The 119,757-nt window shown below is 43.8% G+C and overlaps 4 protein-coding genes across 8 annotated transcripts in view; 3 read left to right on the top strand and 1 right to left on the bottom strand.

Annotated features, from left to right (window-relative positions):
* Positions 1 to 27,814, top strand: part of hipk2.L (homeodomain interacting protein kinase 2 L homeolog) — a 53,307-nt gene extending 25,493 nt beyond the window's left edge. The window contains 14 exon segments of one of the 4 annotated variants that reach the window (NM_001094940.1): positions 2,053 to 3,124; positions 14,305 to 14,428; positions 14,657 to 14,776; positions 15,176 to 15,262; positions 15,771 to 15,955; positions 17,170 to 17,332; positions 18,496 to 18,622; positions 18,721 to 18,869; positions 19,602 to 19,741; positions 19,858 to 20,034; positions 20,131 to 20,412; positions 24,251 to 24,495; positions 24,640 to 24,794; positions 25,660 to 27,814. In NM_001094940.1, the coding sequence (NP_001088409.1) occupies positions 2,055 to 3,124; positions 14,305 to 14,428; positions 14,657 to 14,776; positions 15,176 to 15,262; positions 15,771 to 15,955; positions 17,170 to 17,332; positions 18,496 to 18,622; positions 18,721 to 18,869; positions 19,602 to 19,741; positions 19,858 to 20,034; positions 20,131 to 20,412; positions 24,251 to 24,495; positions 24,640 to 24,794; positions 25,660 to 26,100 (3,465 nt within the window). In that variant the 5' untranslated portion in view covers positions 2,053 to 2,054 and the 3' untranslated portion in view covers positions 26,101 to 27,814. 4 annotated transcript variants of the gene reach the window in all.
* A 9,633-nt stretch (positions 27,815 to 37,447) lies between these two features.
* Positions 37,448 to 75,610, top strand: kiaa1549.L (KIAA1549 L homeolog). 2 transcript variants are annotated; one of them, XM_018240878.2, is made up of 20 exons: positions 37,448 to 37,754; positions 55,480 to 58,590; positions 58,718 to 58,806; positions 58,970 to 59,138; positions 59,243 to 59,373; positions 62,557 to 62,737; positions 62,945 to 63,004; positions 63,166 to 63,311; positions 63,621 to 63,798; positions 63,903 to 64,081; positions 64,407 to 64,615; positions 66,584 to 66,711; positions 66,841 to 67,046; positions 67,168 to 67,391; positions 67,691 to 67,835; positions 67,926 to 68,237; positions 69,321 to 69,373; positions 70,716 to 70,858; positions 73,149 to 73,321; positions 73,455 to 75,610. In XM_018240878.2, the coding sequence occupies exons 1-20, from the start codon at positions 37,463 to 37,465 to the stop codon at positions 73,677 to 73,679; spliced, it is 6,354 nt and encodes a 2,117-aa protein (XP_018096367.1). In that variant the 5' UTR covers positions 37,448 to 37,462; the 3' UTR covers positions 73,680 to 75,610. The 2 variants fall into 2 exon arrangements, with proteins under 2 accessions (XP_018096367.1, XP_018096366.1); XM_018240877.2 differs by having other exon boundaries at positions 66,581 to 66,711.
* A 2,690-nt stretch (positions 75,611 to 78,300) lies between these two features.
* LOC108704370 (transmembrane protein 213) lies at positions 78,301 to 81,996 on the bottom strand. Its single transcript, XM_018240876.2, has 3 exons — positions 81,840 to 81,996; positions 79,328 to 79,375; positions 78,301 to 79,127 (listed from the first exon to the last, which is right to left on the bottom strand). The coding sequence occupies exons 1-3, from the start codon at positions 81,898 to 81,900 to the stop codon at positions 78,958 to 78,960; spliced, it is 279 nt and encodes a 92-aa protein (XP_018096365.1). The 5' UTR covers positions 81,901 to 81,996; the 3' UTR covers positions 78,301 to 78,957.
* A 1,712-nt stretch (positions 81,997 to 83,708) lies between these two features.
* On the top strand, positions 83,709 to 98,011 carry atp6v0a4.L (ATPase H+ transporting V0 subunit a4 L homeolog). Its single transcript, NM_001089915.1, is given in 21 exon segments — positions 83,709 to 83,865; positions 84,975 to 85,136; positions 85,293 to 85,371; positions 85,614 to 85,711; positions 86,417 to 86,542; positions 87,241 to 87,338; positions 88,568 to 88,694; positions 88,808 to 88,890; positions 90,068 to 90,161; positions 90,728 to 90,940; positions 91,196 to 91,346; positions 91,656 to 91,795; positions 92,725 to 92,882; positions 93,165 to 93,258; positions 93,464 to 93,582; positions 94,027 to 94,243; positions 94,538 to 94,645; positions 94,759 to 94,893; positions 95,770 to 95,887; positions 96,310 to 96,481; positions 97,374 to 98,011. Coding segments are annotated over 20 exon segments (2,541 nt in total). The 5' UTR covers positions 83,709 to 83,865; positions 84,975 to 85,019; the 3' UTR covers positions 97,468 to 98,011.
* Positions 98,012 to 119,757: the final 21,746 nt, after the last annotated feature.

Genomic DNA, 119,757 nt, shown 5'->3' with positions numbered 1-119,757 from the left:
TTGTTGGCGGCGACTAAATCTCCCCGAAACGCCTTCCCGCCGGCTAGAACCTAAATTGCTGGCAGGATGGCACTCGGAGCGCTTCGTTTTCCAAAGTCGCCCGAAGTTGCCTCACGAGGAAACTTTGGTAAACGAAGCACTCAGAGTGCCAACCCGCTGTCGATTTCTATTCTAGCCGGTGGGAAGGTTTTTCGGGGAGACTAGTTGCCCGAAGAAGAGGCGATTTGTCGATGGGCGACTAAATCTCCCCGAAAAGCCTTCCTGCCATCTAGAACCTAAATCGGCAGCGGGATGGCACTCGGATCACTTTCTTTTCCGAAGTTGCCTCACGAGGAAACTTCAGTAAACAAAGCGTTCCAAGTGCCATCCCGCCGGTGATTCATATTCTAGACGGGGTTGATTAGTTGCCTGAAGAAGTGCCAATTTGTCACCGGGCGACAATCTCCCCAATCTCCCTGTCTCTGCTCTTAGGACAGGGGCACACCGTCAGATTCGGGGAGATTTAGTCGCCTGGCGACTAATTGCCTCTTCTGAGGGGTGACAATCTCCCCAAACTGCCTTCCGCCTGCTATAATGAGAAAGCGCCAATGCACTTGCAGTGCTTCGATTTCCTAAGTCGCCTGAAGTTGCCTCACGAGGAAACTTCGGAAAACGGAGTGCCATCCCACCGGCGATTTAGATTCTAGCCAGCGGGGAGGCAGTTTGGGGACGATTTGTCGCCGGGCGACTTATCTCCCCGAACTTTCTTGTCTGTCTCTGCCCTTAAGCTCCATCTTAAATTACAAAAACCAGTCCTTAGGGCTTTTTCAAATATAAGAGATGCCTCTAAACCCTACTAGGTTCCCATATAATCCGTTATCCAGGAACCGGTTATTCAGAAAGCTCATATATCCTATATGAGCTTTCCTATATATGAGAAATATATAGGAATATTATATTCAGAGAGAAAAAAGAAAACCATTACATTTCCTCAACTGATCTTAAATTTGCAAATGGGTATCTTGACCAACCTGCTAACAAAGAATACATCAGTGGGCCCAATGAGGTCCCCAAATAGGAACCATTTAACTATAACTTATAGGTGTCATATAGACTTGATGCTTGTAGCTTTAATATCAGTTGGATACAGTGTAGGACTGGGGTGCCAGGGGCCCACCAGAAAACCTTAGGTTGAGGGCCCACTTTCCAAACTATACCTCCTCTCCTCACTCAACCTCTTTATTCTTCTACTCTATTTTCTCTACATACTTTACTCTATTCTTCCATTATTAAGCCTCTTTGTTCTCATAAAGAAATAGGGAATGAACATGAAATAGGCCAAATGTTTAGAAACAGATACTTTTCTTAGTATCCTGGTGGGCCAGTCCAACACTGGTTGGATAGGGGTACAATTGACCTGTTTTCTCTCCAAATTTAAAGATCGCTCCAATCCACCAATCTCCAAAAAAAACCTTTTTTTTTCGAGCAAAGGAGACATCAATAGGCCTCACCAGGTCCCCACATAGGAGCAGTTCTATTTAGATGGAAAAACTCCCATTAAACCCACTCCCCTCAAATGATCTTTAAGTTCCAACACCCGATTTTAAGGTGTTTAAAAAAAAAAAAAAAAGAGACCTCTATGGGCCCCAATATGTCCCAGAAAATAGGAAAATTCCTTTATAACTATTTCCCTTGGAGAAACCGAGGTCAGTAATCTTTATTTGCATAGGGATTAAGTTTATGAGAGGCTGGAAGAAATAGTTCTTACCAAATCTGTGTTGGTCTAATTCACTTTTCCCAAATATATGATATGTGGCCCAACTTTTGCTGCCACTTACAGGGTTAAGCCTGTTGTTGTGCTGGCGGCAAGGTGCAGTGAGTCATATAGCCTGCCTCCGAAACTGGGCCGGTGCCTTTGTTCACTAACACTGAGCTGTGCAACTCTGCCCGTAGTATAAATATCCATCATGGAGGCACCCATATGTACTAAACAGATGCTAAATGTAGAATTCATTTGTATTGTATGTGCACCAATATAAATGTCTGATTGTGGGTTTCTTTATTTTTCCGCAGGTATGGCCTCTCATTTACAGATATTTTCCTCTCACGGCCTCCCATTGAGGGCCTTTTGTAGCGTGAAGAAGCCGAAGCTTGAACTGAGCCCGGGCTGGGATATGACCGGTTACGGTTGCCACAGCAAGGTCTATAACTCGGGCAAGAACAGCTCCACGTCTGGCCAACCGGTGCTCAGCCACGCCTCCCTCCTCCAAACATCTTACGAGCAGACAGTCATCTTTCCCACCAGTGTGGGCCACATTGTGGTGACCTCCTCCAGTAACGGTTCTTCATCGACGACTGGTCAGGCCTTAGGTGGCCCTCAAACCAACCTGATGCGTCGCAGTACGGTCAGCCTTCTGGACACCTACCAGAAGTGTGGGTTGAAGCGGAAGTGTGAAGAGCTGGAGAATAACAGCAGTGTACAGATTGTCGATGAGCATCCCCCCAACACCCAAAACAATGCTAGCGGCACCACTGCTGCCACCACCTCCACAGCCACCTCCAAAAACAGTGGCTCCAACAGTGAAGGGGATTATCAGCTGGTGCAACACGAAGTCCTCTGCTCCATGACCAACACTTATGAGGTGTTGGAGTTCCTGGGCAGAGGAACATTCGGTCAAGTGGTAAAATGCTGGAAGAGGGGAACCAACGAGATTGTGGCCATCAAGATCCTGAAGAACCACCCATCATACGCGAGGCAAGGCCAGATCGAAGTGAGCATCTTGGCCCGGCTCAGTACGGAGAGTGCCGATGACTACAATTTTGTGAGAGCCTACGAGTGTTTTCAGCACAAGAACCACACCTGCCTCGTCTTTGAGATGCTCGAGCAGAACCTCTATGACTTCCTGAAGCAGAACAAATTCAGCCCCTTGCCCCTCAAGTATATTCGGCCAGTGCTCCAGCAGGTGGGAACCGCTCTAATGAAACTGAAGAGTCTGGGGCTTATTCATGCTGACTTGAAGCCGGAGAACATCATGCTGGTGGATCCTTCCAGGCAGCCGTATAGAGTCAAGGTCATAGATTTCGGTTCTGCAAGTCATGTGTCAAAAGCCGTGTGCTCCACCTACCTGCAGTCCAGATATTACAGGTAAGGTGCCTGAAGAAATATGGTGCGGCTGCAAGAGGTCCTCAGTCCCACAGTATTGTTTACCCACAAAGCAATTGTCCACATATTGCTGACTCCTCCTTGTTATTTATCTCTAGGAGCCTACTTGTTCTGGGGTCAACTCACGTTACAGGGGTAGGGTTAGGGAGTTTCTAACCCAAGCAGTAGGTGGAGCTAGAACTCTCTGATGGCAGATTACGGTGGGTGAGGGAGGCAACCTACAAGCAGTGGGTGGGGTTCTAACTTTCTGAAGGTGGAGCAGAGAGCCTGTACTCAAGCAGTGGGTGGGGCTAGAACTCTCTGATAGCAGATCACAGGGGTGGGGCAGAGAGCCAGTAACTCAAGGAGTGGATGGGGCTAGAACTTTCTGAAGGTAGATCACAGGGGGTGGAGCAGAGAGCCTGTACTCAAGCAGTGGGTGGGGCTAGAACTCTGATGGCAGATTACAGGGGGCGGGGCAGAAAGCCTGTACTCAAGCAGTGGGCTGGACTAAAACCGTATGATGGCTGCTTACAGGGAAAGGACTAGAAAGCTCTGTTGGGAGTATATAAGGGCCAAGGGGTGTTTAATCACTAATAAATGCTGTTCTAAAGCATGGGTTTAAATAAGATTCACTAATTATGTTTAGTGCCCCCTTTGACAATTCCTTAGCCCTTGAAGGTCTTCTAATATCTCCAGATAACTTCCTTTATTCTGACATTTCCTGATTCATCCTTTTATCTCGCCATTCATTGCTGACATAGGATACTTAGTGGCAACGCTGGAAGCTTCCATTTTTTTTTTGCGCACTTATCATTTTCATACTCTAGAAAAAAAAAAAAAGTGTAGTTTCAAGTCAGCAGAACTATGCTGCGGCGCTGCAGAATTTGCATTTTCCTGCATTTGTCACTGGTTTTAATAGTTCCCCTTAAATCTTGACATGGCTTTAGGGCTGGAAAGGACATTTTGCTTCAATCTCTTAAAATCAGTTTACTATTACAGAAATTTTTGTATCATTGACTTTGTTCATTCGCACCCCTGAGGTTGTTGGTTTTCCTTGTCCTTTAATTTTACTTACCCCTCCAATGAGTGATGGGCAGAGATGCAGTGCTAGGAAAAGACACTTATTTGCTTAACTGGCTGCAGGGCTGGGTGCTTAACGCTGGTGCAGAATCCATCACATGTGTCGTGAGCCTAATTCCTTTTGTTTTGTTAACAAGCCGTAGCCTGCGGCCAGGGACAGAGGGGTGGGAGTAATTAAAAATCGAAGGAAAGCTAAACAAAAAATATAGACAAATTACATAAGTGCTTTAAATGACCCATGCAAATGGAATGTAAATAATTCTACAATTTCCCTGGATAACTAGAATGTCAGCCATTAAGCAGGGCAGGACTGCTGCTTCCAATGGGGATCAGATAGGATCTGTGCAGCTACTGGGACAGAATGTTCTCTTATACAGATATTTAGAATCTCAGCTGCCATAAAGCAGGACAGGACTGCTGCTTACAATGAGGATCAGATAGGATCTGTGCAGCCACTGGGACAGAATGTTCTGTTATACAGATAGCTAGAATCTCAGCTGCCATAAAGCAGGACAGGACTGCTGCTTACAATGGGGATCAGATAGGATCTGTGCAGCCACTGGGACAGAATGTTCTGTTATACAGATAGCTAGAATCTCAGCTGCCATAAAGCAGGACAGGACTGCAGCTTACAATGGGGATCAGATAGGATCTGTGCAGCCACTGGGACAGAATGTTCTGTTATACAGATAGCTAGAATCTCAGCTGCCATAAAGCAGGGCAGGACTGCTGCTTACAATGAGGATCAGATAGGATCTGTGCAGCCACTGGGACAGAATGTTCTGTTATACAGATAGCTAGAATCTCAGCTGCCATAAAGCAGGGCAGGACTGCTGCTTACAATGGGGATCAGATAGGATCTATTATACAGATAGCCAGAATCTCAGCTAGGGTTGCCACCCGGCCGATATTTTACTGGCCTAGCCGGTAAAACACCTGCCGGGGCCGGTATTACAAGTTTACCGGCAATGTAGCTGCCGGTAATTTGTAATACCATTTACAAAATCCCCTGCCCGCCGATGAAAACTTACATTTTCGTCGGCTTTGGGCGGTGGACCCACCCCTTTTGTGACGCCCCCCCATGGCTCTGCCCCTTTTGTTGTGACACTACTCCACGTGGCTCCGCCCCTTTTGTTGCGCCCCCCTCATCGGCTCCTCCACCTTTTTGCGTCACGCCTTGCCCCTTTCTTTTCCGCCCCCCACCATGGGCGGTAATTTTTTTTTTTTTTAAATGTGGCAACCCTAATCTCAGCCATAAAGCAGGACAGGACTGCTGCTTACAATGGGGATCAGATAGGATCTGTGCAGCCACTGGGACAGAATGCTCTGTTATACAGATAGCTAGAATCTCAGCTGCCATAAAGCAGGACAGGACTGCTGCTTACAATGGGGATCAGATAGGATCTGTGCAGCCACTGGGACAGAATGCTCTGTTATACAGATAGCTAGAATCTCAGCTGCCATAAAGCAGGGCGATACTTCTGTTTACTACAGGTATCTAGGCACATAATAAATCCTTACACTATGTGTGACTTATCAGGAATTCATGAAAGCTGCAGACTGTACTGTTCCCTGTGCAGCCATGCAGTTGGCATCTAAATTAAAGAGTTCCATTTACTGGGGGGGGGGGGCAGTGCCCAGTATTAAAGGGATGATGTAGCAAATTATATATAAATATTTTTCCCTCCTCCCCCTCACCCGATGCTGTTGGGTACCAGGGAAAGCGCTTCTATTTGGAATTACATTGCTCCTCGTTGGGGGTGAAGCAGTGGAAAATGTATGAACTAACGAGTTGGCCTAATTAAGGAATTCCAGTTAAATATATGCAGTCGGTTTTGCACCTTTGAACTAAAAAAGTGCCTGATAAAATAACAGGCTCTAATATAACTGGGCTGGGGCCAATCGTATGGCCTCTGCTTTTAAAGGGACCCTCCATGTCATTAAAGGGAAAAAAACGATCCAGTCCCGAATTTTAAAATGAACCTAATTACTCTTTGTAATAAATAGGAGCAGGAAATAAGGTTTCAAAAAAAAAATGCTCGGAGTGGATTGTTATCACCCTAAGGACGTGTGTGTTGGGGGGGGGGGGGGGTTGGTTATGTCTCTGCTTGTTTCCTTTTTATAAATGAGCAGCACAATGGCTTTGTCCGTGCCGAAGTAATTGAAGCGACTGCTCTCATGGGAAATCAGATCCGAGTGCTCACCCCTGCTCTTGTGCATCTTTTTATTTCCACAGTACAGGGCTTAAAGGGGATATAAACCCAAAATGAAAGAAAATATCATTGTAAGCTCATTCTTGTATCTGTAATTGCTATTGAAAGCAGTATATGTCTGGCTTTTTATGTTCTCTGCACTGCTGGTTCTCACCCCTTAAACAATGTAGCAGATTAATCATTCACATGCAGTGTGAATCTGCTGTAGACAGTGGGGGTAGGGCTTGAGTTTGGCTTGGTCATAGAATTAGGGCATGGACATGCTAAGATTTGGGGAGATGTAGTCGCCTGGCGACTATTCGCCTCTCCTTCGGGCAACTAATCTCTCTGAAAGCCTTCCCACCGGCTAGAATCTGAATCGCCGACGGGATTGCACTCGGATCACTTTGTTTTCAGAAGCTGCCTCGTGAGGAACTTCGGGCGACTTCGGTAAACAAAACGCTACATGTGCCATCTGCACTGCTGGTTCTCACTCCTTGAACATTGTAGCAGACTAATCCGCTGTGAATCTGCTGTAGACAGCAAGAATAGGGCTTGAGTTTGGCTTAGTCATAGAATTAGGGCACGGACACGCTAAGATTCGGGGAGATTAAGTCGCCCGGCGACTATTCGCCTCTTCTTCGGGCTACTAATCTCCCTCCCCCCGAAAAAGTCTTCCCACCGGCTAGAATCTAAATTACGAGCAGGATGGCAATCGGATCACTTAGTTTTCCGAAGCTGCCTTGTGAGGAATTCGGGCGACTTAGGAAAACAAAACGATACGAGGGCTATCGACACTGCTGGTTCTCACTCCTACTATGCATGGGGGGGCTGTCTGTTCTATATCTGTTCAAAATTGTCAAGACATCCAGGTGGAAGAACGCATAGGGTTGTATCCCCAGCCCGAGAGTCAAACCGTGGATCAGCCACATTTCTACTCAGGCCCTTTCCCAAATCAAGTCGATGTATGGTTGCTAGGATAATTTGGACCCTAGCAACCAGATGGCTGAAATTACAAAATGGAGAGCTGCTGAATAAAAAGCTAAATAATTCAAAAACCACAAATAATAAATAATGAAAACCAATTGCAAATTTTCTCTCTACATCATACTAAAAGTTAATTTAAAGGTGAACAACCCCTTTACAGGGGGAGGGAATTACTAGATGGCAGATGTGCTATCAATGGAGCCTGACAAGTGCATTGGTTGGGGGATGGGGGCTATATAATTAATAAGGTAAATGTATTTAATGCAGAGTAGATAATGGTGGGGTATGGGGGTCATGGATCGTTGGCTTGTTGCATTAACCCATTGTTATTCTGAGCACTTTACAACCTGTTTCTGATTGGCCCGCCTGGGTTTCAGCATGGATGCACATTAACATAGCCTTACTGCATAGGGATCTATAAATCCATTTACTGCTGAATATATAAAGCCTCCCTTTGTAGTTAAATGTCCTGGCAGCGCTGGAAGGGTTAACTCGCCCCCTTTAATAATTAGTTTGCCCCTTCGGAGCCCAGGCTAATGGCAGAGAGGCTGTCGAACTGCTAAAGAAAATTCAGGAATTCGGCTTTTCCCATTTAATCCCCCTCCTCCTCCTCCCTCCGCTGGTTTTGTGGTTAGAAAAGGAGGTCAGGAAAAGTTCTCCCATGGAAAATAAGTCAGAAAAAAAGTAATTTCCGTTTCTCATGCACCTTAAAGATCCCCCCCCCCCCATTGCAGCCTAAATAGCCAAACACGTTAAAGGGACGTAATTTGGTTTGTCTGTTGTTACAACAACAAATATCTGTAAATGGTTTTTCTTGCAGAAAAAAATGTAGCCAAACCTTTAATTAAAGTGCTGCTAGGCTCCAGATGTTTTTATATCAATTTGGCCTTTGGGGGCACTGTTTCACAGGGGATATTTCAGCAACATTGAATTATACCCCAATTATTAACAGTATGCTTTGTATTTAGTCGGAGACTGCACGGACACTGTTTATGTTGGAGACTAGGACAGCCTTTTATTTGGGCTTATTATGAAACCGGAGGAATTTTACCCATCTGTCTTGTTACTTAATACATATTATAATACATGGATGTGAGGTTCTCTGGTGGGCCATGGGAGGAGGGAGGTGCCATATTGATTCCCTTAGACAGTACAGTATGAGGGTATAGCTTATTGTGTGCCCAGAACATTCCTTCTCTGTATATTTGTATTTATACATATGGGAGGAGGTGCCATATTGATTCCCTTAGACAGTACAGTATGAGGGTATAGCTTATTGTGTGCCCAGAACATTCCTTCTCTGTATATTTGTATTTATACATATGGGAGGAGGTGCCATATTGATTCCCTTAGACAGTACAGTATGAGGGTATAGCTTATTGTGTGCCCAGAACATTCCTTCTCTGTATATTTGTATTTATACATATGGGAGGAGGAGGTGCCATATTGATTCTCTTAGTCAGTACAGTATGAGGGTATAGCTTATTGTGTGCCCAGAACATTCCTTCTCTGTATATTTGTATTTATACATATGGGAGGAGGAGGTGCCATATTGATTCCCTTAGACAGTACAGTATGAGGGTATAGCTTATTGTGTGCCCAGAACATTCCTTCTCTGTATATTTGTATTTATACATATGGGAGGAGGAGGTGCCATATTGATTCCCTTAGACAGTACAGTATGAGGGTATAGCTTATTGTGTGCCCAGAACATTCCTTCTCTGTATATTTGTATTTATACATATGGGAGGAGGAGGTGCCATATTGATTCCCTTAGACAGTACAGTATGAGGGTACAGCTTATTGTGTGCTCAGAACATTCCTTCTTTGTATATTTGTATTTAAACATATGGGAGGAGGGAAGTTTCATATCCTGGTGCAAATACTGAAGGACAGGAACAGTCTAAGGCCAAAAACATTAATTATTGCCTTGTTTGTGATTTAAGGAAATTGCTCAGTTCATTGTGAAATCACCTTTGCGGCTTGGGGTTGGGCTGCGGATTGAAAGTGTGATGCAAGATCAGGGGGCTGTTCCTGCTGAAATGCGCAAGGCTCAGTTACAAATACAAGGGCAGTGGCAAATGTCTCCCTAATTCTGTTGTACTGATAAATCAGGCCTTTAGTCATACACTGTATAATAGAAGCAGATTGACCTTGGGCAAGTCATATCTTCCCTGGCTCTGATTAGATTGTAAGCTTTGTGGCTCAGTGGTATCATACACAATCTAGTACATGAATATAAGATGAATGTCTTTGGACATAAATCTTTTTTTTTTTTTTTTTTTTTTTTTTACGCTGCACAACAATAAAAACATTTCCTGGTGCTTTAAATGCGGTTTCATATTTATAAAAAGCCCCTGGGTTTGGGCAATAAAAGTGTAATTTGGAGGCAAGACACATCAGTTTTTGCACTGGAAACACCTGCATTGCAGCTTTAAAACTCCAGGGATTCAGCAGGTATCCACCGCGTTGGGAGATTTATGCGCAAAGAGATCACGGCTGCCTGGTGGCTTTTTTTTGTTTTTTAAGGGGCCGTTTGCGACACTTGATGCGTCCTCTGCGAGCAGGAATTCTATGCGGCAGGGACTCTGGGTTTCTACTGCAGAAAGCAGGAATCGGTTCTCTTCCTGGTCAGCTAGCTTCTGCTACATTGTTTCAGGAGGGAGAACCTGCAGTGCAGTTGCTGCTTTAAACAGCAATTGCATGTCTAATGAATGAATATTGGAAGGGTGCTTAGAGAGTAATATTTCTCAAGGTTCGGTGGATGGGGGGTATAATGCTGCTAAGGCCCCCAACATGTGTATTAATGACACCGAGTCCCCCACACTCTTTTTAGGGGTAATTCATACACTGAGTGTTTTGCCTTCCCTTCCCTAGCTTTGTGTGCGGCCTTCTAGCACTGCAGTGCTAACACCTGACAGTAGGGGGCTGTGCTCCGATACAGTGTGAAAGGCTAGAACAAAATTGTGGAATAATCTGCCCAATCCTAAAGAGCATGTGAAACAGGGGGCAATTAACAAATACAACTTTGCCTATGACTCGCCCATAGCAACAATATGCAACTTCAGCAACCTGGTTGCTAAAATCCGAATTCCCCTAGCAACCTTGCACTGATTTGGATAAGAGACTGTAATATCAATAGGAGAGGGTCTGAATAGAAAGAGGAGTAATAAGTGACGCCCATTTGGAAGCTGGAAGGAGCGAGAAGAAAAAGGCAAATAATTAATTAAAAAAAATAAATATATATATATATATATATATATATATATATATATATATATATATATATATATATATATATATATATAAATAAATAATGATCAATTAAAAAGTTGCTTGGAATTGGCCATTCTATAACATACTTAACTTAAAGGTGAACCAACCCTTTTAAAGGATGGGGCCCCATGATTGATGATGGTGCCCCATGATCTGCAGCCTCCTGACTGCAAATATATGGCTTCTGAAATGATTATTATTAACCGTGCCAACATAATTCATTGTTGCGCTGAAATAAGTTGTAGTGCAGTGGCACATAGCATGGCTTCCCAAGGCAATACTTAGCAATGGCGTACCAATGTAGGCCCGGACCCCCCACATTTTCTGCGTCTGCTAGTTTTGCCACAGCTACTTGCCCTAGCACATGGCACTGGAGCCCAAGGCAATACGACTTGGACTGGCACATGGCATTAGAGCACTAGGCTATACTACTTGACCTGGCACATGGCACTGGAGCCCAAGGCAATACTACTTGGACTGGCACATGGCATTGGATCCCAAAGCAAAACTACTTTGCCCGGCACATGGCATTAGAGCACTAGGCTATACTAATTGGCCTGGCACATGGCATTGGCGCTCAAGGCAGTATTACTTGGCCTGGCACATGGAATTGGTGTTCAGGGCATATTACTTATCCTGGCACATGGTATGGTAGCCCTAGGCAATACCTCTTGGCCTAGCACATGACATTTGTTCCTTAAAATATTTTCCTGTACACAGTGCTAAAAAAATAGAGGTTAACTTGCCCTTAATATGTGAATATACATTAAATAATGCGTTGCTTGATTTAGCGCAGCTCCTTAGCCGTGACCGTAAAAGTGTTCCCCCACTAGTTGCATCCTCGCTTTATACCGGGGCCCCCATTTTCCCTGTGACGGTCACTATGACACACGCAAACTCATTACCATCGAGACAGTCGAGGGTGGTGGAATAAGAGAACGCAGGGAAGGATGTGTGAGCAGATCTCTGCAGTACAGAATGGGGCGTTCATAATGGGAATAACTTGGGGCTGGCTATACATACTGTACCTGCTTTATAAATATACAGGTCCAATGGGACATATAGTCAGGACCAGCAGTGCAGAGAGTATAAATGGCAAACACATTTAGAAATAAGTAGCTCACAATTACATTTGCTTTCATAATGCAGACATTTATATTTGAGTTTACTTCCCCTTGAAACATATCTCAAGAAGGCGCATTGCATGGAGATTTGCTCTATTTTGTTTCTCTCTCTTCTCCCCCAGCATCTCCCTCATGCTGTGCCGGGCTCGGATGGGGTGGGTTCTCTCCCTGCTGCTTCTCCTGCACATACACTGAATAATGGGCCTGGCACAGCAGGAGCCCCAGCTCTGGGCAATGCAAGTATTCACGCTGGCGTAGGCTTCTACTTATAAATAGCAGCAGTGTGAGCAAAACCTGAGCCCCCAGCAGACGGTATGTGCCGATATCAGGCAGCAGCAATAGGTAGTGTTGCACAGGGTGTGAGCTGCTGGTGGGGCACTTTGCCTGGCACGGGCATCAGGAGGAGGGTACAACTTTATTTCCATGTAGATCTGCCTCTTTGCCCCCCCTTGTGTGGCCTCACAAAATTCACAAATCTGACACTAAGGCTGATGGCACACTGGTACTATGTCGCGCCAGGGATCTGTACTTAGGGTGGGTGTAGGGTCAGCGGATCTTTACTTACGTTGGGTGCAGGTTTACAGAACTGTAATAATGTTGGGTGTAGGTCTATGGATCTGTAGTTATGTTTGTTTTAGCTTCCTAGTTTAGGTGTCTTAACTTATGCAGGGTGTAGGGTTGGGGTCTGTATTTATGCAGGGTGTAGGGTTGGGGGTCTGTACTTATGCAGGGTGTAGGGTTGGGGGTCTGTACTTATGCAGGGTGTAGGATTGAGGGGTCTGTACTCCTGCAGGGTGTAAGATTGAGGGGTCTGTACTCCTGCAGGGTGTAGGATTGAGGGGTCTGTACTCCTGCAGGGTGTAGGATTGAGGGGTCTGTACTCCTGCAGGGTGTAGGGTTGAGGGTTTTGTACTTATGCAGGATGTAGGGTTGGGGTCTGTACTTATGCAGGGTGTAGGATTGAGGGGTCTGTACTCATGCAGGGTGTAGGGTTGAGGTGTCTGTACTTATGCAGGGTGTAGGGTTGTGGTATGTACTTATGCATGGAGTAGGGTTAAAGGGTCTGTACTTATGCAGGGTGTATGGTTGGGATCTGTACTTATGCAGGGTGTAGGATTGAGGGGTCTGTACTCATGCATGGTGTAGGGTTGAGGTGTCTGTACTTATGCAGGGTGTAGGGTTGTGGTATGTACTTATGCATGGAGTAGGGTTAAAGGGTCTGTACTTATGCAGGGTGTATGGTTGGGATCTGTACTTATGCAGGGTGTAGGATTGAGGGGTCTGTACTCATGCATGGTGTAGGGTTGAGGGGTCTGTACTTATGCAGGGTGTAGGGTTGAGGGGTCTGTACTTATGCAGGGGGTAGGGTTAGGGGTCTACAGTTCTGTTGGGCTTAGGATCAGAGACCTGTTTTTATCTTAGGGGTAGGGTTGGGGATCAGAAATGATTTTGTTATGGGTGTAGGCTTACTTATTTTGGATGCAGGTCTGGACTGAGATTCAAAATAGGCCCTGGCATTTCAGGCACACAGAGGCCCAAATAGCCCCCCACAGGCTCAACAAATAGTGACTGTTTATGGAATCTTACAGCAGCCCCATGTCCAGGCCTAGTTATAGACTTTTAGTTATTCTGGGAGGAAGATTGGGGATATTGCACTAGGTATAGGGTTAGTGATCTGTATGTATGTTGGGAAGGGGTTGGGGTTCTGTGCTTATGTCATGTTTAGGGAAGGGGGGACTGTGCTAAAGTTGGGAGTAGGGTCAGGGATTGGTACTTGTGTTGGGTATAGGTACTCATGTTGCCATTACGGATGGGGGTCTGTACGTATATTTGGTGTATGTTGTGTATAAGGGTTCTGGGCTTATATTAAATGTACTAATAATGGGGGGCAATTAGCTTACATATTGCTTATTAGATGTCCCTTTATTGCACGGGATGGAATGGAGGGGTAGAGCGTTAGGTTGGCTGGTGGGTAATTATTTTCTAGTGATGGGTGCAGGCTTGGCTTGGCTTTATTCCTGGCTTGGCTTGGGTGGGGCAGCGTGGAGAAATGAGGCTGCTTACAGCGTCTGTTTGGGGAATGGTAGGGCCGGCTGTAGTGCTGCTATTGATAACTAGGAGACATCCAGATGGAAGAGAGAAGAGATTTGCATACTAATAAGATTGTGGTTGGTCAGGACTGAAGCCTCATTTAGTAACAGTGCAAATAGGGGGCGGGGGTGTCCGAGAGTCTCCCGTGCTTCTGCTCGGTCCCCTGGGTGCTGTTGAGCCGGACTGGTTTAACCCTTTACTGTTCACCTGTGTAGTGTTTAGCGCTAAGCGGATAAAGCGATTCTAGTTGCACTTATTCCAAATAAATAAACACTGAATGTAACAACAAAACCAACATTGATTTCCTGTTTATTTTTCTTTGCCTTTTATTTCCTTCTGGTTCACACGAGACTCCCCCTCCCGCCATATCTCCATGAATTATGTAGACTAACTCTCAGCCAACATTTACTTTCTAATCCTCTTCCCACAGGGCTCCTGAGATTATCTTGGGGTTACCTTTCTGCGAAGCCATCGACATGTGGTCTTTGGGGTGCGTGATAGCTGAGCTGTTTTTGGGGTGGCCTTTGTACCCCGGAGCATCGGAATATGACCAGGTATGTGAGCAGAAATCCTTTTATTAAGCAGTAGGTGGGGACATGAGACAGGAGCACTTACCTAGAAACAAATATTTGAACAATAAATAACTAACTGCTGGTTTGTTGCTATAGGTTACAAGACCTCTAGGTTACTTTCCCCATGCTTTTTGTTGCTTTTCATGCTTCCATGTGTGGTACTGGTTCTGAGTATTCGTTTATACTGTGACATTTGCCTCCTCTCCCCAGATCCGCTACATCTCCCAAACACAGGGTTTGCCTGCGGAATACTTACTGAGCTCTGGTACAAAGACCACTCGTTTCTTCAACAGGGATGGCGACTCCCCGTACCCACTGTGGAGGCTTAAGGTGAGTAGTAGCTTGCAGTGAACACTCAAGCTCCCAGCATTCTTATCCCAGGTGTTAGTGTCCCTTTAATTCCTACCCAGATCCACAGCTTCTGGAGCAGTACAACATCCTCTTTCATATGTTTATTTTCTTTTCACTTCTTTTTTTTTTTTTTTTCTAATGCTCATTTATAATTTCTAACACACAGAGCGAATACATATCTCAGTGAAGGGGCAATTGCTGCAGTTGAACTACAACTCTCAGAACCCTCTCCCTGTTGTGATTGTGTGCAAAACTAAAAAGTGTTTCAAGTAATAGCACATAAATGCATGACCTCTAGGAGGCGATGTTGTATTGGTATTTTTGGAGATTGACCAGCATTGAATTTTATTAAATTTTTTTTTTCTTTCCCTCATACAGACCCCTGAAGACCATGAAAACGAGACCGGCATTAAATCAAAAGAAGCCAGAAAGTACATCTTCAACTGCTTAGATGATATGGCGCAGGTAGGGATTTGGGGTGTTCTGGGATTTTCATTGTCATTCCTTAAAATGGGGTTTATTAAGGAGATAGTAGATAAGGAAGAAACACAATGGGCATAAGGCTCCATATGCCCATCCCTGTGCGGCTCGTGAGTACAGCGTTGCGTCCCTGTGCCTTTACCCATCATTACTTCTAAATTTGATTTTAAAATAGCGCATTTCGTGTAACGGGAGGAATAAGACAATCGTCTCTTTAATGGTTTTTAATCTCCTCCATTTGATTTTAGTGCGTATAATTAAAGTTACATGTTCACTTCACTGCATTCCAGCCCCGCTATATCGCATTCCTTTTTATGACTGCGTATTGGATTGCTGCGGTCTTGCGGCTCAGTTTCTAGGTGCGGCGGCTGGGCTTGCAAATTAAAGTCACTGTGGTTAACTTCCCCTTTACCTTTAATTGGTTAACTTTCCCTGAGAAAGGAGGATAAAGCCAACCTTGTGTTTTTATTGCATCACTGATTCAATCTTCCAGGTGAACATGACATCGGATCTGGAGGGGAGCGACTTGCTGGTCGAGAAAGCGGACAGGCGGGAATTCATCGACCTCCTGAAGAAGATGCTGACGATCGATGCAGACAAGAGGATAACCCCGATCGAGACACTGAACCACCCCTTTGTCACCATGACGCACCTCTTGGATTTCCCACATAGTTCACAGTATGGAATGTTCCTCATGGCTTGGGGGGGGGGGGACTTGGAAATGGGATAGGGGGCAAAGCCATAGAGTTTCAAGTTATAGCAGCGATGTAATAAAATGGGCTTATTGGTTGCTATGGGTTACTAGACCTGGGATAAGACTATTTTGACGCTAAGCTAATAGTTTTGAATTTACATTATTTTCTATATCTCTATTATAATTTCCAGAATCCTCGGGATGTTTGAGGATGCTGGGTATTATGGTTTGCACTTTGCCAAATCTCTATCCAGTAGTGATTACAGTAATGATCCGTAGTCACTTTTATAAATACATTCTGCGTCCTGGAGCTGCAGAGATAACATCTTGCTAAAATCCTTGGACAATGGGCCACTTTATTTATAAGTGGAGGGATATAGCAGTATACAAGGGGTGAACAACCTGGTATATTATTACAAATGTACATTTGCAATGCTTGCTTGAGTATTTTAACTTTGCACATATACACACACTCCTACAGGCACCCATTTGGGGTCGCCTGCTTCAGAAAAACCCCAGCACCCAGGAACAATTGTAGATTTCTTAGGGTCAGAATCTGATCTAAAGGAGTCTATGGCAGGAGAATGCCCACAATTGAGATTGCTGTGTTTACAGTAGGGATGCACCCTGCTTTTCAGCATCGGCAAATCCAGGGGTATGGATTTGGCCAAATCCAAGCCCATCTTCTATACCAGAAAAGATGGCGCCTGGGTGGACATAACCTATGTGCATGCCGATTTTTTTTCCACTTATATAGGGTTCGGATTTGGTTCAGGCCAGGCTCTTGGATTCATCCAATTCAAATAGCTCGGCTTCAGTTGAATCCGGAATTTGCTGCATTCCTAGTTTACAGACAGGCTGTTTCATAAATCTACAATGCATGGCACCTAAATAGCCTCTGTGGCAAGAGCTTGGCAGACTGCAGGGTTCCGTTCTTAGGCGGAAGGTCTTCCGCACTTTTTTAGAGATTTTTCTTCTTCCTCATGTGATCTCTTTTGCATCCATTAATGGTGTGTATCTCTCTCTCTCTTCTCCTCCATCCTTTGCTTTTCATCCCTCTCCGTCCTTTGCTTTTCATTCCTTTCCATCCTTTCCCTCCCTCTGCTCTTGTCCAACTTGTGTTCTTCTCCAACTGTTTGGGCCGCGCCCCTGGCCGCCTCCTCTCGCTCTGCCTCTTTCCGTCCCTTTTTTTTTGCAGCGTCAAGTCCTGTTTCCAGAACATGGAGATCTGTAAGCGGCGGGTGAATATGTACGACACTGTGAACCACAGCAAAACCCCCTTCATCACTCACGTTGCCCCGAGTACTTCCACCAACCTCACTATGACCTTCAGCAACCAGCTCAACACTGTGCACAGTCAGGTAGGAGCCTGTGTGGAAGTGTGACTGGGAAATGCGCTCTCACACAAACCAAGAACAGACATACATGCTAGGTGACATCAAATCGGCCAATGAATGGGCAGGAGAGTGCCTTTGGCTCCTACACTTCCTGTTACAGCTAAAGCCTGCATAACTTCCTGTCAGGTGATCAGTGAGTGCCTCACTGAATATCACAAAATGGTGGCTTTGTTATTGTATTGGAGACACAATGTTAAAAACTATAACTGCTGGAAATGCGCTCTCAAACAAACCAAGGACAGACATACATGCTAGGTGACATCAAATCGGCCAATGAATGGGCAGGAGAGTGCCTTTGGCTCCTACACTTCCTGTTACAGCTAAAGCCTGCATAACTTCCTGTCAGGTGATCAGTGAGTGCCTCACTGAACATCACAAAATGGTGGCTTTGTTATTGTATTGGAGACACAATGTTAAAAACTATAACCGCTGGAAATGTACTTGTCATGGCCTCACCCCTGTTGTGTCTGTGGCTCAAACAGCTCAGGCAGAAGGAATAAACCAGGTTTAATTGTACTGATCATTAAGTGTGAGGTGGAATGTCGCTAACACTTGCCACATTCGAAATAAAGGTGTAAGAATAAAATGAGCTCCAATGGTGGTGTAAACAACCCCCCCCTAGAAACAAATTTTGGGGCACTCCCTACATGTACTTTATTGCAAGCAGGTCCTTTCTGGGGGCCCCTGCTATCGTTGTAGTAGTAGTTACGCCACTGCTGAAGTCAGAGGCGGGCCATGCGCGAAATGGAGTTTTCGCACATGCGCAGAAGCGAAAAAGACGCGATAACAGACAGTCGGGAACGGGACTTTGGGTAGGCGACAGAGGAGGTACGTGCCTGGCGCCCCCCCAGCTTTGCGCCCTAGGCACGTGCCTACTCTGCCTACCCCTAGTTCCGGCCCTGGCTGAAGTGTATACTTTCCCTTGAAGATTAACCAGGATTTTACATTAATGTGGCACAAACAATGCCTTCCCCCCAAATAGCCAGTCCCTTCTATTTGAACTGGAGAAAAAAATGACTATTTGGCTCACAGGGGACGAGCAGGTTGTTTTGTGGCTATTTGTTGCCATTTTCTCTAACTGCAAGCCTTTATCTGATGCTAACTGTCTCTGTTCCGATATTTCCTAGCCTACGGCAGCATCCATGGCGGCAGTTGCCCAGAGGACTATGCCTCTTCAGACAGGAACAGCCCAAATATGTGCCCGCCCAGACCCCTTCCAACAAGCTCTCATCGTGTGCCCGCCAGCATTCCAGGGTAAGCTTTTCAGTTGACCTTTCATTATACATGTTTTATGGGACATCAGCTGTCTCAGGGGCATATGTGTGATATAATATTCCATCTCCTGCTGTCAGGGCTCCAGACCTCTCCTTCCAAGCATGGCGGGTACTCGGTGCGAATGGAAAACACTGTGCCGCTGGTCACCCAAACAGCTGGTGCTCAGGCTCTGCAGATCCAGCCTGGGCTCCTGACACAGGTACAAGCTGTGGGTGGAAAGAATTGGGTGAGTTGGGGCATAGCAACTTCCACTAATACGTTTAAATATGTATACACAGGGAAGGAATGTTCAGGGCACACAATAAGCTATACTCTCATACTGTACTGTCTAAGGGAATCAATATGGCACCTCCTCCCATATGTATAAATACAAATATACAGAGAAGGAATGTTCTGGGCACACAATAAGCTATACCCTCACACTGTACTGTCTAAGGGAATCAATATGGCACCTCCCTCCTCCCATATGTATAAATACAAATATACAGAGAAGGAATGTTGTGGGCACACAATAAGCTATACCCTCATACTGTACTAGTCTAAGGGAATCAATATGGCACCTCCCTCCTCCCATATGTATAAATACAAATATACAGAGAAGGAATGTTCTGGGCACACAATAAGCTAGTTACCTCAATCGTTTTTAAAAGAGCGTTATGCTTGATTTGCTTAAATTGTTTAAATTGGTTTAAGCGATTGGGGTTAACTTGCATATATATATCCATCTTCAAGTTTGTCCACCTGAGATTAGTAGCCAGCGATCTTTTTCTTGTTTGTTTTGATACACAATAAGCTATACCCTCATACTGTACTGTCTTAGGGAATCATATGGCACTTCCTCCCATAAATATAACAAATATACAGAGAGCACATTAGGGGACAATTTTGTTTGTTAGTGCCTACCAATGTGTATGTTTGTGATTAGGCTGCAGCAGTTTATTGTCTCCTCCAACAGCAGGCTTGGCCCAGTGGCACGCAGCAGATCCTTCTTCCACCGGCCTGGCAGCAACTGGCAGGTGTCGCCGCTCATACCTCAGTTCAGCATGCTACAGTCATCCCAGACAGCATGGCAAGCTCTCAGCAGTTGGCTGACTGGAGGTAAGTCCAGGGGAACGTTAATTGTGCTGGTGGATGGTATTGTGGCACCACGTGGCGTAATCACTTTGTGCAGCTTACTGCCATGTTTGAACCTGACATGTACTTGCTTCTTTTAGGAACACGCATGCTCTTGGTACCCACTACAATCCCATCATGCAGCAGCCGGCTCTCCTCACCGGTCACGTGACCCTGCCCTCTGCTCAGCCGCTGAATGTTGGCGTGGCGCATGTCATGAGGCAGCAGCCGACCAGTTCATCCTCCTCGTCACGTAAGAAGCATCACTCCTCAGCGAGGTTCGTCCCCTATTTGTATCCGGGTTTGTATTTTACATTTAAATCTAATGTTGCCCGTTTAAAACCAGTTTGTATTTTCCCTTTATTTTCCTACAGGAATGTTTCTGCTTACGAGGTGACCTCCTCTCAGTCCGTGAACTCCGCCCAGAGATCGAAACGCGTGAAGGAAAACACCCCACCTCGCTGCTCTGTGCCCCAGAACACTGCCCCCTGTGTCCCCTCTATCACCTGTGGATGGGGGAATAGTGCCGTGGGAGTGCCCCACAACCAGCAGCGGCAGACAATCATCATTCCTGATACACCCAGTCCGGCTGTGAGTGTTATCACCATCAGCAGTGATACAGATGAGGAGGAAGAGCAGAAGCACGTGGCGCCCAGGTGAGCAAAACTCTGACTTTGGGCCAAATGATCTGTTTCCATTTAAAATCGTATTTAATTTCTAGATATATAGATTAACTTCATTGTAGTTTTTTCCACTTGGTACTGGAAGTAGTTTGACTTATGCTTACAGGATCCTAATAGGAGGATGCTGTGTTTATAACAACTAAGCTAAACTAAGCTGATACATGCAGGATCCCAATAGGAATATCCTGTGTGCATCATAAGCGAATTGACTCTTAAGGTGGCCATACACGAGTCACTCTGAGTCGGCAGCTTATTGGCCCGTGTATGGGGCCCTCCAATCGGCTTCTCCGCATGATATCTGCCCGAGAGTCGTTCAGATGTCGATCGGCAGGGGTAAAAATCACATCGGATCGAGAACTGCATCTGTTCGTTGATGCAGTCCACCTGTATACCTTTCATTGTGATCCGATCGATGGGCCCTAGGGCCCATGATCGGATCAGCCCGATATCGCCCACCTCAAGGGGCATATCGGGGAGAGATCTCTCTGTGTATCGCCACCTTAAAGGGGTTGTTCACCTTTACATTAACTTTTGGTATGACGTAGAGAGTGACATTCCGAGAAAATTTGCAATTTGTTTTCATGTTTTATTATTTGGGATTTTTGAGTTATTTAGCTTTGTATTATTCGGCAGCTCTCCAGCTTGCAATTTCAGCCATCTGGTTGCTAGGGCCCAAATTCCCCTAGCAACCACGCACTGACTTGAAAAAGACACTGGAATATGAACAGGAGAGGCCTGACTAGAAAGATGAGAAATAAAAAAATAGCAATAACAATAAATGTGTAGCCTTACAGAGCATTTGCTTTTAGACGGGGTCAGTGACCCCTCATTTAAAACTAAAAAAAGGGTCAGGCAATAAAGGCATTTCATTCAAAAACTATAACAAATAAATAATGAATACCAATTGAAAAGTTGCTTAAAACTGGCCATTCTATAGTATACTAAAAGTAAAATTAAAGGCGAACCACCCTTTTAAGGCCATGGGCACATTTAAAATTGACTCTGCTGTGTGCCCATGTCCTTATAGGATGTGCATAATAAGCTTAACTGATAAACACAGGACCCTAATAGGAGGGTGCTGTGTGCCTAATAAGCTCAACAAATCTAAAGCAAACAGGACCCAAATAGAAAGATCCTCTGCACATAATATTAACTAAGCTAATGCACACAGGGTCCTAATAGGAGGATCCAGTGTGCATTCTAAATAACTACTCAGACAAGGTTGTTTTTTTTTTGTTTTTTTTCCCAATAAAGAACACAAAACTGTTGTTCGGTACACAGCAGGTTAAAAGCTGAATATTCATTATTTTTGTTTTCTGTTGCCTTGTGAGAATCTCACATCTTGTTTTCCCACCGATTGCAACACTGTGTGGGTGCAGTTTCCCTTTGCACCAGAGACTTCTCAGAAGAATGCAACGTGGAAGGGAAAAAGCTGAAAATGCTGCCCCACTGCTGATCACTCTAAATACCAAATATTTATGGCGATTTGAGGCAGAAACGCCACTGGTACTGGTCTCTTTAAAGGAGAACTAAACCCTAAAAATTAATAGAGCTGAAAATTTCATATTTTATATAGTGAACTTATTGCACAAGGCTAAAGATTCAACTTGTCAATAGCAGCAATGATCCAGGACTTCAAACTTGTCACAGGGGGTCACCATCTTGGAAAGAGTGCTCAGTGGGCTCTGATTGGCTGTTGAGAAGCTAAGCTTAGGGCTCGTCACTAATTATCCAGCAGAAAATGAGCTTCCCCTGTAATATAAGCTGATGCTACTGGTTTGCTGATTATTAAATAAACCAGTGCGAATTGCACTGGTTTCTGTGCTGCCATGTAGTAATTATCTGTATTATCAGCCTTATATTGTGACATTTCTATTCTATGTGTACTGTATATTGTGAGTGGCTCCCTAAGCTCAGTAAGTGACAGCAGCACAGAGCATGTGCAGTGAATCAGCAGAAAAGAAGTTGGGATGCTACTGGGGCATCTTTGGAGACACAGATCTTTACTGCTAAAAGGCTGTGGTTGCCTTGGGCTGGTGCAGAAGCACAAAACATAATGTACAACATTTCTAGCTACTTCTTTAGTTACGCTTTAGTTCTCCTTTAATTGGTCTCCTTGCCCCTGTTTCCCCACCTCTTCCCCCTTCCTTTGCCCCCCGCTGATATATAGCGTTGTTTGTTGTCTCCTGGTTGAATCCTGATTACCTCCTATGGTATAACATTCCTTTCCATCACTCGAAACTTCAGTTGCCATGACAACATAATGTAATCATTGAAAAATAGCAGCTATTTGCTTTCCGTCCTGCTCAGCCTTGCGCTGTCATGGAAATCATCTTCTGCTGAGCAAGCAGCAATACCCCCCCCCCTCTGGCCTTAAAGGAATACAAGCATCACAATGCAAATGTAAGTCATTTTTCTCTCTGGTTCTGACTCTTGAAACAATGTAGGAAAAAAAAAGTTCTCCAGGTCTGTGAATCAGCTGGCTTCTGCTACATTGTTTCAAAAGTCAGAAATCACCAGACAGACTGTTGTTTATGTGATTTTGGGGTTTTACATCCCCTTTAAAGGAGAAGGAAAGCTTTATCAGATATGTCCATATAAATACACCAGTAAACCCTCAAAGTAATGCTGCTCGGAGTCCTCTATCAAAAGAAACACCACATTTCTTTCCTTCTATTGTGTACTCATGGGCTTCTGTATCAGACTTCCTGTTTTCAGCTTAATCCTCCAGGGCTAGGGCTTGAGCATGCTCAGTTTGCTTCTCTCTCTGCCCTTCCCTTTTCCCCCTCCTTCCTCCCCTCCCTATTGTAATCTGAGCCCCGGGCTATGAGTGAGCAGGGAGAGACCCAGGCAGGAAGTGATGTCACACCAAGCTAATATGGCAGCTGCTATCCTAAACAAACAGAGATTATGGTAAAGTATTCTGAATATTAAATATAGTGTTATAGTTTGCACTATTGTGGCTAATCTATTGGCAATAAACTGCTCCGGCAGCGTTCCTTTTCCCTTAAAGAAGTAGGAGGTGAGATGTACCCATTTTGTTTCTCTCCTGCAAGTATGAGTGTGTGATTGCTGCTAATCATAGCTGTCTGCAGGGGAAATAGCGCTCCACCTCGTCATGCACAATATTATGTCAGGCAGCAAATAGAATCACACGCTGCCACCCCCATCTGCCAGACAGTGGTACATTCTGTTCTTCCGAAATGGGCTGACTACGTCAGGAAAAGGGCCTCTTCAACTTAAAGGACCAGTAACATCAACTTTTTTTTTTTTTTTTTTTAAATTAGTTCGTATACCACGAAAAAAAAAAACACCAAGACAAATGAAACTTTAAAATCGCACAGCCTTTATAAAAAAAAATGTTGAAACTCCGCTGGCGCTACTCTTCAGAAAAGGTGATCGATCGTGCGGCGCTCAATTTCTCCTCCCTGGCTATCTCCTATAATGAAGGCAGGGAGGAGAAATCGAACGCCGCACAGTGGATCAAATTTTCTGAAGAGGAGCACAGGCGGAGTTTCGTTAAGTTATTTCTTAATAAAGGCTGTGCGATTTAAAAGTTTCATTTGTCTTGGTGTTTTTTTTTTGTGGTATACTAACGAATTTGTTTTCTTAAATTTTTTTTGATGTTACTGGTCCTTTAACAGATATAAATAAAAGAGAAGCATCCAATGGAAAATAAGGGGGTCAAAAACATATTCGTGGTGCTCCATTGAGCATGTTTGTCAAATTTAAAGGGCCAGTAGCATACAAGACATACTGCTGCATTAACACTACATGTTAAATTCATTTTTTTTAACCCCTGTCTCTCCAGCCTTCCCAAACAGCGCAGGAATGTAATCAGCTGCGTCACAGTCCACGACTCGCCCATCTCTGATTCCTCAAGCAACACCAGTCCCTATGCAGCCCGCGGACATCGCCGGGCCACCAATGCCACTGCCAGTGAGAGCAAATGTCTGCCAGTTAACCCCTGTCCGGCCAACCCACGCACTATTATTGTGCCGCCTCTTAAGACCCAGCCAAGTGAAGGTCGACTGGAATGTGAAAGGAAACAGCCAGGTTGGTACATTTTCATTGGCACCTTCATTCCATGTGTTTAACTACAAATATATACAAAGTAAGGGGAAGTAAACATCAGATAAATGTTATGTTTAAAGGGAATATATTTTTTTTTCTTTAAACCATACTTGTCCTTTTACCCAGACACCACCAGCCACCAAATGTACAAAACAAAGTCATCGTCCTCCTCAGTGGCGTCTGCCTCTCATTCGTCTGCCAGTTCCGCGGGCACAGCCGCCTATCGGCAATCTCGGGCACCGGGACACTCCTTCCAGCAGCAGCCGCTCAATCTCAGTCAGGTGAGGAGACAAGAGGGTGGGGCACCTTGGTATGAAAGCCAATGGAATTCAAGCCGTCCTAAGTTCTGTCCACCCTTCCTCCAGTCCGCGATGCTCCAAAGGCAGGCTGCTGGGAGTTATAAAGCTGGTTGGCTGCATTGTATGTACTACAGCAGTAGCTTCAGGGAGAACTTAAAGGAGAACTAAAACCTAAATAAAGAAGTAGCTAGAAATGTTGAACATTATGTTTTGGGCTTCTGTACCAGCCCAAGGCAACCACAGCCCTTTAGCAGTAAAGATCTGTGTCTCCAAAGATGCCCCAGTAGCTCCCCATCTTCTTTTCTGCTGATTCACTGCACATGCTCTGTGCTGCTGTCACTTACTGAGCTTAGGGACCCACTCACAATATACAGTACACATAGAATAGAAATGTCACAATATAAGCCTGATTAGTAATTAATACAGATAATTACTACATGGCAGCACAGAAACCAGCGCAATTAGCATCAGTATTTAATAATCAGCAAACCTGTAGCATCAGCTTATATTACAGCCAGGGAAGCTCATTTTCTGCTGGATAATTAGTGACGAGCCCTAAGCTTAGCTTCTCAACAGCCAATCAGAGCCCACTGAGCATGTGAGTGTCACAGACACTTTCCAAGATGGTGACCCCCTGTGACAAGTTTGAAGTCCTGGATCATTGCTGCTATTGACAAGCTCAAACTTTAGCCTCGTGCAATAAGTTCACTATATAAAATATGCCATTTATAGTCCTATTCATTTTTAGGGTTTCGTTCTACTTTAACCCATTGCATTCTGTAGAATGAATAATTAGGGCTGTACAATAGGCCAGTGCTTTACAACAGATTCCTCTCCTTTCTTGCAGGTGTCTCAGCATATCAGCACAGAGCGAACTGGCAGTCACAGGAGGCAGCAAGCCTATATTGCACCGACCCTCGCCCAGGCACCCTATTCTTTCCCGCACAGTAGCCCCAGCCACGGAGCCGTTCACCCACATCTGGCTGCCACTGCTCACCTACCAAGCCAACCTCACCTCTACACATACACTGCCCCCGCGGCTCTGGGTTCCAGTGGCACCGTCGCTCACTTAGTGGCGTCACAAGGCTCTGCGAGACATGCTGCGTATCCGGCCAGTATTGTGCCAGTCAGCATGGCACCACGGCTACTTCCTTCTCCTAGCCTTCACCCAAGCCAGTACCAGGCTCAGTTTGCTCACCAGACTTACATCCCGGCCTCCCCGACCTCTGCCGTCTACACTGGATACCCTCTGACCCCACCTAAGGTCAATCAGTACCCCTATATCTAGACCCTGGCAAGGGGGGAGGGATAAGGGGAGGTCACGACTTTAATCAAGATAAAGGGCCACTGGGCATGAAGCAGAGTCTATGTAGCAGCAGGGTACTGGAATATGTTTCCCCACATCCCTTCTATTCAGGAGTTCCATCAGGACCCTCAGATTCAAATAACAGGGACCTTGTATGAACTGTGGATGCTAATTGTGCCCATAGGGCAGGATGCTCCTCCCCCGAGGAGCCAGTGACTGTATCCCCTTGGGGATGAGACTGGGACTGACCCCCCCAAACAGAGACAGGAAACCTCTTCTCACTCGTGTCCACTGGATTTAACAACTTGCTGCTCTGTTTCGGGGTGGGGGGGGATGTCATAGTGAATGTTGCTGGAGCTGCCCCTAGCTAGAAGTTGTATTTATTAATCTGCGCCTCTGAGTTACTGAGAACAGGCTTATTTTATTTCGTTTCTGACATAGCAAGAAGCTTAGGAGCTGACCCAGAGTTTTATAGGTTTTAGTTTTCGACTGTAATTCTAGGAAAACAAAAATGTATTTTTTTTTTTTCGGTTTTAATTTTTACGGAGGGAGGGCGTGGCCTTGGGGTTTGGCCTGCCCGACTTCTTGTGTTTGATAAATTTGTGTGTGTGTCGGGGGGGAACTCCGCATACCTCTAATAACTTTATCCCCTCTCCCTCGTTAGGTTATACGTTTTTCCCTCATTCAGCACTAATTGTCCTTATTTTAAGTTTTTTTTTTTTTAGTGTTGTCAATTTTTTTTAATTGTTGTAACAGTTTTATCAGGATGAACTCTTGTGCGTAGGGCACCTCTTCTCCAAAACCAAAATCAAGCAGCGCGGGTTGTGGACTTGTTTTTAAAGAATGAATTATGGGATGTCGCGGTGGGTTTTTCGAGTAGGAACAGAAGTGACCGGTGGAGCGGAAGGCAGGACCGAGGGAACGGGAGAGAGAGAGAGAGAGTCCTCCCATTGGATCCAAGAAGAGAAACAATATGGCGGAAGGCTGGAGACTGTTGCAAGGACTTTATACGGACTCAGCTGCTAACCTCTCACTATTTCAAGTCACTTTAAAGGAATTGTCCCTCCCCCCCCCACCGTCTGTGCTACAGTGTAGTGCAGTCACATGTACCCTGTTTTTTAAGCTTCTCCAATAGATCTTCTATTTTCTCCTTTATCGTTGCGTTGCACACGGTAGACTAGAATTGTTTCCCACCCAATCCAAACACTTGATGGGCATCATGTGATCTAAAGATAGTGGCATGTAACTGTGACGCTCCCCGTATGTCTGTGAATCTTGCGCCTCCCCCCCATTAACGCTCATAGTGCCTTACAAGCCGTTTGATGGTGTTTGGCAGCGTGTGTCCCCGGCGTTGTCCCCAGTATTGTCCCTGATAATGTCCCCGGTATTGTCCCCAGTACTGTCCCCATGGTAGCTACGTTGCATTAGATGCCATCATGTCCATCTCCTGGTTCTCAAGCTCATTTGGACTATAACCCATGTTTATTCTAGTGTGGCGTGACCGATATATCCCGTGTTGGTATCGGCATCTATTTAAACACTATTGAAAAAAACCTTAAAGGGGAACTAGGCCACAGATTTTATCTTCCACCTATTGTTTAGTTTTTTTTTTTTTTTAATGAAAAAAAAAGAAAGATTACTGTGTTTCATTTAAAGTTTTTGTGGGTAAGGGAACACAGGTCTGACTTTTTTTGTGGCTTCTCTTTAAGTAGTTATGGATGCTTACATCTAAAGGAAACAAACCCCAACAGTAATGCTAGATACACTGAACTTTTTCATGTAGGCAGGGGGACAGACTGCAGGGGGTCCCACGAGGCTTTAATTAATAAGCAATTTAAATAAGAAATGGTAAGACAGGACAACCTCCTTGATATGTTGGGGGCCCTGAAATGAACTGAAAACTGAAATGAAATGAACTTGTTGAGGGGCCCAGTAACATCCTAGTTACGCACGGCATGTTGGGGTGCATTTTATACGTATTTGTGAGTGAACATCATAATGCTATGTCAAATTAAAAAGCTAAACATTTGCATATTCACATCACAGTTAAGGCATGCTGGGAGCTGTAGTCCAGTAACATCAGATCCTTCCTCCTACCAAAGAAATGTTCTGGGCACACAATAATCTATACCCTCATACTGTACTGTCTAAGGGAATCAATATGGCACCTCCTCCCATATGTATAAATACAAATATACAGAGAAGCAATGTTCTGGGCACACAATAAGCTATACCCTCATACTGTACTGTCTAAGGGAATCAATATGGCACCTCCCTCCTCCCATATGTATAAATACAAATATACAGAGAAGGAATGTTCTGGGCACACAATAAGCTATACCCTCATACTGTACTGTCTAAGGGAATCAATATGACACCTCCTCCCATATGTATAAATACAAATATACAGAGAAGGAATGTTCTGGGCACACAATAATCTATACCCTCATACTGTACTGTCTAAGGGAGTCAATATGGCACCTCCCTCCTCCCATATGTATAAATACAAATATACAGAGAAGGAATGTTCTGGGCACACAATAAGCTATACCCTCATACTGTACTGTCTAAGGGAATCAATATGGCACCTCCTCCTCCCATATGTATAAATACAAATATACAGAGAAGGAATGTTCTGGGCACACAATAAGCTATACCCTCATACTGTACTGTCTAAGGGAATCAATATGGCACCTCCCTCCTCCCATAAGTATAAATACAAATATATAGAGAAGGAATGTTCTGGGCACAGCTATAGCCTCATACTGTACTGTCTAAGGGAGTCAATATGGCACCTCCCTCCTCCCATATGTATAAATACAAATATACAGAGAAGGAATGTTCTGGGCACACAATAAGCTATACCCTCATACTGTACTGTCTAAGGGAATCAATATGGCACCTCCTCCCATATGTATAAATACAAATATACATTGAAGGAATGTTCTGGGCACAGCTATAGCCTCATACTGTACTGTCTAAGGGAAACAATATGGCACCTCCCTCCTCCCATATGTATAAATACAAATATACAGAGAAGGAATGTTCTGGGCACACAATAAGCTATACCTTCATACTGAACTGTCTAAGGGAATCAATATGGCACCTCCCTCCTCCCATATGTATAAATACAAATATACAGAGAAGGAATGTTGTGTAATGGAATATAGAGAGATATGACATACTCAAGAGCAGGTTGCCTTTTTCCTTTAATGTATCCAAACATGAATTAGCAAATTATTACTCAGACAGTCTATAAATAAGAACTGTGAATGTCACATGACTCACGGCAGAGCTAGAACACAGGATTCCCACTGGATGGTGTGATGCCGGCACGGAAATGGAATTATTCACTCCCTGCAATCTATTTTCTTTAACAATGTTTTCTGGAGAGGTTTTAATCTCATTTATATAATTAAATTAGAAAATATTGGCCATTTTATGCAGCATTGCAACAATAGAGTTATGAGGAGGCACCATCTCTCCCTACTATACCTGCTATCCCACAGTCACACTCCCTTCCCAGAGACCATTATCCCACTGTTACTATAGGCACCATCTCTCCCTACTATACCTGCTATCCCACAGTCACACTCCCTTCCCAGAGACTATAATCCCACTGTTACTATAGGCACCATCTCTCCCTACTATACCTGTTATCCCACAGTCACACTCCCTTCCAGAGACTATTATCCACTGTTACTATAGGCACCATCTCTCCCTACTATACCTGCTATCCCACAGTCACACTCCCTTCCCAGAGACTATTATCCACTGTTACTATAGGCACCATCTCTCCCTACTATACCTGCTATCCCACAGTCACACTCCCTTCCCAGAGACTATTATCCACTGTTACTATAGGCACCATCTCTCCCTACTATACCTGCTATTATCCACTGTTACTATAGACACCATCTCTCCCTACTATACCTGCTATCCCACAGTCACACTCCCTTCCCAGAGACTATTATCCACTGTTACTATAGGCACCATCTCTCCCTACTATACCTGCTATTATCCACTGTTACTATAGACACCATCTCTCCCTACTATACCTGCTATCCCACAGTCACACTCCCTTCCCAGAGACTATTATCCACTGTTACTATAGGCACCATCTCTTCCTACTATACCTGCTATCCCACAGTCACACTCCCTTCCCAGAGACTATTATCCACTGTTACTATAGGCACCATCTCTCCCTACTATACCTGCTATCCCACAGTCACACTCCCTTCCCAGAGACTATTATCCACTGTTACTATAGGCACCATCTCTCCCTACTATACCTGTTATCCCACAGTCACACTCCCTTCCCAGAGACTATTATCCCACTGTTACTATAGACACCATCTCTCCCTACTATACCTGCTATCCCACAGTCACACTCCCTTCCCAGAGACTATTATCCACTGTTACTATAGACACCATCTCTCCCTACTATACCTGCTATCCCACAGTCACACTCCCTTCCCAGAGACTATTATCCACTGTTACTATAGGCACCATCTCTCCCTACTATACCTGCTATCCCACAGTCACACTCCCTTCCCAGAGACTATTATCCACTGTTACTATAGGCACCATCTCTCCCTACTATACCTGCTATCCCACAGTCACACTCCCTTCCCAGAGACTATTATCCCACTGTTACTATAGACACCATCTCTCCCTACTATACCTGCTATCCCACAGTCACACTCCCTTCCCAGAGACTATTATCCACTGTTACTATAGACACCATCTCTCCCTACTATACCTGCTATCCCACAGTCACACTCCCTTCCCAGAGACTATTATCCACTGTTACTATAGGCACCATCTCTCCCTACTATACCTGCTATCCCACAGTCACACTCCCTTCCCAGAGACTATTATCCACTGTTACTATAGACACCATCTCTCCCTACTATACCTGCTATCCCACAGTCACACTCCCTTCCCAGAGACTATTATCCCACTGTTACTATAGGCACCATCTCTCCCTACTATATCTGCTATCCCACAATCACACTCCCTTCCCAGAGACTATTATCCACTGTTACTATAGGCACCATCTCTCCCTACTATACCTGCTATTATCCACTGTTACTATAGACACCATCTCTCCCTACTATACCTGCTATCCACAGTCACACTCCCTTCCCAGAGACTATTATCCACTGTTACTATAGACACCATCTCTCCCTACTATACCTGCTATCCCACAGTCACACTCCCTTCCCAGAGACTATTATCCACTGTTTACTATAGACACCATCTCTCCCTACTATACCTGCTATCCCACAGTCACACTCCCTTCCAGAGACTATTATCCACTGTTACTATAGGCACCATCTCTCCCTACTATACCTGCTATCCCACAGTCACACTCCCTTCCCAGAGACTATTATCCACTGTTACTATAGACACCATCTCTCCCTACTATACCTGCTATCCCACAGTCACACTCCCTTCCCAGAGACTATTATCCCCACTGTTACTATAGGCCACCATCTCTCCCTACCTATACCTGCTATCCCACAGTCACACTCCCTTCCCAGAGACTATTATCCACTGGTTACTATAGGCACCATCTCTCCCTACTATATCCTGCTATCCCACAGTCACACTCCCTTCCCAGAGACTATTATTCCACTGTTACTATAGGCACCATCTCTCCCTACTATACCTGCTATCCCACAGTCACACTCCCTTCCCAGAGACTATTATCCCACTGTTACTATAGGCACCATCTCTCCCTACTATACCTGCTATCCCAGCAGTCACACTCCCTTCCCCAGAGACTATTATCCACTGTTACTATAGGCACCATCTCTCCCTACTATACCTGCTATCCCACAGTGACACTCCCTTCCCAGAGACTATTATCCACTGTTACTATAGGCACCATCTCTCCCTACTATACCTGCTATCCCACAGTCACACTCCCTTCCCAGAGACTATTATCCACTGTTACTATAGGCACCATCTCTCCCCTACTATACCTGCTATCCCACAGTCACACTCCCTTCCCAGAGACTATTATCCACTGTTACTATAGGCACCATCTCTCCCTACTATACCTGCTATCCCACAGTGACACTCCCTTCCCAGAGACTATTATCCACTGTTACTATAGGCACCATCTCTCCCTACTATACCTGCTATCCCACAGTCACACTCCCTTCCCACAGACTATTATCCACTGTTACTATAGACACATCTCTCCCTACTATACCTGCTATCCCACAGTCACACTCCCTTCCCAGAGACTATTATCCACTGTTACTATAGGCACCATCTCTCCCTACTATACCTGCTATGCTACAGTTATAGGATTCAGTTACAGTTCAGCAGCCGCTTCCTTTTACTCATAGCTTTTACAGAGATATATCATAAAACTATGGCAGTATATGCTATTACTGCATGCTAAGGACAATTCAGTAGGAACAGCTGCCGACATTTCATAATGTGAATCTAAACCTTATTGCAAAAGTCTATAGTGAAAAACCAGTCAGTGCAATCCTATTGTGCCACCCAGTGGAACACATAAACAATACTGATGAATGAAAAAGCAAACCCTAAGACATTGGTCTCACCAAGCGCCAGATTTGTCACAGAGTGAAATCAGATTTTGATGTTTTTTGGTAAATGTTCGTATCTGGATTATTCTTGGGGCTTTGGAAACTATAAAGGGGAACAGCATAAATCATCTGGTGCACTGCCCTAATATGACCACCAGAGGTCGCCAGATATATGGCAGCCACTGCCAAATTGCCATGGTTGAACTCTCTGCCAGTAGAGAAACTATATCTCTCTGCACGTTGTGTTGTCTCAGCAAATCCTCAGCCCTTTGCTAATCATCCTTTAGTGATACATGATCTGGCAATGGTAATGCAGAAGAAGGACCCTTCCCCAACAAAGATTTATTATAGTATAAAATTGGATGATATAAAAAATCCATCCCTGTTGTTGACTGCAGCACAGCCTAAACATTAACAATATATTGGAGCATGTTGGGAATTGTAGCCCAGACATATTTGCTTAAACCACAGCAGAATAAAACTGCTACAACGTAAAATCCAACAGTCCATATTACCCAGCACTGACCATAAATGTGACACAGAGGCTGTGAATTTAGAAGGAGATTGAAGGGATTATACTTGATTTGGGATTAGATATCCCCGACACAGCATAAAATGCCAACACTGCTATTGATAGTGCCACTTCCCTGCCTCTCAAATTCAGCTTGTTACAAACAATGACAATGCATAGGAGAGGCAATATACAGATGATTTTAAAGGGAGTAAAATAGGGCAACTGCAAGGGGGAATATACATATATGAACCATCTATTTACCTACTGAATGTGCAGGCAGCAAAGCAGGGCTTGTCACCATGGGTTTATTAGCCTCTGGGAAGGGAGTGCGACTGTGGGATAGCAGGTATAGTAGGGAGAGATGGTGCCTATAGTAACAGTGGATAATAGTCTCTGGGAAGGGAGTGTGACTGTGGGATAGCAGGTATAGTAGGGAGAGATGGTGCCTATAGTAACAGTGGATAATAGTCTCTGGGAAGGGAGTGTGACTGTGGGATAGCAGGTATAGTAGGGAGAGATGGTGCCTATAGTAACAGTGGATAATAGTCTCTGGGAAGGGAGTGTGACTGTGGGATAGCAGGTATAGTAGGGAGAGATGGTGTCTATAGTAACAGTGGGATAATAGTCTCTGGGAAGGGAGTGTGACTGTGAGATAGCAGGTATAGTAGGGAGAGATGGTGTCTATAGTAACAGTGGATAATAGTCTCTGGGAAGGGAGTGTGACTGTGGGATAGCAGGTATAGTAGGGAGAGATGGTGTCTATAGTAACAGTGGATAATAGTCTCTGGGAAGGGAGTGTGACTGTGGGATAGCAGGTATAGTAGGGAGAGATGGTGTCTATAGTAACAGTGGGATAATAGTCTCTGGGAAGGGAGTGTGACTGTGGGATAGCAGGTATAGTAGGGAGAGATGGTGCCTATAGTAACAGTGGATAATAGTCTCTGGGAAGGGAGTGTGACTGTGAGATAGCAGGTATAGTAGGGAGAGATGGTGTCTATAGTAACAGTGGATAATAGTCTCTGGGAAGGGAGTGTGACTGTGGGATAGCAGGTATAGTAGGGAGAGATGATGCCTATAGTAACAGTGGATAATAGTCTCTGGGAAGGGAGTGTGACTGTGGGATAGCAGGTATAGTAGGGAGAGATGGTGCCTATAGTAACAGTGGATAATAGTCTCTGGGAAGGGAGTGTGACTGTGGGATAGCAGGTATAGTAGGGAGAGATGGTGCCTATAGTAACAGTGGATAATAGTCTCTGGGAAGGGAGTGTGACTGTGGGATAGCAGGTATAGTAGGGAGAGATGGTGTCTATAGTAACAGTGGGATAATAGTCTCTGGGAAGGGAGTGTGACTGTGAGATAGCAGGTATAGTAGGGAGAGATGGTGTCTATAGTAACAGTGGATAATAGTCTCTGGGAAGGGAGTGTGACTGTGGGATAGCAGGTATAGTAGGGAGAGATGGTGTCTATAGTAACAGTGGATAATAGTCTCTGGGAAGGGAGTGTGACTGTGGGATAGCAGGTATAGTAGGGAGAGATGGTGTCTATAGTAACAGTGGGATAATAGTCTCTGGGAAGGGAGTGTGACTGTGGGATAGCAGGTATAGTAGGGAGAGATGGTGCCTATAGTAACAGTGGATAATAGTCTCTGGGAAGGGAGTGTGACTGTGGGATAGCAGGTATAGTAGGGAGAGATGGTGCCTATAGTAACAGTGGATAATAGTCTCTGGGAAGGGAGTGTGACTGTGGGATAGCAGGTATAGTATGGAGGTGAAAGCATGAAATTCAGGGAGCGCAGTTGTAGTTGAACAACAGCTGACAGTAATGCTCATGGCCCTTCCCCTTGTACAACAGGTGTAGCCACATCACAGTCACATGTTGCCCATTAGGACTCAGATGAGATCATATACGGGTGCTACACATGGATGAGTTGGTGTCACATTCCCGGGTGGTGGGGCTCATTAATAACGCACGCCCTGCTGAGAAGGGAAACATAATATCACAATACTATAAAATATTAACAAACTGACTTGTCTCTGGTTGAGAAGGGGAGACGTGGGCTGAGGGGCACAAAGCGAGACAAATAAACAGGAAGGAAAATGTAATAAGTACAATATATTTATCATTGAATTAGTGAAATACAATACAGTTGATTGGAGGAGATAATGGAGGAGTGATTATGATATATTCCTATTATTACATATTCTCTATACAGGTCCCTGAAATACACGGGGGGCACAAGCTGCCATGTCTGTTACTCAGCAATAAGTCAGTTGGGTCACTGAGGAAGTTCTGTCCTGCTAAATCTGCATCGGCCCCAGTATGAACCCTGACTCAGAGGGGAGACTGAAGGGGTTCAGGGGTACATGGGGGAAATGGAAGAACTATAAGTGTATAATAAAGACATGTAGGGGTACAGAAAGATAAGGAAAGGGCTGTAGGAATACACTGTGGGATAAATGGGGTACAGAGGGGTAACTGAAGGGGTACAGGGGGTAACTGAAGGAGTGTAGGGGTACAGGGGGTAACTGAAGGAGTGTACTGTACAGGGGGGGGTAACTGAAGGGGTACAGGGGGTAACTGAAGGAGTGTAGGGGTACAGGGGGGTAACTGAAGTAGTGTAGGGTAAAGGGGGGTAACTGAAGGGGTACAGGGGGGTAACTGAAGTAGTGTGGGGGTACAGGGGGGTAACTGAAGTAGTGTAGGGGTACAGGAGGGTAACTGAAGGAGTGTAGGGGTATAGGGGGGGGTAACTAAAGGTGTGTAGGGGTACAGGGGGGTAACTGAAGGAGTGTAGGGGCACAGGGTGTAACTGAGGGAGTGTAGGGGTACAGGGGGGTAACTAAAGGCGTGTAGGGGTACAGGGGGGTAACTGAAGGAGTGTAGGGGCACAGGGTGTAACTGAAGGAGTGTAGGGGTACAGGGGGGTAACTAAAGGCGTGTATGGGGTACAGGGGGGTAACTGAAGGAGTGTAGGGGTACAGGGGGGTAACTGAAGGGGTGTAGGGGTACAGGGGGGGTAACTGAAGGAGTGTAGGGGTACAGGGGGCTAACTGAAGGAGTGTAGGGGTACAGGGGGGTAACTAAAGGCATGTAGGGGTACAGGGGGGTAACTGAAAGAGTGTAGGGATACAGGGGGTAACTAAAGGTGTGTAGGGGTACAGGGGGGTAACTGAAGGAATGTAGGGGTACAGAGGGTAACTAAAGGTGTGTAGGGGTACAGGGGGGTAACTGAAGGGGTGTAGGGGTACAGGGGGGTAACTGAAGGCATTTAGGGGTACAGGGGGGTAACTAAATGCGTGTAGGGGTACAGGGGGGTAACTGAAGGAGTGTAGGGGTACAGGGGGGTAACTGAAGGAGTGTAAGGGTACAGGGGAGTAACTGAAAGAGTGTAGGGGTACATGGGGGTAATGAGAGGTGGGGATAACTGACTGTAGGGGTACAGAGGGAAGCAGCAGGGGCGTAACTACAGAGGAAGCCAGGGGGGCCCAGGAGGTATAGGGGCCCCATGAGGCCCTAATTAATGAGCAATTTCAATATATATTGGTTAAAAAAGGGCAACATGTATTTATGTTGGGAGCCATAACATGAATTTTCTGTGGGGCCCAGTAACATCTAGTTACGCCACTGGGAAGCAGTGTTGGACTGGCCCACCGGGATACCAGGAAAACTCCCGGTGGGCCCAGGTGTCAGTGGCCCCTCATGCTGCTAAATATGTGGCCTATTTCATGGTCATTCCCTATTTCTATGAGAACAAAAAGGCTAAATAGATGGAATAATAGATTATAGTATGCAAAGAAAAGAGACTAGGAGAATAGAGGATGAGTGAGGAGAGGAAGAATAATAGTACTGAGGGTGGGCCCTGGTCTAAGGTTTTTGGGTGGGCCCCTGGTGTCCCAGTCCGACACTGGAGGGAAGATGTTGGGGTTACAGTGATACAAGTCAGAAGTGAAATCACTAATCTGTTTAACCTGTTCAGTGCCAGCGCACATTGATATCAATCTACTGAGGCCAGGGGTGTAACTACAGAGGAAGCAGACCCTGCAGCTGCAGGGGGGCCCAAGAGGTAGAGGGGCCCCAATAGTAAGCAATTTCAACAAATATGTGGAAAACAGGACAATTCCTGGATATGTTGGGGTCCCTAAAATGAATTTGCTGTGGGGCCCAGTAACATCTAGTTCCACCGCTGACTGAGGCAAATACTAATGATGTTACAGTCAGAGCTGCCCCAGTTATTGCAGTTCAGGTCCCAGCGCTTTAGCTCATGTGTCAGCGGCACAGTCCCAACTCGCAGACTCCGCTTTGTCTCTCTGTCCCTCCCTCTCCGCTGCACTTCCCCGGCTCTCCGCTACGTGTCGCTGTCTCCCCCGGGGGACCCGAGGCAACGGATAGAGGGGAAGAAGCTGCCGCAGCGGCTCCGTGTGTTGGGCCCGGGGATGCCGCCCTCTCCTTCCCGCTAACTGGGGCCATGGAACGGGAGCCGTGCGGGGCCGGAGCCGCCTGTATCCTCCTCATTGTAGCTATCGGGATGCAGATCGGCCGAGCGGCGGGGGAAGGTAAGTGCCGACAACTGCGGGTGTCATTTACCCTAAACTGCCCATTGAGGGGGGCACTGGTACCCCGGGTGCATTGCTGTCATCTAAATACCCCTGGGAATGCTGGGAAATCCATTAATGCCCCCCCCCCTCCATGGGGGTAAATGCTGCCCCTTGTCATCTCTCTGCACCCCTTGATTATTTATTGTGAGGTTCCCGTCAGCCAATAACTGACCTTCTTCTCTATTGCCCCAGGGTGGGGGAGGGGAGTGTTCTTATTGCCCCACATTGTAGGAGTTCTGCCCCTTTATTTGTTTAGGAGGGATGCTGGGAGTTGTAGTTCATACAACTGGAGACTTCTGTATATAGACAGCAGCATTAACCCCAAACCTGACTCCGCCATCTGCAATACACCTGAAACCTTGCCCTTTAATTTGCTGCACTATAACTCCCAGCAGTGACTGTGGGTAAGGTGCAGGGAGTTCTACGGGATCTGGTGGGCACACTCCTATTATGTATGTATTAGTGTAGAACCCGTTAACCCTTTCCTTCTTACACTATAAAGCCTCAGCCGTTAGTGATGGACGAATAAATTTGCCAGGCGCGAATTTCCGCGTTTCTCCGCCGGCGAATAAACAGGGTCACATGGATGTGGGAGTAGTGTACTAAACAAGGTGGACTATAGAAAACACATGGCTGATAGAGATGGGCAAATTTGTCCCGTTTCGCCAAAGAATTCGCAAATGTCCCTCAAAATGGGCCGAAAAATGTGCGAAATGCATTGAACTCAACGGGCGCGTCTCGCGCATAAACTTTATGTTTATTCAGACGCCCGTTGACTTTAATGCATTTGGACAAAATAGGCGCGCGTATAACAATCGTCGCGGGTAGACAAAAATTGATGCGCTTCAAAATGATTTTGACGTCCATTGACTTCAATGCGTTTCACGAATTTTCGCAGGAAATTCACAAATTTTTCGGTGAAGCGAAACGGGACAAATTTCCTATAGTCCACCCGGCTGCTGTACGCCTTGCTTAGTATATCAGGCCAAATTTCTCCTGTTTTGCCGAAAAAATTTGAAAATTTCCCGCAAAACGGGCTAAAAATTTGCGACATGCATCGAACTCAATGGGCGTCAAAATTATTTTGAAGCGAGACGATTTTGCGAAACTGCTGTGAAAATTCCGCAGACAAAAAAATCCACCATGTGGAAGAAATTTGGGTGCGCGTCAGAATAGTCTCGCGCATAAACGTTTTGTCTAAGATCTAAATTATTCGGACGCCCATTGACATCATTTTGAAATACCATTGAGTTCAATGCATTTCGCAAATTTTTCTTCATTTGCGAAATTTGCGAATTCGCCCATCACTTCATCACATCAGCCATGTGTTTCCTATAGTCCACCTGGCTGCTGTGAACCTTGCTAAGTATACCAGCCATAGTCATGGGAAAATTCGCAAATTTCCCCCAAAACGGGTGAAAAATTTGTGAATTGCATTAAACTCATCAGGCGTCAAAATTATTTGGACGAGCGTCAATGTTGTGTAGCTGCCGCGAAAATTCCGCCAGCAGAAAATCCACCGTGTGGAAGAAATGTGAGTGCGTGTCAGAATAGTCTCGCGGATAAACATTTTGTCGCAAGTCAAAATTATTCAGACACCCATTGACTTCAATGCATTTGGCCAAAATAGGCGCTCGTATAACAGTCGTCGCGGGTAGTCACAAAATTCGCAAATTTCCCGCAAAACGGGTGAAAAATTTGCGAAATTCATTGAATTCAATTTCGCAAAACTGGCGTGAAAATTCCGCAGACTAAAAAATTATTCGGATGCCCATTGACTTTAATGCATTGGACAAAAATATGCGCGCGTATAACAATCGTCGCGGGTAGTCGAAATTGACACGCATCAAAATAATTTCGCGCCCATTGCGTTCAATGCATTTCGCTAATTTTTCTCCGTTTTAATTTGCTAATTTTTGCGGCAAATCGAAAAGGGACAAATTCATCCCTCACTATCAGACATGTGTTTTCTATAGTCCGGGGGGGGGGAGATTTGGGGTGAGTGTTTATTTGTGCCCTGGGTACCCCTGGAACTATAGCAGAGTGACTGTTACCCCAATGTTTCTATATATCTGTAACCTTGTTATGAGCTAAGGGGGCCCAGTCTGAAGGTCAGTTAGGGGGAGATTTGGGGTGAGTGTTTATTTGTGCCCTGGGTACCCCTGGAACTATAGCAGGGTGACACCCCAATGTTTCTATATATCTGTAACCTTGTTATGAGCTAAGGGGGCCCAGTCTGAAGGTCAGTTAGAGGGAGATTTGGGGTGAGTGCTTATTTGTACCCTGAGTACCCCTGGAACTATAGCAGGGTGACTGTTACCCCAATGTTTCTATATATCTGTAACCTTTTTGTGCAGCTCAGTTAGTGAAGAGAAACCCAATTCCCGGGGTATCAGATTAATAGTATTTACCAACACATAGTCACTAATTAGTATTCTCTCACCAGTCTCCAGGGATAACGTTACCCAGCATGCCACGGAGGGTGATGTCATAGAGGGTATCTAGGTAACTGCCAAAATAAACTCCCCGCACCCTTGATAACCAGGAAGGGGAGACCACACAGTTCCGTACAGATAACGTTCTTCTTGTAAATGTGAATAAATCGCAATTGATGAATGTTGAGTGACGGGAGCAGAGTGATAATCATCGGCTTCCTGCTCATTAGGCTCATTTGCATATTTAACTCTTCAGGGAAAGCTGGGACACGTCTCTGGTGTTTCTCATAGTAAGGACTTTAGCTATTCAGTGTTACTTCTAGAAAGCAACTCCCAGGTGTTAAACCAGTTGTTTACCTTTAAATTAACTGTTAGTATAATGTAGAGAGGGATATTCTGAGACAATTTGCAATTGGTTTTCATTTTTTATTATTTGTGGATTTTGAGTTATTTAACTTTTTATTCAACAGCTCTCCATTTTGCAATTTCAGCCATCTGGTTGCTATGGTCCAAATTACCCTAGCAACCATGCACTGATTTGAATAAGAGACTGGAATATGAATAGGAGAGGCCTGAATAGAAAGAGGAGTAATAAAAAGTAGCAAAGACAATACATTTGTAGCCTTACAGAGCTTTTGTTTTTTGATGGGGTCAGTGACCCCCATTTGAAAGCCGGAAAGAGTCAGAAGAAGAAGGCAAATAACTCGAAAACTATAAAATATAAATAATACGGACCAATTGCAAAGTTTCTAGGAATTGGTCATTCTATAACATACTAAAAGATACTTCCCATGTGAACCACCCCTTTAAAGGTTATATTAGCTGGCGCCATATCCCATCATGTGACATTAGGGCTCCTAACTGACGGGATAAATGCGACTAAAGGGGAAGTACACCCGGCAACAGAGAAATTAAAATCCCTCTCTGCCCCACATTGGTTGGAAGGAATCCCATAAATGATATTCTAGAGCTGAGACTTGCAGCTCCTCTCCCCGGTGCATGCTGGGATTGCCGCTGGACGGGGTTGGCTTGTTGTTTTTAGGAGATGGTTCGAATTAGACAGTGCGGTGACCTTACTTCCTGCGCTCATTCATGAAAGATTAAGAAATGCCGGGACTCCAGCCAGAGGCAAAGCAAAGACGTAATACTCTCAGCCGCCCCAGCGCCGACATCAGAAACAACTGAATTAAAAAGCTTGGCCGGCTCCCCTCTTCTGTCTCTGCCTCGCCCCTGACCGAAAGAGATAGAAACGGAATCTCCAAACCTCATCATTTCACCCTAAATCACTCACTGACCCTGGTTAAAAAAAAAAAAAAGTTTTAATAGTTGGTCTCTTGCAGTACCGCGTCTTGCCTGTATTGCTAGGGGGCAGAGCATTTCCAATAGGTTGCAGTAGAACAGCGCCCCTATCACATCCATATCTGCATACAACTGCTACACAGCGAGGCAAGGGAAACCAGACTATTATCAGCATAGTGTGTAATTTATTAGCTGGGTTGGGGGGTTACACTGCCCAGTCCAACCCCCCAATGAGTATCTAGATAAATTCATGTTTGGATTTGGTGTCATAGACTGGCATTGTTAATGGTTCCTACCCCTTGGGACCAAAGAGGACTGTATGGAGAGTAAATGTAGAGATACAAGCACAGCTTTATATGGGTATCTGTGAATATGGGACCCATAGTGACGTCATCACCGCGAGACTGCATTTAACACGAGTGGGTGTCACGGAGACAGACTTATATTCTTGCTGCCATTAGTTTATAAATATTGCAGTGAGACGTAAACGGAAAAGGAATTCAAGTTATGTAACGTGGAAATAGATAGTGCTAAATGCACTAAAGATTGTGGCATCATCTGTTGCTTATATGGCACTGACATGGCAGGATCAAGAGAGAGAGCGCACAAGTCAGTTTAACTGGAATTTGTTGATTGTGGGTTTAAAAAGCTGGGGAGGGAGATGTATCTAAGGATCTGAATTGAAAACCATTGTGACTTCAACACCTGTAAGGTTACCCTCCTCCATCCCAACACAGGTTGAAAACACCCTTTTCTGCCCAAGACTTTATAATATACGATCCTTAGATGTACATTTTATAACTGCAGAAAAAACGAATTGCATGACATCAAAATAGATAGTTCTAAATTCAACGAGAATTGTGATGTCATATTTTACTTGCACCCAGTATAAAGATGGAGTAGCATAACGATCCCCGAAATAGGAATAGTCAAACTGGATGGAATTCATTAATAACAAGGCTTAGTACCAGTTAGGCAGGTTGTCAGATGTATCTAATAATCTTACTTTAAAAAGCATTGTGACATCAACACTCCCTGCCAACAGGGTGTTTCAAAAACATCCTTCAATATGTTAGACTCTAAATGATATTAATTTTACAGGTAAATTCTGTGATATAAGAAATTTTAGTTCTTTAAACTGTTCGGACAGGGTCTTGGATATATTTAGTGATCACACTTGAAAACCATTGTGATATTAACATCTTTTGCATGACCCCCCGCTCCCAAAAAAAAAAAAACGTTATTCAGTGCAAACACTGTTTAATGTTGTTGAGTCTAAATGACATGCACCTTACGTAAAAATTCTACAATAGAGGAGGTGTGCTTGAAGCAGAGCAGGATGTCGGTATTTGTCCGCTAAAACCATTGTGACGTCAACACCCTCCCAATAGAGGTTTAATATACCCACGAATGTCTCATCTAATTTTTATAAACATTTTTAATAAACCCTTAGTGGAACCTTTTCATCTTCCATCAAAGAATAGGTGCGGAATGTGCAACAAAAAAGCATCTGTGCCTGTGCCGTGACATTTGCGTCTGATAGGACACCGCCCGTCTAATCTTCTGTCTGGAGCCCGATGCGAAAACGAGCCTCGGTTACATTTGTCGCTTTATAATAACACATTTTCTAACAGCTGCACCGAAAAATAAGCCCACTCGCATTTATTTCTGTCCCTATGTGAGAATATTTTATGCTCTGTGGAATTCCTCAGGAACATTCTTGACGAGAAATCACAGTACTGGTGACCCCAAAACATGAGACTAATTCCAGCGGGGTACATTATATATATATATATATATATATAGAGAGAGAGAGAAAGAGAGGTGCACATGTTACTGCCTGTATTGTAGTAGTGGGGGATAAAGACTTGAATGCTGATTTGTCTGTGCCGATAAAGTTGGATAAAGAAGACGTGACCCTACAATAATAGCTTTTAGATTGTAAGCTCCATTGGGCAGAGATCATTTGCAAAAGTCAATATTTGTACGTAATCTAGGATGTCAGACATGGGAATCGCTGCAGCAAAATTGGACCGTTCCCAGTTTCTATCGCCACAGAGTCTTTGAATGCTGGGGTCACAGTGTCACAAAATGCTGGGGTAACCGTGTCGTGAAATGCGCGGTAACCACAATAATTCGTGATCTAGCTGGCCGCGCTGGTTCCTTTCTGACAGCGACATAAATGTTTCTATTCACAGCACTTAAGGTAGAGTCCTGCAGCGGGTCGGGTACCCGCGGGTTACCCGCAAAAACCTGCAGTACCATGCGGGTTTTTCATTGAAGTTCAAGGTGCGGGTATACGGCGGTTCTGCGGGTTTGCGGGTTGTGGGTCGGGCTGCGGGTCTTCTCAATATCAATATTTGCTCCTTTTTTCTGGTCACATCCACTTCCGATGATGTAATGTCCGGTACACAATGACAGCACTTCCGGTTTTACTCCCTTTTTCCTGATCATATCTACTTCCGATGATGTCACTTCCGGTTTATAATGACAGCACTTCCTGATTCTTGATGGTCAGCGGGTCGCGGGTCCGGGTTGCAGAGAAGGTACTTGCGGGTCGGGTTGCGGGTCCAAGCGGGTAAGAATGCGGGGTGCGGGTTGTGGATTGCAGGTTGCAGGTACAGGTCGGGTTCGGGTCCCAAAAAATGGACCCGCGCAGGACTCTAATTTAAGGGATTAATTGTTTTTCTAATAGTATAGTATAGATACTGAATATACCAGCCAGGGCCCTGTACACATTCTCCACCAAATACAGCAAGGCATTAGGTTCTTTATGCGCCTCTTGCAACTGCTGGGGTTCCTTTTCAATTCTGGGGTTCATTGAAAGAACTAAACACCCCTATAGGCACCCCTAATTGTTAATCCCTTAATGTAGCTGATTTATTCTCGGGGGGGGGGGAGGCACTGTAAGTAATTAATCCTAAAATTCATATACATCTCAACCTCCTTTTGGGAAAGGATTCTGATTTGTAGCAAGAAACTGAGTCATTCTCTTACTTACCCTTTTAGGGGAGGAGCCTGATATTTTCTATACACCCACCAGTCGTTGCTCATTACTTCTACCCTGGTTCGGTCCAAATCTTAATTAAAAAAAAGCACCATCCTTGGGTGCATTAGGCGGCTTCTGTATCCCAGGTATCCCTTGCTGGGCCTAACTGTCCCGTTTTGTCCCGGGTTTGTTAATGAAATGTTCCTACTTTCCCTTTGATCTCCTGCACTGAACAGCCAGAGAAAGATACAAAGTTTCTAACTTAATTGGCTTTTAGCAGAGAGCCCAGAGTAGATACTTAGATAATTTTGTAACAATCTGAGATAAGCAGGTCACTTGGGAGAACTTAGACTCACAGTTTAAATCAGGGGTCCCCAACCCGCCGGTCCGCGGACAGACTTGAACTGAGCCACCAAGTCCGAATTTTACGTGGTGAAGCCGAAATTTGACGCTGGCGTGTCCGAACTTATTAAATTATATAAATTAATTGCGAAATTAATGCACCACAACCAGTCCACGCCCCCCCCCCCGGTCCTTGAAAAAATTAGGGCTTTACACCCGTCCCTGGGGCAATAAAGTTTGGGGACCGCTAGTTTAAAGGGCAATTCACTTTCATTAGCAAAACTGTAACTTTCATAACCTGCCAAAATTTGTAAAATGGACATGGTCATTAGGGGGTGTGGCCACAAAATGGGCGTGGTCAAAACCACTTTTTCTCAAATCTTTTTGTCCTTCGTATTATTTACAAAATGTTGGAAGGTTTGGACAACCCAGGAGTGGAGCACCACAAGTTGGAGTCTTGCAGCGGGTCGGGTACCCGCGGGTTGCGGGTAGAAGTTCCAGGTGTGGGTACAGACGCGGGTCGGCGGTTCTGTGGGTTTGCGGGTCGGCCCGCAGGTCGTCTCAATAGTGATTTCTACTCCTTTTTTATGATCACGCCTACTTCTGATGATGTCACTTCTGGTTTACAATGACAGCCCTTCCTGATTCTTGATGGTCAGAGGGTCCGGGTTGCGGATCGGGTAAGAATGTGGGTTGCGGGTCCGGGTTGCAGGTTTTGGGTACTGGTTCCAAAAAATGCACCCACGCAGGACTCTACCCCAAGTCCTGCAATAAGGTAGAATTTTGCACAGAGAACCTGTCGGTTGTCACCAACTCAGCCCATTGTGACTGTGGGCTCCTCGGATGGACTCGCACGTGCCGTTTCGCTCGTGGGAATATTCTGACGTGACGCAAGGATCCGAGTTCTGCATTTTATCCTCTCAGTGGCTCTTCAGATAAACCCAATCAGACTCAGAGATGCATTTTCTGCAGAGAAATCTTATGAATAGGATTTGTGTGACAGCCCCGACCTCTTGTTCTCTGCCTGCACTCAGTCTAGGAGGCATCTCGAGACTCTTAGGGCAGACGCTCAGATTCGGGGAGATTAGTCTCCCGGCGACAAACCTCCTCTTCTTCGGGGCGACTAATCTCCCAGAACTGCCTTCCCTCCTCGAAATCACCGGCCCGATGGTCGGATCTTTTTGTTTTCTGAAAACAAAACGCTCCGAGTGCCATCCTGCGATTTACATTCTAGCCGGCTGGAGGCAGTTCAGGGAGATTATTTGCCCGAAGAAGATGTTATTTATCGCCGGGTGACTAAATCTCCCGAATCTGAGCGTGTGTCTCTGCCCTTAAAGGGGCCATAAACGCTCCCATCGCATCCCCAGCTCTTCAACGTCAGTGGCTCAACTACAAATGCACAAAAGGTTCCAAGTGTGTTATAGAAATTATTCTAAAAAATCTTATTAACCATGCAAAACAAAGAGCATTCTACTGACCTAACAGCTATGGGATCCTTAATCCGTAAACCCGTTATCCAGAAAGCTCTGAATTACAGAAAGCTCTGAATTACAGAAAGCTTGTCTCCCATAGACTCAATTTTATCCAAGTAATACACATTTTTTACAATTATTTCCTTTTTCTGTGTAATAATAAAACAGTACCTTCTACTTGATCCCAACTAAGATATAATTAATCCTTATTGGAAGCAAAACCAGCCTATTGGGGTTATTTAATATTTATTTGATTTTCTAGTAGACTTAAGGTATGGAGATCCAAATTACAGAAAGATCCGTTATCTGGAAAGGCCCCGAGCATTCTGGATAACAGGTCCCATACCTGTACCTTCTACTTGATCCCAACTAAGATATAATTAATCCTTATTGGAAGCAAAACCAGCCTATTGGGGTTATTTAATGTTTATATGATTTTCTAGTAGACTTAAGGTATGAAGATCCAAATTACAGAAAGATCCATTATCTGGAAAGCCCCCGAGCATTCTGGATAACAGGTCCCATATCTGTACCTTCTACTTGATCCCAACTAAAATATAATTAATCCTTATTGGAAGCAAAACCAGCCTATTGGGTTTATTTAATGTTTATGTGATTTTCTAGTAGACTTAAGGTATGAAGATCCAATTTACAGAAAGATCTGTTATCCGGAAACCCCCAGGTCCCGAGCATTCTGGATAACAGGTCCCATACCTGTATATGAGAGAGAATTCACCAGTAAGAATAAAACAGTAAAATCTCTGTTCCTTTTGCTTTTGGTATTTTCGTCACAGATTCCATCAGAGAGAATTAATTCAGAGAGCGAGGGAATGTCGTTCATAGTGCGGCTTCGCTAATTGTTTCCGAGATTCCTTCAGAGGGAATCAAGTCTGATGCCTCCACATTCTCCAGGGGAAACTAGGGGTTGACATAATGTTTATTGTATATGGAAATTTTATGTATAATAGACCCTCCCTAATTTAGGAAGCCAAAAAAAGGGAATGCTGTATTTTATATACTGTACTTACTGTACCAGCCCTATAACAGTAATGATCCAGTTGCCTCCCAGCAGCTCCTCATCTTGGATCTTGTTTTGAGTGTCAGTGGCTCTGCACATGCTCAGTGGGCTCTGGGCTGCTTAAGGGTCGGGGGAAATCTTTTAAAGCATTAACAGAAATTAAGGTTCATTTTCCAAAGAAGCAAGTGCTACAGGGCTGATAATGAATCGATTCTGATGCAGACTGCACTGGTTTCCATGCTACCATGTAATGTGAAGTCTGAACTAATTACTAATCAGCCTTATATTGTGACATTTCTATTCTATGTGTACTGTATATTGTGAGTGGGTCCCTAAGCTCAGTAAGTGACAGCAGCACAGAGCATGTGCAGTGAATCAGCAGAAAAGAAGATGGGGAGCTACTGGGGCATCTTTGGAGACACAGATCTTTACTGCTAAAGGGCTGTGGTTGCCTTGGGCTGGAACAGAAGCACAAAACACAAGTGGGGTTATTTATTAAAGTCTGAATGCCAAAAACTCGAAAAATTTGATTTTTTTTTTACTATAAAATCCGAATTTTTAGAAGAAGAAAAAAAAAACTTGATTTTTGAGATTTATTATACCCCGAGGATGGAAAAAGTCCAAATCCGCCGAAAATGCGGCATTTCAGACTCATCTCAGACTTACCGGGGTTGTGTATAAGTCAGTGGGAGAGGTCACCATCCTATTTGGAATTTTCTGTGGAATTAACCCAAAAATCTGATTATTTTAGACTTTTAGGGCAAAAATCTGAAGAAGCCTGGCTTTTCGGTTAAAGATATCCGGAAAAAAAATAGGGATGCACCGAATCCAGGATTCGGTTTTGGATTCGGCCTTTTCCAGCAGGATTCAGATTCGGCCGAGTCCTTGTGCCTTGCCGAACTGAATCCTAATTTGCATATGCAAGTTAGGGGGCGGGAAGGTAAATCACGTAACTTTTTGTCTAGGAATGCACCGAATCCAGAATTCGGTTCGGGATTCGGCCAAGATTCGGCCTCTTTCAGCAGGATTCGGCCGAATCCTTCTTCCTGGCCGAACCAAATCCGAATCCTAATTTGCATATGTAAATTAGGGATGGGGAGGGAAACCACGTGACTTTTTGCCACAAAACAAGGAAGTAAAAAAAGTTTTCCACTTCCCACCCCTTGGTATTCGGCTGAATCTCTCATGAAGGATTCGGGGGTTCGGCCGTGCATCCCTATTTTTGTCATAAAATAAGGAAGTAAAATATTTTTTTCCACTTTTTACCTTCCTGTCACAAATTCGCATATGCAAATTACGATTTGGTTCGGTATTTGGCCGAATCTTTCATGAAGGATTCGGGTACCGTATTCAGTGCATCCTTAGAAAATGTTTGAGTCAGATTTTGTCCCCAATACGGTTAAATCTTGATATTTTTTAATAATAAATAAGGTCCGATAGTGGATTCTAGTTTGGTCTGGCTTTTTTCATGAAAATAATCAGAAAAATTTGGATTTTGATCAATAAGGCCCAAAGTGTCCCATTTCTAGACTGTGTCTTTGTTTAGATTTCATTCTCTTTTAATGCTACTTTCATATCCAACTCTAGGGGGCGCTTCCCCATATATAGGGGGGCTTCTGCTGTGGAAGCAGCAATGTAGCATTTCCATCCGTCTGTCTGTCTGTCTGTCTGTCTGGTAGTTAGGGTTGCCGTCTGACTGCGGAAGCAACTGTAGTGCAGGATAAAGAATCCTGATTGGAGGATCCTTTATGCAATTGAAAGGGGTACAAATAAATAAAATGGTGAAATATTAAGGAATAATACAACTGCTCGTGGGGAACATACACATATACATGGCTGGCACAGCTTTGTTGGCGCTATGATGATGGTGCATGGGGGCAATTGCCAGTGATTGAGTGAGCCGCTTCCACGCCGGGACTGCCGGTCCCTTATAATAGAGCTGACAGTTGCAGAAAGATAGAAATTGGTCTCTGCAGGCAAGCGAATAGGAATTACGCTTTTCCTCTTGATCTCCCCCCCCCCATCTCAGCCGGTTCTGCTGACACATTAACTCTTGTGAATCCATCCATACATTTGGCCTGGACTGTTATTAGGCTGCTGTAACCCCCAGCATGTACAATAGCTCCTATTATATGTAGTCGGCCGATTATTTCTCATGCGGTATCTGCAAGAAGCGGATTAAATTAAAATGCTGATGTCATACAGTGGACCTTATGAGCCATAAAAATCCTTTTGGGGAAGGCCACATCCAGTCTGCGGGCCTCCAGTCGGAAAAGCCCAGAGTACTGTCATGGGAAAGATTATTTTTTCAAAATGAATCAGTTAATAGTGCTGCTCCAGCAGAATTCTGCACTGAAATCCATTTCTCAAAAGAGCAAACAGAGTTTTTTATATTTTATTTTGAAATCTGACACGGGGCTAGACATATTGTCAATTTCCCAGCTGCCCCCAGTCATGTGCTCTGATAAACTACAGTCACTCTTTACTGCTGAACTGCAAGTTGGTGTGTTATTACCCCCCTCCCAGCAGCCTAACAACAGAACAATGGGAAGGTAACCAGATAGCAGCTCCCTAACACAAGATAACAGCTGCCTGGTAGATCTAAGTAAAAACCAGGTCCCACTGAGACACATTCAGTTACATTGAGAAGGAGAAACAATAGCTTATCTGAAAGCAGTTCCATCCTAAAGTGCAGGCTCTTTCTGAAAGCACATGACCAGGCAAAATGACCTGAGATGCACCTACACATCAATATTACAACTAAATACACTTGTTGGTTCAGGAATGACATTTTATATTGTAGAGTGAATTATTTGCAGTGTAAACAGTGTCATTTAGAAATATAAAAATACTTCATAAAAATTGTGACCGAATTCCTTTAATTTAAGGCAAACTTCACATTTAGGGCAGAGACAAACGTGGAGATTCGGGGAGATTAGTCGCCTCTTTTTCGGTCGACTAATCTCCCCGAACTGGCTTCCCGTCAGGCTAGAATTTAAATTGCCGGCGGGGATGGCACTCGGAACTCTTCGTTTTCTGAAGTTTCCTCGTGAGGCGACTTCGGAAAACGAAGCGCTCTGAGTTCCATCCCCCAGCAATTTAGATTCTAGCCGGCAGGGAGGCAGCTCGGGGAGATTAGTCGCCCGAAGAAGAGGCGAAATCTCTCCAAACCTTCTCGTCTGTCTCTGCCCTTAGGCCAAAGGCAAACTGGACATGATTTCAGCCGGCTAAGAACTTTTTTTTCCCTGCTGCAAACAACCCAGCCCTGCAGAGTGTCATTCAGTAATATTTTACTTTTTGAAAATAGATACCTACAGATTTTCCATGTACGTAATTATGTATATACTGTATACGTGGAGTGAGCGGAGCTGTTGATGCATTAGACCTCTGCAGTGGTTCAATGCAAATTGGTGGAACAATGGAACTCAGAATTACAATGTAACTCAAGGGGTCTGGTGGGCCCCACAACCAGATTGCTCACTAGTTTCCCTACTGACTCAGTAGCTTCACATCTGTCCCCTGCATATTTTAAGATAAATGTGAATAAGCCGGGTGCCTTGATTTGCTTTTTCTTTCCGGGGGGCAGAGAGATATGCGGCAGCAGCCTGACCCTCGCTGCTCTATCATTCCCAAGAGAGGCAGAAATCGGCTTTGGGAATAAATTTCTCTCTCTTTCACCTGCCACCTGTCGCTATAATGAATACTGTTTGTATTGTCTGTGTCCAACGAGTATGGCCCTCTGGACTGGGAATCTGATTAGTGAGTAATGATGTGTAATTCTGCCTCCTGCTGCAAAACGAAGTAACAACTTTATATGTGTCTGTTTGTGCAGCAGATGCCGGTAGTATGGCAGCCTCGGTTATATGGATAATAGCAGTTAGAAGACAGAGAAGGGATTGTGTGAGTGTTCCCTGGGTTGATCTGCCATTAAATCTTGTGGTTATAGTGTAACTGGCACATCAGGGTAATGTAGATCATCTGGCAGGGCTCGAACAGAACACACAGCAGGATAAATACAGGGCCAATTCCATGTATAATACCCCAGAACACACAGCAGGATAAATACATACATGGATGATACCCCAGAACCTATGGCAGGATAAATACATGGGCAATTCCATGTATAACACGCCAGGACACACAGCAGGATAAATACAGAGCCAATTCCATGTATAATTCCCCAGAACAAACAGCAGGATAAATACAGGGCCAATTCCATGTATAATACCCCAGAACACACAGCAGGATAAATACAGTGCCAATTCCATGTATAATACCCCAGAACACACAGCAGATAAATACAGTGCCAATTCCATGTATAATACCCCAGAACACACAGAGGGATAAATACAGTGCCAATTCCATGTATAATACCCCAGAACACACAGCAGGATAAATACAGTACCAATTCCATGTATAATACCCCAGAACACACAGCAGGATAAATACAGTACCAATTCCATGTATAATACCCCAGAACACACAGCAGGATAAATACAGTGCCAATTCCATGTATAATACCCCAGAACACACAGCAGATAAATACAGTGCCAATTCCATGTATAATACCCCAGAACACACAGCAGGATAAATACAGGGCCAATTCCATGTATAATACCCCAGAACACACAGCAGGATAAATACATACATGGATGATACCCCAGAACCTATGGCAGGATAAATACATGGGCAATTCCATGTATAACACGCCAGGACACACAGCAGGATAAATACAGAGCCAATTCCATGTATAATTCCCCAGAACAAACAGCAGGATAAATACAGGGCCAATTCCATGTATAATACCCCAGAACACACAGCAGGATAAATACAGTGCCAATTCCATGTATAATACCCCAGAACACACAGCAGATAAATACAGTGCCAATTCCATGTATAATACCCCAGAACACACAGAGGGATAAATACAGTGCCAATTCCATGTATAATACCCCAGAACACACAGCAGGATAAATACAGTACCAATTCCATGTATAATACCCCAGAACACACAGCAGGATAAATACAGTACCAATTCCATGTATAATACCCCAGAACACACAGCAGGATAAATACAGTGCCAATTCCATGTATAATACCCCAGAACACACAGCAGATAAATACAGTGCCAATTCCATGTATAATACCCCAGAACACACAGCAGGATAAATACAGGGCCAATTCCATGTATAATACCCCAGAACACACAGCAGGATAAATACTGGGCCAATTCCATATATAATACCCCAGAACACACAGCAGGATAAATACAGTGCCAATTCCATGTATAATACCCCAGAACACACAGCAGATAAATACAGTGCCAATTCCATGTATAACACGCCAGAACACACAGCAGATAAATACAGTGCCAATTCCATGTATAATACCCCAGAACACACAGCAGGATAAATACAGGGCCAATTCCATATATAATACCCCAGAACACACAGCAGGATAAATACAGTGCCAATTCCATGTATAATACCCCAGAACACACAGCAGATAAATACAGTGCCAATTCCATGTATAACACGCCAGAACACACAGCAGATAAATACAGTGCCAATTCCATGTATAATACCCCAGAACACACAGCAGATAAATACAGTGCCAATTCCATGTATAATACCCCAGAACACACAGCAGATAAATACAGTGCCAATTCCATGTATAATACCCCAGAACACACAGAGGGATAAATACAGTGCCAATTCCATGTATAATACCCCAGAACACACAGCAGGATAAATACAGTGCCAATTCCATGTATAATACCCCAGAACACACAGCAGATAAATACAGTACCAATTCCATGTATAATACCCCAGAAAACACAGCAGGATAAATACAGGGCCAATTCCATGTATAATACCCCAGAACACACAGCAGATAAATACAGTGCCAATTCCACGTATAACACGCCAGAACACACATCAGGATAAATACAGTGCCAATTCCATGTATAATAACCCAGAACACACGCAGGATAAATACAGGGCCAATTCCATGTATAATAACCCAGAACACACAGCAGATAAATACAGTGCCAATTCCATGTATAATACCCCAGAACACACAGCAGATAAATACTGGGCCAATTCCATGTATAATACCCCAGAACACACGTCAGGATAAATACAGTGCCAATTCCATGTATAGTAACCCAGAACACAGTGCAGGATACATACATACTGTACATGTATGATACCCCTGAACCCACAACAGGATAAATACAGTGCCAATTTCATGTATAATACCCCAGAACACATGGCAGGATAGATACAGGGCCAATTCCATGTATAATACCCCAGAACACACAGCAGATAAATACAGTGCCAATTCCATGTATAATACCCCAGAACACATGGCAGGATAAATACAGGGCCAATTCCATGTATAATACCCCAGAACACACAGCAGGATAAATACAGTGCCAATTCCATGTATAATACCCCAGAACACATGGCAGGATAAATACAGGGCCAATTCCATGTATAATACCCCAGAACACACAGCAGGATAAATACAGTGCCAATTACATGTATAATACCCCAGAACACACAGCAGATAAATACAGGGCCAATTCCATGTATAATACCCCAGAACACACAGCAGATAAATACAGTGCCAATTCCATGTATAATACCCCAGAACACACAGCAGATAAATACAGTGCCAATTCCATGTATAATACCCCAGAACATAGGGCTGGATAAATACAATGCCAATTCCATGTATAATACCCCAGAAAACACGGCAGGATAAATACAGGGCCAATTCCATATATAACAATCCAGAACACAGGGCAGGATACATACATATATGATACCCTAGAACCTACAGCAGAATAATTACAGGGCCAGTTCCATGTATAATACCCCAGAACATATGTCAGCATAAATACAGTGGCAATTCCATGTATAATATCACTGTCCTGTATTTGTAGAATATTGATTGGTGTTGGGATATAGTCGATTAACGACCTTATTCTTCATTAGAATGTACGGCATAAAGCCCATATTCTAAATGGATAAAATAATACTTTTTTTGGCAGCATAAGACTCTTTGTGAGACCTAAGAGGTCCCTAAATATTTCTTCTATCTGTGCAATGCTGTGTTTGCCACAAGTGATGTATGTTGGAGACTTTGGATCCCTGGAGGAATAGCGAGTTACTAGGAGACAAAATGTACGAGCTGAATTTTAATGAAGCTTTTCCCTTTTGTGCACCACTATCACAGACTCATCAATCAAACCCGTGTGGCGTTTATAGCAGTGTCCTCTTCCCAGACAACAAAATCCTCTTCTCCCCTCCGCCCACCCGTCCCTATTTCTCGTCCAGGATCGAGTGTTTGCTACCTATAAACTGCTTGTTCAACATATGTTTTAAGGCCTAGGAATGTGCATTTTATTGGTTTATTTAAAGCTGTATTAGTGCCTCTCCTCCTTGTTCTGCACGCAGCCTTCCCGCGGCACCCGAGAATTCCTGGGAAATTCCTAATGCCATAATTGTAACCCTAATCTAGTCATTTATTCAGCAGTGCAGCTCAGGCTCAGGACACTCCTTTGTGGTTAAAGAGTTGCATTCTTTCTGGGTCTTCTTGAAGACCAGCTTGGTCTTCTACCTATAGGCATCAGCTCAAACTGGGGTGTCTTGGCCAACCGGGGCTCTGACATAATTTTTCATATTTTTTCCCTTGGTCATATGTCCTTCTAAAATACTGTTTTAAGTCTAATCTTAGTAGATGGTGGTATCTTCTCGGTTTTGTGTACCGTTGCACTTGATTGTGTGTCCTGATACACTTAGGGACAGATTGACAGAAGATCAAATGGGAAATCACTTCCTATCCATTGGATCTTCTTAGGAATTGTGATCCAATCAATCACGTTATCCTATTGCTCTAGTACAGGGATTCCTTTGTATGTTGCTCCGCTTGGATCAGACCCAGTTGAAGGCCCATATTCTATCCTCCCCTTCCCAGGTTGCACACATTTGCACCCAGTACAGTATCTGGGCAGGGTTGGTCTATGGGACCTTGTGGACTAGACTTAGCAGAGTGGGCAAATGTTAATTTTTAAATGAAATTGTTCTTGAATACTTAACATTTTTAAATTTTTTTGACATAGACACCAAGTCTTGGGGCCCTTTGCCATTGAATGGAAGCAGCATGTTAGAAGAAATCCAAAACCCATCAAAAACAATAGCACCCGATGAAGAGTTTAAATTCTCCCTATCATCAGAACTGGTCTCCACTAGATTCCTCACCACCCAGTCACCAGATCTTTTACAAACCGGAAGTTTTTCAAAATCGATTTTACCAAATTCCAACAGCGATGTTTTGGTGGACCAAGTTTTACAAGACTCAATCTTTGAATTTCAGTGGACCACATCTATGGCCGCCTCTCACGAACCATCTTATTCAGAGGCCATAGATGTAGCACCTCTGCTGAGTTCTACGGTCCTTTATTCTTCAATCACCAAGGAAACAGGACACTCCACCATAACTCTAGATTCTAGTCTAAACAATCCTTCCTTTATTTCTCCAGAACACACTGTGGCTACCTCTGCTGCAATTGCCCTTGAAGCATCTTCATATGGAGAACATTTATCAGTATCACCAAGTTTAGAAGAGTGCAGCTCAATTATTTGGACAGACATATTGTCTGACATTATTGAAGATACACTTGGGGGTTCTAATGCACAGCCTCCTACTTCTCTTGATGCCCCAGTAAGCCAAAAGACTATCAAACCAACTGAAACCAGCTCAGAGGATGCCAACTTCCTTACAAGTGGAAATGCTTTACAAAGCATATTTTCAGTATGGCAGTCAACTGCTCAAGTTTTTACCCCCAGCCTTTATATGTCTTTGTCATCCACTCCCCTTGACTCTAATGGTATAGATTTTTCTAGCAGTCCTCTGGTGACAAGCGGAGATGAGAGCTTCACGGTCATTTCTAGTCCTACTTCCACTCTAGCTCATGAGACATTGGATCTTGGTTTGAATGTTCAAGCTTCGTCCAAGCTTGAGTCAATGGAACATTTAGAAACCATATCAATGAAACCATCAGTATTGACTGGAGAGAACTTTTTGACCAGCATGGTGGCAGACATGGAGGTTGAAGAAGAATCCACCCGTGAAATCTTTGTCAGAGTCTTCCCTTCAACGTCTTCTTGGCAGCTGGAGAGTTCGGTAGCTCCCATGGATTTCTCAAGCTTTTTAGATACCAGCTTTATGGAGACACCATCTTCCACCCTTCTACAGTCCCTCAGTAGAGAACTGGAACCACATGATTTGTCTGTACTTGGCAACACAATGGCCATATCAACTTTTATGGACTCAAACTTTTATGCCACTGACTCTTTGGAACTGGAATCACCCTTTGCCTCTACTGTTGATACATATAGGACTCTAACGTCCCTCGATCAATCTCTTTTTGAAACTGTGAACGCAATAAAAGACACGGCATCCACCAATCCAGAATCTGTTTTGTATTTTAGTGAAACACTGTTTCGTCTGGAAGAATCAGAGACTATTTCCCATGTGTTCTCTTCTCAGCAGCCTGTGGTTTCTCTTCTTGAACCAAGCAACACGCTGCCTTCATCTCCTGAAGAAATAATTACATCCATCTCTCCTTTGGAATTCAGTGAACATCCATCTACCTTTTCTCAGGGCTCGTCTGCTATGATATCAACATTGGAATTATTTCTCAGTAGCTCTGTACTGGAGTCCAGTTTATTATCGACAGTGGACACTATGGATATTGCACCTTGGCAAACCTCAACCCCTTACACAGTTGCCTCACTCACTCCATTTTCCAGCAGTGGCTGGGGAGAGAACAGTTCAAGTGTCTTCTCAGAGTCTTCAGAGCTTTGGGAGGCAACATCCTCCTTACAGTTGGAGTCTGAGTTTCTGTATACCTCAAGTTTTACTGGTGCTATCTCCACACTGCTGCCTTTGTCCCCGTTTTCTGATGCAGAGACTGTGGTGACGTCGATCTACACTTCCAACTTTGATGATTATGCCAGCAGTGACCTGGATACAGAAAGTCCTCAGACATCTCTAGTAACAACTTTCTATTTGAACTCATGGATGTCTGTATCCGTATTTGATGGAAGTACAGTTGTTACTCCAGAAAACACTTTGCAGACACAAGAACTAAGTGTAACCCCGACAATAAACTTATCACCCACCTTAAGTGAACTTTCCAGCCTGTTAGAGAGCTTTGGTGATATGTCCATCTTGAGCCCAACAACCACCTTACCCTTGTTGCCCACAGAGAGTATATTGAGTACCCTAAGCCTTCTAGATACCATAAGTGATATGCCCACCCTAAGCATTGAAACCACCTTCTTCTTACCAACTTCTGTACCATTCAACCTGAGTATCCCATACACAGTCAGTGAGATTTCATCCACTTCATTTTTACTACCCACATTGAGTGAAGCTCCTACTTTAACCATGTCATACACCAGCAGTGATATACCAGCCACCTTACTGTTACCAACCACCTGGAGTGTACAGCCCAGTCTGAGCATACCGGAAACCTCCAGTTACATACCCATCCTGCCAACAACTTCATTGTTAACACCAAGCTTCAGTGTACAGCCTTCTTCCACTATCAGTGATATATCAACCATCTTGCCATTGTCACCAACTCTGAATATAGAAACCAGCCTCAACATGCCAACCACCTCCATTGTAACCATTCCATCAACCTTGGTCTCACCACCAATCATGAGTGCTCCCTCCACCTTCAGCATGTCATCCACGGCCACTGACATATCAACGATATCCATACCAACTACTTCACAGGTGTCACCCACCTTGGTTGTAACTCCAGTTGAGACTGTGCAATCCATTTCAAGTATAATGTCCACCCTAACCATCTCTTCCTCTATCAATCTGTATTCCAGCACTAGTTTGCCCATTAACCCTAGTGCTCCTCATACTTCAAGTATCATTGTTTCTCCGACCCGTAGCTCGGCTGCTACTGTGGCACCTACAGCATCTACACCAAATCCACCTGCCAATACAGAGGTTCCTAGCACTGTAGGAACAGTCTCTACAGAAGCAACCAAATATACAAGCCCATCTCCAGGGCCTACAAAAACTCCTTCAACATCTGTTCATCCCTTTACATCTCCAGCTGTACTCACAACGTCAGCTCATCTGACCACGACCAGGTTACCACTTGTGTGTGATGTCTCCAATCCTGAACCATATCTGGTTAAAGCAGGTAGAGTACCTTTCTAGTCTTTTATTCATAATAGCAGAGATCTCATGAGAGGACATGGGGGTTGTGGGCTGAGGGTAGCTGTTGCCAGTATGACTTCTGAGTGGCCATATTTGTATTTTTTTTCTAGTTCTAACCAGAGGTGCCAGCATAGAGAATGTTACAGAATCCATAAAGGAGCTACTATCCAAACACTTGAATCATTCAGTGGAGTTGGAGGTGAGTATAAACAGGGGAGAATCAAGATGTCACCCCCCCAGATTCCTCTTCATTGAGTCAAACTGAAAATGTCACCCACTACTGTAAGGGGTGCAGAGCAATACAGTGTTTTTTTAAATTTGAAATTAATTAGGTTAAACCTGTTTGGGCTTTAAATCAACAGGTTTACACTCTGGATCCAGGGTTCTCCTTCATGGTCACCTCTGGGCCATATGTCTACACGTCAATAGCCATTGGAAACATACTGAGCTACAGCATAGGACTCTCCCCATCCTTCCTTACCCTAGAGACGGCGAATATAGGGCTTGACCAAAGATTCCAGCTTCAGACTGGTGAGATCCTTCATAATTCCATGGGATTATGGGACCTTGAAGAACAAGGCTTTATAGAGCAATTCACATACCCCATGACTTGATTGTCTCTTTCTCCCCATCAGTTCTCCAGTTTGTGCCGCAGTCAGTTGACATCCGCCTCTGCACCTTTAGTGAACAGATACACAAGGGCCTAAGTCTAGCGATGTATGAAGTGAGAAAGTGGCGCCAGGAACCGGATAATTTCACTGTGCAGGTAACATCTTCCCAAGTGCCGACTGGTGGCTGGGCCAAGGCATGACAAAACTATACTCAATACCATTATTTCTACTTCAGTGGTTGTTGAAATTCAGTCCCTTTCCAGCGAATATTATCCTTCTACTACTATAGGTACCATCTCTCCCTACTATACCTGCTATCCCACAGTCACACTCCCTTCCCAGAGACTATTATCCACTGTTACTATAGGCACCATCTCTCCCTACTATACCTGCTATCCCACAGTCACACTCCCTTCCCAGAGACTATTATCCACTGTTACTATAGGCACCATCTCTCCCTACTATACCTGCTATCCCACAGTCACACTCCCATCCCAGAGACTATTATCCACTGTTACTATAGGCACCATCTCTCCCTACTATACCTGCTATCCACAGTCACACTCCCTCCCAGAGACTATTATCCACTGTTACTATAGACACCATCTCTCCCTACTATACCTGCTATCCCACAGTCACACTCCCTTCCCAGAGACTATTATCCCACTGTTACTATAGACACCATCTCTCCCTACTATACCTGCTATCCCACAGTCACACTCCCTTCCCAGAGACTATTATCCCACTGTTACTATAGGCACCATCTCTCCCTACTATACCTGCGTATCCCACAGTCACACTCCCTTCCCAGAGACTATTATCCACTGTTACTATAGGCACCATCTCTCCCTACTATTACTATACCTGCTATCCCACAGTCACACTCCCTTCCCAGAGACTATTATCCACTGTTACTATAGACACCATCTCTCCCTACTATACCTGCTATCCCACAGTCACACTCCCTTCCCAGAGACTATTATCCCACCTGTTACTATAGACACCATCTCTCCCTACTATACCTGCTATCCCACAGTCACAACTCCCTTCCCAGAGACTATTATCCACTGTTACTATAGGCACCATCTCTCCCTACTATACCTGCTATCCCACAGTCCACACTCCCTTCCCAGAGACTATTATCCACTGTTACTATAGACACCATCTCTCCCTACTAATACCTGCTATCCCCACAGTCACACTCCTTCTTCCAAGAGGATAATTATCCACTGTTACTATAGACACCATCTCTCCCTACTATACCTGCTATCCCACAGTCACACTCCCTTCCCAGAGACTATTATCCACTGTTACTATAGACACATCATCTCCCTACTATTACTGCTATCACCACAGTCCACCTCCCTTCCCAGAGACTACCCACTGTACTATAGACAGCACCACTCTCCCTCTCGAATCCCTCTATCCACTATCCACAGTAAGTACCTGATTGCCCGCTTCCCAGAGACTATTATCCCACTGTTATCTAGCACGACACTCATCTCCTATATACCATGCTATCCAACAGCCACAACTCCTTCCAGAGAGCTATTATCCACTGTTACTTATAGGCACCATCTCTCCCTACTATACCCTGCTATCCCACAGTCACACACATCCCGAGTCCCAGAGAACTATTATCCACTGTTACTATAGACACCAATGTGCTATCCCAAAGTCACACTCACCCTTCCCAGAGACATATTAATCCATCTGTTACAACCATGATGACACTGGCACCAGTCTCTCCCTACTCTATACCTGCTATCCACACGTCACACTCCTCCCTTGCCCTAGAGAGACTTATAGAGATATGGCACTGTGTACGCTCTTATAGAACAGCACCATCTCTCCCTACTGTATACCCTGCTATCCCCACAGTCACCACTCCCTCCCGCAGAGACTATTAATCCACCTGTTACTATAGGCACATCTCTCCCTACTATAGTCTGCTACTCACAGTCACACTCCCCTTGCCCAGAGAGCTATTATCCCACCCGTAACTACTATAGGACCCAATCTCTCCACTACCTATAACTGCTATCCACAGCTCATCCAACAATTTCACTACCTCTGTACCACCAGAGACTATTATCTCCAGCTGTTACTATAGACAGGCCCTCTCTCCCCTACACGTATACCTGACTATCGGCCACAGTCACGACTCCCTTTCCCTCAGAGACTATTTCCCACTGTTTACTATAGGCACCATCTCTCCCGTACTATACCCCTGTATCCCACAGTCACACTCACCTTTCGCACGAAGAGACTAGTTATCCCACTGTTACTACATAAGACCCAGCATCTCTCCCTCACTATACCCTGCTATCCCACAGTCACACTCCCTTCCCAGAGACTATTATCCACTGTTACATTATAGGCACCATCTCTCCCTACTATACCCGTGCTATCACCCACAGTCACACTCCTTCCCGAGACTATTCTGCTATCCACTGTTATCTATAGCGCACATCCATCTCCTACTATATACCCATGGCTATCTCATCACGTCAACTCAGCACCTCGCGATTGCCACATGGAGACTCAGCATCTTCCATCCGAGAAGCCCCGAAACTGTTACTATAGACACCATCTCTCCTCCCTACTATACCTGCTATCCCACAGTCCACATACTCCCCTTCCCAAAGACTATTATCCCACTGTTACTATAGGCACCATCTCTTCCCTACTTATACCTGCTATCCCACAGTCACACACTCCCTTGCCCAAGACTATTATCCACTGTTACTATAGACACCATCTCTCCCTACTATACCTGCTATCCCACAGTCACACTCCCTTCCAGAGACTATTATCCACTGTTACTATAGGCACTCATCTCTCTCCCCTACTATGCTTGCTATCCCACAGTCACACTCCCTTCCCAGAGACTATTATCCCACTGTTACTATAGACACCATCTCTCCCCTACTATACCTGCTATCCCACAGTCACACTCCCTTCCCAGAGACTATTATTCCACTGTTACTATAGGCACCATCTCTCCCTACTATACCTGCTATCCCACAGTCCACACTCCCTTTCCCAGAGACTATTATCCACTGTTACTATAGGCACCATCTCTCCCTACTATACCTGCTATCCCACAGTCACACTCCCTTCCCAGAGACTATTATCCACTGTTACTATAGACACATCTCTCCCTACTATACCTGCTATCCCACAGTCACACTCCCTTCCCAGAGACTATTATCCACTGTTCCTAGAGACAGGGGTGAATCTCTGGTTTTATTAGTGATGATATTTTCTGTTTATATAAATGCCGGTATAAATACAATGCTACTATGGCCATGCAGTAAAATGATTATTTTCCGTAGATACTGAACATTACTTCTGCCTCCCGGGAAGTTGTTTGGAAAGCACCTGTGACTGTCTCTTATGCAGTCAGGGATCAAAACGGCTTCCTTAATGGCTCCGATGTCAGCGACCAATTGCGGAACCTCAGCCTGGTGGAATTCAGCTTCTTCTTGGGGTTTCCAGTTAAACAGATAGCTGAGCGTAAGTTCCTTTGGTTTTACAGGTGTTGGAACAGGGGTTGTGGACAAAGGGCACTGAGGCAGGAAACTAAAAAGAAAGCATCATATTGGGGGGTCTTATACTAACTAACAGTACTATGTTAAATGAATGTCAAATATAACAGTTATAGAGACACTACACGGTTGATATAATTTGTATTCTCTATGTTTCTTTGCTGGCCGTGATCAGCATCTCTGTACCCTCAGCTCGATGTGTCCCCTCTGCTCAAGGACTCCTGGCTGCGTACAGGTCAGTGTCACATGACTATCCAGTCACAAAGCTTTGGATTGGTGTTAGTGCTCAGCGCTGCTGCTGAGAACTGTGCTGAGCTCTAACACCCCCATAGAAAATAATGGTGTTTCAGTACTCAAAGCAAATTCCGCATTTATCTCTCTGTATCCTGATGGCAGTTTTGCTGGGGGTGATGGAACAGCAGCTTCGAGATGAAACGTTTCAGGCTGACATGGAGCGGAAACTAGCTCAGCTCATCAGCGAGGCGAGCTCCCAAATACGCCGGTGGAAGAGAGCCAGCTTCGCGGGGAGCAGAACAGTGCAGGTGAGACCCCCCCAAGTCCGTCATCTGATTAGACAGTCCCAGTGCTTCATTCTTTAAGCGTTCATGTTTAGGAGGTTCCCCATGTTCCCCCATAATGAAATATTCATTAAGGCAGGGTGTATAACTGCTTCTATATCAATATTCGGGTTCTCCCAGGTAATTGAGAGTAACAGATTAATAAAAACTGGGTGACGCAGTAACATATGACGATTAATTAATACAGATTCCCAAGCTGCTCTATTGTAAAGACATGGCGGCTGCAGCGCCCCCTGTGTGTCCCCCATTAATAGGGACATTTCTCTTTCTCAGGTTGTGAACGTCTCCCGGCTGGATGCTTCCGAGGGCCCGGTGCAGCTGGTATATTTCGTAGAAGATCAGTCCGGAAATCGCTTACCTGCCACCGACGTCTCCACCCTGATTAATGAGCTCAATATCCAGCGGGCGGCCATTATTCTGGGATACCGCGTGCAAGGCATCGTGGCTCAGCGTGAGTAACCTCGTACCTATTATCATTTGGTTATTATGGTATAGACTCCTGAGCTGGTTGAATGAAATAGAGTGGAATCATTATTCTTTTCTGGGACGCCGCAGCCCTCAATCAAGCCCAAGAGGCCGAGCGACAGGCTCAGAACCTGTGGATCATCGTGGGAGTGGCGGTGCCGGTGCTGGTGGTGACAGTGATCATCATCATCCTGTACTGGAAGTTGTGTAGGACGGACAAGTTGGATTTCCAGCCGGACACAATGAGTAACCTGCAGCAGCGACAGAAGGTGAGAGGGAGGCTGGTCATACTCCTGTTCATTTTATAACATATTCCTTCTCTGTATATTGATACCTGTCGCATGAGCCAATAGGCAAGAGTAAAACCATGCATTCTCCAAGAGCAGGGTTAAAAAGAGGAATATTGCTTCATTGTGGTTTAGTGCCACCTGGTGGCTGGACAGTGTATTGCATAAAGAAAGGCCTCCGGGAAACTAAATTAAATCAGTTTTTGCATCACAGAAAGTGTCTCCAACACAAGGGCTGAACTCTAATGCCCAACGCACAGCTGATTGTCAAGATCCCCCCGTAACTGTGAATCTCTGCCTCTCTCAGCTACAGGCCCCCAGCGTTAAGGGCTTTGACTTTGCTAAACAGCACCTGGGGCAGCACAGCAAAGAGGACGTCCTTGTGGTCCATGAGCCCCCGCCTCCCATTCTGCACGGACCCCTCAAGGATTCCACCCCCTCGGAGAATGGGGATGTCCCCACCCCTAAGTCAAAGGGCTCGTCGAAACCCCCCAAAGGGGGGCACAATCGGGGGAGGTAAGAGGGGAAATATTATTACTGGTAGAAATTCTGTCTATATCTGTTGCCATATTGTGTCAGGACTTTCTTTCTGTCTGCTCCTCTGTCTGTACCATCTTCCAAATGCTGTATATCTGTCTGTCTGTCTGTCAAACATATACCTACCAACCTCCCCTAATCCACACACCTATATGCCTGTGCTTTTGCTTAACTACCAGTCTGATATTCACCTTTCCCAACCACTTCTCATTCCCTCCATCTAGCCTTTCCTCCCTCTCATCCTCACACCTACTCTCCATACATCCTTTGCTTCCAGCCCTCCATAATTCTCCATTCTCCTTCGACCTCTTTCCATCTGTCCCTTCCTACCCCTTTGCCTCCATCGCTCCTACACTCCCTCCATTCACTCCTTCCTCTGTCTTGAATCCCATCTCTCCCTCACTTAACCTGGCATTCTCCTTCTACCCTCCACCCATTTCTCCCTCATATGCTCCATTCACCCCTCTTTCTCATATCTGTCCCTCCTACTTTCCCATCCCTCCCTCTATCCATCCACCTTCTCTCCTACCCTTGAGCCTTCCCTTTCTCAAGCCCTTTTTCTCTCTACCCATTCCTATCTTGTACCCTCCATCTATTCCTCCCACTCACCTTCTATACCTTTCTGCTACCCTCCATTGTCCCTTCTACCCTCTTCACATTGGTCAATTCATGTTCCTTCATCTCTTTGTCCATCCCTCCCTGCATCAATCCATTCAACCCTCTCTCCATCCCTGTCTTCTACCACTGTCCCTCCATCCGTTGGCCCCTCTTCCTCTTGACTTCTTTCTCTTCCTCACTCCATCTGCCCCTTCTTCTTGGCTTCTTTCTCTTCTTCACTCCTTCCGCCCCTTCCTCTTGGCTTCTGTCTCTTCCTCACTCCATCCACCTCTTCCTCTTGACTTCTTTCTCTTCCTCACTCCATCTGCCCCTTCTTCTTGGCTTCTTTCTCTTCCTCACTCCTTCCACCCCTTCCTCTTGGCTTCTGTCTCTTCCTCACTCCATCTGTCCCTTCCTCTTGGCTTCTGTCTCTTCCTCACTAAATCTGCCCCTTCCTCTTGGCTTCTTTCTCTTCCTCACTCCATCCACCCCTTCCTCTTGGCTTCTTTCTCTTCCTCACTCCATCTGCCCTTTCGTCTTGGCTTCTTTCTCTTCCTCACTCCATCTGTCCCGTTGTCTTGGCTTCTTTCTCTTCCTCACTCAATCTGCCCCTTCCTCTTGGCTTCTTTCTCTTCCTAGCTCCATCCACCCCTTCCTCTTGGCTTCTTTCTCTTCCTCACTCCATCCGCTCCTTTGTCTTGGCTTCTTTCTCTTGCTCACTCCATCTGCCCTTTCATCTTGGCTTCTTTCTCTTCCTCACTCCATCTGCCCCTGTCCTCTTGGCTTCTTTCTCTTCTTCACTCCATCTGCCCCTTCCTCTTGGTTTTTTTCTCTTCCTCACTCCATCTGCCCCTTCCTCTTGGCCTCTTTCTCTTCCTCACTCCATCTGCCCCTTCCTCTTGGTTTTTTTCTCTTCCTCACTCCATCTGCCCCTTCCTCTTGGCTTCTTTCTCTTCTTCACTCCATCTGCCCTTTCATCTTGGCTTCTTTCTCTTCCTCACTCCATCTGCCCCTTTGTCTTGGCTTCTTTCTCTTTCTCACTCAATCTGCCCCTTCCTCTTGTTTTTTTCTCTTTGTCACTCCATCTGCCCCTTTCTCTTGGCTTCTTTCTCTTCCTCACTCCATTGACCCCTTCCTTCTGACATCCCTCTGTTCACCTAACCACCAATAAGTGGATACACATCAGGAGAGATGAGATGCCAGGTACCAGTGCATAGGATCATTCCATGCGATGTGCAATTCTGAAGGAAACACTACAAATATGAAACTCCTCTGTAACTTATAATATCCTTATATTTTACAAGAGGGGATACTTTATTCACAATATAACCCCTTTATGTATCTCAGCAGGGTCACTCCGTCGGATGCAGGATCCATTGCCAGCGATGCTTCTAGTGGAAAGGAATCAGCTGAAGAAACATCACTCAGACCTTCTGCTCCACCACGAGAACCCAAAATGCACTCAGCGGCCATTGGAGGTGAGTTGCAGTGTAATAAGTACAAACCTTTGTTACCCCATATGCTCAGCGAGTGTCACAGCCAGTAACAATGGATTTAAAGGGAAAGCAAAGTTCTGGGATTGTATGTAACGTGCAGTGTTTCTGCAGAGCTGCCCATGTTCAGCAGTGGTACCGAGCAACACTCCTCGGCCTCTATCTTTGAACACGTGGACAGGATCTCTCGCTCCTCGGAGGTCGGCCGCCGCCTCCCCAGCAAGATCCAGCTCATCGCAATGCAGCCCATAGCCGCACCCCCCATGCACGGACTGTCTGTGGCTGAAAGAGAAGCCGAGGTCAACAAGATCAACAGGGAGGTGAGTAACCTAGTAACCACATGCTTTGGGGAACCCTGACTTTTAGACTTGCTGCTCCCTTTCTCATTGGTGGGAACATGGCCTGTTTAATGGTGTGATCTCTCTCTCTCTGGCGGCGCAGATTCAGACCACTCTCAGGCACAAGTCAGAGATAGAGCACCACCGCAACAAGATCCGCCTCCGCGCCAAACGCAAAGGGCATTATGAGTTCCCCTTGGCGGACATGGCGAGCATTATGGACACCAAGGAGCGGCATCGCATGTACCGCAAAGCTCAGATGCAGTTCGATAAAATCCTGGATCCGGTTAGCGGGATGCCAACTGTCTTTATAGAGCCGAGGAAGAGGTGAGCTTGTTGCTGATTGGTCGATAAAAGTAAAGTTAAAGCAAAGGAACCCTTATCAGCAATTAGATTTGAGTACAAAGCAGACGTTTGATTGGATAAGGCCTCTGGGGGAAACAAAACCGTCACTGACCTGGTAGAGCTTTGCCTGGGACCACTGCAGGTCATGATGCTGGAGCCTTTGTGGAGGCCGAGCCACTATCCAATCAGAATCCTGCTTTCCCTGCCTGAATAACGGTGGGTGTGTTCACTTATCTCACAAGTATCCTGAATGTTGCATTTTCCTTGTCTGTACCAAATAGCTCCCGGTCACGGCGCTCCCCCAAACAGAGGCGCAGACAGCAAGGATCTGGAAGCCCCCCAGATGCTGACAGGGATCGCTTAATTACTACTGACAGTGATGGGACCTACAAGAGACCCCCAGGGGTCAGCAACTCCGCCTATGTTGTAAGTACTGTAATGTAAATATGGTTCTTGTATTAAGGGGAAATAATCCTTTGCAAAGAACATTGGACTTTGATATCTATTTCTCTGTAGTCTGACCCAGACCTCCCTTCTGACGACCCCACTCCTGTTTCCGACCTGGGAAAATACCCTGGCTCCCCCAATCGCATTCCACCTCCCGCTCAGTATGTTCCACCCCAGCCTTCTATTGAAGAAGTCCGGCAAACTATGCAGTCCCTGCTGGATGATGCATTTGCACTGGTGACTCCCAGCAGCCAAGGGGTTACGGTCCCAGGGGCTGGACAAGCTGGAGCCACTTCAGGGCAGCAACCTGCAAACAGTACTCCAGCCCACAGCGGGCGAGGGGCTAAACCATGGGTCTATCCCCCTCAGCAACCATCTCAGGTAGGTTTAAGTATGTTGTCAGCTTATCTGTGACTTCTAATATCCTTATCATTTACAGTAGGGGGTACATTAACCCTTATAATACATGAGTGATACTCAGAGTTCCCTGTATAACTCAGCCTGCAGCCTTGTGCCTTTATATGGTCACAGAACCCCTCAGTGACTTCTAATATCCTTATCATTTACAGTAGGGGGTACATTATCCCTTATAATACATGAGTGATACTCAGAGTTCCCTGTATAACTCAGCCTGCAGCCTTGTGCCTTTATATGGTCACAGAACAACCCCTCAGTGACTTCTAATGTCCTTATCATTTACAGTAGGGGGTACATTATCCCTTATAATACATGAGTGATACTCAGAGTTCCCTGTATAACTCAGCCTGCAGCCTTGTGCCTTTATATGGTCACAGAACAACCCCTCAGTGACTTCTAATATCCTTATCATTTACAGTAGGGGGTACATTATCCCTTATAATACATGAGTGATACTCAGAGTTCCCTGTATAACTCAGCCTGCAGCCTTGTGTCTTTATATGGTCACAGAACAACACCTCAGTGACTTCTAATATCCTTATCATTTACAGTAGGGGGTACATTATCCCTTATAATAATATAATAGCTCCCTGACCTATATAAGTGCCGGATTTCAGCAATTTAGTCCAGTGTTTTCCAGGGTTGCTCGAGTAAAACTAACTGCCGTATGAGACAAAAGTCGTTTTTAGAGTCAGTACAGACGTTGCAGAGGGAGGGCTGTTCCCGCTGGCAGGTGCAATTCTGAGAATACAGAGGAACCAGCCGCTTGCCCAGGGGCCTTTTCTATATCAGGAACGGAAATAAAAGCAGATTGTTGTGCAGTCACTGAGGCTTGAGAAATCGCTGCGTTCGCTAAGTAACCCCAGAGGCACCTCCATGTCTCATTCTCGTCTCATTTATTTACTCTCGCTCGCTCTCACCCTATAGAAACACATAGATATAAATCGTCGTGGACATTTTCTCTGTACTGGGTCACGCTCAGGGTTTTTTTTTATATCTTTTAAGATTTGTTTTTTCTCAAATAACAACATTTCTCTTTTCTTTCAGAGGTTCCCAGAATATGGTATCCCCCCGGCAGCTGCCCCCACCCATCTAACAAGGTAAATACCCCACGGCAGGAGTTATTACTTCTCACTCTGTTGGCCATGTATTGCACTCTAATTACCTATAGCGACCAATCAGTTCTTTGCTTTCAATTGCTATAGGTGACTTATAAGTACTACCTGGTGATTGGTTGCTGTGGGTAATAAAGGCAGACTTTACCTTCAGTATTAAAGAACTCCTCCCAGGTGGCCTTGGAGGCCTGTACCTGTAGGTCCAACTCTGAGGGTGGCACCTTGTTGATGGCCATATTGCGTTTAGAGGGCAGTTTATTGGACCAATGAACTCATAATAAAGTTGATAGTGGGGTCAGGGGTTTGTTTTACTTGGCTCAAATCTATTTATTCTTCATCTGGGGAAAGGAAGGATGAAACTGTGGTCTGGGGGTATCCTTTGCTCATATGCCGAGGCATGGGGGAAACTGTAGGCTGCATTTCTTTTTATTACAGCGAGGGAGATCAGGGAAAGATGGAAATTTCCATGTAACTCATGTTAGAGCAAGGGCAGAACAGCAGCAGCTTAGCCAGTCACAGGCCATTAATTTGGGAGCTGTACTTGTGACTGATTCCAAACACAGATTAGCCTGTAAAATTTCCAGCTTCTGTTCATATACAGAAAAACTGCATACCATAAAACTATCCCAACATAGGTATTCCCCTGTACTAAGCACAATTCAGCAGGAACAGTCCCCTAAGTTCGCTCATAGTCTGTACAGAGAGATCCCATAAAACTATGGCAGCATAGGTATTCCCTGTACTAAGCACAATTCAGCAGGAACAGTCCCCTAAGTTTGCTCATAGTCTGTACAGAGAGATCCCATAAAACTATGGCAGCATAGGTATTCCCCTGTACTAAGCACAATTCAGCAGGAACAGTCCCCTAAGTTTGCTCATAGTCTGTACAGAGAGATCCCATAAAACTATGGCAGCATAGGTATTCCCTGTACTAAGCACAATTCAGCAGGAACAGTCCCCTAAGTTTGCTCATAGTCTGTACAGAGAGATCCCATAAAACTATGGCAGCATAGGTATTCCTCTGTACTAAGCACAATTCAGCAGGAACAGTCCCCTAAGTTTGCTCATAGTCTGTACAGAGAGATCCCATAAAACTATGGCAGCATAGGTATCCCCTGTACTAAGCACAATTCAGCAGGAGCAGTCCCCTAAGTTTGCTCATAGTCTGTACAGAGAGATCCCATAAAACTATGGCAGCATAGGTATCCCCTGTACTAAGCACAATTCAGCAGGAGCAGTCCCCTAAGTTTGCTCATAGTCTGTACAGAGAAATACCATAAAATTCTACCTGGTGATAACCCCCTTGGCTCTCACTTCTCTTCATTAGAAGCCCTGGTTTTGGTTCAGGCTTCCTACTCCCAGCAGAAGTGGCTGAATCTCAGCAGACTGAAACCTCATATCCTTCCAGAGGGCTGTTCCCAGAGGACGTCTCTTCTGTAGCAAGACCCCGGCCGCTGGGAAGCACCGCAGGTACGTTAGGTAGGGTTGGGCAGCTGGAGTAGTTGTGGATATTGATGGAGTTCAGAAATTTGTTTGAGGGTGTTACTCAGGGCTCTGGAGTCCTACATATATCCTCTGTTTTTAAAGGAACAGTTACACCAAAAACCGAACGTGTATCAAAGTAATTAATATATAGTGAATAAAGTACCCCCTCTTGTAAAATATAAGGATATTATAAGTTACCGAGGAGTTTCATGACCATATAAAAACACGAGGCCGAAGGCCGAGTGTTTTTATACAGGTCATGGAACTCCGAGGTAACTTCTAATATCCTCATATTTTGCAACTGGGGGTACTTTATTTATTATAATACACAAATTTCAGTGAGTCATGTGACAGAAATGACATCAGAACTCACCGTTTATAACTGATGACATCAGAACTCACCGTTTATAAGGATATAATTTACAGGATATTCATGGCTTTTGTGTATTATATAATATATAATAATACTGTTGTCCTGCACTGGTAAAGGTTGTGTGTTTGCTTCAGAAAGACTACTATAGTTTATATAAACAAGCTGCTGTGTAGCCATGGGGGCAGCCATTCAATCACAGGATACACAGTAGATAACATAAGTACTAGGGATGCACCAAATCCACTATTTTGGATTCGGCCGAAAGATTCGGCCGAATATCAAATCCGAATCCTAATTTGCATATGTAAATTAGGGGTGGGAATGGGAAAATATTTTTTACTTCCTTGTTTTGTGACAAAAAGTCACACGACTCCCCTCCCTGCCCCTAATTTGCATATGCAAATTAGGATTTGGTTCGGCCTAACAGAAGGATTCGGCCGAATCCTGCTGAAAAAGGCTGAATCCTGAACCAAATCCTGGATTCGGTGCATCCCTAATAAGTACTACTATAGTTTATTTAAACAAGCTGCTGTGTAGACATGGGGACAGCCATTCAAGCACAGGATACACAGTAGATAACAGATAAGTACTACTATAGTTTATATAAACAAGCCGCTGTGTAGCCATGGGGGCAGCCATTCAAGCACAGGATACACAGTAGATAACAGATAAGTACTACTATAGTTTATATAAACAAGCTGCTGTGTAGCCATGGGGGCAGCCATTCAAGCACAGGATACACAGTAGATAACAGATAAGTACTACTATAGTTTATATAAACAAGCTGCTGTGTAGCCATGGGGGCAAGAGAACAAAGAAGGATCGGCACACAGGCATTCAAATTTGCAGTGTTACCTGCTCGTTTAATGTGCGGACTGCCAGCAGTCCGCACATTAACGATCAGGTAACACTGCAAATTTGAATGCCTGTGTGCCGATCCTTCTTTGTTCTCTAGCATAAGGGAGGCTGCCGGATCCTCTGGGATTGAGCACCGGGCTGATCTGGTGAAGGGTGTGCGTCGGTTCTCTCTAACTTAGCCATGGGGGCAGCCATTCAAGCACAGGATACACAGTAGATAACAGATAAGTACTACTATAGTTTATATAAACAAGCTGCTGTGTAGCCATGGGGGTAGCCATTCAAGCACAGGATACACAGTAGATAACAGATAAGTACTACTATAGTTTATATAAACAAGCTGCTGTGTAGCCATGGGGGCAGCCATTCAAGCACAGGATACACAGTAGATAACAGATAAGTACTACTATAGTTTATATAAACAAGCTGCTGTGTAGCCATGGGGGCAGCCATTCAAGCACAGGATACACAGTAGATAACAGATAAGTACTACTATAGTAGATAAATAATGAAGACCAATTGAAAAGCTGATTAGAATTGGCCATTCTATAAAATACTAAAAGTTATTTTATTAACCACCCCTTTAAGGCAAGCTTTGCCTCATGCCAAAATATTGTTTATGTGCCAGAATGGGGCCCCTGATGCACTGGCTACACAATTAGATGGTGAGGAGGGAGGGGAATGTGGGGAGAGCAGTGACATCTGGGAAGTGCAGAATGGAAAGTGAAAGTAATTTCCTGCCTAAGGCATACAGGAGGGGCAGACAGTATATGATTGGCAACTGAGACTTTTAAACAAGTTTATAACGTATGGATGTTTTAATAAAAAAAAAGAATTTGGATTTCATGTTTAATTAAAAGGGACTTATACAGAATTTTTATGTCTGGGTGACAGGTCCCCTTTAAATTTGATTATCTTTAATGCTTGTATTTGAAGTTATTAGGAACCAGAACATATTTGGCGACTTCGACTCCAGATAACCAGAATTTCTCCGGACTCCGACTCCCCATCTCTTGTGATAATCCCTTTTCTTTCTCTTTAAAGGTTCGCCCCAGATTCACCAGCTGACACAAGTTGGCATCGCCAGCAGAATGGGTGTGCCATCCATAGACCAACCATCTAACAGGGGTGGACAACAACCAGCATTAACTCCAAGCTGGTCCTCCTATTATCTGCAAGAGGAGGAGACTCCACGGCACATGCATCAGCGCGAGCATGTATGTGGTGGTCCTCATGGGGCCCTTATTCAGAAATGACCCTACTTCTTTCTTAAGCTTTAGGTCTTAATTGATCATAATGATCATAAGTGTAGACCCAGATGTCCCTAATTGCTTCATAATTCATTTTCAGAGTCACCCACATGGACTGCAGGAATATGGAGTGTTCCCAGGCAACAGAGGTCCGGCCCATCAGTCGGTGGCCACCTCTCATCTCCAACCCTCCATCTGTTACCCCTCTGGCTCAGCAGAAGAGTTTCACCCCAGCCACTCCTCAGCCTCCCTCATTAAGGCCATCCGGGAGGAACTCCTGCGCCTATCCCAGAAACAAGCGGCCGTGACCAGTTACCACAGTTGATAAGGGCTGGGCAGGACGGAGAAGTAGCTGCTTCCCATGGAAGCCAGAGGATGGTGGGGAAGTTGTTTGAGGAACAAAGGAACATTTTATAGGACAGTGAGTTGGGTCAGCAACATGTTCAAAGACATTGCACATTACACTGATCTGTAGCCCAAGTTTACACTGTCTCGTGCACCTACCTGCCCTCACCTGGGTAGGTTATGGATTCTACCCTTGGAGGAGACCCATGCACTGGAGAATACTGGTGTGTATATCACTCTTAATGGTGAACCGTAGGCGTGTGGACTCTGGGGTAGACTCTGTCCAAGCTGCACATTAATTCCACAGTCAGTTGTCCTCAATGGAGATACCTTTGCCATAATAACACCAGCATCCCTGATTCTGGTCGGGCATCTTGGCACCCATAAGTGAATATTCACCTAGTGTCACAACATGTCACACACTACCAGCAATGACAACACACAAGTGTTCAGTAGGGTGCAGTTTTATGACTTCTAGGATAAGGAGCTGAGCCCAGGGAAATTTGGGGGACATATTTTTTTTAAGATGACATTTTAATATCCCCAGAGTTGAGTTACATTAATTCATCTGCTTCAGCTCTGGGGGGCTACAGAGCCAAATGATCAAGTTCGTTTTAGGGTCTACAGATTTTTGTTTATATTCAGCCTGACCCTAACCCCCAGCTTGCCAACCTGTGCCCAACCTGCACCACTTTCCCAGACCCATGCCATTGGCTAAGTTTCTTGGTCTTTGGGTCCTGTGCATCACTAGATTGTTTGTCTTGCATTTGGAACATATCTGGCAAGGCAAAGTCTGACTATTGAGAAGGCCACTTGAAGGTGGAAACTTTGTTGGCCACCAAACGTAACTGATTAGAGTAATCTTAATTACTCTAGTTTTTACTCTAGGTTTTGTCCAAGTAAAACTACTGCTAAGATGGTGGGAGTTAGCGTTCAGGAACAGGCAAAGGAGCCCTTTGAATGTTTGGGTGTTGTAGGTCAGCAACAATTAACCTTGTGTTGTCAAATTGTTTATGCCACACTACATTGGGCCATAACTAATAGTGTGTCCATCCAAACAGTTTAGTCAAGGCTCTCGAGACATTGAAGTCATTTGTTTGCCTAAATGGAACATATTGTGGTGACATCTGTGCAGGAGATGATGTAGCTCCAAGGTACCTTATGGTTCAATACCTAGTGGCATCACCAAATTGCTTTTAAGCTTCACTGTACTGTTGTAGACCCCTGACTAGAATGACTAACCAAGGTCCATAAATGGTGGCACATTCTATGGTGGTCTTGTCTTAGTCTTAGCAAGGTCAAATTCTATTGCTCCAAGGTCCTCTCAGTAGAGTCATCAAGGTTTATGAATGTTGGTACGTTCTCTGGTTCTGCATTTGACCTAGTACCAAGATACTCTTGTGGTCATGTATCACCAGCATACACAAATAGTGTTGTATAGAATTGCCTCACCAAGGATTGTGAGTCTTGTTAACATTATCCAGTACTGCAGGACACAGGACTAAGGTACCCTTGTAGTCTTGTTTTAAGCTTGGCCTCAACAAGGTGCATGACTGCAAGAAACATAGGACCAGGGCACCCTCATGGTTCTCTACAAGGTGCATGAATGGTTTGTTACTCCACCTTGAGGTTACAGTTGTCCCCTAGTCATGAGAAGAAGCAGGACATTATCGATCTCATTGTCTTTCTGTAACGGGCTGAGAATTCTTGTTTCCTTGACTAGGGTTCAGTAATTTTACTGAAACACTCACTAGCCTTATTATACAGCAATAACTGTAGAAACCACCATGGACCTTACCCAGATGCCCCAAGTAACCCAAGAAAACCCAATCACTGGGGCAAGTTAATAGAAAGGGCAAGTTCACCTTTGTATTAACGTACATATGTTACAGATGTACCTATTTTACTCCACTTTTTAGTTAGTCTTCATTATTTATTTTGTGTAGTTTTAAATTATTTGTGTTCCTATTCTGCCTCTTGCAGAAAACCGTTTATGTTTTGGGGGCCACTACCCAAGCAACCAAACAGATCAACCATGAGGGTTCATTCTTTTTTTTAATAGCTGATCTTCTTTTAGGGCCTTACACTTTTGATCTTCCATTCTGGCCTCCAAACTGTCAGCCGCCTAGGGGCAAATTAAGTAGTTGTAGTTGAACAACCCTTTTAAGCCTAGTGCTGGGGCCACCACTCTGCACGCTATTTGCCCTGGAAGTGTGCTCCAAAGCCAGTGGTTCTTGATCATCTTTAAGTAGGACTAGCTGGTGGTTGGACTTGATGAGCCCAACTTATGGTGTTCTTCATTTAATGCTTGTGTTATCTTGATCTTGTGGGGAGGCTTCTTAACTCTCATTTTGGCTCTTTCTAAACACCTGCTGAGTATTTACCCCATGGGGTGAAGCGTGCAAACAAAGTCATGCAAACCAAGAAGGTACCACCATTCTCTTGGGATGACTTCTCAGCTCTCACTGCTTCCTTAACCTCCTTATTAATTGTTTGCGACTTTTCCTTGGCAAATCTACATCTCCTGGCAGCTGAATCAATGTCTATACATAAAAGTGGTGGCAACTACTGTTCTCTCCTTGGCCCTTTGGTGTCCCTAAATCCTTGAGTAGGGTGAGGAACATGTCTTGCTTGGGCCAACAATGAAACCATTCCAGTAATGCCAAAAGCATACAGAATATAAATGTTCAGTTACATTATTTGTCACCTATGTTCATTAGGTGTAAGGCAAACGTAATTTATCTGGTGGCCAACACTGGCCATTAAATAAACACAATGATCTCTTGGTCCCATCAGGTGTTTAATAAGCTAGATACCCTCCCTAAGTTAGTTTTATAGAACCCCCTTCACCCTGGTACTGCCCTTATGGCTGTTTTGCTTCCATAGTGGCTGTATAGGTGGAGGTGAGGGACAATACAAGGACCCATGGGAATAATGAAAACTGGGGGTTTGGGAGACAAAAAATGGAGAGGGGATGAGAGATAGAAGAAGAATGAAGATAAAGGCAGGTTACAGAAACAAAAGGTGAGGAAATGAGAGAGGGAGTGTCAACAGATCAAGTTGGGGAGAATAGAGGAGCAAAGAATAGAAGGTGAACAAAGAGAAGGAATGAAGAGAAGTGGAATGTTGAATGAATACATAAGGTATAGCACATCCCATTGGCAAGCCCTTATCCAAATAGAACATGACCTAGAACGTCCAACCAACAAACCTCAAGCACTTTGGATGCAAGATGAGAAGCCTAAATGCAGATTTCAAGTCCGAATTAAAGAGGAGGAATTAGTGGAAGAAATGTAGAGGAACCTCAACTCAGGAGATCAGCAATAGAAATGAGAAAAAGTAATAGGGCTGTTCAGTTCAGACAAATTAGCTTTATGTTTATTAGAAATGGACCTTTCCTCTTCCTTTAAACCATCAGGCTGGCCAGTCTCCTAGACACCCCTGCTGAAGAACACTTAGGGTGATGCTTGAGGCGAATATGTAATTGCTGCCCTAGATATTCTTGGAACTTTGACTAATACGCTTATATTTCCCTCTATTGCTTTCCATTTCATGAGCTATGGGGACACTGACCAAAGATTGGGCCTTTAAGTGGGGCTTGAATTGACAACCACTGGTTTGGGGCTTCACCAGTTGAGTTGCCTTCTGGGTATGAAAGGAGTTGCATGAGCCTGAACCCTGGTCCTTTTTTTTTTTGGCACAACACCCAGGGGTAATGCAACTGGGGTGTTATCAGAGGAACCTGCCATCCTACCTGGTGGCATCTCCTTGCTTAGACACCCCATTCAGGTTCTCCACCTAGGTATCAACCCAGCCATTCATTCATCTCACCTGCTCTGCTCTACTGGGTTTGCACCTTGCTTATGGCTGCCTTTATTTTTGCACTGCTCATTGGCTGGTTCCCCTCTTCAACAATATGAACAGGGACCCCTGCCTCCGTCCAACCCGCTGTCAACCTGGCCCAAACTAACTGATCAGGTTGGTAAACACTGTTTGACTAATTTATACACAAGGCTAAGCTATCCATACACACACCAATAGGTTTTGTACAATAATTGCAACATGTATGGAGACCCGATATCCAGGTACTATGTGCTGATTGGACCTTTGTGTGACGGTCATTAAAGCAACATCCAGTTTTCTGTTCTTAATGGTTATTTACTGTAAGAGGTGCTGGTCTCTCTCTGTCAGTGAAGAGTTAACTGTGGACCCCTCCCCCATTTAATTGTATTTGGGGGTTAAATTCCAGATCACAATAATTTTTGGGTTTGGAGGAAGAGATCCCACTGGTGTCTGTGTGCAACGGTGCTGGATCTACCGGTCTGTATTTCCATGTAAAAGACCTGTTGGAATAGAAACTACTTTGGAGGGGGTGGGGAGGGCAAACTGGCAGGTCCAGTTCTGGGGGTGTGGGCAGGGGGGGGAGTCCCGGGATTTGCTGTGATCTGAGTTTTGCAGAGTGTGATTTTATTTTTTACGTATAGATGTTTTTTAATGTGCACGTTCAGTAGAGGGGTCTCGGCTGGTTATCAGTGATAGTAGCACTTGGGGTCTGGCGCATGTGATAAATGATTAAAAGTAATAAAAAAACTCAAATCAAATGGGAAAAAAAGTCATTTATTGTTTGTATTTCTTTACTGGACCCAACTGGAGACTGATACAAATTGAAGCTTGTTTCTGTTTCTCTCCCCCCCCCACAAAGTTATTTATTTTCAAAATAATAATATTACAGATCAGATCATAGTTGGGAATCCAGTGCAGTGGCTGCTGAAGCACAAATAGAGTAACATGGCCTAAGTGGGGTCCAGTCTGAAGGTCAGTTAGGGGGAGATTTGGGGTGAGTTGTTATTTGTACCCTGGGTACCCCTGGAACTATAGCAGGGTGACTGTTACCCCAATGTTTCTATATATCTGTAACCTTGTTATGAGCTAAGGGGGCCCAGTCTGAAGGCCAGTTAGGGGGAGATTTGGGGTGAGTGTTTATTTGTGCCCTGGGTACCCCTGGAACTATAGCAGGGTGACACGCCAATGTTTCTATATATCTGTAACCTTGTTATGAGCTAAGGGGGCCCAGTCTGAAGGTCAGTTAGGGGGAGATTTGGGGTGAATGCTTATTTGTGCCCTGGGTACCCCTGTAACTATAGCAGGGTGACTGTTACCCCAAGATCTCTTGAACTGCTAAGGCCTGTGGAGGTTGGAGAACATCATCAGATAATTGAGGGAAAGTCCTTGTGTCTCAGGATCAGGTCACGTCCACTTTACGCCGGTTGATACTTTGGCTCATTGGGGTGAAGATTCATAACTTTGCCGACGCAGTACAGAATAAGCGTGAGAAACCACAAGCTCCAGCCCACGGCGGCAGCGATCCAACCGTAACTGTCGACTCCGGGGATGCAGCAAACACTGGCCAAACTGCAGATATCCTGGTCTGGGGGGGGAGAAGAGAAAGTGTAAAGAGAGGCAACTCCATTATAGGGACAGGCACCCACACATGAGAGCACCCATTCTGCTAGAGCACCTACCCTATTCCCTGACAGTGGCCAATGGGATTTCTGTAAATATACCAAATAAAAGCCCTATAACCTTTAGGACTGACTTATATAAAATAAAGCAAACGCGGTTCCTTACCCGGACATTGCAGGAGGCTGTTTATAGATCCCGGCGTTGTCTCCGATACTGTAAAACAAAGAGGTGAGTGTGAGTGTGCGCTGGGGTCTGTAGAAAACGGACACAAGCCTGATGGACGAGGGGCATAAAAATGATCATTGTAGATACTGACACCAATCATTAAAGGTTTGGTTCACCTTTAAAGGAGAATGAAAGCTGCCGAAGCAGTTGATTGCCAATAGATTTGCCACAATAGTACAAGCTATAACACTATATATAACACTATATTTATTCTGCAGAATGCTTTACCATACCTGAGTAAGCAGTTCTAGAAGCTCTCTCTGTTTGTTTAGGACAGCAACTGCCATATTAGTTTAGTGCGACATCACTTCCTGCCTGAATCTCTCCCTGCTCACTTATAGATCTGGGCTCAGATTACAGGAGGGAGTGGCGAAAAGGGAGTGGGAGAGAGGAGCAAACTGAGCATGCTCAAGCCCTAGCCCTGGAGGTTTAAGCTGAAAACAGGAAGTCTGATACAGAAGCCCATGAGTACACAATAGAAGGAAAGAAATGTGGTGTTTCTTTTGACAGAGGACTCAGAGCAGCATTACTTTGAGGGTTTACTGGTGTATTTATATAGACCTTTCTGATAAAGCTTACTTAATTATAGCCTTTGCTTCTCCTTTAGTTAACGTTTAGTATATGGCCAGTTATAAGCAACTTTTCAATTGGGCTTCATTATTTATTTATTTTTTAGTTTTTTAATTATTTGCCTTCTTCAGCTAACGATTTCCAACTTTCAAACAGGGGGTCACTGATCCCATCTAAAAAACAAAGGCTACAAGTTTATTGTTATTGCTTTTTATTACACATCTTTCTATTCAGGCCTCTCTCCTGTTCATATTCCAGTCTCTTATGCATGGTTGCTAGGGTAATTTGGGCCCTAGCAACCAGACAGGTGAAATTGTAAACTGGAGAACTGCTAAATAAGTCACACAAATAATATAAAATGAAAACCAATTGCAAATTGTCTCAAATATCCCTCTTAATATCATACTAACAGTTAATTTAAAGGTGAACAACCCCTTTAAGGATACTTGCTTCAAAAGACTGTCCCTATAGTTACGCTCAACACTGGTGCATCTGGTGCCCCCTTCAGGCTGGGGGTAAATTGGGGGCTGAGAATAACTTCTGGGACCCAGCACAGTGGGCCCTATACCCCTCCCCCAAGCTCTGCTGCCAGATTTTTGGGGAAAGTGTCCCATTGCGGGCTGGGGGGATTTTTCAATTTTTCTTAAATGTATTCAATTATATAGGCACCCAAGAACCACCCCCAAAAGCTGCTGCCTTAGACACAGGCTTATGAACAGCAGGGGGAGCCCCCGCCTTACTTCCCAGCCATGCAGAACTCAAGCAGCTTTGTTTGTTTCCCTGTAGAGCAGTCGGCGACTGTGTAGAGATTTGTATTGGATTTTATTTTGCCTTTACATCCCCTTTACTGTTTCCAACTCCAGCTGCAGGGACAAAGATCATGGAGCCAGATTTAAACAGATAAACTGGGATTCTATTTGGAGGATTATTTTGCTGCAGCCACTGGTTCTGCAGAGTTGGAGCAAGTTTGTATTAAACAATAGTTAAACTATAAAATCCACATTAGATTACATGACAACACAGGACCCAGTGCAGTCTGTATATTCTGATTATTAATCAGTCTTGCTGTATCGGCTTCTGGCAGATATTATTTGACTTGTGCTGTTTTGATAATTTATGATGATTCCTAAGCAGCACAGATCACACTGAGCATGTGCACAGTCTTGGTCTTGCAAAGATGTATAACAAAGTTACAAGATGGTGACCCCCTGTGGCCAACTTTGAAAACATAAATCATTTGTTTGATTAGGCTTGTGGTGCAGTAAGTTCATGTTTATGTTTAGTATACAAAATACAGCATTTCTAGCCTTATTCTATTTTAGACTTTACTTCCCCTTTAACTGCTAAGAACACTGTCTGTCCCTTTCTGTACTACTGGTTCTGACTCTTGAAACTACTGTTTCAAATTCAATAGTCATGAAAATAGAAAAGGGACAGGTTTTTGGGTGGCGTTTGCCTTTAGTTCTCTGTACCTCTGGCGCTGACAATGTGTTGGTGGAAGGAATCCAGGGGACAGAATAGAGGGATTGCTCTACAGCAGTGCTGTCCTACTTATTCCATCGGCCAATTTGGTCTCATACAATAAGTCGGATGGGCAGATGAAATTTTGGAGCAGACTTGTGGCTTTTAAAAACCATTGAAGGGCCACATCTGGTCCACGGGCTTCTAGTTGGACAGCTCTGCTCTATAGGAGCCTGTTATAGTGATTTAAGTCTTAGATTGTAAGCTCTGTGGCCAATATTGGAAGACTATGTTCACTTCTGAATTAAAGTGAATGGAACCACTGATAGTGATTATTATTATGGCATCAAGGAGTCCCACTCCCAGCCAATAGGCCTGGCACAGCAGGGGGGGTGTATGGGTATAAGAATATTGCACTTACCTGATGCCACCTCACAGGCACCCAGTAGCCCCAGGAACACAAGCGCAGTCACAGGCTTCATGTTTGGTCTCTTCTCTGAATCTGTAATGAACTGTCACCTTCCCACCCGCACTGGGGCACCAACCTGCTTAATCAGGATCAGGGAACTGGGAGGAGTTACTTTGGAGCGCTGAGACTAAGCTCCTCCCACCAGACTCACCTTTTTCACTAGCAGGTGTCGCAAGGACCAAGGGAGTCAGAGCCGGAGGGCCCAATATGGACCAAGAGGGGGGTTCAGACATTATGTAGAGGGGAAGGGGTTATGGGTAGTGGGCAGGAAGGATCATATACTATTGCACTGGGCTGTAGGTTTATACTTTCTGCACGGTTGGTTATGACTCCTGAAACAATGCAGCAGAAACTCACAACTTCTCTAACATTGTTTCAAGAGTCAGAACAAAAGAAGGGATAAGCCAAAAAAACACTTTCATGAAAACACTCTAATATCAGGACTAGAGAGGAGTCCCCCCTCCCCCAACGGGACTCTGCGGTGGGCAGTGAACAGGCAGTTTCTGTGCTGGCAGAGGATGCTGGGATTTGTAGTAGTTCAGCAGATACAGGTTGCAGATCCCTCCCCTAGTGCTGAGAAAATAAAGGCTGATTGTTATCTGTAAACAAATGCCGGGAACTGAACGGTCAGACACCCCCCTCCCCTCAATCAGAGCTGAGTGGGACAAACCGGTTCCCTGTTTCATGTAATAACAATATGAGGATGAGGCTGCACCGTACCAAGGTGACCTGCTGCAGGGGGGGAGCTCCAAACTGGGGACGGGGACGTTTTCTCTGGGTATTTCTCCTACTCTGATTGGTCAGATTGTCAGGTTTGTGAATTTTGGGGTCAAAGAATGGCAGAAGCTTTGAATATCACTAGGTACATTTGTCAACATCCGATTAAATGCTGATTGGTTACTTAAAACTGCCCCCCTAAATATGCAGGATTAATGCATTGGGGGACCCGCTATTATTTGGACCAAAAAGGTTTGGATATTTGTCCTGCAGCGTCGAAGTGCCCGGGGCCCACTAGAGAACAGAACTATTACTGATGTCATAGGTTAATTCTAAGAAACTTTCAATTGGTCTCCATTTTTCTTTTTTATATTGTTTTTTTTTTTAATTATTTGCTTTTTTCTTCTGACTCTTTCCAGCTTTCAAACGCAGGGTCACTGACCCCATCTAAAAAAACAAGTGTTCTGTACGGCTTTCAATATACCGTTATTGCTTTTTATCCCTCATCTTTCTATTCAGTCCCTCTCCTATTCATATTCCAGTCTCTTATTCAAATCAGTGCATGGTTGCTAGAGTAATATGGACCCTAGCAACCAGACGGCTGAAATTGCAAACTGGAGAGCTGCTGAATAAAAAGCTAAATAACTCAAAAACCACAAATAATAAAAAATGAAAACCAATTGCAAATTGTCTCAGAATATCCCTCTCTACACCATACTAACAGTTCATTTAAAGGGGAACAACCCCTTTAAGCCCAGGTGACGCTGACCAGTTACTATGGGTTACAGCCCAGGTGCATATTTGCCCATTGTTGGTAAATGACCTTACATTTTATAAGCACATTATCCAGACGGCTGATATATGAACTATAACTCCCCCCCACAACTCCTTCCCACCTCACTGTGGCCCCAGGGGCTCATAATAAACAGACTGAACAGGCACAATCCTGTGTCGTACACTTTCCCCAGTGCTGAGAGCTGGTTTGTTATTACCTGCAACACTCTCTCTGCTGCCACAACACAGGCTGATTGTAGGGGGCAAATACACAGAATTACTATAGAACTGGTCCTGTGCTGCTCTGTCCTGCACCCATCAAAGGGGACGGGTACTAGTGGGTGGGCGTCCTTTACTGGAGCACCCGCTGCTTCTTTAACTGCTCACAAAGTCTTTCCAATGGGTCACTGATCTGCTTGATCTACAGAGAGAGACACAGAGAGAGAGACAGAGAGAGAGAGCGCTGGGTTTTGAGAGGCAACAAGAGGTAAGTTCAACCACTGACACTTTACAAATAAGAGTCTCCATTTATTAGCATTATTAGATTTAAATACCATATACCTTTAAATTGGCTATCACCGGTTGCTAGGCTCGCTGGTCTAAGCAACCAGGTGTCAGCTGGAAAAGAAAGGGCTTCCATAGTAACGCAAAACATAATTAATACTTTTTTTTTTTTAAACAAAAGAAACAGAAACCCTGAAATTCATTCCCAAAGGCGGGGTGACTGTTACCCCAATGTTTCTATATATCTGTAACTAAGCTAAGGGGGCCCAGCCTGAAGGTCAGTTAGGGGGAGATTTGGGGTGAGTGATTATTTGTACCCTGGGTACCCCTGGAACTATAGCAGGGTGACTGTTACCCCAATGTTTCTATATATCTGTAACCTTGTTATGAGCTAAGGGGGCCCAGTCTGAAGGTCAGTTAGGGGGAGATTTGGGGTGAGTGCTTATTTGTACCCTGGGTACCCCTGGAATTATAGCAGGGTGACACCCCAATGTTTCTATATATCTGTAACCTTGTTATGAGCTAAGGGGGCCCAGTCTGAAGGTCAGTTAGGGGGAGATTTGGGGTGAGTGTTTATTTGTGTCCTGGGTACCCCTGGAACTATAGCAGGGTGACTGTTACCCCAATGTTTCTATATATCTGTAACCTTGTTATGAGCTAAGGGGGCCCAGTCTGAAGGTCAGTTAGGGGAAGATTTGGGGTGAGTGTTTATTTGTGTCCTGGGTACCCCTGGAACTATAGCAGGGTGACTGTTACCCCAATGTTTCTATATATCTGTAACCTTGTTATGAGCTAAGGGGGCCCAGTCTGAAGGTCAGTTAGGGGGAGATTTGGGGTGAGTGCTTATTTGTACCCTGGGTACCCCTGGAACTATAGCAGGGTGACTGTTACCCCAATGTTTCTATATATCTGTAACCTTGTTATGAGCTAAGGGGGCCCAGTCTGAAGGTCAGTTAGGGGGAGATTTGGGGTGAGTGTTTATTTGTACCCTGGGTACCCCTGGAATTATAGCAGGTACAAGTATTCCCCTGGCAGTTTAATAGAAGAGATTAATATTGTCCCTTGTAACTGGCCTGTTCTTTTCCCATTCAGTGATTTAAATTCTGGGGTTCCGGCTCCACTTGGTGACCGCTCAAGATGACGTCTCTGTTCCGGAGTGAAGAGATGAGCCTGACCCAGTTGATTCTGCAGGTGGAGGCGGGATATTGCTGTATAGCGGAGCTGGGAGAGCTGGGATTGGTGCAGTTCCGAGACGTGAGTGACGGGGAATGTTGGATTTAGGGGCAATCACATGTGGGAAGTTGCAGTGAACACAATCAGTGGTGATTTCGAGGCTGAAATCTTAGGGACTCTAAAGCTCTATAGAAATAAATCTGTTTTATTGACCTTTTGGTGTTTCCATCCCACCAGCTGAATTCCAGCATCAACAGTTTCCAGCGACGTTTTGTGAATGAGGTGCGTCGGTGTGAATCCATGGAGCGGATCCTGCGTGAGTAGCCATTATTAATAATAATAAGCCCAATAATAATAATAAGGCATGAGCATTAATAGATCATTGGCACAACGGGGTGCAGAGGGCACTGAAACGGGCGCAAGGATTGGGCACTTTAATACAGGTAGAAACTCTGACTTTATAGCAAAAACCTTCAAGATTTGCCCATTCTGGGTGTTGCTGGGAAGGAGTCAAAGGTGAATCACCGGTATTTATTCTTGTTTTCTATTTGTCAATAGGCTTCCTGGAAAGCGAGATGGCCAACGACAAAATTGAAATCCGGACACCGGAGAAGCCGCCGCAAACTCCATTACCCCGAGAAATGATTGACCTGGAGGTGAGACTCTGGATACAGGAGCACGTGCCTGAGCAACAGAGACCCATCATTTATATAAAAGTTCCTTCTCCCCCTTAACACTCATTTGGTATATTCCAATTAAGCCTGCACACAGGCCTGACCAATCACAATGCCCTGTTTTTAATAGGGAGGAAAAGCACAATGCCATTCTGTTGTCCAATTTAAAGGGGTTGTTCCCCTTTAAATTAACTTTTAGTGTGATGTAGAGAGTGATATTCCAAGACAATTTGCAATTGGTTTTCATTTATTATTATTTGTGGTTTTTGAGTTATTTAGCTTTTTATTCAGCGCCTCTCCAGGTGGCAATTTCAGCCATCTGGTTGCTAGGATCCAAATAACCCTAGCAACCATGCATTGATTTAAATAAGAGACTGGAATATGAATAGGAGAGGTCTGAATAGAAAGAGGAGTAATAAAAAGTAGCAATAACAATAAATGTGCAGCATTAGAGATCATTTGTTTCTAGATGGGGTCAGCGACCCCCATTTGAAAGCTGGAAAGAGTCAGAAGAAAAGGGCAAATAATTTGAAAAAAACTATAAAAAAAGAAAAAATTAAGACCAATTGAAAACTTGCTTAGAATTATTCATTCTATAACATAATAAAATGTTGGAAAATGCTCCAATTACCCCGAGTCCCTAATCCCAAAATTAACGGCTCCATGTTTTCTATTCACTATTAACAGACGGTCCTGGAGAAACTGGAAGGGGAATTTCAGGAGGTGAACCGGAACCAGCAGCTGCTCAAACAGAACTTCCTGGAGCTGACGGAACTCAAGCACCTGCTGAAAAAGACTCATGACTTTTTCGAGGTATTTAATAGCACTGAGATTACTATAATAATGAGTATAAATAACACTGAGGTCCAAGGTTCAATTCCAACCAGGGAACAGTCTTTAAAGGAGAAGAAAAAGCTCAAACTAAGTAAGCTTTATCAGAAAGGTCTATATCAATACACCAGCAAACTCTCAAAGTAATGCTGCTGGGAGTCCTCTGTCAAAAGAAACACCACATTTCTTTCCTTCTATTGTGTACTCATGGGCTTCTGTATCAGACTTCCTGTTTTCAGCTTAAACCTCCAGGGCTAGGGCTTGAGCATGCTCAGTTTGCTACTCTCCCCCTCCTCCTGTAATCTGAGCCCAGAGCTATGAGTGAGCAGGGAGAGACTCAGGCAGGAAGTGATGTCACATCAAGCTAATATGGCAGCTGCTATCCTAAACAAACAGAGAACACTTCTAGAGCGGATTACTCAGGTATGGTAAAGCATTCTGCAGAATAAATATAGTCTTATAGTTTGCACTATTGTGGCTAATCTATTGGCAATAAACTGCTTTGTAGCTTTCCTTCTCCTTTAAGGGGTGTATGTTCCCCCTGTGGGTTTCCTCCCACACTCCAAATACATACAAGCAAGTTAGTTGGCTCCTGATACAATTGCTAAGGAACTCCAAGGATTTGTACTGCGCTATGGAACAGGTCAGTGCTTTTTACTCATATTATATATGTTTTGCAGGCAGAGGCTAACCTGCCAGATGACTTCTTTAATGAGGACACCAGCAGCCTGCTAGAACTCCGAACAATCCCCAGTGCTGCAGCTGCGGGGAAATTGGGGTAGGTACCGGCCAATCAGCTGCTCAGACTCAATTCATATTCTAATGTACAAGGAGGTGAAAGGGGTGGTTCATGTGAGAGCAGCTTTTCAGTTGGTCTTCATTATTTATTTTATATATGTTTTATAGTTTTTGTATTATTTGCCTTTTTCTTCTGACGCTTTCCAGCTTTCAAAGGGGGGGTCACTGACCCTATCTAAAAAAAAAACCAAACAAATGCTCTGTAAGGCTACAAATGTATTGTTATTGCTGCTTTTTAATACTTATCTTTCAGGCCTCTCCTATTCATATTCCAGTCTCTTATTCAAATCAATGCATGGTTGCTAGGGTCATTTGGACCCTAGCAACCAACTGCTGAAATCGCAGACTGGAGAGCTGCTGAATAAAAAGCTAAATAACTGAAAAATCACAAATAATAAAAAATGGAAACCCGATTGCAAATTGTCTCAGAATATCACTCTCTACATCATACTTACAGTTAATTTAAAGGTGAAAAACTGCTTAAAGGGGCAGCTCATCTTTATGACAGTGTCTGTATTCTTTGCTGTCCTGCTCCTGGTTTTCCCATTGTGTTTTCAACCAGTTTCCCCCTCCCCGGGGGCATCATTAGAATATAAGTGCCTACTGGGAAAGGTGCAATGGAGAGAAGCAAAGAAAGCAGGGAGGGGGCAACAAGGGCAATAGGCAACAGTCGCAATCATCAATGGCAAGTGAAAGGGAATGGCAGGGGCCTAACTTACTTTAAAGGAGAAGGAAAGCTACAAAGAAGTTTATTGCCAATATATTAGCCACAATAGTGCAAGCTATAACACTATATTTATTCTGCAGAATGCTTTACCATACCTGAGCACCAGCTCTAGAAGTGTTCTCTGTTTGTTTAGTATAGCAGCTGCCATATTAGCTTGCTGTGACATCACTTCCTGTTGGAGTCTCTCCCTGCTCACTCATAGCTCTGGGCTCAGATTACAGCAGGGAGGGCAGGAGGGAGAGAGGAGCAAACTGAGCATGCTCAAGCCCTAGCCCTGGAGGTTTAAGCTGAAAACAGGAAGTCTGATACAGAAGCCCATGAGTACACAATAGAAGGAAAGAAATGTGCTGTTTCTTTTGACAGAGGACTCAGAGCAGCATTACTTTGAGGGTTTACTGGTGTATTTATATAGACCTTTTTGATAAATCTTACTAGTTTTAGCCTTTCCTTCTCCTTTAATCCATGGGAATCTTCTCCAACAGGTTCACGGCCGGAGTCATCAACCGAGAGAGAATGGCAACCTTTGAGCGGTTATTATGGAGGGTTTGCCGGGGGAACATTTACCTGAAGTACACGGAAATGGACATGGCGCTGGAAGATCCAATCACAGTAAGGGAGCAGATGGAGTAAACCTCCAAACCCAGGGTCACGCTAATTCTGTACAGCAGTTCAACCAAATGTAGATCATATTTAATAGATCATGTTTTCCCCCATCTGCACAGAAAGAAGAGGTAAAGAAGAACGTGTTTATTATATTCTACCAAGGAGACCAACTGAAACTGAAGATTAAGAAAATCTGCGATGGGTCAGTAATCGCTCTTTATAAAGCTTTTTATTCTGCTCAACCGCAGTACCCACATGTATACACTAGATGGCATTACAGATCCACATTCGCTAGCGTTTGGCATTTTCGCTACTGCGCAAATTCACTAACGAACGCTGGCGTAGTTTCGCTAGTGTTACTTCGCAACCTTACGCCAGGCGAATCTTCGCTAGCGACGAAACTACGCAAATTCACTAACTTGCGCAGTGTACTGAACGCTACCTTTTACGCTAGACTTCCTTCGCCACCTCAGACCTGGCGAAGCGCAATAGAGTAGATAGGGATTGTTTAAAAAAAAGTAAATTTTTTTTCTAAGTCCCAAAAAACGCTGGTGTGTTTTCTACATGATGGCTGATAGGCTGAAAAAGATCGAAAATTTTTTGGGGCTCCCCTTCCTCCCCCCTACATTTCCTGATGGCAACTTACCTAGACAGTGGGCACATGTGTAGGGCAAAATAAAATTTTTATTTGCAGATTTGAAGGTTTTCTTGGCATTTGTAGTGCAGATACGTATTCCTCCATTGAAATTTGAATTTCGCGCCGTATGCAAATTAGCCTTCGCTAGCGTAACTTCGCTTTACATAGCGAATCAACGCTAGCGCAACTTCGCAACCTTACGCTACCCCTGAGCGCAACTTCGGATTTTAGTGAATTTGCGGAGCCCTGGCGAAACTACGCCTGGCGAAGTGTGGTGAAGTGTGGCGAAGTTGCGCCTGGTGCAACTTCGCATCTTAGTGAATTTGCCCCATAGAGTGTGTCCAGTTCGTTTGAGCAGCCGAGCTCCATTGTTTTCTAAGGGGTGTTAGAGGTCTATGGCAGGTCTGATCTCTAACACCCCTCTGAATCGATAATCCCCGATAGAAATCACGGAACAATTATTGCCGTGTAGTGTCAGTGATTAATAAGAAATGTTGCCCAAAAAAATATATAGGGCAAATGTATAGGGCAAATAGAAGTCCAAAGGGGGATTTTTGGGCAGGGGATTTTTGCTGCAGATACGCAAATGAATTAGCTTGTGACGAAACCAGGAAATTTGCAGCAAATTTGTGTCTGGCGAATTTATTCGGATGGAGGGATCATCCTTGAGGGATCTGTGTAGTTTCATATTGTTCCTATGTTGCTATGTACTCTGCCCATGGATACCCTCTCACCCTTACAGATTCAAGGCCACAGTGTACCCGTGTTCTGAGTCTGCCACTGAGCGCAAGGAAATGGCGGCCGACGTCAACACAAGGATCGAAGACTTAAACACGGTGAGCGATGCACTTATCTGTCTGACAAGTTCCCGCTGACATTAGTAGTACTTACAGGCCAGCGCATACCTGTGTTCTCCATGAGCCCAAGAAATAAGGCTTAGAGTAAAACTGCATCCCTGGAGAATTGTTTCTTTGTGCACTTACTCCGTCCTCTGAAGGGTCAGTGTTGGAGGCAGGGTCGGACTGGGCCATCTAGGGCCCACCTGGACTGTGAAGGGCCCTCTTCTCGGCACCAGGTGTCCAACTTAACCCCCAACCTGTGCCACTTACCTACTTAATTTGCTGGAAGACCACTGGGTTTTTTCCCAGCCCACTGGTTTTAGGAAAGGGACCCTCTTCCACTCTGCAATCCTTCCATAACAACATTATGCCACCCAAACATCTGTGACCCCCAGAAAACAGGCTGAAAGGAGAGGCAGAATTCAGCATGAAGGAAGAGGCAAAATATAAATGCAAAACCTCCAAAAATGAGTCATTATGGGCACACTTACAGCACTTACGTGTTGGGGTCCCTGTAACATTTCTGTTGCCCTTTATCACTCACCCACTTTTATGTCACTTAGGTTATCACCCAAACGGAGTCTCACCGGCAGCGGGTTTTGCTGGAGGCTGCCCAAAGTCTGTGCAACTGGAGCATCAAGGTGAAGAAAATGAAGGCGGTGTATCATGTCCTGAACTTGTGCAACATCGACGTTACCCAGCAGTGCGTCATTGCCGAGATCTGGTGCCCTGTGTCCGACAAGGAACGGATTAAACGAGCCCTTCACCGTGGCATGGTACGTGAAATATGGCAGGGGTCACCCAGCTAGCAGCAAGAGATTCTCTCAAGGGGCCCGTTTCTGGCTGAATTTATTTTAGGGATCACCCCAAAGCTTTGTGTCTGCCTTAATCTCTGCAACAAAAAAGGGGTACCCCTCCTTTCTACTACCTGGTGACCAAACTGGCTTTATTTCTATTGTTTGCTACTGTGGCCCCACCAGTGTCCTTGTTAGAAATGATATGGATCCAATACGGTGTCTCTGTTATTGCAGGAGCGCAGTGGTTCCACCATTGCTCCGATTCTGACCAATATCTCTTCCAAGCTGGAGCCACCAACCTTCAACCGCACAAACAAGTTCACAACAGGATTCCAGAACATTGTTGATGCTTACGGAGTTGGGAATTACAGGGAGATGAACCCAAGTAAGACTAGAGTATATGTATAGAGGTATTGAGGTTTAAGGCTGCCTGAACCTCTAGTCTAGAGTCCACCATGCAGTGGGTTCCACAGATCAGTAAAAAAATTGTTTAGTTGGGGGGACTTTCCACTTAGATGCCTTGGAGCACAAAGGGTAAATCCAGATCTGACCAGGCTTCCCATTGGCTGTCATGGAGACACGTAGAAACCCATTTGAAGGCATCATGACCTTCAGGAATTTTTATCTTGACTAGATAGACCTTACCTTAAGAAATATTGGTCTCATTTAACCTTTTACTTCTTCTTGCCCATAGCACCCTACACCATCATCACATTCCCCTTCCTCTTTGCCGTGATGTTTGGAGACTGTGGACATGGAAGTGTCATGCTGGGATTTGCCCTCTGGATGGTTCTAAATGAGAAAAAGCTGTTAGCATCGAAAACGGATAATGAGGTGAGTTTGAGGTATTAGACTTGACTGGTTCTGTAACTGACCTTCCGCGGCAATCTCCCTCAAAGACTTGGCCATGACTGTGCAGGAAATGCAGCAGAACTTGGGGGTTCTACTATATGCTTGGAGGTGCACGTAGCTGCCTACTCCTGTCATTGAAGCCAGGTGTTGAACCAAGTAGCTCCTAAGTATGATTAGCTAGGCTGAGAGGCTTAGTATCTAGTCTTAGTCCAACAGTCTGTCCAGCCATCAATCCTTGAATTGGGCCCTCAGAAGGCAGTCTGTCCTCAGTCTGGAGAGAAGATCCGGTCTCCTGAAGTCTTCCATCAAACCATTTTCTCAACCAGCATTGTAGTATGATTTATGTGTTTATTAAGCGTTTACAGCTTCATTAGATAGGGCTAGGCTGAGAGGTTTAGTCACTCTAGCCTTAGTCCAACTGTTCATCCAGAAGGCTCTAAATTCCCAGTCTGGAGAGAAGATCTGGTCTCCTGAATTGGGCCTTCAGAAGGCAGCCTGTCCTCAGTCTGGAGAGAATTACTGGTCTCCTGGTCTTCCATCAAAACATTTTCTCAACCAGCATTGTAGTATGATTTATGAGTTTATTGAGCTTTGATAACTTCATTAGATAGGGCTAGCTGAGAGCCTTAGTCCAACGGTCCATCTAGAACGCAGTCAAGTCCCCAGTCTGGAGAGTAGATCTGGTCTCCTGATGTCTCCCATCAGCCCATTCCTCAACCAACTGCCTAGTATTAATTAGTCATTAATATGTCTGGTCAAATTCTGACCCTTGTTTAAATGTGACTAGACCATCAACACTGAATGGACCATTGTGTGCCCAGGTAAATTAAAACCAATTCCCTGTGTCAAAATATACTGATGATTGACAGCTGGTTTGGTTTACAAGTCACTGACGGCTGTTCCCTTTCCAGATCTGGAACACGTTCTTTGGGGGACGCTACCTGATCCTGCTCATGAGTATCTTCTCTATCTACACTGGGTTCATTTATAATGACTGCTTCTCCAAATCCTTTGATATCTTTGGATCTTCCTGGAGAGTCCGTCCTATGTTTCTCAACAAAACATGGAAGTAAGTTTTAGTTGTGTTGGGTTGACCATTGCCACAAAAAACATGGGACCATTAGTGGTTCCCCCAAAGAAGACAATTAGTAGTGGTGGTAGGAGGATTGTGGAATGGAGCACAAAGAGTGAAGGAAGGGTTTGGTGGGGCAGTGTGGAGGGTATTTTGTTACAGAGCCTAGCAAGATCCATGCAGAGCATCTGTCGTTATGTTGTCTATCATTGGTTGCTCCAACTGGGACTCCATATATATAAAGCAAATGTACCAACACCGTTACTCTTTCTTCCCCAGTGATCATATGGTGCATCAGGGGTTGCAGTTGCAATTAGATCCTGCTGTTCCAGGAGTGTTTTCTGGAAACCCATATCCCTTTGGAATTGACCCAGTAAGTACTTTCACCTTCTGATATCGGATTGGAGGCTGTGGGCTGCTGTATTATCCTTGTAACAGAAAATAACCTCACTAATATTGTTTATTATTGTTTACACCAGAACAGTTGAGATAAGAAAGCTAAGCAACGGCCGATGATCCAAAAACCAAAGCAACGTTCATAGATCTGATTATGTGTACCCCCTTTTTTTCGCCTACAGATCTGGAACATTGCCAAAAACAAGTTAACCTTCCTCAATTCGTACAAGATGAAGATGTCTGTTATACTGGGGATCACCCAGATGGTTTTTGGGGTGATGCTTGCCCTTTTCAACCACGTGTATGTTTTTGCACTGGACCTTTTTCCATAAATCTTTACCTTGTATATAAATATATTGCATAGGGCCATTTAATGTCTCTACTGATTTCCCTAATACAAATATTATGGGTTGAACTTGTTTTTTGGTTCCCAAGGTTCTATGAAGCATATGTTGGCTTTGTTTTAGCTTTGCCTAGTAAGCCATAGTTTTTGGCTGTGAGATCACATGATCTGTATCTCCTCCCTCTGGGTGTGGCCAGGCAATCCAGCTTGTGACATGGCACCATCCATAGCAAAAATAATTGACTAGTTTTTAGGTCATTTTATAGGTCAGTACTGGGTGCACCCCAATAATCAATACCATTCAGAAGGAGGGTTTAGTATATCCTTTCAAATGAAGGGTGGTAAGTATGAAAGGTGATCATTCTACTGGTAGTAATTTCTTCTTCTCTTTAACCCTTCCAGACACTTTAAGAGGTCCATCAACATCATCCTGCAGTTCATTCCTGAGATGATCTTCATCATCTGCCTCTTTGGGTACCTGGTCTTCATGATCATCTTCAAGTGGTGCAAGTATGATGCATACACCTCACAAAAGGCCCCGAGCATCCTTATCCACTTCATCAACATGTTCCTCTTTAACTACAGTGACCCGACCAATCTGCCTCTCTATGAACATCAGGTAAATAAGGGCAACACACCCACACTTTAATTTAAAGTGCTCTTCAGACTGGTCTACCAAAGAAGTGGGAAGAATCTTGGTGGGTCCCAGTATCCCCACCCACTATCTCTGCCTGCTACTTGCCACATGTCAAGCAATAGGGGAAGGTGGCCACAGATGGTGGCAGTGGGGAAGCCCTGGAGATCTGAAACATGGAGGGTCCCTGGTACCCAAGTCCAACTCTGTTAGTAGGGAAAATGTGGTGGTGGAAGTAAGTGCTCTAGAAACTCATTTAAATATGGTAATTACTTTCAGAAAGAAGTGCAGACGTTCCTCGTCATTTTCGCCTTGATTGCCGTCCCTTGGATGCTGTTAATAAAACCCTTTATCCTGCGTGCAAATCACTTGAAAGCTCAGCGCATGGTAAGTCGGCCACCAGTGATGTGGGGAGCATGAATTAGGGAGGGTAGGCTGGAGCAAGGAAGGTGCTGTGGAGTCAATCACTTTACACACCTTTTCTCTTTCTCTTTTTGAAGCTTCAGTCATCGCCGGAGCACGAGGATCACGCGGAACTCACAGATGTGGAAAATGCTCAAGCCAACCACAACAAGAGTGCTGTAAAAGAGGAGCACGGAGATCATGGAGGAGGACATGGAGAGCATGGTGGAGAGGTATTGTTAAAGCAAGGGTCTGCAGAATTTTTTTAGGTTCATAACCAACACTGGGGTAACCGATCCACCATGCTATAGTTCACCACAAATCTGCTCTCTTAGCTCATAACAAGGTTACAGATATATAGAAACATTGGGGTAACAGTCACCCTGCTATAGTTCCAGGGGTATCCAGGGCACAAGTAAACACTCACCCCAAATCTCCCCCTAACTGGCCTTCAGACTGGGCCCCCCTTAGCTCATAACAAGGTTACAGATATATAGAAACATTGGGGTAACAGTCACCCTGCTATAGTTCCAGGGGTATACAGGGCACAAATAAACACTCACCCCAAATCTCCCCCTAACTGGCCTTCAGACTGGGCCCCCTTAGCTCATAACAAGGTTACAGATATATAGAAACATTGGGGTAACAGTCACCCTGCTATAGTTCCAGGGGTACCCAGGGTACAAATAAGCACTCACCCCAAATCTCCCCCTAACTGACCTTCAGACTGGGCCCCCTTAGCTCATAACAAGGTTACAGATATATAGAAACATTGGGGTGTCACCCTGCTATAGTTCCAGGGGTACCCAGGGTACAAATAAGCACTCACCCCAAATCTCCCCCTAACTGACCTTCAGACTGGGCCCCCTTAGCTCATAACAAGGTTACAGATATATAGAAACACTGGGGTAACAGTCACCCTGCTATTGTTCCAGGGGTACCCAGGGCACAAATATGCACTCACCCCAAATCCCCCCCTAACTGACCTTCAGACTGGGCCCCCTTAGCTCATAACAAGGTTACAGATATATAGAAACATTGGGGTAACAATATAGTTCCAGGGGTACCCAGGATATCTGTGATCCTAACCTCTTGTTAATTTTTTACAGTTTGATTTTGGGGATATATTTGTTCACCAAGCTATCCATACCATAGAGTATTGCCTGGGGTGCATATCCAACACCGCCTCCTACCTGCGTCTCTGGGCTTTGAGTCTGGCTCACGCACGTAAGTGGATTTTATACTTTGGACTGTGCCTTAAATGTCAGCTTATTTTTTTCCATTATAGTCATTTCTCTACAATCCATACATTAGGGGTCACAAGTGCTGAGTGTAAAATGGGTCTGGTTTGCCTATTGCAGCAACCTACTTTGGGAACACTGGAGCCACCACCAGGTCCAGAATGAGGGAAGCTCCAGTGTTCTCCGGTGTCAATAGGTGCAGCTACACACAATTCAGCAGAAGAACCAGGATGGACATAGTGGCCCATGGAAAAACTATATAGAACTGCACGAGTGTGTTTGGATCCGTTTTAGAGCACCAATGGGTGTAGTGTAGTCAGTCTGTTTGTACAAGATGTCCACAATATTCTCTAATGAATAACCTCTAGTAATTATGCACTAATTGACCACCATGTTTCCAATATCTAGAGCTGTCTGAGGTGCTGTGGACCATGGTAATGCACCAAGGCCTGAGCATTGCCACTTGGGGAGGACTTATTGGCGTCTTTATTATATTCGCTGCCTTTGCCGTTCTGACTGTGGCCATCTTGCTGGTCATGGAGGGACTTTCTGCCTTTCTCCATGCTCTTAGGCTCCACTGGTAAGTTGCTTTATCCATGTTCACATTTTTATGTGGAACCCCAACACCCAGTTTACCTGTCGTTGGCTTCGAATACCAATACAAGAAGCTGGTGGGAGAAGACAAAGCATGTTGTGTGAAGTAGCAAGTAAACATCTGCCATCATTGTGTTGGGATCATTAGAGTTGCAATGGCATTTAGTTGAGCAATGTAGGGATCATCAGAGTAGTAACAGTATCTTGTTGAGCAATTTAGAGATCACCATGGTAGCCATTGCATCTAGTTGGGCAATACAATGGTCTTCAGAGTAGCAATGGTCTTCAGAGTCTACCTAGTATAGGTCATGGGAAAAGCTATGGTATCTAGTTGAGCAATTTAGATATCATCAGGATAGCCATGCATCTAGTTGGGCAATGCAATGGTCTTCAGAGAAGCAATGGTCTTCAGAGTCTACCTAGTAAGTATTTGATGTCATGAGAAAAGCTATGGTATCTAGTTGAGCAATTTAGAGATCATCAGGGTAGCCATGCATCTAGTTGGGCAATGCAATGGTCTTCAGAGAAGCAATGGTCTTCAGAGTCTACCTAGTAAGTATTTGAGGTCATGAGAAAAGCTATGGTATCTAGTCGAGCAATTTAGAGATCACCAGGGTAGCCATGGCATCTAGTTGGGTGATGCAATGGTCTTCAGAGTAGCAATGGTCTTTAGAGTCTACCTAGTAAGTAGATGAGATCATGGGAAAAGCTATGGTATCTAGTTGAGCAATGTAATGGTTATTAGAGAAGCCCCAGTATTTAGCTAAACAATGTAATGATCATATAGCGCTGGTACCTAATTGAGCATTGAAGGGTTGGTACATAACCAGATAACAAAACCTTCATGCACTAAATTCTATTTGTTTTCTATTCTCCAGGGTTGAATTCCAGAACAAGTTTTATTCCGGAATGGGCTATCTTTTCAGTCCGTTTTCCTTCCAGCGTATCCTGGATGGAACAGCTGATGAGTAATAAGGAGATACAAGCTCCGACCAGCTTCCTATTTATACCCCCGGCATGAAGAATATGTGCAACATTCCCATGCTATCCTCATAGATAATTGCACTTTCAATCATATAGCACCACCTTGCACACATTCTGTCCTGATGCTCCAATTGGCTGATGTCATATGCCCAACCCACAAAAACATAGGTTTAAGGAAAAGTAAACCCTCCAATGTAACATGCCTCATTGTACTCTTCTGAGCACTTTTTCAATTGGTATTATTTTTTTGTATTCTTGTGATGTTGTTCTGCTTGGGACTGAACACAACTCACATGATTCTTGAAGTCTCGCTGACTTTATTTTCCGAGCAGAACACCCTCACTAGACTTTCCGAAAATGGCTAATTTCTTGAAAAGTTGAGGGGGAAAAAAAATTCATTACTTTGGAGGTTTTACCTTTCATTTTATTGGTTTAAACCCAATGCGAGAATGAAACACAGCCGACCATACCATGCTAACAATTAAAACTGTCATAAAATTATTAATGAAATAAAATGAAATGAATTAAAAAACCAACCTTTTCATGAATAATTAAAAAATTGCCTTTTAGTTTCTTCTTAAAGATCGTTTTTTTTTTCATTTTGTTATCTCACTTGCATTTCGTTTAGTTGCCCTGATATTTCCAGGCTACTGCTGGCATACACGCGGGATCCGCCAGTCAGTATCCTGTATGCTGGTCTGATCACTGGATGCCTAGTTCCTGGTTGGGATTTTAAGCCACACTCAAACTGCCAACATTTCTCCAACATCCAACTGTCAGAGACAGACAAGGACGGGCAGGGGACAGACAAGGACATTTGTTGGCTTGAACCTGCCCAATCTAAAGGTCCCATGAGTTTTGGGCTGACCTGTGCATTTGATCCATGGACAGGTTCAGGCTGTAAAATGGGCCACCACTTGGGGCGTGAGTTGGTATATAACAGCACACAGCTGGGCTCCAGAAGCTGGCCTAGGATAGGGTGGAGCAAGCACACGTCTGACTTGGAGGCCTGAGGTTTAAAAGTTCTTTCTCAGTCTTGGACCCAAGTTGAGAAGGGGTGTGGGTCAGAAATGTTCCCACCCACCCACAGCACAACCTGTGCCTCTTCCCAACCCGCACCCAAACTGTCAACATTTTGCCGGCATTTAATGGTGGTAGAGATGGGCAGGAGAAGGCAAGGAAGTCCATTTTTTTGTCTTGATTTCTTGGGACCATTATCTACTTTTAGCTTCTGGCTAGGTCTTGGACCCATGTTGAGAAGAGGTGAATTAGGGTGGTTGTGGGTCAGAACTGTTCCCACCCACAGCAAAACCTGTGCCTCTTCCCAACCCGAACCCAAACTGTCAACATTTTGCTGGCATTTAGTGGTGGGATGGACAGGGGAAGGCAAGGAAGTCCATTTTTTTGGCTTGAACCTGCCCAACTTATAGGTCCCTTGGGTTTTGGGGTGATCTGTGCATCTCTTGATTTCATGCTTACAGTAAGGTGGTAATTAAATTAATTAAAAAAAGTAAATATTACAATAAAAATCCTACATGGTAATGAAGAATATATATATATATATATATATATATATATATATATATATATATATATATATATATAAAAATACAATATAATAACAGCAGCATTAGCAGCAGGAAGAGAATTGTTTTCCGATCGTTACCAAATGAGTCATTTCCTGTTATTCTCTTGTGGTTCCTGCCGGTTTCCTGTTGTAACTTGTGACTTCCTGTGTGGGGGAAAAAAAACCCCGTTATAGAGATACCGACATCTGGGTGTGTAACCAACAACTGGTACCAAACATCTAGTTAGGGCTTTGCCTTACCAATAAAAAACATAATAAAGAGCAATATAAAATTCTTAAAGGCATTGTTCACCTTTAAGTTAACTTTTAGGATGCTCTCGAATGGCTAATTCTAAACAACTTTTCAATTGGCCTTCTTTTTTACTCTTTTATAGTTTTTGAATTATTTGCCTTCTTCTTCTGACTCTTTCCAACTTTCAAATGGGGGTCACTGACCCCATCTAAAAACAAACGCTCTGTAAGGCTACACATTTATTATTATTGATACTTTCTATTCAGGCCTCTCCTATTCATATTCCTGGTGCATGGTTGCTAGGGGAATTTGTACCCTAGCAACCAGATGGCTGAAATTGCAAACTAGACAGCTGCTGAATAAAAAGCTAAATAATTCAAAAACCACAAATAATAAAAAATTAAAACCCATTGCAAATTGTCTCAGAATATCGCTCTCTACATAACATTAAGAATTAATTTAAAGGTGAACAACCACTTTAAAAGAAATGTTGGGTTATAACACAATAGGAAAGCTGTGGGCAAGACAATGGAGGCCAATGCAAAGCTGAGACTGTATATTGAGCTGGAAGCACGTTCATTGAATCATATTGGATAGAAGGTTGGAGGGGAAGGTTTATACAAACACAAAAGGAAATGGGCATTTTATAGTTATTATACTGTGTATTACAGGGGTTGTTCACCATTGAGTTAAGTTTTACTATGATGCAGAGATCAATATTCTAAGACAATTTGCAGTTGGTTGTTATTTTTTAGTATTTGTAGTTTTTGAGTTACTTCGCTTTTTATTCTCCAGCTCTCCAGTCTGCAATCTCAGCCATCTGGTTGCCAGGGTCCAAATTACCATAGCAACCATGCAATCATCTGGAATATAATTAGGGGATGGTCTGAATAGTAATACGATTATTAAAAAAATCACAATAACATCACGTGTGTAGTCTTACAGAGCCTTTCTTTCTAGGTGGGAGTCAGTGACCCCCCATTTTAAAGCTGGAGTCAGAACCAGAAACCAATTAATCGAAAAAATATACTAAATAAATAATGAAGACCAATTGAAAAGTTGCTTAGACTTGGTCATTCTATAACATACTTAAAAATTAACTTAAAGGTGAACCACCCCTTTAACTCATATATATATATATATATATATATATATATATACTAGACCTCATGGGGCCCTCACTCAGGAATGAGTCCAATGGGGTCCAAATCACTAAATTAAATATCAACCTGGTGGAACTGGAGCTTGGGAGCTGCTAGCGGTGCTGTCGGATCATTGTGGAATTTCTCGGATCAGGTAATGTGGAATTAAAGGGCCGGGTCTGCGCTTATCCGCATCAGTGATGGCCAAATTTGTCCCGTTTCGCTTACAAAATTAGCAGATTTCCAGTGAAATTCACTGTTCCCTGTAGCCTTTTCAGCGAAGTTCACAAAATGGCGAAAAATTCAAGAAACACGAATTTTGACACCTGTGTCAATTTTGATGCTGGCTTTAAAGTTAATGGGCGTCAGAATAATGTTGACGGCAAAGATTTTGATGCAAGCAACTTTTCTGACGCATGTCCAAATTATTGTGATGCCGGCGAATTTCCGCCAGCGGATTTATTTGCCCATCACAAATCCGCATTCTTCTATCTTTATCGCAGCAGAAATCCCAGGCGTGAGCGGAATATCGTTTACCTGCAGAACGGATTCATGGATTACTGAGGTTTAGTAAAGATGACCAATTATTTTAAAGCGACAGGAATTGCATGAACCACTCCCAGATCTCCAAAGTAGGCGGGCCTATTGTAATTAGAGATGCAAGAAGATGCACCAATGAGATCAAGATATGATGGACATATGAATGAATGCATATTATATAAAGAGGAAATTTGTAAATTTATAATCCCTACTTGATGGGCCTCCAGTCCACCTCTGATCCCCCTCAATTCCCTCCCCCCACACCTTCTTTGTGCCCCAAGACCCCATGTAACTACACATTCACTGAATCTCCCATGTTGGCAACTTACATCACATCCCTGTCCATTACATCACTGAGCTGCCCCCTTACATCACAGCCACTTCCTTCTCAGTCCCGCCCCCTTCCCTCTCAGTCCCGCCCATTGAGTCATTAGCTGGTCTGGACCCAGAGAAAAGATGGGTCAGTCTGACTATAGCTAAACCATTGCACTACTGAGTTACATCATATTAATATTAGAAATTCATTGGACCCCGAATAAGAGAATAATCCACCCCCTCCAAAATCACAGAACCAATATCCCCGATACTGTGAGAATTCTGCAGAGAGAGAGACCCACTCAAGGGTTAAGGTATTACAGATGAGGGAGGTCTGGGAGGGGGAGTCTGAGACTTTATTGAGAATATATTTTTTTAGCTAAACCAAGTCTAAAGGAGATAGAATTTCCCTAATCTCAACCCCAAATACCCTGCGCCTGTGAGTAGATGGGACATTAGGAGTGTTTATTTGTCTGGCGCATTCAAAACTAAGCCTCCATTGGTCAGTTTCTCTGATGAGCCAACCCTAATACTGATTGATTTCTTGGGACCTTTATCTACTTTTAGCTTCTGGCTGAGGATAATCTACATTTCCCAGTGCCCCACCTAAACCAAAGGTCACAGAACCCCTCAGTGGGGGTCATTTATACAGTTTGCGCAGGGCAGATTGGTTCGCAAAGTGAATATATTTGCCCTGCGCATGGTTATATTTATAAAGCTGAATAAGAGGGTGCAAACAGAATTGCGAATTTTCACAATGCGAATGTCTATAGGAGCTTTTTAAATATGTCACAATTCGCAAATTGCGAATATTTATGTGCACACTCTGCAACTCAATTACGCCACAACTTTGGTGGCGGATGAAATATTCGCAAAACAGTTTGAATTTAAGTTGCTGTCAACCCTATTTTCGCACATTTGGTGCGCTCACGCAAACTCCTGTCTCATTTGCGTGCCATTTGCGAAAATTTATTCACAACGCGAATTCGCAAAAAACGGAAAGACGGGCAGAGCAGTGCAATATATTTGCGCGCAGGAAAAAACATTTACAATACAACCATTTGCGAAAAATATGCGCTAGGCGAACTTTATAAATAACTCCCAGTGACTTCTAATATCCTTATCATTTACAGTAGGGGGTACATTATCCCTTATAATACATGAGTGATACTCAGAGTTCCCTGTATAACTCAGCCTGCAGCCTTGTGTCTTTATATGGTCACAGAACCCCTCAGTGACTTCTAATATCCTTATCATTTACAGTAGGGGGTACATTATCCCTTATAATACATGAGTGATACTCAGAGTTCCCTGTATAACTCAGCCTGCAGCCTTGTGCCTTTATATGGTCACATAACAACCCCTCAGTGACTTCTAATATCCTTATCATTTACAGTAGGGGGTACATTATCCCTTATAATACATGAGTGATACTCAGAGTTCCCTGTATAACTCAGCCTGCAGCCTTGTGTCTTTATATGGTCACAGAACCCCTCAGTGACTTCTAATATCCTTATCATTTACAGTAGGGGGTACATTATCCCTTATAATACATGAGTGATACTCAGAGTTCCCTGTATAACTCAGCCTGCAGCCTTGTGCCTTTATATGGTCACAGAACAACCCCTCAGTGACTTCTAATATCCTTATCATTTACAGTAGGGGGAACATTATCCCTTATAATACATGAGTGATACTCAGAGTTCCCTGTATAACTCAGCCTGCAGCCTTGTGTCTTTATATGGTCACAGAACTCCTCAGTGACTTCTACTATCCTTATCATTTACAGTAGGGGGTACAGTCATTAAAATAAAAATTAAAGGTTTATTCTCTCTCACTAGGGGTTAATAGCTCATGTTGTTATAATGATATTTTACTAAATAAGCAGTGTTTGTTATATTATTGGGTTGAGCTAGAGTTTCAGGTTATATTATGACATGTGAAATACACTGTAATGTTCCCATGAGGCAGGTATCTATGCACTCCCCAGGCTACACGCCCCCCCCCCCCCATGCTAGTAGTGGATGGTCCCAGTAATATAGAAAAACAAGGACATGCTTCGTGTATTTATATTAGACATAAAAGTTCTAATATAATATATTGTGCTGTCAAAAGTTTCTTTCCATGAAGGGTAATAATAAAAAAACTCAGAGCCTTAAAAGTCCCACTTTTATAACTTATCATTAAAGGGGAGCTTAAACCTAAAAATGAATCTGCCTAGAAATGTATTTGATATACTGAATATACTGTACTAGCCCAGAGGTGCAACAATCCTATAACAGTAATGATCCAGTTGCCCCAGCAGCTCCCCATCTTGGATCTTGTTAGGGCTCTTTTGTGTGTCAGTGGCACTGCACATGCTCAGTGGGCTCTGGGCTGCAAAGCTTAGGGGTCGTCTAAAAAAAAAGATTTAGTTGTAAGGCTCAGAATTTTGGTTACACATCTGAGAATTAGGCTTGTTGTAGGGCAGATCTCTCATGGACAATATATATTTATAGGTATTATAAGAATCATACATGTATCTTCTTCCCAAGGATCATCTTATAGAACAAAATCTCTGCAGAACATGATGGACCCAGAGCTGATACTCTACAGAAACAACCTAAATCCAATAAGGCTGGATGAACTGAGGTCCCAGAGTAATGAAGTGCCAAAGGGGAAGTAAACAAGTAACTGCCATTTATAAATGTCTCAGTGCCATCCAGTTAACCTCCTGCAGACACTGGAAGTCAAGAATGGAGTTTGTTTGAACACTTTAAGTGCAGTAGATTGTAGAATTCCCCATGCGGACACTCAAGTCCTGAAGCTCCATGGATTCTACATGGCTGCGTTTTTGTTTCTACTGTGTCCCTTGTCTGACAATGTTGGTGATGCAGCGTCTGCTTGGCTGCCATTTAAAGGGTTAAACACAATCGTGAGTTGTTTGTAAACATTCGTGCAACGGTTGTGGTTTATAAACATGTTCTCATCAGGTGAGAAGACCTACTCAGTGGAAAAAGCACTGCATTTGGCCGGTTCCATATTATGCTTTTTCTGATCATGGGGAGCACAGGAGTATGTGATTGACTGTTTGGTCTATCTATCTACCAATCCATCCGTCTATCTCCCTATCCTCCCATCATCTAGCTACCCATCAAGCCATCATCTATTTATCTATCTATCTAACATCCATCATCTATCTGGTCAGATCCATCATCTATTTATCTATCTATCAAAAGATGTCAGACTTACAGGTCTGGGGTTGCAAGGCTGAGATCGGAATCCCTTTTTAATTTAATCAGCTTTCCTCCAAGAGGTATAAAAGCTAAACTAAATTTGTATAAATAAAACATACCCTGAAGGAATATTCCCTATGCAGTGAATAAGTAAGGCACACATCCATCTACAACAACGGAATTGATGGATTTTATTATGGCATCCTCTCTTTATAGATGGTGTTCTTAGGATACATGATTTTCAGCATCTTGCTTGGCTTTCTAGCAGACAGATATGGTTGACCTGAAGGTGATATGAGCATTGTGTATCTTGTTAATTTCACAGGTATCTGCCAGTGCAACCACTTCAGGTAGAGAGAGTTCCAAGACTTCATTCTAAATGTGATCCCTTAGAAAGCATTCAAATACCTAGCCCACAGGAGATGTCAGACTTACAGGCCTCTTCCGCCATTTCCAGCAGAAGAGAAAACCAAGCCCTCCTGGGCCAATATGGAACCACCATAATGACTCTGGCGTTGTCCAGCGTGATCTTCCTCAGCACTCTGGTTATCATTGGAAGCGGAGGTTATATGTATCACAGACTGCCTTTCCAGCACTGAAGCATGGCCTCTATCGCTGCTGGTCTGTTCTGAGGAAACAGGGAATAAAATCTCAAAGAACAGGAACCAAAACTGGGACGGCACTGCACAAACCTCCGAACTCCCTCGAGAAGATACAGTGGTGTGAAAAACTATTTGCCCCCTTCCTGATTTCTTATTCTTTTGCATGTTTGTCACACTTAAATGTTTCTGCTCATCAAAAACCGTTAACTATTAGTCAAAGATAACATAATTGAACACAAAATGCAGTTTTTAAATGAAGGTTTACGTTATTAAGGGAGAAAAAAAATCTCCAAATCTACATGGGCCTGTGTGAAAAAGTGATTGCCCCCCTTGTTAAAAAATAACTTAACTGTGGTTTATCACACCTGAGTTCAATTTCAAAGGTTATAAAGCCATTTCTAAAGCTTTGGGACTCCAGCGAACCACAGTGAGAGCCATTATCCACAAATGGCAAAAACATGGAACAGTGGTGAACCTTCCCAGGAGTGGCCGGCCGACCAAAATTACCCCAAGAGCGCAGAGACAACTCATCCGAGAGGCCAAAAAAGACCCCAGGACAACATCTAAAGAACTGCAGGCCTCACTTGCCTCAATTAAGGTCAGTGTTCACGACTCCACCATAAGAAAGAGACTGGGCAAAAACGGCCTGCATGGCACATTTCCAAGGCGCAAACCACTTTTAAGCAAAAAGAACATTAAGGCTCGTCTCAATTTTGCTAAAAAACATCTCAATGATTGCCAAGACTTTTGGGAAAATACCTTGTGGACCGACGAGACAAAAGTTGAACTTTTTGGAAGGTGCGCGTCCCGTTACATCTGGCGTAAAAGTAACACAGCATTTCAGAAAAAGAACATCATACCAACAGTAAAATATGGTGGTGGTAGTGTGATGGTCTGGGGTTGTTTTGCTGCTTCAGGACCTGGAAGACCTGCTGTGATAGATGGAACCATGAATTCTACTGTCTACCAAAAAATCCTGAAGGAGAATGTCCGGCCATCTGTTCGTCAACTCAAGCTGAAGCGATCTTGGGTGCAGCAGCAGGACAATGACCCAAAACACACCAGCAAATCCACCTCTGAATGGCTGAAGAAAAACAAAATGAAGACTTTGGAGTGGCCTAGTCAAAGTCCTGACCTGAATCCTATTGAGATGTTGTGGCATGACCTTAAAAAGGCGGTTCATGCTAGAAAACCCTCAAATAAAGCTGAATTACAACAATTCTGCAAAGATGAGTGGGCCAAAATTCCTCCAGAGCGCTGTAAAAGACTCGTTGCAAATTATCGCAAACGCTTGATTGCAGTTATTGCTGCTAAGGGTGGCCCAACCAGTTATTATGTTCAGGGGGCAATTACTTTTTCACACAGGTTTGGATTTCTTTTCTCCCTAAATAATAAAAACCCTCATTTAAAAACTGCATTATGTGTTTACTTGTGTTATCTTTGACTAATAGTTAAATGTGTTTGATGATCAGAAACATTTTGTGTGACAAACATGCAAAAGAATAAGAAATCAGGAAGGGGGCAAATAGTTTTTCACACCACTGTATGTTCTCTTCACAAACTCTGTGGGACCTCTTGTGCAAAGAAAACGAGGTTTTGGGCAAGAGGCCAACTCAAGTCTGTACCCTTCCTTGATAATACTCAGGACCCAAGGCTCACTGGTGATCCTTGTCCATTCAAAAAAATAACAAAGACTTCCCCCTACTGGTCTGAATAAGTTGGCGTCAGAACTGATCCGTTTTATGAGATTCTTCTGACCTATTTCCCCCTTTCTTCGGTTTACCTGGTCTGTCACAGATGGAACAAAAAAAATGACTTCTTCCTCTCTCTTGATCCTTTGGTCTGGTTTAACAGATGAAAAAATCTCCAGTGGGAAAAAAACGTCTGTCCTAAGACAATAACTTCTTTGTTTCCCCTAACTTGGAAACCAGAGCTTCCAACTCTTTACTGAAAAAAAGGCATGGCACAAAGCTTGGCCCAATGTTTAATCCACAGTGCACATCTACCTGCAGCCAGAGAAGAAGATCTAGCTGGCATTCTAATGCTTTCCATCGAAGCATCACACAAGTAGTCTGCCGCTAGCTTAATAATTATCATAGAAGACTTCATATCCTCACGGGAGACACCATCTTCCATATCTTGATCCAGCTGAGTGAGCCAAAGCCTAATAGATCAGATGACACAAGCTGTGGCCACCCCTGGCCTAAAACTTGCCGCAGAGGATTCAAAGAGTCTTTTGAAAGCAGCAACAACTTTGCGATCCATTGGATCTCTAAAGCTGGCTCCATCCTCCACCGGAATAGTCGTCTTCTTTGCCAATCTGGCTACTTCCACATCAACCTTAGGTGGAAGATCCCAAGCGGCTGCCACCTTATTATCAAATGGAAATAGCGCCTTCAATTTCCTAGGCAGCGTTAATCTATCTTCAGGCTTCAACAACTCCTTAGAAATGATACTCAAAATCACTTCATGCTCTGGAAATACTCTGGGCGACTTCTTACACCCCAAAAACATCATGTTCTGTTTGGAGCATGGTTTATCTTCATCTTTAAGATCCATCGAGGATTTGACAGCTTTAAACAGATGATCTATATTTTCTACTGCAGACATGTAGGCATCCTCTCTTATATCATCATCAGATGAAACCATCTAAACTTCATGTTAGAGTCCTGCAGCGGGTCAGGTACCCGCGGGTTACCCGCAAAAACCTGTGGTACCCTGATGGTTGTAGTTCCGGGTTCGGATTCAGATGCGGGTCAGCGGTTCTGCGGGTTTTCGGGTCGGGCCACGGGTCTTCTCAATAGAGATTTTTACTGCTTTTTTCAGATCATGTCTAATTCTGATGAGGTCACTTCCGTTTTACAATGACAGCACTTCCTGTTTTACTCCATTTTTTCTGATCACACCTACTTTGATGATGTCACTTCCGGCTTACAATGACAGCACTTCCTGATTCTTGATGGTCAGTGGGTCGTGGGTCCAGGTTGCGGATAAGGTACTTGCGGGTCGGGTCGCAGGTCCAAGCGGGTAAGAATGCGGGTTGCGGGTCCGGGTACCAAAAACTGGACCCGCGCAGGACTCTACTTCATGTATGTCTGGCGTCTCCACCTGGCTAGCTGCCAAAGTACTCATCTGTTTCTGAGATTGAGCAGAAGCTTTAAATGTGTCAAAAATCTGTGAACCAGGACATGAACTCAGACATAGATCCAGGCACATCTTGTTGAAAATTCTCCTTAAAACAATCCAGACAAACCCTTTTTGGAAAATCTTGAGGAAGCCTGTCCTTGCACAGCGCACACCTTTTAGATCTTTCCCTCTCCTCTCTAGCTTCGGAGCGGGAAGACATGGCGACAAGAAAAAAGAGAATGCAGATAACCAAATCCTAATCAAGCTGGAAGGCTAATTTACCAGAACTGAAAAAAAAGAAAATGCAGCAGTGTAGGGAGGCTACACTAAGACTTGCAATTTCTGTTTTTTAAAACTCCTGCCAGGCCGTCATATGACCCAGAACCCGGAAGTGAAGGATTACGTGAAGACGCTGGTGCTAGTCTAACCTCACTGCACCCACCGGCTGGAGTCTAGTCTGCTTATCAGCTGGGAGAGAAGTCATCGGCACCCCAAGAGAAGGGACCTGCCAGGCACAGTGTAAGTAGTGGCAGTCCTCCCTCCGCTGCACTGGCTCCTTCCACAACCACCGCAAGCCCCAAACACCAGCTGGTGCCTGTATTAAGGGAGAGAGGCAGGCTACAGCGCAAACCCGCAGCTAGGAGTGAGCGGTGGAAGGGTCGGACCACCTGTCTTGCTGACCCTATAATCCCAGGAATTCTGCTGGACCCCCCAAAAACACAAAACTTACCTCGTCCTTGGAGGACAGGAAACAAGAACACAGGGGATATCAGGAGGGGAGGGTGTTTTGTTCGTTTCCTGTCCTAGGAGGAAGGTCCATCTCTTGTGGTGCCGCCTGGGGACCTGAAGAAACGAGGATTTAACTATTTTGTAAATAAGATTTTCAGCTATTGAAATGATAATACACCTAACAACTTGTAGCAAACGTTCTGGCAGGTACAGTAATTGACAATCTAATCCTACACATTTCTTAATACAAATAACTGAAGATGGACATAAAGCTTCTATACCATTCCTTGGTCTTTTACATAATACAAGAATACATTGGAAAACAAATCCAAGTCTATCTATGATGGATGTGGTGTGGGTGGTGGAGCATGATTTCTTAACTCAAGATGGAGATCTTGTAAACCCGTTGGTGGAAAATAATTCCAAATAAATTCTTTTCCACAATGGAAATAGAACCTGTTATCAACCTTATAGAACTCGGGTTTTAAAGGGAGATAATCTCATGTTACTAAAATACATAAGTCCCACAAGGAATAGGGAGGGACAATCCATGGGGAAATGGTACACAAGCAAAATAAAAAAAAGATTAAAAAAAACCAATCCATAAATACAGCAAACATTGCAAATGTATATTGCACATAGAATATTGCCAAGGCTTGTTTGAAGGGGCCGTGTTGTTGTGACGCAAAAATAATTTCAGGTTTAAAAAATGTAAAGTCAGCTGAAGCTGTTTGCAGTAATCGCAAGAGTAGGCATGGTAATGTTAAAGGGATACTGTCATGGGAAAAAATTTTTTTAAAAAATGAATCAGTTAATAGTGCTGCTCCAGCAGAATTCTGCACTGAAATCCATTTCTCAAAAGAGCAAACAGATTTTTTTATATTCAATTTTGAAATCTGACATGGGGCTAGACAAATTGTCAATTTTCCAGCTGCCCCAAGTCATGTGACTTGTGCTCTGATAAACTTCAATCACTCTTTACTGCTGTACTGCAAGTTAAAGTGATATCACCCCCCCCCCAGCAGCCAAACAAAAGAACAATGGGAAGGTAACCAGATAACAGCTCCCTAACACAAGATAACAGCTGCCTGGTAGATCTAAGAACAACACTCAATAGTAAAAACCCATGTCCCACTGAGACACATTCAGTTACATTGAGAAGGAAAAACAGCAGCCTGCCAGAAAGTATTTCCATCCTAAAGTGCAGGCACAAGTCACATGACCAGGGGCAGCTGGGAAATTGACAATATGTCTAGCCCCATGTCAGATTTCAAAATTGAATATAAAAAAATCTGTTTGCTCTTTTGAGAAATGGACTTCAGTGCAGAATTCTGCTGGAGTAGCACTATTAACTGATGTGTTTTGAAAAAAACATTTTTTCCGATGACAGGATCCCTTTAAGCATTTGGTTCTGCCAGGAATTTGGATTCTGCAGATTCTGAATCCTGATGAAAATAGGTTGAATCAGAAAACTGGATTCGGTGCATTCCTAGTATTTTTTTTTTAAATAAATTGTGATTTGGCTCCATAACAAGATTTCCAAATGTAAATACCTTCCTAAAGGCTTTTAATGGGAAAGTCTTGCTGGCCATTTGATTTTTTTGTGACCCTGAATCCTGTGACTTTAAAGATTTATAATAGAAACTCTAAAAAGAAATAAGAACTCTCAACTCTGATCCACAGCAATAAATGAGAAGTGGATTTAATAAAGTTTGGAATGTGGTTTATCATTTTTTTTCCACTCAAAAATCAAGATGTTTTCGAGCCCTCAAACAGACTGAAAAGGCAAAAAAAAAGTAGCACTTTATCCCATTATGTTCTGTGATTGTGATTAAGAAAAGGCTGTACAAAATCATGAATTTCTTTCTTGGCGCAAATCAAATCTGCATGTTCAAATGAATTATCTAGTAGTTGAAATGATTTCAAGAGTTTGGCACTAGGACTCGGATTTGGTCAAAGTCCAAATTTGGCACATCCCCAGATTAACACATTTGGGATTTTTTTTCAATGGGCAAAAAAAGTCTAACCCATTTGGAATTTTTTTTAATGGGGTAAAAAAAGTAAAAAAAAAATTCTTTTTTGGCCACAACAGTGATTTTATATTTGCTTGAATTAATTCTGGACAAGTAAATGTGACCATTTTTTGTTCAAAGAGGATACAATTGTAGATTAATTTGCATATGCAAATATGTAGATTTAGTAGAATATTCAACTTTTTTTGAAGGATTCAGCATTCAACAGAATCCAAAAAAAGACAAAGATTTAATGCATCCCTGCATCTATTGCAAACAGTAGACTCTGCTGTATACAAAGCACATGAGTCTCTAATGTCCACACACATCACAAATAGAAACAAAACATCACACAACTTTGCTTGACTGGACACATTTCAAGCCAAAAGAACAGCAGCAGGTTGTGTAGAGAATTCTAGACTTGAAAGTACAAATGTTCAAATGAACGTGACCACATTTTTTTTGTTGTTCCACATTCTAGAGTGGGGGATCCCCAACCTTTTGAACCTGTGAGCAACATTCAGAAGTAAAAGGAGTTGGGGAGCAACACTAGCATGAAAAATGTTCTTGGGATGCCAAATAAGGGCTGTGATTGGCTATTTGGTAGCCCCTATGTGGATTGTCACCCTACATTGAGGTTCTGTTTGGCAGTACACCTGGTTTTATACAACCAGAACTTGCCTCCAAGCCTGGAATTCAAAAATAAGCAGCAGCTTTGAGGCCACTGGGAGCAACATCCAAGGGGTTGGAGAGCAACATGTTCTAGAGTCAAGTGAAGGCACCAAAGAAGAGAAGACTTTTATTTGAGGGTGTTCCTATCATCTTTATACTTGCACAAAGTTATTTTATCCAACATGTTTAAGGAAGAATATGTAAAGATCCGAAACGTTCCCCAAAAATAAAGCTTTGTGTTCCACAGCAAATAACATCAATCGTTATTATGGGAAATGAACGCCAACGATAAAACTCTGTTCCTTAACGTAGGCTATATTTAATTTTTGTTTACTTTGTTGAAGACTTAAATGTTTGTAGTTTGCAATACTTTATTCCTCTGATCAGTATACAAAGAGTGGACGGGGAGACAAAGGGGCAAATTCACTAAGAATCGAAGTTGCGCCAGGCGCAACTTCGCCGCTCTTCGCCAGGCGAATTTTCGCCAGCGCTCCGCAAATTCACTAAAATCCGAAGTTGCGCACAGGGGTAGCGTAAGTTTGCGAAGTTGCGCGAGCGTTGATTCGCTATATAAAGCGAAGTTGCGCTAGCGAAGGCTAATTTGCATACGGCGCGAAATTCAAATTTCAATGGAGGAACACGTATCTGCACTACAAATGCCTAGAAAACCTTCAAATCAACAAATAAACATTTTATTTTGCCCTACACATGTGCCCACTGTCTAGGTAAGGTGCCATGAGTCAGGAAATGTAGGGGGGAGGAAGGGGAGCCCCAAAAAATTTTCGATCTTTTTCAGCCTATCACTCATAATGTAGAAAACACGCCAGCGTTTTTTTGGGACTTAGAAAAAAAATTTACTTTTTTTGAAACAATCCCTATCTATTCTATTGCGCTTCGCCAGGTCTGAGGTGGCGAAGGAAGTCTAGCGTAAAAGGTAGCGTTCAGTACACTGCGCTCGTTTTTGTGAATTTGCGTAGTTTCGTCGCTAGCGAAAATTCTCCTGGCGTAAGGTTGCGAAGTAACACTAGCGAAACTACGCCAGCGTTCGTTAGTGAATTTGCACAGTAGCGAAAATGACAAACGCTAGCGAAAAAAACGCTAGCGCTCGGCCCCAAAGTGGCAAAATACTCCTGTTAGTGTAGAACCCCTACCTGAGTGCTAACTCTTTTTATAGTAAGTTATGATCAGGGTTTTCTCCCCTTGGAAGTGCCTTCAGCTGAGGGAATCTCAACACTCAACCCGTTTAGGAAAAATGGCTGTTGACCACCGAAGCAGCAAAAACATTAAAATGTCTCTAAACGGTGGGAGGGCTCCTCATCTCTACAGGGAAGATTAATATACAAACGAATTGATGCTTTTACTGTCATTTGATACATCTTCCCCCATCTTCCTTTTTAGGGGACCAGAAAAATATGATGTAAAATTAGGGAAAAATAAATTCAAGGAAATGCATTATAAATATATTGGTGGGACCACAAATAATGGTGTAAAATGAGCAAAAACTCAATCGGGAATGCTAAATTGAGGCTTCGTTGTATTCACTGGAAAAAATGCGCAGTTGACGATTTTCAATCAAGTCAATGGGGGAACTGTTCAAAATTCAAGATATTTTCAAATTTGAGCTTGAGATCTAGGGGCAGATTTATCAAGGGTCGAAGTGAATTAGAGGGAATTTTCGAAGTAAAAAACTTCGAAATTCAAAGTCATTTTTTGGATACGTCAACCATCAAAAAGGATACTACGACTTCGACGTAAAATAGTTTGAATATTCGACCATTCGATAATCAAAGTACTGTCTTTTAAAAAAACTTTGACTTCAATATTAAACCTGCCGAAGTGCTATGTTAGCCTATGGGGACCTTATAGACCATTTTTCTAACTTTTTTGAAGCCGAAGTAAAATCGTTCAGTTGTATGATAAAATCGTTCGATTCGAACGATTTAATCGTTCGATCGAACGATTTTACTTTGATCGGTCAATGGCCAAATTCGGTGAAAAAAGTTCAAATTCGATATTCGAAGTATTTAAATTTGATGGTAGAATTTCGAAGTATTTTTTACTTCGAAATTCGACCCTTGATAAATCTGCCCCCAAATGTTGTTGAAAGTAAAATGTTAATTTAAAGGGATCCTGTCAACAGAAAACATGTTTTTTTCAAAACGCATCAGTTACTAGTGCTGCTCCAGCAGAATTCTGCACTGAAATCCATTTCTCAAAAGAGAAAACAGATTTTTTTTTATATTCAATTTTGAAATCTGACATGGGGCTAGACATATTGTCAATTTCCCAGCTGCCCCCAGTCATGTGACTTGTGCCTGCACTTTAGGATGGAACTACTTTCTGGCAGGTAATTTCTCCTACTCAATGTAACTGAATGTGTCTCAGTGGGGCTTTTACTATTGAGTGTTGTTCTTAGATCTACCAGGCAGCTGTTATCTTGTGTTAGGGAGCTGCTATCTGGTTACCTTCCCATTGTTTTTTTGTTTGGCTGCTAAGGGGGAAAAGGGAGGGTTGGTATCACTCTAACTTGCAGTACAGTAGTAAAGAATGAAGTTTATCAGAGAACAAGTCACATGACTTGGGGCAGCTGGGAAATTGACAATATGTCTAGCCCCATGTCAGATTTCAAAATTGAATATAAAAAAATCTGTTTGCTCTTTTGAGAAATGGATTTCAGTGCAGAATTCTACTGGAGCAGCACTATTAACTGATTCAATTTGAATTTTTTTTTTTCCCATGACAGTATCCCTTTAATGTGTTTGAGTCGTTTCTTTGTATTTTTAAGCTATAAGAGTTTCCAAGTTTTCCTTACATGAATAAGGGCACAAACAAGGTTTGAGTTTTCCAAATTAAAAAAAAAAAGGCAAAAATACTCACGTCATTTAGTAGTTCTTGCTTTGGCAACATAAATTCAGAACCACATCAGCTATACTCTAAATTACTGCAAAGCCTTAGGTGATCTGTTCCATTTAACTCGGTTTTAAACCTCTGAGCAAAATTTAAGTAGATAAATTTGTCACACTTTTGAAATTCCGGGCACAGCAAAGTTATCTCTAATCAAGTTTTTACGTGAATTTCTTAATTCTTAATTTGTCTTCATTTTTAATGAATTATTTAAAAACAAACTCTTTTACTTCAACTGTTTATATATCTAATAGGGATGCACCAATCCAGTATTCGGTTCGGGATTCGGCCAGGATTCAGCCTTTTTTAGCAGGATTCGGCCGAATCCTTCTGCCCGGCCGAACCAAATCCTAATTTGCATATGCAAATTAGGGGTGGGGAGGGAAATCACGTGACTTTTCGTCACAAAACAAGGAAGTGCAATTTTTTTCCCCCTTCCCACCATAAGCAAATTAGGATTCGAATTCGGCCGAATCATTCACAAAGGATTCGGGGGGTTCGGCCGAATCCAATATAGTGGATTCGGTGCATCCCTAATATCTAACAATTTATTATTAAAAGAAGGTATTCAAGCATTCAAACATGTAGTGCATTGCAAAGTTTTGCTGCGGGAATAGGTTGTGGTAATACCACATTATATTTATAGAAAATACCTTTTCTATAAAAAATAGACCACTGCAATTGAGCACCATTGTTATTGTACAGCTCTCACCCCGAACAATGGAAACATTTAATGGTATAGAGCTGAATGTTTAAGGGAGAGTTTGACATCAACGTGCATTTCATTTGAACTCTTTGGGGCAGATTTATTATGGGTCGAATTAAAAATTCAAATGAGATTTTTTTTGTTTTATGGTCAAAACTCTCAAATTCGAATTGTCAATTATCCAAACTCGATTCGATTTTTAATTCAAATTTCAAAATTTATCATACTCTGGCCCTTTAAAAGCTCAAATTCGACTATTCGCCGCGTAAAACCAGCCGAGTTCACAACGGGAGAGGTCCAGGGACCAATTTGGGCATGTTTTTTTGGGAAAAAAGAATAGAATAAAGTTTAGTCTAATTCGATTCAAGTTTTCAAGTCGGTAAAAGTTTTAGATTTTCGTGAGGTATTCGATATTTCGAGTATATTCGAATTTAAGAGTTTAAAAAAAAAACTCAACCTTTAATAAATGTGCCTCCCAGTGTACTTAACTCACCATAGTTGAGAATTCTACAATTTTTTTCACCATCAGAATCAAAAGAAAACTTGTAGAAATTCCAGAAGTTTTTTCAAAGGCAAGAAAACTTTTTTTTTTTAGACTCTTCTAGAGCTGCTCCTTCATTTACATATAGGAAAGCTGTGACGTTTCTTGTGTTGCTGTGTTTTTGGTAAAGTTGCCCGTCCATGGAACCCGGTAAACACAGAAGCCCGACCTGTCTCCTATTAAAAGTTAACTTTTAGGGGCAGATGTATCAAGGGTCGAATTTCGAGGGGTAAAATCCCTCGAAATTCGACTGGGGAATAGAATCGAATAGGCAATTCGGGCGAATTTACGCGCTGGTGGACAGTCGAATGGGCGAATATTTGTCAGGCGAATAGGCGCACGATCGAATATTCACTTGAAGGATTTTCATTCGATCGAATGCGTTTCTTATTCGATCAAAAACTTGGAAAGCAAGCCTATGGGACTTTCCCCATTCGGTAGGTTTTAGGTGGCGAAGTAGGCAGTCGAAGTATTTTTTAAAAGAGACAGTACTTCGACTATCGAATGGGCGAATAGTCGCAGCGTTTTTGCACTCAATCTATTCGAATCATTCTACTCAGGCGAATTTACGCCAATTCGATAGTCGAGGAACACAAAAAACTACTCGAAATTCGAGCTTTTTTCCCCTCTATTCATTCACCCGAGCTTGGTGAATGGGCCCCTTAATATGGTATAGAATAGTCAACTCTTAGGGGCAGATTTATCAAGGGTCGAATTTCGAAGCGGAAAATACTTAGAAATTCGACCATCGCATAGAATCCGCCGACATTCCAATTCGAAGGATTTTATTCATTGTACGATCGTATTACAATCGTACTTCGAATCGTAAGATCCGGACGATTTTATTGTACGATTTTCCTTCGAATATAAAAAAACGTATAAAATTGCTCTGGAAGGTCCCCTTAGGCTAACATAGCACTTCGGCAGGTTTACATTGGGAATTATTGAAGTCGAAGTTTTTTTTAAAGAGACAGTACTTCGATTATCGAATGGTCGAACGAGTTTTAAATTCGAATCGAAGTAAATTCGAAGTCGTAGTATCCTATTCGATGGTCGAAATATTCAAAAATTTACTTCGAAATTCAAACTTTTTGTACTTTGAAAATTCACTCGAACCGTAGTAAATCTGGCCCTTAGCAACATTTCAATTGGTTTCCACTTCTGGCACTCTCCAGCTTTCAAATGGGGTTCACGGACCCTGGCAACCAAAACACTATTGCTTTTTGAGGCTACAATTTATCTTATATTACTAGATTTTCTATTCAGACCCCCCTAATACATAGTCTAGCTTCTTATTCAAACCACTGCCTGGCTGCTAGGGTTATTTGGACCCAGCTGGAGAGTTGCTGCACAAAAAGTCAAATACAACCACAAATAAAAACAAATTGCAAATTGTCTGAGAATATCACGCTCTACATCAGGTTTCACCCTTTTACAATTTTTTACCCATGAGCCCCATTCAATTGTAAAAAGAGTTGGGGAGCAAGACAAGCATGAAAAAAGTTCCGGGTGTGGGCTGGGATTGGCTGTTTGGTATCCCTATATCAGAGCCACATTCAAATGTAAAAAGAGTTGGGGAGCAACATAAGCATGAAAAATGTTCCTGGATTGAGCCAAATAAGGGCTGTGATTGGCTATTGGTAGCCCCTATGTGGACTGGCAGCCTATAGGAGACTCTGTTTGAGACTCGTCTACATCATACTAAAAGTTAATTGAACAACCCTTTTAAATTGATTGTTTTGGATAATGCAGCTGCCATGTCTGGCACCGGGTAATTGGTTGCTTAAGGGCAGAGACACACGCTCAGATTTTGGGAGATTAGTCGCCCAATCGAAAATCTCCTCTTCTTCGAGTGATTAATCTCCCTGATGGCAATCGGTTCACTTCCTTTTCCGAAGTCGCCCGAAATTGGCTCATGAGGAAACTTTGGGCGACTTCGGGAAAAAAAAGTGATCCGAGTGCCATCCTGCCGGCGATTTCGATTTCAGCCGGCGAGAGGCAGCACAGGGAGATTAGTCGCCCCGAAGAAGAGGCGATTTATCGCCGGGCCACTAAATCTCCCTGGATCTGAGCGAGTGTCTCTGCCCTAACAATCTGAGAAATTTTATTTTTTTCCTTCTTGGGGAAAAACAAAGGCAATAACTGGTCACAAACAATGATGCGCAACACTGGTATTTGATTTGCACTCCATCAAGCACACACAATACTGCCCTAATCACTAAATGGCTGATTCTCCACGAAGAAGGTTAGTAGAACAATATAAATCGAACATACAGTAGTACTTAAAAGGATCCGGTCATGGGAAAACATGTTTTTTTCAAAAGCATCAGTTAATAGTGCTGCTTCAGCAGAATTCTGCACTGAAATCCAATTCTCAAAAGAGCAAACAGATTTTTTTTTTATATTCAATTTTGAAATCTGACATGGGGCTAGGCATATTGTCAGTTTCCCAGCTGCCCCCAGTCATGTGACTTGTGCCTGCACTTTAGGATAGAACTACTTGCTGGCAGGCGGTTATCTCTCCTACTTAATGTAACTGAATCAGTCTCAGTGGGACTTGGCTTTTACTAACCAAGTGTTGTTAGATCTACCAGAGGCGCTGTGCAATTACTCATTCCCAGAAGATGATAGACTCCCTATTTAGCTCTCCTGCTCACCAAGAAACAAAACACTTCTCAATAAACATCTGAAATACGAGTGGATTGGAGAGTGTTTTTTATCCCTTTTTAAAAGTCTGACCAACGATATGTATTCCCTCTCATATTCCCTTGCCTATTCTGCTTGACCAGCTGTTATCTTGTGTTAGGGAGCTGCTATCCGGTTACCTTCCCATTGTTCTTTTGTTTGGCTGCTGGGGGGAAGAGGGAAGGGGGTGATATCAATCCAACTTGCAGTACAGCAGTAAAGAGTGACTGAAGTTTATCAGAGCACAAGTCACATGACTTGGGGCAGCTGTAAATTGACAATATGTCTAGCCCCATGTCAGATTTCAAAATTGAATATAAAAAAATCTGTTTGCTCTTTTGAAAAATGGATTTCAGTGCAGAACTCTGCTGGAGGAGCACTATTAACTGATGTGTTTTGAAAAAAACACGTTTTCCCATGACAGTATTCCTTTAAGCCCAATGTTTCTGACCATCGAAAACAGATTATTTAATTACTAATCCTAAATATAGTTGTTGCTCTTCATACAACGCCGTCCCCCCACAGCACCACCCTTACTTCGGGCCAGGTTATTTCTCTTGAAAAATGTGCAAAAAAAAATCTACATTAATTTGGTTAAGTATATTAGAACGCTGCCCTATTTACAAAGGCAGCTTTAGCTTAGATAATCACTGTAATTTATAATGTATTCAAAAACGAACACCGAAATCCAAACTGCCATTTAGCAGCAGTAGTAGTATAAAGGTTTCAGAAAGTCCTGTTAAAACATATAAACGATCTGGACTGGAACCTTTTGCATATCGGGACAGTCAGGAGCCCTTTGCTTGTTTTGGGATAAAAAGCAACTTTTGCACAGAGGATATAAAGACCCATTTGGGGAATATCAATAGGAATATAGAAAATGAATGGGGTGGTGGAAGGAAATCACCCAGGGGCGTAACTATAGAGGAAGCAGACCCTGCGGTTGCAGGGGGGCCCAGGAGTGTAAGGGGCCCAGTGAGACCCTAATTAATTAGCAATTTTAATATATCTTGGTAAAATAGGCCAACTTATAAATATTTTGGGGCCCTAAATTGAATTTGCTATGGGGCCCAGTAACAACTAGTTACGCCACTGAAATCACCAGTGACATTCACAAGTCACAGACATTCTCCACAATGTTACCGTCCAATTGATTCAGGTTTTGCTGAGCCCATTTCGCTCGCTACAGAACGAATGCAAACAATGGGCGAGAACGGTGCGAAGTTGCCTTTTTGGGGCCTTTTCCCACATATGGTCAAGCAGAATAGG

The sequence above is a fragment of the Xenopus laevis genome, chromosome 3L (genome assembly GCF_017654675.1).
Source record: "Xenopus laevis strain J_2021 chromosome 3L, Xenopus_laevis_v10.1, whole genome shotgun sequence".
Classification (NCBI taxonomy): domain Eukaryota; kingdom Metazoa; phylum Chordata; class Amphibia; order Anura; family Pipidae; genus Xenopus; species Xenopus laevis.
This window is presented reverse-complemented; position numbering and strand designations above follow the sequence as displayed.

What these genes read in the sequence shown, in the direction of transcription:
- kiaa1549.L (XM_018240877.2), top strand. Translation starts at nt 37,463, where the DNA reads ATGTGTCAGCGGCACAGTCCCAACTCGCAGACTCCGCTTTGTCTCTCT. An exon ending in ACCATATCTGGTTAAAGCAG is followed by an intron (nt 58,591 to 58,717) that starts GTAGAGTACCTT and finishes TTTTTTTTCTAG; the next exon opens with TTCTAACCAGAGGTGCCAGC. An exon ending in TCAACAAGATCAACAGGGAG is followed by an intron (nt 67,047 to 67,167) that starts GTGAGTAACCTA and finishes CTGGCGGCGCAG; the next exon opens with ATTCAGACCACTCTCAGGCA.
- LOC108704370 (XM_018240876.2), bottom strand. Translation starts at nt 81,900, where the DNA reads ATGAAGCCTGTGACTGCGCTTGTGTTCCTGGGGCTACTGGGTGCCTGT. An exon ending in TGCCTGTGAGGTGGCATCAG is followed by an intron (nt 79,376 to 81,839) that starts GTAAGTGCAATA and finishes TTTGTTTTACAG; the next exon opens with TATCGGAGACAACGCCGGGA. An exon ending in CAGCCTCCTGCAATGTCCGG is followed by an intron (nt 79,128 to 79,327) that starts GTAAGGAACCGC and finishes CTCCCCCCCCAG; the next exon opens with ACCAGGATATCTGCAGTTTG.